Source organism: Grampus griseus (genome assembly GCF_964374135.1).
Source record: "Grampus griseus genome assembly, chromosome: 11".
Classification (NCBI taxonomy): Eukaryota; Metazoa; Chordata; class Mammalia; order Artiodactyla; family Delphinidae; genus Grampus; species Grampus griseus.
The window spans coordinates 55,527,119-55,671,297 of record NC_139005.1 but is presented as its reverse complement, the minus strand read 5'-3'; the positions used below and the strand labels follow the sequence as shown (position 1 = coordinate 55,671,297).

The 144,179-nt window shown below is 38.1% G+C and overlaps 3 protein-coding genes and 1 pseudogene across 8 annotated transcripts; 1 reads left to right on the top strand and 3 right to left on the bottom strand.

Annotated features, from left to right (window-relative positions):
• Nucleotides 1-26,039: 26,039 nt before the first annotated feature.
• YEATS4 (YEATS domain containing 4) lies at nucleotides 26,040-50,289 on the bottom strand. 3 transcript variants are annotated; one of them, XM_082667083.1, is made up of 8 exons: nucleotides 49,898-50,289; nucleotides 46,894-47,013; nucleotides 43,770-43,836; nucleotides 43,569-43,663; nucleotides 39,355-39,447; nucleotides 39,179-39,266; nucleotides 29,136-29,328; nucleotides 26,040-26,247 (listed from the first exon to the last, which is right to left on the bottom strand). In XM_082667083.1, exons 1-7 carry the CDS (start codon nucleotides 49,946-49,948, stop codon nucleotides 29,159-29,161), a joined length of 684 nt encoding a protein of 227 aa, XP_082523209.1. In that variant the 5' UTR covers nucleotides 49,949-50,289; the 3' UTR covers nucleotides 26,040-26,247; nucleotides 29,136-29,158. The 3 variants fall into 3 exon arrangements, with proteins under 3 accessions (XP_082523209.1, XP_082523210.1, XP_082523208.1); XM_082667084.1 differs by lacking the exon at nucleotides 26,040-26,247 and adding an exon at nucleotides 26,937-27,082; XM_082667082.1 differs by lacking the exon at nucleotides 26,040-26,247 and having other exon boundaries at nucleotides 28,695-29,328.
• Nucleotides 50,290-58,957: 8,668 nt separating this feature from the next.
• Nucleotides 58,958-119,519, bottom strand: LYZ (lysozyme). The gene is made up of 6 exons (XM_082666064.1): nucleotides 119,436-119,519; nucleotides 71,232-71,270; nucleotides 64,996-65,233; nucleotides 63,600-63,764; nucleotides 61,200-61,278; nucleotides 58,958-59,886 (listed from the first exon to the last, which is right to left on the bottom strand). Exons 2-6 carry the CDS (start codon nucleotides 71,247-71,249, stop codon nucleotides 59,820-59,822), a joined length of 567 nt encoding a protein of 188 aa, XP_082522190.1. The 5' UTR covers nucleotides 71,250-71,270; nucleotides 119,436-119,519; the 3' UTR covers nucleotides 58,958-59,819.
• On the top strand, nucleotides 73,379-75,760 carry LOC309829912 (cytochrome b-c1 complex subunit Rieske, mitochondrial-like; annotated as a pseudogene). Its single transcript has 2 exons — nucleotides 73,379-73,388; nucleotides 74,941-75,760. The product of its transcript is annotated as a cytochrome b-c1 complex subunit Rieske, mitochondrial-like (transcript).
• On the bottom strand, nucleotides 108,026-141,643 carry CPSF6 (cleavage and polyadenylation specific factor 6). 3 transcript variants are annotated; one of them, XM_082666061.1, is made up of 11 exons: nucleotides 141,533-141,643; nucleotides 133,478-133,687; nucleotides 131,722-131,825; nucleotides 127,053-127,198; nucleotides 125,982-126,155; nucleotides 125,742-125,852; nucleotides 124,787-125,291; nucleotides 122,564-122,679; nucleotides 121,916-122,069; nucleotides 119,436-119,625; nucleotides 108,026-112,827 (listed from the first exon to the last, which is right to left on the bottom strand). In XM_082666061.1, the coding sequence occupies exons 1-10, from the start codon at nucleotides 141,590-141,592 to the stop codon at nucleotides 119,439-119,441; spliced, it is 1,767 nt and encodes a 588-aa protein (XP_082522187.1). In that variant the 5' UTR covers nucleotides 141,593-141,643; the 3' UTR covers nucleotides 108,026-112,827; nucleotides 119,436-119,438. The 3 variants fall into 3 exon arrangements, with proteins under 3 accessions (XP_082522187.1, XP_082522188.1, XP_082522189.1); XM_082666062.1 differs by lacking the exon at nucleotides 125,742-125,852 and having other exon boundaries at nucleotides 119,436-119,628; XM_082666063.1 differs by lacking the exon at nucleotides 125,742-125,852.
• Between the last annotated feature and the right edge of the window lie 2,536 nt (nucleotides 141,644-144,179).

Here is a 144,179-nt window from a genome sequence, read left to right as displayed (position 1 = left end):
AAGCCCTAAGCCCCCAGTGTGATTACACTTGGAGACAGGGCTTTTGGGAGGTAATTAAGGTTAAATGAGGTCACAGGTTGGGGTCCTAATCTGATAGGATTGTGGTCTAATAAGAAGAGGGAGAGGGCTTCCCTGGTGGTGCAGTGGTTAAGAATCCTCCTGTCAATGCAGGGGACATGGGTTCGAGCCCTGGCCTGGGAAGATCCCACATGCCACGGAGCAACTCGGCCCGTGTGCCACAACTACTGAGCCTGTGCTCTAGAGCCCACGAGCCATAACTACTGAGCCCGCATGCCGCAACTACTGGATCCCGTGCGCCTAGTGCCCATGCTCCACAACAAGAGAAGCCACCGCAACAACAAAGAGTAGCTCCTGCTCGCCACAACTAGAGAAAGCCCGCACAGCAATGAAGACCCAACGCAGCCAAAAATAAATAAATTAAAAATAAAGAAAGAAAGAAAGAAGAGGGAGAGAAATGTCTCTCTTCGTGCACCCAAAGTCCTTGTGCGGACACAGCAAGAAAGTGGTCATCTGCAAGCCAGGACAAGAGCTCTCATTAGGCACTTAATTGTCCCACACCTTGGTCTTGGATTTCCCAGCCTCCAGAATTGTGAGAAATAAATTTTTGATGTTTAAGTCACATAGTCTATAGTATTTCGTTGCAGCAGCCTGAGCAGACTAAGACAGGTTGAAGCAGAAAGCATGCCCAGATGAACTCTATAGCGGGGGTTTAGTGCTGGGATTTATGGAGCAGCATGAGGTGCCCTCTGTTACCTGGGCAGCCATTCTTGGTCACAGAGCTTCCTAGACAGGGATGATCTATAGGCTCATGGAGAAATGAAACAAAGGCTCAGCATGGATTGGATTATTGCCTACTCTTTTATTTAGTATTTACATTTCCTGGTTGACTCCATTTGTCACTGTCCAATACACAGCGTCCTTATTAGGCAGTCTGACACCAAGCTTTTTTTGGCCTCCTTCTGACTAGCCCATTCCCATGGGACTCTGGCTCCAACCAAGTGTAGCTGGAGTAGTAGGGTTGGTTTCACATGGCAAGAAATAGAACAGCTTTATGCAGAACAGACCACAAGGGGCCTGTTTCTCAGAAGGGGGCTGTAGAGCTTCAAGGGTTTCTCCTTAGTGTAGAGTCTGACCCTTTCTATAACAGAGCTTGAAAACAGTAATTCTGAGGTAAGCTGTCCTATAATACTTGTATGGTTTTCTAGGGCTGCTATAATGAACCACGACAAACTGAGTGGCTTAAAACAACATACATTTATTCTCTCACTATTCTGGAGACCAGAAGTCTGAAATCAAGGTGTGAGCAGGGCCATGCTCCCTCTGAAGGATCTAAGGAAGAATCCTACCTTGTCTTTTCAAACTTCTGTTGGCCTCAAGCACTCCTTAGCCTGTGGCAACGTAACTCTAATTTCTGCCTACCTTCATCCTCAAATGGACTTCTTCTCTGTGTGTATTTCTTGTGTCCTCTTGTATTGTCGTAAGAACATAAGTCATGGGATTACCCACTGTAATCTAGTATAATAACCTCATCTTAATTAATTATATCTGCCAAGATCCTATCTCCAAATAGGAGATAAGGTCACATTCCAAAGTTCTGGGTAAATATGATTTCTTTAGTTGAAAATTACAGAAAAACACTTGAGCCATATTATGCAAAACAACAACAACAAACAAAGAAAGAAAACAACAAAGGATTTTATTTATAGGACATAGGAGTGTTTTATGGAAACAGTAAAGTAGTCAGGCCTCGGGAGGAAGAACCCAGAACTGTGCAGCTATCAGAAGTAATAACCTCTCTCTCTTCCTCTCATCTCAAACTCTTCCTGTCTATCAGCTTCATTCTCTCTCTAGACCGGCTTTCTCTGCATCTCCATGCCCTCAGCAGGCAGCAGATGGCCAATCCATTGCTCCAGAGTTTACATTTCTGTTCAAATGCTCAGTTCAAACTGGATAGTCTTGGTCCCAATTCTAAATTCTCAGAAGAGGGAACCTGATTGGTCCATCTAGGATTAGGTGTTCAGTCCTGGTCCAATCAATTGTGGGTAGGTGAGTGGGGTGATGTAGTAAATCCAGCTGGGGACCTGGAGTCATACTAGTGGATGGGAAGGCAACCCTCAGAGAAAGATGAGTCATTGTGAGCTGGGTAGAAAGCACAAAATAGTCTACACTTATCTTGTGTTTCATAGCATTTAACAGCATACAAAGTGTTTTCATGTACTCAAATCTGATTTGTGCAAATACATCTGGAATAGGCATAATTGGCATTCTGCCCATTTTACAAATGCAGAAACAGACGCAGAGAGATGAGACTACTAGCCCATAGAGGTGGTCAGTGTCAGAGACCAGACACAACATTAAGCCTTCTGACTCTTGGCCTGACTCTTCCACCTCGCCACACAATACAGAAATGTAACTGTAGTTTTTACTGCAACCAAATGTCGCTTATGCAAAGTTATTACCCAAGTTTACGAATGTGCTTTCAAAAACAAAAATTTAGGGCTTCCCTGGTGGCGCAGTGGTTGAGAGTCCACCTGCCGATGCAGGGGACACGGGTTCGTGCCCCGGTCCGGGAAGATCCCACATGCCATGGAGCGGCTGGGCCCGTGAGCCATGGCCGCTGAGCCTGCGCATCCGGAGCCTGTGCTCTGCAACGGCAGAGGCCACAACGGTGAGAGGCCCGCGTACGGCAAAAAAAAAAAAAAATTATTAGTCTGATGCTCACAGCCCTTCTACTCTTGTCCAGCTCATCCAAAGTTTTCCCCACATCTCATTTTCCTTCTTCTTTCCCAGTCCACAGTTTCTTCACAGTTCTAACCTCCTCCACATCATTATTCTCCCAGAAAGTTTTCACTAGGATTTAGTATACTAAAAGAAAAAGGGAAATCATTTTCCTTTTAACATTTAAACTCAAATCCCTCCTCCTATGCATTCTAGGGTTCCCTTCTTACTGACTCTGGCGTCCAATCAATTCACAGTGTTTGGGGAAATGTGGCTGTTTTGGGGATACACATTTGTAATCCTTTTATTCATCTTATATTTTCTCTGAGGCTTGTTTCCCACAGTCACCGGTTCAGGCTCCCTCTTCTCATTTGCTCACTCACTGGATTCCCTTGGCCTCTTCTCATTGGCCTCTTAGTGAATGATTTTGCCTACTGTTCACTGAAACTCCGTTCATTACCTTGGCCTTGTTTAATTCCCTTGAACTTTCTGTCTCTATTTTATATCCACCTTCTTTCCATTACCTCAGGGAAAAATCATTCCTCTTCTCTTTAGAGATAAAAGTTTTCTCTCCTAAAGCTTCCTAAAGCCATTAACCTCACATAATTTCTTCTTTCTAACCAAATTAAACATTTCCTTCCCAACAACCTCCTTCTCTTTAGTTTTCATTTTTAGCTTCTCAGTTTCTTTCTAGGGAAAAGAAAGAAAAGATAAACCAACAACCCAAGACTTTGATAGGGCTTGCTGTCCCTTTCTGTCTTTGTAGTCCTACTTCTTCTTCTTTTTTAAAATATTTATTTATTTGGTTGCGCCAGGTCTTAGTTGCAGCAGGCAGTTTCCTTAGTTGTGGCATGTGAACTCTTAGTTGTGGCATGCATGTGGGATCTAGTTCCCTGATCAGGGATCAAACCCGGGCCCCCTGCATTGGTAGCATGGAGTCTTATCCACTGCGCCACCAGAGAAGTCCCTACTGAAGTCCTACTTCTGAAGTAATCGGTGTTTGCCCACTACCTTCATTTTGCCCTCATCATCCCCTCCCTGTTTTCAGTCTTGTATCCCTCTCCACAGCTCTGTTGAAACTTCACTTTTTTTTTAATGTCCTCCATTTATCTCCTCATTGATCATGTTTTCATTTAAATAGTCAAACATAGTTATAATACTGCTTTAACATTCTTGTCTGCAAATTCTATGCATCTCTATCATTCCTGAGTCTGTTTCCTTTGAGTAATTTTTCTTCTGGTTATAGGTCACATATTTCTGCTTCTTGGCATTTTTAGTAATTTTTTACTGGACATTTTGCATTTTACATTGTTGAGTGTCTAGATTTTGTTGCCTTTCTTTAAAGACTGTTGTGTTTTGTTGTGACGGACAGTAAAGGGTACTTGATCCATTGGGGGCTTGTTTTTAAGCCTTTTTAGGGCAGACATAAAGTAGCCTTTATTCTAGGACTAGTTAAGTAACACCACTAAAGCATGGCCTTTCTCGGGTCTCTATTTGAATGTTCCTAGTGATCATTGAGGACACTCCTCTCTGGCTAGTCAGAACTTGAGCAATCCTGCCCTGTGTAACCTCAGGGACTGTTCAGCTCACAGCTCCCCAACCTCTTTACCCAAACTGTGGAGTTTCACTGTATTCAGCAAAGACTCAAAATAAGCCCATACAGATTTGTGGAACTCTCTTTCTAAGTAGCTTCCTCCTCCCTGCAACTCTGCCCTACAGCTTGCAGCAGCTTCAGGTGTCCTGAACTCTGATCTTTGTCTCCTCAATTCAATACAATCATTGGGGTTTACATGGGACCCACTTCCCTGCTCCATGGCCAGGCGTGTGTCTCAGGGCAGAAAGCCAGGGCCATCTTAGGGCCACCTTTTCTCAGGGATCACAGTTCCATACTACCTGTTGTCCAAAGTCTGAAAACAGTTGTTTCATATATTTTATCCAGTTTTCTAGTTGTTCAAGTTTAACCCTGGTTGCAATGACTTTATTCTGGCTAGCAGCTGGAGTGTCTGAAACTGTTCTGTTAAAGAACACCAGTGACTGCTTCTAAGTAATTCCAAAGGCTTTTCCTTATTCTTCTCATCCTTGTGGCAATATTTGAGGCACTGTCTTCTTAAAATTCTCCTCCTGGGACTTCCCTGGTGGCACGGTGGTTAAGAATCCGCCTCCCAATTCAGGAGACATGGGTTTGAGCCCTGGTCCAGGACGATCCCATATGCGCGAGCAACTAAGCCCGGGAGCCACAACTACTGAGCCCACGTGCCACAACTACTGATGCCCGCATGCCTAGAGCCCGTGCTCTGCAACAAGAGAAGCCACCATAATGAGAAGCCCGTGCACCACAACGAAGAGTAGCCCCTACTCGCCGCAACTAGAGAAAGTGCGTACGCAGCAACAAAGACCCAACGCAGCCAAAAATTAATTAATTAACTAATTAATTAATTTATATATAAAAAAGAAGGGAATACAATTCCAGAGCAGCATGAGTGAGTAAAAAGGAAGTCAGTCAGGGATGGAGAAATAGTAAACGTAAAGTGGTGCATTAGGCAATCGGCTCTGGTTTCATGAGAAAACAGTGAGTTGCTTGGTCAAGCCCTATGGAATCATGGTGCCCAGAGTGGTCCATCAAGGAGGAAGGGGAAAAGGAAAGAAGCGGTGGCTCCTGTCTTTCTTTGATGAAAACAGATCTCACAGACTTCAAAATGATTGCTGCAGCTCCGAACAGTATATCTCCAAAGAGCAACATCTGGAAGCAGAGGAAGGAAAGGGACAAAAGAAACTTTCTTCTCAAGCATTTCCTTCTTTTCAAAGAACTGCTTCCCAGAGGCTCCTTGTATACATCCTTTTATACCCTATTAACCTAAAGTGGGCTGCATGCCCCAACCCTAGGTCAATCAGTGGATGAAGAGATTGAGATTGCCATTATTAACTTCAATCAATCAAGATATATCCTTCGTGGCTGAATTTCTTTCGCACATAATTGCACATCGAAATTGGTCTCCTTCTTGACCTTCTTGCTTCTAGCCAGCATGCTCTTTCTAACAAACAAGCTGATGATGTCACTGTAATGCCTGACATCCTTCCAGGGCTTTTCCTCATCTATAGGACAAGTCCAGGTTCCATGACCATTCATATTTCTTCATGTTAACTCATCACTTTCATCCCCTCCCACTCTGCAAAGGGCACTGTGTTTCAGACACGTGGCATTAGCTGAAATTCCCAGAGCACACCATGCTTGTTGTTACCTCTAGCGTTTTCTATATAATGCCTCTTCTGACTTTCCCCATTGTCTTCATAGCAACTACAACTTAACTTTCAAACATAGGCTTAAATGCCCCTCCTCAGAAAGCCTTCCAGGATGTTTCTCCTGTTTTCTCAATAGCACCCTGATTATACCCCTTTAATGACATTTACAGCCTTGTGGTAATTACTTATTTCTTCATCTACCCGCTTAACCTGATCAGAAATCCCAGGGCTTAGCTCACTGCCCAGAATGCAGAAGCCACTTAAAAAGTGCTGATTAAATGGAAAATCCCTGTAGATGTATGCTATCAATCTCAACCAGGTCTTTATTTGTTTGTCACTTGGTGAATCCTGACCCTGGGGACTGTTGCAAACACTCCTCACCCTCCCAAGGCCCAAGTGCAGTCTTCACGTCCCTCATCCTCAGCAGGTAATCTCTACTTCTTAGAGTCCATTGATGACATTAAGTTCACAGTCTTTAAACTTCCTTCATTTACCTCAACGCCCATTCCCAACATTTAACATTTCTCTGTTTTTCACTCTCTTCATACTTCTCATCTGAAAGGAAAAGGTGTCTCTTCTCCCTCAGGATCTCATGCCTCTCACCTGCTCCTTGGACCTCTTGCCCCAGAATCTTTCATCTTCCCTTTGACACCAGCTAGCACTCCAGTCTCTAAAACACCCATCAGACTGGTTACTCTTGCACTGCCTTATATACAAAAGATTCCTGTCCTGTCATCAATGCCTTCAAAACTAGCAGAGGTTGCTAGAACTGGTGGCTCAAAAACCAGATACAATTGATAAGAGTTTCACTTGACTCCCACAGAGTTTTTTCATTTGGGAAATTTCACTTAAAAATTAAGGATTTGGGTATTCTCTGTAAAGATCAGACAGCTGGCTGCCCTGGGCCACCCTTTCCATGTGGCAACAGTGGTCTGGGTACAGCAGCTGTGGGTGGGGCCTGTGATCAGTAGGTCATCACAGTCTCCTCTGACCCTCTTTGCTCACTTCTATCACCTGTCAGGTCCTTATAAGCATCTGAGTTTGCAATCCCTTGCTAGTGTTTGGTTTTGTCCCTATCTTTCACCTGCAAGTTTCCTCTTGAAAGTCCCTGGTGATTTTCCAGTTATGAGATACACAGGTGTGCGCTCCATCCTCATTGTCCTTGAACTTTCTGCCTCTCTCTGTCACCTCTGTAGAGACCACAACCAGCTTGGCTTCCTTAGCACCTTATGCTCCTGGTACTATTAGATCCTTAATGCCAATGTTGCTGGCTGTTTTACTTCTGCTCCCTAAATGAAAGCTTTTCCTAAAATTCCTGGAATTTTCTTTCTTGTCCCCATTCACCTCCTTGGGCTCACCAAGTCATGCGGCTTTTGCCATCCATCCCTTTATGTGAAGAGCTGCCAAATATCTCTCAGTCTATAATGTCTCTTCCTCGTGTTCTTTTCACATATCTCCAATGATCTGCTGGAAATATCCTCCTGGATGTATTTCCAGCACCTCAGATTTAATACATCTGAAACACAACTCATCATCTTGCCTTCCGCCCCCTCCCCCCTACCATCCAGGTGCCTGACTAGTTAACTGTTGATGGAGATTTCACAGCAACGCAGTTTGCAAATCACTTCACCCCTTTCCTTTGACATCCAAAGCATTTCTTCAGATCCTCAAAACTCCTGGCCTCCCAACTAGCCTCCCTGCCTCCTACGCATCATTCATATCTCATTCCTTATACCTCAGAAAATTATTCTTCTAAAACACTGCTGTGATTATGCCCTTCTACCGCTCGACGTTTGGTAGCTGAAAGAATGAAACATGCAGTTAGTCAAGGTTCCTATCCATGTTCTTCTCAGCAATCCAGTTATATTTAAACCTCAAAGCAATGACAATCCATCCTCCCCACACTGTTCTTGGTAGATCAGAGACTTTTAGTAGTTCTCCATTATTTGAAAAAGATAATCCAAAACTTATGACTTTCAGCCATCCAGGCTCAATTAGGTTTCCAGCCTTATCTCCCACTGCTTTTGGACACTGACCTAATGTAACCTGGACAACTTGAAATTCACCAGACAACGTGAAGTTACCTCATGTTTTCTCCCTTTGCTCATGCAGGTCCATTGCTTGTAAGCTTCTTCCCACATCCTTCCAGGCCCATCTCAAATGTTTCACTGATAATGCCACCTGTCACACACATTCTTATATTGTATTTATGGCTAGGTCTTCTGTGATCCACTACATTCTACGCTCCTTGGGAGTAGAGACAGACTCGTTCTCCATCTTTCATCCCGTTGGAGTGCCCAGCACATGGCACCCTTTCGATCAACAAGCATTTAGACAAACCTTCTATAATGGCAGACACTGAGCCAGATGCTGACATACAAAGGTGGACGAGGCACAGCCCTGGCTCTGATGGGGTTCTCATTCGAACCAGTGAGAATGACACATAAGCACATGACTATAAACTAGGATGAGCACAGTAGAGGTGTATGCTAAGTAAGGGAGGATCTATTCATGGAGGGATGATTGAGAATGGGAAAGTGAGGCCTCAGAGGATGTGACACTTGAATTGGGTCCCAAGGAAAGAATGGTTAGAGAGGTGGGCAGGAGAAATGTTTGCAGTGAAACTTAGGCCAACCATATTTACAACTTAATGGCAATATTGATGATGAGGAGGTAGCAAGGCTGAAGGATTAGCCCAAATATATTTAGATTATGTAGGTTGTACTTTGATATGAAACAGATAAACAAGAGTTAAGTATCACACAAGGATGGATTCTACCAAGGGAAATACATAGAGGAAAAACCAACTGAAGTCACTCTGATTCTTGGTTGTTTACTCCCTCCGACACATACATCACTTTGTTGACAGGTAAATGTTTTAGAGCGGCATTTATTTATTATTGACGTCTTACTTTATTTTTTTGGCTGCACTGCGAGGCACGCAGGATCTTTGTTCCCTGACCAGGGATCGAACCTGGGCTCTTGGTAGTGAGAGCTCGGAGTCCTAACGGCTGGACCGCCAGGGAATTCCCTATTATCGACCTTTGAAAAAGAGGGATAGAGAGTTGTCAATCAAGATTTGGTGCAGGGGCTTCCGTGGTGGCACAATGGTTGAGAGTCCGCCTGCCGATGCAGGGGACAAGGGTTTGTGCCCCGGTCTGGGAAGATCCCACGTGCCACGGAGCAGCTGGGCCCATGAGCCATGGCCGCTGAGCCTGTGTATCTGGAGCCAGTGCTCTGCGACAGGAGAGGCCCCAACAGTGAGAGGCCCACATACCGCAAAAAAAAAAAAAAAAAAAAAGATTTGGTGCAGATCAGAAAACAGCTAAAAAGTGCCTTATACAAATTGCAAGCAGAGTATCTGCAGTCCAAAATTGACTTAGATTTTGGAACTCTTCCAACCTCCGAACAGGACTAGAACAGCATTATCACCTGCCAAGGCTGAAGTCACTGCTAAAATGGCTTCCCTAAAACAAGACAATCACCAGAATCCTTGTCAGAACAATGACCTTTGATTTCTGTGCTAGAATACACAGCTTTATTTGACAAAGATAAACAAGCCAGAAACTTAAATATAACTGATTTTATTTGATCATCTTAACTGAAATCTCTTTCTATTTGAGAAAAGATACCCTATCAGCAGTTTTTTAAAGGGACATCTGGCTTCAAAAGCTTTGATTACTTTTTTTTCTACTGTAAAAATATTAAGTAAAGCATTTCTGGGGACGCATGCAACAGAAGTGCCAACATCAAACTAAGCGCTACTGATTTCCACTGGGACTCTTTCCACAATGACAAGTGGTTGCTGTTATTTTTACAGAGACACCAATAAATAAACAGTCCTGGAAACACAGCACATGGATAGTGATTGATAAAATTAAATATTTCTCCACTTTAAAGCTAGTCCTAAAACATCACAGAATTCCTAGTGGAGAACACAGATAATTAGACTTGAAAAACAAAGAATTTAGTCACAGGAGTTTTAGCCTCCCACCCACGTAGCCCTTATGCATTAGCAGTTGGTCATCCTTTCTCATCTGCTCCAAAGCCTCAAAGGTATTCAGCCAAGATCTTATAATTCAGCCCTGACCAAACTGGGAACTAACCATCCATCTCCCACCGAGTGTATTCTTAACATCAAAATTAAGCATTGGAAGTCAGTCGCTACACATGGACCTGAGAGGAAAGTGGACTGTCCTAGGTGCCTTGTAATATCAAACCCAGACCTTGGTGAAGCCAACCTAGGTCATCTGATGGTGGTGGGAGGGTTGCAGGGAGGTGGGCAGGGAACATGACCCACTGTGCGTATTGGACTGCCCTTTGAACCAAATCAATGGAGATCTTTCCTTACTTGTGATAAGTGCCTTCACATACTGATAAGCACCATTTGGAAATCTTCACCATTCTGATAAACATCACAAGGCCACGGTGAGTATTACTGAGTTCTGGGTCTTTCCCTGCGACCAATCACTTTGCAATAAGCCTCTTGGGCAAACTCCAGTTCACTAGCTAGCGGACTGTAAATATAAAAATCAGGAGAATTTCTTTTTCTTTTTTATTGCTTGCTAGATAACAAATTAAACACATCAGAGGATTGAAAAGCCTTGAAACTGTTTCTTGTTATGTTGTTTTACAGGCAGGAGAACAGCTCATGAGCCAGGTTGAAGTATTTGTCCCTGTTTGCTCTTTGAAGCACAGCGTACAGGTGAGGGTTAGTGGTGGTGTCCGTAAGAGGGCATGGAGCTGGGTTCACTGTTCTTCCACTGAGGTGGGACTGAGGGCCTGGAAGGTGCCAGGCCTAGAGGATCCAGCTGCCTTTGGCTTCTAGGGCTGGTGTAATGGCTCTGTTTTCAGAGAAGTGCTGACAGAACATGACAAATAGAAAACAGATGTGAACTGACCTTCCACAAAAAATGTATTTCAAGGTTTCTTAATCTTCATAGGAATCCTTCAGAGTGAGAGATGCCACCTTCGGACAGTGACCCACAGGACATTTAAAGAAAGGCTGCAGTTCCTGCCTGGAGCCCCCAGCCAGTCACCCACCCTCTTCTCCTCCCACCCCTCCCTTCCTGCATTGACTTTCAGACATCTTTCCCCTCCCAGTCCGTTTCACATGTGGTCATGTCCCTGCACACATGCTTTTCCCCCACCTGTCCCCCCATACCTATGGCCTTGGCTTTTATAGATGTACCACCTTTCACCAAGCATTCAGGCCACTTCACTCCCAATTTTGCTTTGAAACCGTCACTGTCACTGGGTCCATTACTAGCTCTAAATACTTTTGTGACACTAAATGTTGGCTTGGAACCACTGAGTACACTGGACTTTTGTCCACTTAATGACTTAAGTTAGAAATACTGGAATAGAAGGGTACAAAGGCCAACTGGGGAAACAAGTTCTCGTGTTCCTCTCTTACTGCCTTCAGGGCCCCTGGCTCTGAGGGCAAAGTACTGCTCCTTGTGCACGTGATACGGGCTTGAACGATGCATGATTCTAGGGGTTGTGAATTGCTCTGCTTATGCTCTTTGTGGACACCTGTCTGCATCCTGCAGGAATTTGGGTGGGATTTCCCAAAGTTTTGCCCTTCCAATAGCTACAGTACTTTGTCAAAGACTTTTTTCCTTGCCAAGTTGTTGATATCTCACAAAACAATTTATGGCAACATTGTCCCTGAGAAAGAAAGTCACGTAAACGCAAGGCAGTGCAAATTCATTCCCAATGCCACTGATGAGCAATCAACTACATCACCCTGGTTAATCCCAAGTCAGTTGGCTTCAAGGTCTGGTCACCTCTCAGTGGGCCAAGCTGGCTCTGACCCTGGAAGTCCAGGGGATTCTCTGTTTAAGAAGTCAGTGCATTCTCCTACTTCTAGACATCATATGCCAAGAAATTCCCATCTTATTTTGAAGTAAACTAAACAGAAAGTTCTGGACAGAAGTGGATCGAGTTTGTGGATGTCAAATATTTGAATCTGGGCTTCCCTGGTGGCGCAGTGGTTGAGAGTCCGCCTGCCGATGCAGGGGACACGGGTTCGCGCCCCGGTCCGGGAAGATCCCACATGCCGCGGAGCGGCTGGGCCCGTGAGCTATGGCCGCTGAGCCTGCGCGTCCGGAGCCTGTGCTCCGCGACGGGAGAGGCCACAACAGTGAGAGGCCCGCGTACCACAAAAAAACCAAAAAAAATTTGAATCTTTTTTCTATTCCAATATCACTTAAGACTAAAACATTTGTCCAATTTGTAGGATAATCAAGAATGCACTCTTTATCAGATATGCCATTGTTGTTTAGATTTTTTTTTTTTTTGACTTGTGAAGTGACTCCATTTGGGTGATAATCATGGAAAGGACTACACGCTCAGATGTGAACTGGATGGGGGATGAGCACTACAGTTTAAATGAGATAGCATAGCAGGGATCACATCTGGATGCACTGTCATTTCTCTATGGATAAGGTATCAAAGAAACTGCACAGATAACTTGTTTACTAATGTGCAGGAATAGCTGGAAAAGAAGACTGATAGGAAAACTTGATCTACCGAACTTTACAATGCATCCCACCCTTAACAAACTGAATCAGCTTCAGTGTCATCTCCTCCGTCCCATATCATCCTATTATAACCCTCATCACACCCTCCAACTCTAAGGAAGGCACTCTGCAGCCCAACCCCCTGCACCTGAATTCTGACTTTGCCTGATTGTGCAAGTTTGGGCTATTCACTAACCCTCTCGATGTTTGACTTTCCTCACCTTTAAATGGGGACTATAGTGGTACCTGAGCTCTCAAAATAGGTCCATATTAACTGAGAAGATACCTGTCAAGTGCTTCGAGCTGACCTGGCTTTGCAGCAAGCCCTCTGTCCATGTTAATCATTACCATTAGCTGTTTATAGTGATAGGGGAGGCAGTGTCACTAGGCTGGCCACCACAGCATCCTGGCACATAGCACAGTGCCTATGAATATTCACTGGGTAAAATGAATCTCCAGTTGCACAAACATAGCTCATCCCCAGCTCCCAACCCCGACCATCATCATCTCTTGTCTGGATTCTGAAATAAGGTCCCAACCAACGTTCCTACTTCTATCCTTCCTCCCCTCCAGTCCAGCTAGGGGGGTCTTTTCCAAACTTACGTCAGGTCATGTTGCTCGTATGGTCCCCATCTCCCTTGGAATAACAACTATAGTCTTTGCAAGGTACATGAAGACCCTACGTGGCTTGGCTTCCTATTATCCACCTAAGCTACCTTCCACTCCTCTACCCTTGCCCACTCGGCTCTAGCCACACTGTCCTCTGTGATACTCCTCAAACACAGCAGGAATGCTTTTTCTTTAGGGAGTTTACTATAGCTGTTCCTTCTACCACTGTTTCCAGAGATAATTGCTAAGTCTATCCCCTCCTTCATGTCTTGTTCTAAGGCCACCTTCTCAGTAAGGCCTACATAGATCACCTATTTAAAATTGTAACCTCATCACAAGAAAGAAAGAAGAAAGAAAAGAAAAGAAAAAAGAAAAAGAAAAGAGAAGAGAAGAAAAGAAAAGAAGAAAGAGAAGATAAGAGAAAAGAAAAGCAAAGCAAAGCAAAGCAGGGACTTCCCTGGTGGTCCAGTGGTAAAGAATCTGCCTTCCAATGCAGGGGATGCAGGTTCGATCCCTGGTCAGGGAACTAAGATCCCACATGCCCCTGGGCAACTAAGCCCTGGCGCCTCAATTAGAGAGTGCGTGCTACAAACTACAGAGCCCACGCACCACAACTAGAGAGAGAAAACCTGCACGCCACAACTAGAGAGAAGCCCACGTGCTGCAACAAAATATCCCGTATGCCACAACGAAGATCCCGCATACCACAACTAAGACCTGACACAGTCAAAAAAATAATAAATAAATAAATAAAAAGGAAAGCAAAGGAAAGCATAGAGGGCAGGAAGAAACTTTTGGAGATGATAGATACATTTATGGTATCGAGATTGGTGATGGTTTCACTGATCTATACATATCTCCAAATTCATCGAGTTGTTTTCTTTTTTAATATTTATTTATTTATTTATTTATTTTTGGCTGCATCAGGTCTTAATTGTGGCACACGGATCTTTGTTGTGGTGCTTGGGTTTCTCTCTAGCTGTGGTGTGTGGGCTCCAGAGCATGTGGGCTCTGTAGTTGTGCCCCACATGCTCAGTAGCTGCATCACGCAGGCTTAGTTGCTTCGTGGCATGTGGGATCTTAGCTCCCAACCAGGGATCCAACCCCAGTCCCCTGCATTGGAAGGGGGATTCTTAACCACTGGACCACCAGGGAAGTCCCTCATCAAGCTTTATATTTAAATATGTACAGCTTTTTGTATGTCAATTATACCTCAATAGTTTTTTTTTCAAAAGCAAAAAAATAAAATTGCAACCTCGTCTATGGTCACCCCCAGCAATCCTAACCCCCTTACCTTGCTCTGATTTTCTTTAACTTAACACCTTCTGACTTGAAGCTTTAGTTAACTTATTTATTATTATTATGTTTACTGTTTATTTTCTGACTTTCTCTTTTAGAATGCTAATGCCACAAGCACAGGGACCCTTGTTTATTCACTGATATATTCCCAAGTGCTTAGAACAGTACCATGTGGCACATACAATTAATAAGTATTCTTGAATAAATGGTTCCATATGCATGCATATGTACAGCTGTGCATAGTTTTAGTTTGCAGTTACTACGGGATGGTAAAGTTAACAGGAAACCAAGTCTTCCAGGTGAGAAAAGCAAAGACCTCTTCACTTGCAGTTTTGACATAATGCCCTAGCTAGATTTCAGCTAAGTGGATCTTTTCAACAGAAGGGGCGTGATACAAAGCCCCATCTCTGTGCAGCCTCAACATTGTCTTTGGCAGTTTGGATGCTCTGCCGCCTAGGCGTGGCCCCGCACACGTGGGCCTGATAGAATGTCCCAATTAGTTATCAGATGTGCCTGAGCGGCTCTGGGGACGAGCTTGTCTGTTCAGGTCTCACCAAAGAAAAAATAGTTTCTCACTAGCAGTTCGACTGAAATCCTCCTTGGACTGTCTCAATCCTTCTGCAGCTCAAAAAAGCACTCTCCCTCATAGTCTCTTTTGTCAAACTTTTCCCCTATTGATTGCTAAAAACAAACTTATAATTTCTTAATTTATGACTACAGCGCTAATTTTGACTGAATATTTCAGCCCTATTCCAACTATTCTGTGGTATATATAATAATTTTTGTCTTACTTATATTGGAAATAAACTATATCAGGAATATGTTACTGTATAACATATGTTATATGTTATATGTTATATTGTTATATTCAGTATATTCAGTATGTCATGAATGTCAGTATGTCATGAATATATTATATTCAGTATGTCATATTCAGTTTACAGGACAGATCTGGGTTCAATATACGAAGATTTAATAAACAGATTATCAAGCTATAGAATGGGCTGACTCAATATAAAAAATTTCCTAATCATTGGAGATTATTTATATGAAATGTCCAGAAAGGCAAATCTATAGAGACAGAGAGGAAACTAGCAGGTGCCTGGGGCCAAAGGTGGGAATGGGGAGTGACTGAAAGTACGGACAATGTTTCTTTGAGGAGTGATGAAAATAATATTATATCGTACTACTCTGTTAATTTACTAAAAATCAATGAATTATACACTAAAATGGGTGAATTTTATGGCATGTGTCTTAGTTTGCTAGGACAAAATACCACAGACTGGGTGGCTTAAACAATAGACATTTATTTTCTGACAATTCTGGAAGCTGAAGTCTGAGATCAAGGTGTCAGCAGAATGGATTCCTTGTGAGGGCTATAAGGGAAGGAGCTGTTCCAGGCCTCTCTGCTTGACTTGCAGATGGCCATCTTCTCCCTTTATCTTTACGTCATCTTTTTTTCCCCTTTTTTAAAAACATTAATTATTATTTTTGGCTGCGTTGGGTCTTTGTTGCCACACGCGGGCTCTCTCTAGTGCAGTGAGCGGGGGCTACTCTCTGTTGCAGTGCGTGGGCTTCTCATTGCTGTGGCTTCTCTTGCTGCAGAGCACGGGCTCTTGGCACGTGGCCTCAGTAGTTGTGGCTCACCGGCTTAGTTGCTCCGTGGCATGTGGGATCTTCCTGGACCAGGGCTTGAACCCATGTCCCCTGTGTTGGCAGGCAGATTCTTAACCACTGCACCACCAGGGAAGTCTCGTTACATCATCTTCCCTCTGTACATCTGTCGCCAAATGTCCCCTTGTTATAAGGACACCAGTCATATTGGTTAGGGTCTATGGTAATGACCTCCTTTTAATCTAATTACATCTTTAAAGACCTTATCTGTGGGGCTTCCCTGGTGGCACAGTGGTTGAGAATCCGCCTGCCGATGCAGGGGACGCGAGTTCGTGCCTCGGTCCGGGAAGATCCCACATGCCACGGAGCGGCTGGGCCCGCGAGCCATGGCCGCTGAGCCTGTGTGTCCGGAGCCTGTGCTCTGCAACGGGAGAGGCCACAGCAGTGAGAGGCCCACGTACCGCAAAAATAAACAAACAAACAAAGACCTTATCTGTGGATACAGTTCCATTCTGAGGTACTGGGGGTTAGCACTTTAACCTATGAATTTGAGGGGTGAAGTGGGGGACACAATTCAGCCCATAACAATATGTAAATTATACTTCAATAAAGCTGTTTTTAAAATATATCAATTGAGCACTTATTAGGTTCTAGGTACTATGCTAAGTATTTTATATATATCATCTCATTTGATCTTCTCAATAACACTATGAGGTAAGTATAATTATGCCCACTTTAAACATGAGTAAAGTAAGACACAGAGAAGTAAATAATTTGCCTGTGATCACAAAACCAGTAAGCAATGGAGCCATGATTCAAAGATTCAAACCTCGTAGTCCGACTTCAGAGCCAGCACTTTTAATCCTTATGGTAACACCCAAATGTGCTGGGCAGTCAGGCCCTTTAAATCATTCCCCTGAAATCGGTTTTATAATTTCAGTTATGCAAGAGAATACTGAGGCTCAGAGAAATTAAGCACCTGTCCCAGTTCACACAGTCCATATTGGGCTTTCTCCAAAACCCAAGTCATTTCTAAATATTATGGTATTTCTAATTATGTGTAACTGTGGCTCTCACCATTTGGGATGGGAGAGCTCTAGGGCAAGAAAAAGCTTCTTAGCACACAATAGATGCTCAATAAATAGTTGTGGAATGAATGAGAATATATTGAAAGGGGCTGGTCTGTAGTTTTAATGTCAGTGATGGACAAAGAAATATGCTATGCTGGAGACCTGAGCTGCCTCCAGCCTGAAATTCTGGAGATGACTTGGGCTGCAAGTCGATTGTCTTGCATGTGAAATTCTTGATACAAACTCCAGAAGTCACCTCTCAGCTGAATTCCTTTGTATGGGGAAATGGGCACCCTCATAGTCTGCTGGTGCAAGTGCAAACTGGGGAGAAGTTTTCTTGAGCAACCTGACAACATGTATCAAAAGCCTTAAACACACACACACACATGCACACGCACACACACCCACACCCCTTTATGTCCTGATAATTCCTCATCTAAGAATATATAACTGTTAAGAAAAAAACTGGAAACAATCTAATCTAAGTATCCAATAGTAAAAGAATATGGTACAGTCATAGAATGGAATAATGTGCAGTCCTTACTTACGGTGTTGCTTTTTATTATTGTTCTAGATAAAGTTCATGCTATATAATATTAAGTGAAAAAAGAAAGAAATCAGACCAGTTGCATGGCAGTTCACAAAAAAAGAAACTCAAATGGCCAATAAGTATATGAAAAGATATTCATTCTCACTCAGAATTGAAAGAAATGTAATTCAAAACAATGAAATATTTTTCACCCAAGACTGATGAAGAGTTGGCCAGAGAGTAGGGAAACACTCTAATGCACAGTTGTAGAAAGTATAAATTGGTACAAACTTTTGGGAGAAATTTGGCACTATCACTAAAATTTAAAAATACATATACCCAGGGTATTCCCTGGGGGTCCAGTGGTTAGGATTCCGCATTTCCACTGCAGGGGGCATGGGTTCGATCCCTGGTTGGGGAACTTAGATCCCCCATGCTGCGTGGTGTGGCCAAAAAATAAATTGCTTTAAAGTGATTAAAAAAAAAAAATACATACACCCTTTTTGGACCTAGCAATATTACTTCTAGCAATTTTACTTTGTCCTATAGAAATACATATATATGCAGAGATGTTCATTATAGCACTAACTGTAGCAGCAAAAAACTTGGAAACAAGTTAAATGTTCATCAACAGCCAAATGATTAAATATATGGTGGAACATTCAAAAAAGTGAAACATAGGCAGCTCTCAAAGTAAATGATGTAGATCTCTATGTGCTTATTTACAAAGACATTTACATTAGTTAAGGTCCAGCCAGGAGCATAAAAGTCATGTCAGACAATGCAACAGAGGGAATTTAACATAGGAATTAATCGCAAAAGTTTAGAGGCTAATTATTTTATATCTAGAAGGTGGTGATCTAGAGACACAGGCAGCCCTGCAGGCAAGGCACAGGCAGGTGGAGAGTTGAGAGGGCAGAATCAAGATTACTCTATCTAAGGCCATTTCTTCTACTCTTTCTGCTTTTCCTTGTGTATCAACTTCAATTTCTCTCTGTACACAACTTTCAAATTCCTCTCCATGCACATAGCTGCACCAGTTTTAGTTCAAGCATCAGTGATGGTTGAAGATAATCCCAGGAGATAATCTGATTCAGACTGGGCTAAGCATCCACCCAAATCCAATCATCTCTAGCCAGGGGGAAGGGCCACAGGACTCACCTCTGTGAGTAGCGACTGCAGTTCTCACCAGAGGAGCCTAGGTTGGGAAAAGACTGTCTACCCTTGACAACATGGAAAACTGGATTGGTTCTGATGCTATCAAAGGAGGGAATTCATGATGGGGAGAGGATAGGGATGGAAGATGATAACTTAAGTTTTGGACATGTTCAACTGAGATGCCCACAGAACATCCAAATATATTGTTTAGGAAGTAAATGAATGTAAAGTCTGGAGTTCAGCATGGGAATTTGGACTAGAAATCCAGGCTTCAGACGGTCAGCATAAAAACTGTATTTGAAGCCATGGGTACATGAGAAAAAAATTGCTGGTTCAAGATACAATTCTAGAGACTAAAAAATATAGAATAAACAGAGGAAGAGGAAACACTAAAAGAAACTAAGGAAAATTGACCAAAGGACTGGTATATAAAAAAAGAAACAACACAGAAAAAATAACATGGAAAGAGGAAAGAGAGAAGTTTCAAGGAAAAGAAAGTGGTGACTTCTACTAAATAAGATAAACCCGGAAAACCGCCCAGTTGGATATGGCCCCAAGGTCTCTGATGAGGGGCATCAAAGTGAAGGAAAACACAAAACTGCAATGAGTTTAGGAGGTTAGGAAGTGAATTCCTCATGATTTAATGCTTTTGTAGTCACCCATGAGACAGCAAGGTGACAAGCCTTGGTGAAATTAAATGGAAGGAATAAGTCCGTGTGCTTTTGCGTCACAGTTCTTCAGCAAATCTGCTTTGTATAGAGTAACTTGGACTAACCTAGTCAACTGGGGACATTACAGGCCATGGGGACATTTAAGGCCCAATCTCAGGTTTTTATTCCGAATTTGCAGAAAAAATCCTAGAGCTCCCTCTTGGGGTTGGCCACTCTTGTATATTCCTAGTCTTAGAAATACTAAAAGGATCAGCAAACTGTGGCCCTGGGGCGGCATCTGGCCCTCTGCCTGTTTTTGTATGGCCTGTGAACTAAGGATGTTTTTCATCATTTTTCAATGATGAAAAACAATGAAGGAACATTCAAATTTCAGTGTCATTAAAGACATTTTCATTAGAAGACAGTGCTCATTTGTTTCAGTATGGCTACTTTCATGCTACAATAGCAGAGCTGAGTAGCAGTGACAGAGGATGTATAGCCTGCAAAGCCTAAAATATTTACCATCTAGTCCTTTTCTGAAAACATTTGTGGACCCCTACTCTAGAAGAGTGGAGAGGGTGGTCCTGGGACTTTAGGTTGCCTTTTAGAGATATAAAAATAGCTTAGTTCTGGTCACGAAACCTCAGTAAAAAACAAACTATAAATCTGTCTAATCTCTGAAAATCTTAAGTATAGGAACAACCCCAGCATAATTAGACCCACATAAATGCCTCCATTTTAGGCCAAATCCAAGTGTTTCCACCTGACTTATTTGTGCTTCTTTGTGATATCTGGAGACAGAGCTGGGCAAGACTCTGTGCCTAGCACTGGGACAGGCTAGAGTAGATGAAGGGAAAGCCAAGATCTGCAACTAGACTTGTGCCTTGGTGTGGAATAGATCCCGGTGCAGGTGCTGGAAGTTAAGTGGCAGAGAACAATAAAATGACAGCGACCATTTATTGAGCACTTCTTGTATGGTAGGCATGCCAAGTGCTTTACATTCTATTATCAAGACAAACAAAACTAACTCCCTGCTCTTTATCAAGAGTGAAAAGTCTGAAGGCTGGTAATACAAGTATAGGGTTAACATCAGTTTCCACATATTTATATATATATGTATAGTTTCCAAGCCGGAACCAGGAGTTCAATTCCAGTTTACCCTTTTGAGGTATGTGAACTACAACACAAAAGAGAAGGAAGCAAGATGCCATGGTACTTCAGAGGAAGATGAACTTACTTGGGAGTGGGAAAGGGAAATTTAAGCCTGGAAGAAAGGAAATATTTTAACAAAGGAAGATGGAGGGTGTGAAACAGGAGAGTGCAGGGTACATTTAAGGAACAGCATGCAGATTCTACTCGTTGAAAAGGAGGGTGTGTATAGACTAATTTTTTAACTTACAGATTTATTTTCACTTCGTCATAAAGGCCCTCCCAACCATGCCCATCACAGGTTGGGGTGGGGGCGGTCTTCTTAGGTTCAACTACACATTGACTCACAACTCGAGTGCAGACCACGCTTGGATACTCCAAAGGGTACAGAGCAGGAACCACAGATGTCTGCCAGGGTGTGGGCGAGCACCCCCAGGATTCCTGGCGGTAGACCCCTGAGCAGTGCAGCTTAGACTCAGGGAAGCAAGGCAACCATCCTGCAAGCATGGAAGCTGCCTTGGTTTACAGGCATCACTCCCTACAGGAGCTGATATCTCTTGTAACAACTTCATAGGCATAGCTTCCAGGTTTCTAATTACTAGAGTCACAGCATTCAGGGAAATCCAAAGATAGGACTTCCTGCTAGGGATTGAGAAGTTCTCTCACTCCAGATGTATTTTACCAAACAGGGGTCATTTATCCTATGTGCAGTGTTGCCTAGCAGCATGGTTGACACATTATCCTTATCAAGTTGCCTGAGAAACAGAACTAGAAAGTTAACCAAGGGTCTAATTGTCAAGCAGGAAGGGGAAAGGTTTTGTTAACATTTTACCCATCTTCCCCAACGCCCAATCCAATTTCAGTGCTTTCCTCAAAAGTAACTCCTGTTAATAACCTTTCTAAAAATTTACATAAAATTGTGTACGTATCTGTAGGCATTTAGTTTACATCCAAGTTTTCACTATCAAAAACAATGAATATCTTTATGTACACATGAGAGTATTTCCTAGCAGTGAAATTATTTGATTAAATGATAAACGTAAAATTCTTATAAATTGCTGTTAATCTTACTGCACACCAGCAATGTATGAGTACCAATTCCCCTTCACTCTCTGTGACACTGTGTATTAGAAATCTTTAAATTTTGTCATTATAATGAATGAGAAATGGTCTTGTATTAATTTGCATTTCTCTGAATACTGCTGACTTCACACATCTTTTCAAAGGTTTGGCCACCATTTGATTTTTCCTTTTCTGAATTACTTAATTATATTTTTTGCCCATTTTTCTATTGCGTTGACTTAACCTTTTTTATTGATTTGTGGGTAATACATATATTATTATATAACCTATATTATATACTACTTATATATTTCATATTATATAGTATATATAATAGTATACATATTACTGCATATATATACAATACTCCATCTATATTACTACATATTTTCTATATATTACTATAGCATCTATATTGAAGTAGTGTTTATATATACACACATAAATATTTTATTTGAGTATTAACAGATATGTAATGGGAACTATTAACAATTTTTGATCGGGGAAGCTTGGTGCTGGGAGTGATTAAATGTTGGGGCTTTGGAGTTAGACCTGAGTCTCAGCTCAAATGCTTCCTTGTATATGTGACTATGGGCAAAGCATTTAATCTCCTTGAACCTAGGTTTTCTTATTTGTTAAGTAGGGATAATAACATGCATTCACTGGGTTACCTTTAGCTAAGTGTGGGGCCATTAAGTCTTCAGTAAATGGTAACACTTAGCATTATTATTTTTTAAATTGAGATATAATTCACACACCATAAGGCATACAAGTTTTAGTATATTCACAAGGTTGTGCAACAATCACCACTATCTAATGCCAGAACACTTTCATCACCCCCCAGAAGAAATGGTTTCCTCATCACTCCCCACCTCCCATACCCCTATCCCCTGGTAACCCCTAATCACTTTCTACCTCTGTGGATTTGCCTATTACGGACACTTCACATAAGTGGACAATACAATATGTGGCTTTTGTACCTGGCATCTTCCATCTAGCATAATGTTTACAAGATTCACCCATATTGTAGAAGATTTCTGCATTTCATTCATTTTTATCCTGAATAATAACCCATTGTATTGATATACCACATTTGATTTATCCATTCATCAGCTGATGAACATTTGTGTTGTTTCCACTCTTGGTTATTATGAATCATGCTGCTATAAATATTCAGGTTCAAGTTTTTGTGTGGACCTTTGTTTACAATTCTCTTAGGTATATAGCTAGGAGTAGAACTGCTAGGTCATATAGTAACTCTATGTTTAACTTTTCTGGAACTCCCAAATGTTTTCTTTAGTAGCTGTACCATTTTACAGTCTCACCAGCAACATATGAGAGTTTCAATTTCCTCACATCCTCACATCCTTGTAAACACTTGTTATTGTCTGAGTCTTTTATTACAGTGATCCTAGTGGGTTCTGATTTCCGTAGTGACAAATGATTTTGAGCACCTTTTCATGTGCTTATTGGCCATTTATATTTCTTCTTTGGAGAAATGTCTATTCAAATATTTTGTCCAATTTTTAATTGGTTGCTTTTGTAAGATATGTAGTTTGCGAGTATTTTTCTCCCATTCTGTGGGTTGTCTTTTTACAATCTTGATAGTGTCCTTTGAAATATAAAAGTTTTTAATGATACAGTCCAATTTATCTATATTTTTCTTTAGTTACTTGAGCTTTAGGTGTCATATTCCTAAGTATTTTATCCTTTTTGATGCTATTATAAATGGAATTGTTTTCTTAATTTTACTTCCAGTTCATTGCTAGTATATAGAAATATAGGGCTTCCCTGGTGGTACAGTGATTAAGAATCCACCTGCCAATGCAGGGGACACAGGTTGGAGCCCTGGTCCGGGAAGATCTCACATGCCACAGAGCAACTAAGCCCATACACCACAACTACTGAGTCTGCGCTCTACAGCCCACGAGCCACAACTACTGAGCCTGCGTGCTGAAACTACTAAATCCTGTGTGCCTTGAGCTTGTGCTCCACAACAAGAGAAGCCACCGCAATGAGAAGCCCGTGCACTGCGACAAAGAGTAGCCCTTGCTCACTGCAACTAGAGAAAGCCCGCGCACAGCAACAAAGACCCAACACAGCCAAAAATAAATAAATTAATTAAAAAATATATATATAACTGATTTTTTGGGGGGAAAGCAGGGGTGTGCTGGGATGAACTGGGAGACTGGGTTTGACATATATACACTAATATGTATAAAATAGATAACTAATAAGAATCTGCTGTATAAAATAAAATAAAATTCAAAAAAAAGAAATATAACTGATTTTTGTATATTGATCTTGTATCCTGCAACCTTGCTAAACCCATTTATTAGCTCTAATAGTTTGTGTGTGTGTGTGTGTGTGTGTGTGTATTTCTTAGGATTTTCTAGGTACAAGATCATGTCAACTGCAAATAAAGGTACTTTTACCTCTTCCTTTCTGATCTGGATGCTTTTTCTTCTTCTTGCCTAATTGCCTTGGCTAGAATCTCTAGTAACTCAATGAACAGATGTGGTGAAAGCAAACATCCTTGTTTTATTTCTGATCTTAGGGGTAAAGCATCCAGTCTTTCACAATCATGTATAATGTTAACTGTGGGTTTTTCATAAATGCCCTTTATCAGGTTGAGGAAGTTTCCTTATATCCCCAGTTTGTTGAAAGTTTTTATCCTAAGAAGGTATTGTATTTTGTCAAATGCTTTTTCTGCATCTATTGAGATGATCACATGTGGCTTTTGTCTTTTATTCTATTAATATGGTATACGTATTAGTCTGCTAGGGCTACCGTAACAAAGTACCATGGACTGGGTGGCTTAAACAACAGAAATTTTTCTCATAATTCTGGAGGCTAGAAGTCTGAGATCAAGGTGTTGGCAGGATTGGTTTCTTCTGAGGCCTCTCTCTTTGGTTTGCAGATGGCCATCTTCTCCCTGTGTCTTCACATGGTCTTCCTAATCTCTTTTATAAGAACCCAGTCATATTGGATTAGGACCCATCTTAATGCCCTTATTTTAATTTAATTACCCCCTTCAAAGGCCTTATCTCCAAATACAGTCACATTCTGAAGTATTGGGGGTTAGTTAGGACTTCAACATACGAACTTTGAGTGAACACCATTCAGCCCATAACTGTATTACACAGATTTTTATATGTTGAGCTTACCTTGTATTTATGGAATAAATCCCATTTGGTGATGAGATGACTTAATCCTTTCTATATGTGGCTGGATTCAGTTTGTTAGTATTTTGTTGAGGATTTTTATGAGCAGCTACTAGCATTATTATCTTCTTTATTCCCACCATTCCAAGTGCTTTTACATGTACTATTTCACTTACCTTAAACAGAATTGCATGAGGTGGGTAGTATACTCATATTCACTGAAGCAAACTGAGGCTCAGGAAAGTAATGTGATTTTACCCTAATTATAAATTTGCAGTAATACATCATATAAATTGAAACCAAAACCACAGATGAGAAGAACATTAGGGAGATGAAAGAAAGCAGGATTTGGTGAGAACAAAGAGAAACTTTGTACAGCTAGAAGTTTACGGGGTCAATTTGAATGGCATCTGTGATTTCAATGACATGAGAACTGAGGTCATCTGCTGATGTGCATAATAAGAGTAAATAGACTGTGGTTTCAGTTCATGCATGTAATGAAACCAAGTAGGGGTGACAATTCTCGTTAATTTTGAGATCATGATTTGACCAGATAAACTGGAAGGAGAATAAACCAAAATTTTGATGATAGAGATTTGACTGTATCAATAACAGCACACTGCAATTTACAGATTCCTTTTTCCTTGGAAAGCTTTTCCAAGTAACCTGCCAATTCACACGCTCTTCTCTAAGCCTTGGTGGAGCCGTACAATGATATACCATGACTGCTCAGTCAGAGAAAGCTGAGTTCAAATTCTACCTCTGGCTCCAAAGGACTGTGTGACTTTGCAAGTCATTTAATATCTGCAAGACTTTACTCCCTCATCAAATGAGGGAATTGAATTAGATATTCTCTAAGCTGCCTTTTAGTTTTACGACTCTATTAATTTAATGAATAAGGGGAGTGGTGATTCAGTGGACTGGGAATTTTCAAACAGCATTGCTGAGGAATTCACTGAGGGTAGATAAGGAATTACTGAAGAGCAATGAAGTCTGGTAGCGGACAGAGAGCAGGTAAGCTAGGGTGAGTAGCCAGTGAAAGTGAGAAAGTAAGCAGATTGGAGTGGGGGCGGCTACCCAGAGTTGGGGATGTCATGGGGCATATTACACAGGCTACTGCAATCTAGTTGGTTAATTAATTACACATTGTTTTAATTAAAAATAACTAAAAGTAATTAAAAATCCAGATCAGAGAGTCCAGACTGGGACAGAAGTCAGATATACCCCACACCTTTCACCACCTATTTTTACATCACGATTATGATCCCAGTTCACTGGATGATGCATTGAAGAGCAAGGATCTTACCCATAAGTCCCTCCAATAAAATTCCAGAAGAAGTCCTGGCCCATCAGCTTCTCACGTCATTCACAGGTCACATTTCATTTCTCTGAACTGTCACATGACACTTCATATTGATCTGGTTCATCGGAGGCAATGTTCTGATAATCAAAAGACATCAGTTTTTCCTTTTAAGTTTTAAACTATTTTAAAATTCTCTTTAATGCAAATGAAATGCACTATTACTGTAAAAAAGTCTAACATTCACACACATTATGTAGATACTGACAGTCCCTATAATTCCTTTTCCTATTGTTAAGATGGGTGAAAATTCCTCCAAGTCATGCTTTCTCTCTATACGCTAATGTAATATTATTTACAAAAAACGGAATCATGAACACTATTTTGCAAAGTGCCTTTTTCTTGCTCACCAACCAGTATAATCCAGTATTTTTTCATGTCAGAGCATACAGATGTGCTTTATCCACTTTGACAACTACAGAGGAGTCCATCATATCACTATATCATAGCATAATTTATGCAGCTCCTATTGATGGGCATTTACCTTGTTTCCAATTTTTTGTTATGTAAAGAATAGTGCAGTGAACATCCTTGTATATATCTTGCATATTTGGGTTTTTAAAAATAAATTTATTTATTTATGGCTGCATTGGGTCTTAGTTGCTGTACGCAGGCTTTCTCTAGTTGCAGCGAGCGGGGGCTACTCTTCATTGCGGTGCGCGGGCTTCTCATTGCGGTGCCTTCTCTTGTTGTGGAGCACGGGCTCTAGGTACGCGGGCTTCAGTAGTTGTGGCACGCGGGCTCAGTAGTTGTGGCTCGTGGACTCTGGAGCGCAGGCTCAGTAGTTGTGGCGCACAGGCTTAGTTGCTCCGCAGCATGTAGGATCTTCCTGGACCAGGGCTCGAACCCATGTCTCCTGCATTATCAGGCGGATTCTTAACCACTGCACCGCCAGGGAAGTCCCCGCGTTTCTACCTTTCTTGAAATAATAGAGCATAATATGCTGAAAATGCTGCTTTTTCTTCCATCTTCAACATTAAAATGGCTACACAAAACTTCACCAATTTTGATGTCTTTTAAATGCATGCTGATATGACAGCTGTCACATACAATCTAACAAAATTGTTTCAAATGAAGTTAAAGACAAGTAAGTGCTACTAGAGCCATCTTATGGAAAAAACCAAATTAACCTTTTGGCAAACCCAGTAGAATGAGACTTCTCCCCATTCTTTTTTGATTTATCCCCAAGCCCTACCCTATACTGTGGGCATTGGGGTAAAAGGTAGGGGAGAGCTGAATGATGCCTAGTACAATTAGAAGTGCCATCTCCAACCCCCCAGAGAACCCCTGGCAGAAATCTCAGACCACAGCTTTGTCCAACCTCCATAATGCTTATAAATGTCACAACCTAGAAAATAAAGCAACAAAGTAAAAATTAACCAATCCACCAGGGCAGGTAGATTAAAAGTATCTTAAAGTACTAGAGTGGCTAGTTATCACTCTGTAGAAGGTATAGAATCTGCATTAGGCACATGTGTGGTTTCCATTTTTAGCAGCTTTGTAACATGTTAATATTATATGTTTTCCAAAATACTTTCCTACTTATTGTTGCTCCTAGGTTGCCAAGATGGGTCAGCCAACATGGCCTTAAAAATTAAATACCACTAATGTTCAAATTAGATGAGTCAAAAATAGAGGACTCACCATGTGGATCTGAACAGGACAGCCTGAGGATAAGGTAGAGAAATTAGGGGAAGTATGTAAAATTGATGCACAGCTGCATCCTATATGTCAGCAGTCCCCAACATTTTTGGCACCAGGGACCGGTTTCACGGAAGACAGTTTTTCCACGGACTGGGGATGGGGTGGGGATGGTTTTGGGATGATTCAAGCGCATTACATTTATTGTGCACTTTATTTCTATTATTATTACATTGTAACATATAATGAAATAATTATACAACTCACCATTATGCAGAATCAGTGGGAGCCCTGAGCTTGTTTTCCTGCAACTAGATGGTCCCATCTGGGGGTGATGGGGCTGCCTCAGCTCCACCTCAGAACATCAGGCATTAGATTCTCATAAGGAGCGCACAACCTAGATCCCTCGCGTGCCCAGTTCACAGTAGGGTCCCCACTCCTATGAGAATCTAATGCCACCTCTGATCTACAGGAGGTGGAGCTCAGGTGGTAATGTGAGTGATGGGGAGCGGCTGTAAATACAGATGAAGCTTTGCTCACTCACCAGCCTGCCACTCACCTCCTGCTGTGTGGCCCTGTTCTTAATAGCCACAAACCGATACCAGTCTGTGGCCCCGGTTGGGGTCCCCTACTATATATCTTTGGAACAGGCATGAAGGACTGAATATTGTTCTATGTAAAACTAATGACACTGTGGGAGTTAGGCAGAACAATACTTAAGATATGATCTTGGCTGTCAGAGAGCTTCTGTATGCTACAGTGACTGCAAATAAGAGATGCATGGTCACAATACTATGGAGATACATTAACTGTAACGAGAGAGTGTGAATTGCTTCAAGGCAAAGAAATACATCAAGAGGCAGAAACAGCAACTGTAAACTGCATTTATTGAGTGCTTATTGGGCACTGGGTACATCAGATACAAAAGAGTTGGGATGGGGGCAGGTAAGAACTTAAGAAATTAAATACACACATTAATTTTACCACGAATTCTAACTACTAGGGAAGTACAAAATTTGTACAAGTTATACTTTATAATGAAATTTTGATGTCTGTCAAAAGGATAAGCTATACATACAATGCAATAAAAATGTTTTAAAATTGTGCTTAGTATCACAGAACTACCCCGAAATGGGTTGATAAAATGCCTATACAGCATTATACACATATATTTTATATTAAAGATTGCTTGTAAAGTACAAATACTTTGACCCCATTGCTGAGAAATCTATGGCTGACAACTATATGTGCAGTTCCTCTAAGAAACATTGCAGCATTTGTAGTACATCTCTCCTTTAAACTCCACCTTATTTTTAGTTTCACTTACTATCGAGTTCTCTTCAGAACTGTTTATATTTCTTTTGTCTGATCATCTTCTTCGAGTTTCCTGATTTCATTTTTTAAACAATTTATAGTTTCACGACTTGCTTTTAATCTCTCTTTAAGCTCTGCAATTTCAAAGCTTGTTTTTTTTTTTGCAGCTTCTAATTTTTCTCTGGTTTTCACTTCAAGTTCTGCAACTAAAGAAAACATACACTTTTACTGATTTATTTCATTTTTCTCACATGTACAAGATATTTCATAGAGCAATAAATGTGGCATTTCCTTAGGCCAATGTTTTCATGATGAAATGCGGACAACTTAAGATATGTAACTTTAGACAGAGGGGGGTAGGTAAGAAAGTCTGAACTCTCCAGAGAGGATCTAATATGTTTTCTACCACTAAGAATGAAATTCTGACCACTAATTTTTTAAATTTTATTAAAAAAAATTTTTTTGACCACTAGTATTTTATTTCACAGTTAACATTTTAAGACATAATATCTTAAATTATGTCTTAAAATTATGTCTAATTTTCTAATTTGATTTGGAAATGAGGGAGTATACAGTCCAAGAAACATCCAGCTAATAAGAGTTTACTAAAAACAGTACTCTTAAATTTATGTACAGGTAAAATTTACATAATCACACTGGTAAAACAAACCTCTATCTTTTTTCAAAAAGATATCAGTAAGTGTCTAGGTTTGAATTCCAGCTCTATCATTTACTAGATGTGCCACTCTGAATAAGCTATTTATTATCTCTATGCTCTATTCCTCATTGCTAAAATGAAGATTATAATAGCAAACACCTCATAATATTATTTGTTTAAAAGATTTAAAAAGAATACTGTCTGGCACATAAAAAGCCATATTAACTACTATTATTACTGAATATTTAAAACATTCTAGCTGGCTACATAACAAATTACAAAATAAAAATATCATTACTGCAAAATAGATTATATCGATTTAACTATTCCACTTGGATAGTGTAGCATCAAGTTTTACAGAGAAAAATGACTACTATCATCCAACATTTCCACCTTGTGGACATTTCAGGTAATTGCTGCTGACGAATGTTGAGGCACAGTTGTTTGTTAACCTAAAAGGATCACTAATTGGAAGCAGTGTGGTTTGGTGAAGAAAAAAAACCAAAACCATTGAAATCAGAAAGACTTGAGTTCAAATACACCCTTGGCCCCTTAATAGCTGAATGCTGATATCTCTAAGTCTCCCTTCATCTCGTCTTTCTATATGATACAGTTAAAACTTCGTATTTCTCGGATTTATGAGGATTAAGTAATATACCTAAAGCATCTAGCGCATTAAAAACACACAATGTGGGACTTCCCTGGTGGCGCAGTGGTTAAGAATCCTCCTGCCAAGGCAGGGAACATGGGTTTGAGCCCTGGTCCAGGAAGATCCCACATGCTGCAGAGCAACTAAGCCCGTGCGCCACAACTACTGAAGCCCACGCACCTAGAGCCCGTGCTCCGCAACAAGAGAAGCCACCGCAATGAGAAGCCCGAGCACCGCAACGAAGAGTAGCCCCCGCTCGCCACAATTAGAGAAAGCCCGCGCCTAGCAACGAAGACTCAGTGCAGCCAAAGATAAATAAATAAAATAAATAAATTTATAAAAAAACAAAAACAAAACACGCAATATGTCCTTATTTTCCTCACTGCTGGTGCTTTCTTTTTGTGATATATTTTGTAACACAGGTAAACTTTTATATTGCCAAAACAATCCATATTTTTCTTTGTAATTTTTCATTGCTTTTATTTTTTAAATTATTTTTGAAGACAGTACATACACATGATACAAAATTAAAAGGCTGAAAAGTGTAGACTATGGAAAAAATGTCTCCTTTTTATATGTGTATGACTGATTTACTTTGCTGTACACCTGAAACTAACACAACATTGTAAGTCAACTATACTCCAATAAAAACAAAAACAAAAAAAGCCTCCTTTTACCCCTGCCCCCCACCAACCAGCACTCTTCCCAGAGATAATCAGTTAGGTTTCCTTGGTATCTTTCCAGAAATAATTGGTTCAGAGACGAGCATACACCTAAGTGTGATTTCTCCTCACCCCCAACACAAGTGATGTCACACTATCCACACTGCTCAGCACCCTGCTCTTTCACTTAACATTACTACATCTGAAAGCTCACTCCATATCACAGGGCTGTCTCATTCTTTCAAAGGCTGCAGAGGACCTCATTGAATGGACATACATAATTCATTCATCTGTCCCCTCTGATGTACATTTGGAGTATTTCCAGTTTCCTCTATTACAAACAATGCTATAACGTGTATGCTGCGCATAATCATTCCAGTATACTTGTGGGCTAAATTCCAGTAAACAGTAATTGAAGGACATTTGATCTTGTAAATCTGGAAGAATGACAAGTGACTCTTAGAAGTCCTCTTAATTTATAATCTCACTAGCATTGTACGTCTATTTCCCTACTGCATCAACTTTTTGGTCTTAGTTACTCTGAAAGATTAAAAATGGTATTTCAGAATAGTTTTACTTTACATTTCTATTACTTCTGAGGCAGACAATTTTTTAATATGTTTAGGGGACATTCCTCGCTTTCTTTTTATGGATTGTCTGCTCTTCCTTTGCTCATTTTTCTTTTAGGTTATCGGCTCTCCCCACCACCCTTTTAAAAAATTGAGGTATAACTGACATATACTAGTTTCAGGTGTACAACATAATGATTCAATACTTGTATACATTGCAAAATGATCATCACAGTAAGTCTGAAGTTAACATCTGTCACCACATATAGTTACAGATATTTTTCTTGTGATGATAAATTTTAAGATCTACTCTCTTAGTAATTTTCAAATATGCAAGACAGTATTATTAACTACAGTCACCATGCTATAAATTACATCCCCAGGACTTACTTTATAAGTAGAAGTTTGTACCTTTTTGCCCACCCCTCACCTCCCACCTCTGGCAACCACCAATCTATTCTCTGTATGTGAGCTTTTTTTTTTTTTTTTTAAGATTCTACATATAAGTGAGACCATACTGTATTTGTCTTTCTCTGATTTATTTCACTTAGCATAATGCCCTCAAGGTCCATCCATGTTCTCACAAACAGCAAGATTTCTTCCTTTTTTTTTTTTTTTTTTTTTTTTTTTGCGGTACGCGGGCCTCTCACTGTTGTGGCCTCTCCCGTTGCGGAGCACAGGCTCCGGACGCGCAGGCTCAGCGGCCATGGCTCACAGGCCCAGCGCTCCACGGCATGTGGGATCTTCCCGGACCGGGGCACGAACCCACGTCACCTGCATCGGCAGGCGGACTCTCAACCACTGTGCCACGAGGGAAGCCCAAGATTTCTTCTTTTTTATGGCTAATATTCCGTTATGTATATATGCGCGTGTGTGTGTGTGTGTGTGTATATATATATATATACACACACACACACACACACGCGCATATATATATAAAACACCTCTTCTTTATCCAGTCACCTGTTGATGGACACTTATGTTGTTTACCTGTCTTGGCTATTGTAAATAATGGTGTAATGAACATGGAGTTGCATATATCTTTTCAAGTTAGTGTTTTTGTCTTGTTCAGATACGTATCCAAGTGGAATTGCTGGATCATACTGCAGCTCTACTTTTATTTTCCTGAGGACCCTACATACTGTTTTCCATAGTGGCTGCACCAATCAACATTGCACAAGGGCTTCCTTTTCTCCACATCCTTGCTAACAGTTGTTATTTCTTGTCTTTTTGATAGTAGCCATTCTAACAGACATGAAGTGATATCTCATTGTGGTTTTGATTTGCATTTCCCTGATGATTAGTGATGTTGAACATCTTTTCGTATACCTGTTGGCCATCTGCATGTCTTCTTTGGAAAAATATCTACTCAGTTCTTCTGCCCAATTTTAATTAAATTGTATGCGTTTTTTGGCCATTGAGTTGTATGAGTTCTTTATATATTTTGGATATTAACCCCTTATCAGATACATGATTTGCAAATATTTTCTCCCATTCAGTAGGTTGCCTTTTCATTTTGTTGATGGTTTCCTTTGCTCTGCAGAAGCTGTTTAGTTACTGGTTATCAGCCTTTTTAAATGATGTGCAGGAGCTCTTTATACATTAAAGAAACTAGTCATTTGTGATTTGAGTACAATATTTTTTAATGGCTTGTCTGTCTTTAGACTTTGTTGACAATGCTTTTTTACTATGCAGAAATTTTTATCCCCTTGCTCTCCCCCTCTCTCTCCATATTAATTATAAAACATATATGGAGTGAAAGGCACATTGTGAGATGGTGGGATACAGAAGTAGGAGACAGACAAGAAAGAAAAATGCATTACAGTGTCATGAGATAATCATAGGGTGCTATGACATACCAAGGGGAAAGGGTGTGTGTGTATATCAAAGAAGGCTTCTTGGCAGTAGTAAAATCTGAATTGAGTTTTAAAGAATGAGAAAGGAATTAGGTAGATGAAGTGGACATAGTGGGCCTTGGAAAGCGTACAGAAAGATTTGGGAAACAACAAGGAGTCCTATATGACTGTAACAGGTAGTTTTAAATCTAGTTAGGAAGACCTGATTTAACTCATTTGTCAGAGGGCAGCATGTACTGTAGATACAGATTTTTGTGGTCTGATTTAGTCACTATACTTTATTTTTGACAAATCATGAGACTGCAAAGGGTACCATATATTGAAAGAACTGGGTTAATTACCAATGAGATGATAGGGGAAAACATTTAAAAACTTCTTTTAGCCTGTTCTGGTTTTCTGCTTCCAATATATTAAATGCTTATACATACATTTAAGATATATATATAGGTATGTGTGTGTGCCTGTGAGTGTATATATCTATATATATATATATAGATATATACACAGATAGATAGATAGATATAGATATAAAATTTCTGTTTTAAATTTCCAAATAAAGCTTCAATTTAGAGTAAGTCAATCCAAAGAAGAGTTAATATTTTTGCAAAGCCAATCTAACTTACTGGTTAGAAAAATAGACTGTAAGGCTTTTTTTTTTTTTTTTAATATTTATTTATTTATTTATTTAGTTGTGCTGGGTCTTAGTTGTGGCAGGCTGGCTCCTCTGCTGTGGCATGCGAACTCTTAGTTGAGACATGCATGTGGGATCCAGTTCCCTGACCAGGGATCGAACCTGGGCCCCCTGCATTGGGAGTGCAGAGTCCTAACCACTGTACCACCAAGGAAGTCCCTGTAAGGCTTTTTTACAAAGAGATAGAACAGTTCATCGGTTAAGAGCACACACTCTGTCTCGGTTTAAATCCTGCTTTGCTGAGTGATTTGGGGCAAGATATCAAATCTCTCTATGCTCTAGGGTCTTACCTAGAAAATGGGGCTAACAGTAGTACCTTCCTCCTAGGGTTGTTAAGGGTATTCAATAAATTAAGAAATGCAAAGCACTTATCTAGTACATGTAAACTCTCTTCAAGCATTCACTATCATTTTTAAACATTTTGTTTTTTTGCGGTACGCGGGCCTCTCACTGTTGAGGCCTCTCCCGTTGCGGAGCACAGGCTCTGGATGCGCAGGCTCAGCAGCCATGGCTCAAGGGCCCAGCCACTCCGCGGCATGTGGGATCTTCCCAGACCGTGGTACAAACCCGTGTCCCCTGCATCGGCAGGCGGACTCTCAACCACTGCGCCATCAGGGAAGCCCATTCACTATCATTTTAATTATTCCTTGTAGAAGCAATTTCTATTAAAAGCTAGATCCCTAGTACTTAAGTAAATTTCCATGGGTTTACCAGTATAAACATCTTTATAAACTTTTAATGTGTTTTAAATTTTATAATGAGCAACCTCTATCCCGGCCATTACTCTATCTAAAAATATTACTATGTTTTTAGAGCCTAAGTTCTGAGGACTGCTTAGGATAAAGTCCTGGCTCTACCACTAACTCATGTTAACTTGGGCAAGTTTCTTACTCTCCCTGTGCCTCAGTTTCCTTTTCTAAATGGATTACCTAATAAAGTTATTGTAGATCTAAATGAGTTTATACATGTACAGATTTACAAGAGTACAAACAGTAAGCACTCAATAAAGCTAACTGATATTACCAAATATTGAGTATAATGCTCTCAAACTGGTAAAAGTATACCTACATTTTTAAGACCTTTGATTAATATTCCCAAGTTGCTTTCCTAAAAGGCCTACTCACACAAACAATTCATAGAACACAGGGTTCACCACATTCTTAATAGGTACAACTATTAAAAATTCCTTTTGCTTATTTGATACAAATATAACCACCCATTATTATTTGGTTTGCATTTTAAAAATTACTAGCAGGGTCAAATATTTTCCCTTTTTATTTACTAGTCATCTCCTCTTTCATCTGTCCATGTCTTTTGTCCATTTGTCAACTGAAGTTTAAAATTTTATTCTATTTTATTTATTTTAGGGTTTTAAAGATATTAATCCTTTGTCATATTTTCTACAAATTTATCTTTCTTTTTTGCCCTTTTGAAATGAATAAGTTAAATATTTTTTTGCAGAATCAAGTTTGCCTTTCTTTCAATGTGATTTCTTCTAACACTTCAAATTTAGAAAGTCTTCACTAGCCAGGACAGTCATTTCTCTAATTTTTTAAACAGCTTAACTGACTTTAAAAAAACAGTTAACTGGGCTTCTCTGGTGGTGCAGTGGTTGAGAATCTGCCTGCCGACGCAGGGGACACGGGTTCGAGCCCTGGTCTGCGAAGATCCCACATGCCGCGGAGCAACTAGGCCCGTGAGCCACAGCTACTGAGCCTGCGCGTCTGGAGCCTGTGCTTGGCAACGAGAGAGGCCCGCGCACCACGATGAAGAGTGGCCCCCGCTCGCTGCAACTAGAGAAAGCCCTCGCACAGAAATGAAGACCCAACACAGCAAAAATAAATTAATTAATTAATTAAAAAAAAGTTAACTATCATTAATTAAACTGGAATTTGTTTTGATAAGTGCTATAAAGCAATGATCTAAATTAAGTTTTCTTCTCAAAAGTTATCAATTGTGTCAATACCATTTACAGAATTATCCTTTTCTTCCTTATGGATTTGACACTGTTGAGAAAATAACCTGAAAATAATATAAAACATGCAATTTACTGATAAAAACTTCCGAAGGTTATAAATCTCCACACATAAACTTTAACACGTCAAAAATTAATTTGTAGAAAAGTCTTTTTATGAAACATTTGTCTCTACTATTATACATATATGAATTAATGATATTATTTTTGTTGAAAACAGAAATATGGGTACTTGAATTTAAACAGAGAAGTTTCCTCTATGAATTGGGCACATTTCATAGTATGAGAGAAAGGAGATCTATAATGGAGAGAATATGACCAGTAACAAATTAAAATAGCATGTGACTAGTGTTTTTTAACCTTTTCAAAAGTGATCATATACGTATCTGTTTTATGTTCATAACAAAGTAGCCCAAGTATTTTTTCAGATGTAGAAAGTGAAACATAAAATTTTTTAATGAGTGTGATTTTCAATTTTAAATGACTACCAAGTAGCAATTATAATCAGTATTCAGATCTTTTAACTCTTGGTCAGGGTTTCATGAAAATACAAACAAAACACTACTATAACCAACAATGGTTAAACAGCAACCTCTTTCTCTCCTGCTTTCTCATCCCCCACCCCCCTTCTTTTATTGGATCGCTTCTTCCAGCCTATAACGATACTGGTCTGTTTCCCCTGAAAACTCTGCTCTCTTGACTCCAAATCCTGCTCTGCTACTGCTTCAAGGGCTACTTTCCCTTTATAGTCAAGCTCCAAGACAAAGTTGTCCATAGCACCTGTCTCCAATTTCTCATCTCACTCTCTCTCTCTCTTTTTTTGCCAGCACTGCACGGCTTGCAGGATCTTAGTTCCCTGACCAGGGATTTGAACCCAGACCACGGCAGTGAAAGTGCCAAGTCCTAATCACTGGACCGCCAGGGAACTCCCTCATCTCATTCTCTCTTGATCCACTTCAACTGATCTTCTGTCCTTACTATTCTCCTTCAACTGCTCCTGTTAAGGTCACCAAGGACCTCCACCTTGCTATAGCCTATTTCTTGGCTCTGATCTTACTTGACCTATCAGAGGTACTGAACACAGCTAATGACTATTTCCTGATACACTTTCTTCACCTGGCTCTAGGATATTATGTGCACCTAGTTTTTCTCCCTCCACACTCACTGTTCTTTCCTAATTCCTTTGCTGGTCACCTCCTTAGTCTCTAAATGTTGGAGTGCTCAGGGCTCAACCTTTGAACCTCTTTTCTATCTTCACTTACTCTTGTGATGATACCATTTGGTCTCACAATTTATAAATCCATGTGTATATTAACTTCCACATTTATATCTTCAGCCTAGACCTCTCCTTGAATACCAGACTTTGAGCACAATTCCCTTCTCAACATCTCCACTTAGATGTCTTACAGGCATCCCACAGCCATCATGTCCAAAACTGTACTCCTAATCTTTCAACTCAAAGCTGCCCCTCCCAGACTTCCCATCTCTATGAAAAGTAATAACAATTTTTGTTTGTTTGTTTCCTCTGGCCCCAAACCTTAACAGTCATTCTTTGTTCATCTCCTTCTTTCATATATTGTTGTCAAACCATCAGCAAATCCTACTGTACCTATCTTCAAACTAGAACCTGACCCCTTCTCACCACCTCCATTGCTATCATTTTGGTACTACCCACAATTCTATATCTGGATTACTGGAATAGCCTCCTAACTATTCTGCTTCTACCCTTTCTGCTTTACAGTCTACTCTCAACACAGCAACCAGGGTGATTGATCTTTTTAAAATATTAGTCTTATACTGTCACTCTTCCTGCTCAAAACCCACAAAAGACTTCCCATCTCCTTCAGTTTAATAACTTAAACTCCCTATATGAGCTGGTCCCATAATAACTTCTTTGGCCTCATGTCCCACTCCTTGTCCCCTTGTTCACTCTACTCCAGGTACACTGGCCTTCTTGCTGTTCCTCGGATATGCCAGGCATGCTCTTACCTCAGGGTTCCTGCCCTTGCTGCCACTCTACACGTAACATTCGTCTCTCATGTAGCTGCATGGATCATCTCCCCACTCCTTTTGGTATTTGCTCCAATGCCACCATTTCAGGAAGCATTCTCTGACCTGATATTTAAAACTCTTAACCATCTCCTCCCACCAAAAGCGCTCCCTCCCCTACTTTAGTTTTCTTCATGCCATCCAATCACTACTTCACATTTCATTGTTCTGTTTATTTAATATTTGTCTTCTTTCCACTAGTATGTAAGCTCCATGAGGGCAGGGCTTTTGTCTGCTCTATCCTCTGAACAATGCCTGGCACCTTACTGTTGCTCAATATATACTGTAAGCAAATAAATGAAAAAGCAAAGGAAAAACCGAATAAATGGTGACATAAATGTCAACACAGGGTTGGTAAGTAGATTTCATCTTGAATGACAACTGCAAATGGTTGGCAATAGCTGCATGAAACAATGTGTAGGGGATTCTGAGGCCTCGTAAGCTAAAGGGAAAAGACAGCATGACTGACTATCAATAAGACATTCTGGTCTTCACCACCCCAGCATTAATATAAAACTATGTCAGGTGACAGGTTAAAAAGAGAGAGAGGGAGAAACTAGTTCACCGTACACTTAAGTATAATTATGTTCTGCAAGGTTCTTCACACCGATTTTGTTAGCAAAGACTAGTAAACAGAAAATGATTGAGTGACAGGTTAAGCAAGATTAATGAAAAGCTATGCTTAAATGTAATTAGTGAATAAAGACAAACAGTATTTCAGAGTGTGTCAGAGGCTGTCTTTTACCTTTTTGAAAGTAGGCCTACTTTGAGAACTATTTAAAACATCCTTCTTACCTGTTCTTTAGTAATACGTATATTGTATAACTCCTAAAAATTTTACCTGTATCTACTAAGGAAAAAAATTTGATAGTTGCTAATCATACAATCCTTTCACCATTACAGAATACATTATTTCTCAGGATTAATTATGAACTCATGGCACTTACATTCTGTTTCATGCTTATAGGCTCCTAAGGTAAGCTGACGAGATGTTGTTAATAATTGTTGCATCATTGCTGTTGGGTCTTGAAATATCTAATGGAAGAGAATGAAAAAAAGCCCAATAATTGCAAAATCTACAATTTAAAATGTTTTAAAAACTCTCATTATAAAATCTTCTTACCATTTCATCATAGAACTCTGAAACCACTGTCTTTTTTCCCAGCATTGCATTGGTGTCTGATTGAAATAGCTTTAATAAGTGATACAGGGTTACCTGTGAAACAAAAACAGACATGACATCTGTGCAATGGTTTTTATCATCATTATGAGACATCATCATTTCTGTAACTGATTTAGAGACTGAGTTAGTAAACACATCAAATTCAGGATCTTGTTTCAACTACAACTTACTGTGGCAGGTCACCCAAATTCTGTGTGTACTTTTATTTTCCTATTAGGTATTACCATTTATCTACATCTATTCAATATGTATGTTTTGAAGAGGGTAAGCAAACATTAGTTACAAGGCATCTCTAGAGAGTGACTATATATAAAAATAACACAAGATACAGCTATGGAAATTAAACTGGTAAGTCACTAAGATGAATTCTTTTACTAACACAGGCGACATTTGATTAACTGTGACAGTTAAAGTTTACAAACTTACTATGGCGAAAAAAGATTTGATACTTTCAAAAGGAATGATCAATACTAAAATGCTCAGTGAGGACAAGTTAATTTCTTTAGTGTAATAATAAGATTAATACATAAATAGCATAATAAACAAACACAAAGTTAGTCAGTGAAAATTCACTTCGGCAAGAGCAATATGTCTTCAAAATATTTAAAAACAGATACAGCAAGACATCAAAGGAAAAGCTTTGCAGCGCAATGAGTGATTATTTGAGCAAAACAAAACCTAGCTGGTAAAACATCAGAGTTCATGTTGAAGGTATAGAAACCAATTCAGAGGCCTCAAAGAATTTTCCAAAAAGTTAGCTAAAATCATCATAAGGAGTATAGATCATATGCCATATTTAAAGCAGATAATTTGACAAATTTCTGGAACAGACAGAAAGCAGATGAGACTACACAGATGGATAAACCATAACAGGGAAATCCATAACCTAAAATCTTAAAGAAGAAAACTGCATCAGAGGTGGGAGCTGCTGCCCCCAGTGGAGCTCTGGGGAGAGACTGCGAGCACAAAGCTGGCAGGTACAGAAATCAAGAAGGCTGTGGGGCGGCTAGGCTGGCCAACCTTCCCTCCTCTCCCCCCACTCACAGACGAGAGAGTGCACCTCCTGTGGGACCTAGAATTCTTCACCCAATCAAGTGAGAGGTAAACAAAAACAAAGATATTTTCAGAGAGCATTGGCTCTGAAATTTTACTTCTCTCGCATCCTTTCTGAATAAAGTCCTGCAGCAAAATGAAAAAAGAAACCAAGAAAGACAAAGAAAAAGGATCAGCCGTCATCACTAGGAGCTGACAGGCACTATCTAAAATTGAAAAATCCAACCTTAGGGATTTAAATACACGAGATGAATGGGAATAATTTCTAGAGGAACTGAAAACAGTAACTGTGGTTTTCCTGAGGAAGGGGTCAGAGATGGGGGAAAGAAGATGTTACGGGTTGAACTGTATTCCCCAAAAGATATGTTGAAGTACTAAATCTCAGAACATGTAAATGTAACGTTATTTGGAAATAAGAGCCTTTTGCAGATGTAATCAAGTTAAGATGAAGTCATTGGGGGGGGACCCTAATCCAATATGACTGGTGTCCTCATAAAAAGAGAAGTGACACAGAAACAGGGAGAGAGAGAAGGCCATGTGAAAATGGAGGCAGAGACTGGAGTTACGCTGCCACAAGCCAAGGAACGCCTGGGGCCACCAGGAACTAGAGGAGGCATGAAAAGATTCTCGCCTAGAGGCTATGGAGAGACCGTGGCCAACACCTTGATTTGGGACTTCTAGTCTCCAGAACCGGGAGGATAAATTTCTGTTGTTTTTAGCCACTCAGTTTGAGGTACTTTCTTATGGCAGCCCTAGGAAACTAATACAGGAGACTTGTACTTTTTAGTTTTTAAATCTTTTAAAAAAACTATATGCGTGTCTTTTATAATTTAAGAAGTATTAAAAACTACATCATAAAGCCTTCCATTCCCAAATTTATTATTCAGACCTGGAGAGGCATTCATGCAGATATAGGCAATGAATAATTTCAGGACAGATGTCTCTAATTTTCAGTGGTGTTTGAAGATTCTTAGAGCAATGAAAATGCCTATACTTGCCAGAGATATTTCTAGGAATAACAACCCAATATTAGCATTTTGCTTTTAGAAACAACCATTCCTTTTACAGTGGTTTGATGAGTAATAGGTTACTGGATAACAGAAGTAAATCACAAGTTACCCATATCTTTCTTTTATATTTTAAATAAACCTCATATGACTTATTTTCTGTAAGAGCCAACTATTCAAAAACTATAATGGGTTCATTATACTAAAAGAACACTACAGTAATTTGGAGGGGATAAAACTCAGGCCTATGTAGATCTATATGGAAACCTATTCAATAAAGGAATCACTCCAGAAAGGCAAAAGATCATATTACCCTACTTTGCCAAGAGTTGACTTTGAGAGCTGTCTCATAATGACGTTACATTATATAATGATTTCTTTCAGAGATGTATTTTCCAATTGAGGGCAGGGTAGGGAGGAGAGAAGGGGGAGACAGATGAGGAGGCAGACAGGTAAGGCAGCACATTCTCAAAATAAAATGAATTCAAAGCAATCATACAAAGTTAACAAGAACCTCTGCTCTAGTAACATGACCAACTTCTTCTTCCTCTCTCTCAACATCTGCCTATTCTGTGCTCTATTCTCCCTAATAGACTACTTTGGTTAAGGATAGGTGTAGTGTCTCATCTTTGTATCCCACCCCTTGGGCAATATCTTGCACATATGGATATTTAATAATTTCTTGTCAAACAGAATATAATGTCTGTGAGAGTATCCCAGAAGGACAAGAATGGTAGGAGACCTGGAAACCTTATCACATGGAAGATATTTAAATGAGCTATAGATGGTTCTTCAGGAGAAAAGAAAACTAAAGTATGAATAGTTATCAGTAAAAAGTTCAAGGAAGCTTAACATAAAGTAGAGCTTTCTTAAAACTAGAACTACCCCAAACCTGAATAGGATGTTTCACTTAATAACAGAAGTCAATATTCTCTTCTTGCTATACTGGACTGCCTAAAGGAACTTCTATGAGGAAAAGTATGGTCTACCTCAATGGGTCCTAAATATTATTGCACATCAGAATTACCTGGGGTGCTGGCCCCTCTCCAAACCTGTGAATCACGCTCTGTGGAATGGGGCCTAGAAGTCTGAACTTATAAAAAAACATCTCAGGCATTTCTAATGCAACTAGTTAGGAACTAATTCTCTGTATCACTGGCCCAGGTGACATCCAAATCCTTTAAAAGCACATCGTTTTACAAATGTAATCTGATAATTAAAGTGTCAATGTTTGGTGCTAAAGGAGCGAGCTGAATCTATCAAGATGAAAATTAATGGTGATGAACACTAAAGCCCTGAAACTGGAGTTAAACACCAGCCACACAAATGTGCAATGAGAGAGCCTGAGTTGTGACCCTTCAGGTTTAAAAATAAAACAGGCTTAGTGGTTTTAGTCAAAAGCAAGAGTAAAGGAAGGAGTGTGAGGTCTGAATGCAAATACCTGGATTCAAAAACTAACTCCACCACAATTAACTGTGTTTTTGAGCACATGACTTCATCTCTGAGCCTTAATATGCTCATCTCTAAAATGAGGATCTCACCAAGCTCACAAAGTTGCTGAGGGGTCAAAGTGAAAGCTTTGAGAGACTTTTTACATTATCAAGCAACAATCTGAAGAGATCAAATAATGAAAAAGTCAGTGGTTATAAATAAGGATCCAGGTATAAGATAAAGCTGCTAGTACTGATGACAGTTTGAAAATGTACAAAGACTTTCTAGGGCTTTTAACTATAAAAAACCGGACACTCCCATTTCAGAGAGCATATGGACTCCACTTGTTTGTTACTAATAACCAAACAATACTAATGAATTTTAAATTTTTTTGCTGTAGTAATCATGTAATTTCCATGATTCCTTTCAAATAACTGTTCACATTCTATCCCTTCTTTTTATACTAGAAAAACAAAAGAGTTTTGAAAGGCACTTCACTTAAAAATGAAAAACCTTAACTCATAGCGAGATACACCAAGCCATAAGCTTACATAAAGTATACCTGAATGAAAATGTCAACATATAACAAGCTATTGAATATTGTAAAATTTTCACAATTACTAAAAAATCCATTTTATATTTGCAGAGATTAACATTACTCACAGGTCTTTCATTAGGATCAATGAAAAATATTTTGATGATTATTTCGAATTCACCCCAACCTGTTTCAGTAATTTCATATGGAGGTTTAGTAACAACTAAAAGAAAGAAAAAAATAAAACAATTATAAATTGTAAATTACTGATACAGTTTCCTAGCTCTTTTAAAATTTATAACATTATGAATTTTAAAAAACTATTGTACCTCTTAAAGGATTGCCATAGCTTTCATGTAATTTAAATTGGATTTTCTTCACATATGCTGACATATCCTAAAATACAGAGGCATTAATTAGTTCTGCCATCTACACATAACAATTAGGAAGGAAATACACAGAGCACCTGTGCCAATTTTATAAAATACACTTCCCCTTAAATTTTATGGAAACGAATTTTCTAAGAAACATGAATTATACCCTGGAGGTTTGTTTTTAATTTTGAACAAAGGAAGGCTGTGCAGAATTTTTTCAAAATTCATAATATATAGAAATATATATGTCCCTAATTCATTGTTTTGCATTCCTATTTTTATATATCTCTGTAGACAATACTCAAAATCAATTTTGATTTTTCCATAAAACAACAGTACATTTCCAATATTTTCTACAGAAATAAACATATACACCAAAGCAAATCTAAGAACTAAGCAACTTCAAAAAACAAAATTATATTATACAAAGGTCAACTAAGCTAAGCAACCTAAAACTGTTGGATATAAAACTCTTCCTTTCCTTAATTATATTTTGAAGCACAAAAGCATATTCATTAGTTCCGGCACACAAAAGGGATCCTGCTAGCGAAGGAGGCCTTTTCAAAAATAATTCATTATAGAAAAACAGGAAAATGCAAAACAGAGTAAGTTGCATTCAACAGTAATGTTCATTAATCTTTTTATTTGCTTTCAGGAATTTTTATGTGCTTATTATCTACATATTTTTTTAACTGGGATCCTACTGTAATAATATATTACTATCTGCCTTCATCACTTAACATTATTTTGTGAACATTTTTTCTGAGGCAGATTTTCATAAGCCTCTTTGAAGACTATTTTGGGAATACTTTCATTCATTTTTTCTACAAATAGGAGTGACTACCAATACTGTTAGATGCTATAATGATAAATAACAGAATCTTGTCCTCAGGGTCTCACTGTAAAGTGGGGGGCAGACAAGAAAATCAGCATTTCAATGCTGTAATCTGTAATCTGTTGTGTGCATATTAGGTCATGTGTTATGAGGACATTAGGTACAAATCCATAGGAAAGGCAGCTATTTTAGTCATTGGAGATCAAGAAAGTAGATCTAAAGAAAATACACTTGAACTAAGACCTAAGGGAACAATAAGAATGGAGTGGGTGGGAAGAAAGGAAGAGGTTTAAGAGTGTTCCTTTGGGAAACTGAGAGTAATTTAGTATTGGTAAAATGTAGGATATAAAGAAATGAGGCAAACACAGACAAGGGACAAGGCTGCAGAGATAGGATAGGGAAAGGTCATGGCAGGCCTTCTAAACATGATAGCTTTATGATGAGGGCAATAGGTAGTCACTGAAGGTGGTTTTGTTTTTTTGTTTTTAACAGCTCTATTGAGATATTAACATACTACACAAATCACCCATTTAAAGTTCACCATTCAATGGTTTTTAATATATTCAGAGTTGTACAACTATCACCACAATCAATTTGAGAACATTCTATCACACAAAAGGAAACCTCATACCCATTCTTCCTCCCACCCGCTGTCAACCACTAATCTAGGTTCTATGTCTATGGATTTGCCTATTATGGACATTTTATAAAAATGGAATTATACAGTATGTGGCTTTTGTGTCTGGCTTCTTTCACTTGCCATGTTTTCTAATTTATTCCATGTGTTAGTAGCATGTATCAATACTTTATTTTATTCCTTAATAATATTCCACTATATGGATACACTACATTTTATTTATCCATTCATCAGTTTAGAGACATTTGGACTATTATGAATAATGTCACCACAAACATTCATATACAAGTTTTTGTGTGGACTTTGAAGGTTTTTTTTCCTTCGTCTTTTAATTTTATTTAATAGAGAATAGTATAAATGCTGAAGAAAAAACATTATCAAGCTTAATTGGTTTCAACATGTATTAACTCAGCCTTTTGGTGGAATATATGAAGAAAAAAAGAACTCAAAAGTCAACTGCCTTATTCTTTGTCCTTGAAATTAAGATAACTTTGGGTTGCATCACTACTTGATGTCCTGTAGATTTCAGCTCAAGACCTCTACATTCAAGTGGTCACCTTTAAATTGTGGCTACAGCTGCACTGAGTTCAGTTACTGTAAACTGTCCTACATGGCAGTTTAATGTGTGGCATATTCCCCTTCTTTCGATTTACCTCTAAATTTATCATCTCTTAATTTATTAAATGTGACTGAACATACTGTGGGGTACATGGGAAGAAAAGAGTATTCAGCATTGGAAGTAATTTTGAATGATAAGTCAGCATTTCTACCCTTAAAATTGACACTATAAAGTTATTTTGAATAATTATTCAATTTATTTTAAAAATGTGACCCTTGATAAAGTAAAAGTATGTCCAAAATTCTAGTCTCTTACAGGTGGTAAAATATAATTCAAAGTGTTTGAAGCAGACTACCTTTATCATCATCAAGCTGTGAATCTACCCTTGGGCTATTTGGCACCATTTTCATCTTTTCAGAAGTAACAACTCTTGGTGACATCTCTAACTGCTTTTTCAGATGTTTCTGAAAGGTGACGAATGATTACAATGATAACATAAATTCTCACCTGCCTTCTTGCTTCCACTATATTGGAACAATGATATTTGAAATACAGAATGAAGGGTTTTAAATAGAGGAATAGTTTATTCATTCAGTAAGTATCTGTTGAATACCCACTATGTACTTAACTGCATTCCAGGCATTAGAGATTCAGTAGCAAAACCAAATTACCAGCAGCTAGATTATGTAGCAGTTTGTCTTTCATCTTTTCTGATGGTCTGATTACCAAATTATCACTTAAATTTACTATTCCTGAAATACCTGATTATATACTAGGCTACCTTAAGGTGTGGTGATTGGAAGACGTACTGTGCATATAGCATAGTTCTTTTTACCGTAACTTAATTTTAATTAGAAAACATTTTTGGAAAGTTGATTCTACTAACAATTATAGAAAGATGACAGCTCTTACTTTATTCTTTCAACTTTTTTGGTAACATTTCTACAGTGGGCCAATTTTATTATCAGTTACTATACAATATTACAATTTAACTCTGAGCAAAAAAAACTATAGCTTCAAAAAAGTTTTAGGAAAAACAATTACCTACCTCATTTCTATATGGTTTTACATAGACTGTCCACTGATGGGTGTGCCCATCCTCTTCTCTTTTCTTTCCAAAATATCGAGCAACATTACCATAAACTATTGGTTTAACGATTGTAACCCCCTACAAGAAAACAATTTCAACACCAGTTAACACTGTATTAGGCTTCCCTGGTGGCTCAGTGGTTAAAAATCCGCCTGCCAATACAGGGGACACGGGTTCGAGCCCTAGTCCGGTAAGATCCCACGGGCCGTGGAGCAACTAAGCCCGTGCGCCACAACTACTGAGCCTGCGCTCTAGAGCCCGCGAGCCACAACTACTGAAGTCCATGCACCTAGAGCCCGTGCTCTTCAACAAGAGAAGCCACCGTAATGAGAAGCCTGCGCACCACGACGAAGAGTAGCCCCCGCTCGCCGCAACTAGAGAAAGCCAGTGTGCAGCAACGAAGACCCAACGCAGCCGAAAATAAATAAATTTATTAAAAAAAAAACCACATTGTATTATTACCCAAATAAACAGAATTAGAACTCTGAAAGCTTGTTTTAAGAAATGGCAGGCAGTCTAACAACCTAGAGTTTGCTTATAACATGGATTTCCCTCAACAAATAATTTCCAGACAATTAGCCTCATTTCATAATACCACAAATAACTAAACACCACATTAATTACAATGTTCTCACTTTGAAAACGTGTATTTAAATCATGTGGAGTACTTTGAGAGTTCCTTTTTTCTTTCTCTCTCTCTTTTTTTTAAAAAGAAACAGAAAAAGCTCTATTTACAAACTTTAAAGAGCAGTCTGGAATAACGCTCACCAACTTTACCATCACCTGATGGTAACGTCCTTATCAGCTTACACCAGCGTTCTCCAAAGCACAGTACAAAAATTGAAGACAGTTTGGAAGGGGATTTTAGGTAGAATAAGGGCAAACATTTTCATTTTATTAAAACCATAACTATAACTAGCAATTCAAACCCACAATTTCAAAAATAGTAATGCTTAGGAAGGGACTTTAAAAAATTGATTTAAACAAAAATGTTAAACACTACATTTCGATTCAGATAATGGCAAAGAGGCACTTGGACGACTCAAGCTCGGTAATCCCTGGACTGATGGCATGTGTGCTATATTTGTGTTCAGTTCTGAGATGTACATACATGTTTCTCATCACATCCGGTTAAGTGTAAAGGCAGATTACGATGAAAAGGAGATAGAAAAAATTCCAAGTGAAGAAAATTACTGAATGTTGCACATGAATTTGAGACCAATTGTTCAATAGTAAGACTGTATCTGAAGGTCAAAGAGCAAGATATATCACATGTGAAAAGTGCTGTGCCAATGTAATCAACAATTAATAAGAAATGAGGAAAAGCAGTGAACAAATGGAAAAACTTTTCATTGTGACTAGATAATTCACAAATAAAACCAATACCTATTAGCCTAAAGTTAGTTCAGGAGAAGGCAAGTGGTTTGTACACAAACTTAAAAAAAAAAAAATCACAGCAAGTGTCCTTTTGTGGTACCCAAAGATGGGGCCTCACATTCAAGGCCCGAATGAATAAGTACAAGGAGCGTTGACATGGTGAGGGATAATAGATCCTGAACTGCTACAATGTTGCTAGGAACTTGGGGAGTTCCTCAATGATGAAAAGCGGGTTCATCTGCCAAAAGACTTTCTACCTGGATCAAATTTATCTAAATTGGGAAAAGATGCTTACAAGACCACATAACAATCAGCATGGAGAAGAAATAAGTCCCTAATTTTAAAGTTTTACATGACTAACTCGGACCCATTTTCGGTGGAAAAGCATTTGAGGACTACAGGCCTAATCTCAAGTGATTCTGGACTTAAAAGACTTTTAGAACCTAACATGATTACAAGTAGAGAGAGTTCTGTAAGTTCTTCTCCAAAAGCTAGTGTTCTAAACCTTTGTTCAGTAGTACTTTCTTATTATTCCAAAACCTCACCCAAAAGTGAGGGAAAATGTATGTTTATGAACCTTATGGTACTATGAATTTTACCTGGCATCTGTTTCCCCCTTCCATTAAATTTCAGTAGCTTTTGAAACTTTCAAAGCACTGTGTATGACAATTGTATATTCAGTATAAAATTATGTGAAAACAATACGACATACAGAAGAACTCAAAAAAAAAAAAACCTAGATAAACTAGATTGGTGCAAAAGTGGGTGATTTCTTTTATAAAAAATTTTCCTTTCTGCGGTAAATAAAAATCCGAAGGGGTAAAAATAGGTGTTATATCAGGAACCAGTTGGTCGTCTCATAAAAAATTAATGTGCCAGGGGATGTAGTAAAGTGAGTGGGAAATGTGTCACAGTGTCATACATTACGTTAGGCTCTATGATCACTTTAATTAAAAACTAAGAAGCTACCGTGTCCTGAGTGTTCCCTATGTGCCAGGCAGTGTTATGTTCTTTGCATGCCTTGATTAGTATCTTGGCTGTAGCCTTGGGACTTTAGGAACACCATGAACTTGGGGAAGTCTTCTGAACTTTTCTAGTTGTAAATACTGGGAGTGATACTGCCTTTGTAGGGACTGAACCAGAGAATCGGGTAAAGCGTCCACCCACTGTGCTTACTTCGCACGGTATCTGCTACTGTTATTATCCTCACAATAGGTGGGTACTGCCCTCCCCACCGCCTTTTTACAGGTGACCTGGGTTGGCAGAGGATGAGCAGCAAGCCAGGATCTCCCAGCCCCGCAAGTGGCTTTTTCCTCAGCAACAATGTCCGGCTCTCCCCCAGGCACCACCGATTATGTTTGTTTTTTGTCTGGGATGGAAGGGAGGCGGTGACACATGAAGTTGGGGCCAAATGAAATCATGATTTTCCCTCTGGGGCTTTGACTCGCCTTCCGCCTGGAAACCGCGGCTCCCGCCCGAGGAGAAAAGGCGCGAGAAGAAACAGGCAGGCCCTCCCCAGGCCGCGCCACGAGGGGCCGGGGCGAGAGAGCCACTCCCGGAGGGGAGGCGCGGGGCGGGCACTGACCTTCACTCTCCCGCCGGAGTCAGGCCCAAATTCGGCCATTCTCTTGAACATATTGTCCTACGGAAGAAGCCGCCGCCGCCAGGGAAAGAGACCGGGGCCGGCGGACTCGCCGCTCCGCTCAGAGGCCCCGCTCCTCCCGCGCGGGCCCAGGAGGAGGGTTTCCGGCCGAAGGAGGACGAGTCAGCTGAGCTCGGGGTGCTGAGGGATCGCCAACGCCTCACAGGGGAGGGCGTCGCGGAAGCCCACTCACCCCCGCGCGGTTGGAGAGCGGGCCGGGAAAGGTGGCAACGGCGACGTTTTGTGCGCAGGCGCGACGAGCTCGCGCACACTGCGCACGCGCCGAGCCGCTGCTTTTAGGCGAAAGAAGACCGGTCTTGGTTGCCAGTGCCTGTCGACAAGCCAGACCGCCTGGCTTCGTAATGACCGAGAAACTGTCTTTTGGAGGTAATACCTTGCCATCGCCAAAGCATGACAGTTCTGAAATTAAGTTCATGAAATCTCGCCCACCGACAGCTTTTCGTTGTGTTCATCCAGACGTCCTCAGACTTTCAGGCTTGAACCGCTAATTTCTTTTTTTATTTACTCCCTTCTTCCTCTCCTTCCTTCCTTTCTACTCATTTTGGATTCTCAGGTCCATAACGTGACGCAAACCTCCCCTCCCTTGCCCTTCTGTGGTACTAACTACTTTGCAGGTTAGTGCAGTGCTAAATGAATGACCTCCAATTTAATTGAAATATGAGGTGCTAGTCAGAGGTTCGCTCTCCCTTTTCTTCTGTTTTAAACTGGAAGCTATTCTATTTCCCTAATCTCAAACCTCCAACCTTGACACCAACCCTCTCATTCTGATCAGGTGACTTTGCATCTTATTTCAACAGAGAAAACGGACCTCCATGCCACCAGACCTGAACACAAGCTTTGGTTTGCCCAATATCCACCCTCCCTTCCTTTCTTCTCTTCTGTTCAAGAGAGAATCGGCTCCCAGTTTATTTATTTATTTATTTGGGTGAAGTAGGAAAGAATAGCTTTATTGCTTTGCTAGGCAAAGGGACACAGCGGGCTCGTGCCCTCAAAACTGTGTCTGTCTTCCAGTTTAAAATCAGTCCTTCAGTCAGTGTTCTTGATCTCATTCTTTTTCACTTTATTGAGGATTTTGCCCCATCAACCGTCTCCATTCTGCCCTGTACCTCCAACTTTTCTTCTTAGGCTTTTTCCCTTAAGAAGAGTTAAACAAACTTTAATCTTTCCTGTTAAAAACCAACCAAACACATATGTAATCCTGCAAAACACTCTGTTTTATCTTTCAAAGTCAAATTTGAACCTGAATTTCATTCACCTTCACAGAAACCTCTCTGACCGGTTACTGACTTTATCAGTAAATCCAACATCCACTTTTAACGCCCTTAGCTTCTTGGCAGGATTTGACTCTGCTATCTACTGCCTCCTTTTATAAAATACATTCTCTTGGTTTTTCTCCTATCTCTCTGGCAGCTGATTTCCGGGTGGTTTATAGTCACACTGTCCTTTCTGTTTCCATGGTGCCTAAGGGATTGAAACACTTAACAAGTTTATATATGAGTTATTTGTGAACTCCACAAGGGTAGTAATCGTATCTTATACCCCTTAATGTTCTTAGGCCCTAGTAAACATTTCTAGTCATCAATGTTTGTTGACTAGTAAATAAATGAAAAATGGAGAAGTTAAGAAGACTTGAGGCTCTTTTTCCAAAGGTGGTTGAAATCAGTGAGATCTGTTAAAGTCCGCTGTCATACAACATCCTTCATACCACAGTATAGGATTGTTTGTCCCCTGTGAAACAGGAGTGCAGGGGGCAGGGCACAACCTTTGAAAGAATGACATGACATAAACTGATTAGAACCAAATGGATCCAAGATGGCAGACAAGTCGACTTCCACTAGACCTTGAGCCTCAGTATACACTCACTGTAACTCATCAGCAAGCTAAATGACACACCCACAGGCACCATGACTGTTCCAAGGCCAACCATAAGGATCAAAAAGTGGGCAGTGGCCCAATTCTGGAAATCCCCGCCCCTTCCTGAAATAGCTGGAATACTCCTGCCACTTATTAGCCTATGAAATTACCCACCCCTATAAAAACTGACAAGCCCAAACCCTGGTGCTGCTCTTGCCTTCTGAGATGGCCCACACTCTGTCTGTGGAGTGTGTTTCTCTCTAAATAAATCCCCTATTTACCTATCGCTTTGTCTTTCACTAAATTCTTTCTGCCATGAGACCTCAAGAACCAGGTGTGTGATCTCAGTTGGAAGACCGTGGGTTTTGGCTGGGTTTGAGTCCCAGTCGCGTGGGTTCAAGTCCTAATCTGGGTTTAGGCTGGGTTCAAGTCCCAATGTGAGGTGCAGTTTCACCTGTACCCTCTCCTCCATTTCCGCTTTCAGAACATGATCTCTGGAGCACAAATTTGCCCTTTGTAATTATTTCTCCAGCTTTCGTATTTCTGCTTTCCCCCTGTTTCTCAACGAATTTTTTAATTCTTTGCCCAAAGTGTTACCCTAAGTTATTTTTTTAATGAATTTATTCATTTTATTTGTTTATTTTTAGCTGTGTTGGGTCTTTGTTGCTGTGCACAGGCTTTCTCTAGCTGTGGCAAGCGGGGGCTAGTCTCCCTTACGTGGGCTTCTCATTGCCGTGGCTTCTCTTGTTGCGGAACATAGGCTCTAGGCGTAAAGGCTTCAGTAGTTGTGGCACGCAGTTTCACTAGTTGTGGCACACGGGCTTAGTTGTTCCACAGCATGTGGGATCTTCCTGGACCAGGGCTCGAACCCGTGGCGGATGGGCAGGCGGATTCTTAACCACTGCACCACCAGGGAAACCTAACCCTAAGTATTTTTAAAGCAAAATAACATTTTAACATTTAATAAAATGAAATTAATACGTTAAAACACATTGGGAACTTTGAGGGAAAGATAGCAGATTGAACACACATCTTTTGCTTCCTTTCAAAACTCCTTTGAAATAAGTAAAGAGATTTTCAAAAAGGCATAAACCTTTTAGAAAGGGTGGGGAGAATGGGAGAGAAGGCAGAAACAAAATCTTGAAACTTGGAATACAAAAGGCAAGTGGTATACAGCAGTCCTAAGAGCTGAGTAGTCAGAGACAATAAGCTATTCAGTTCACACTGCAGAAACCCCCCGAATCTCAAGAATTTGTGGTTGTAGGGATCTCTGGAAATAAGGGAAGGGAGGAGGAGGAGAAGAGCTAGCAAAAAAAGACTGGTTGAGATTCTGTTTAAGAAATATTCAGGTCCTTACAGCCCAGCAATTACCCCTTACTTATCCCCAAGGGATAGAACAATGGTAAAGCAGGGTCTCTGCATTGAGGATCACCAGACAGAATTGAGGGAGGAATACCCTACAGAAAATAGGTAGATTAGCCAAACACATGCTGGGTACTAAGACCTTCATCGCACTTAACTCTTAAAATACTGGCAGCCAGACTTTTTTTTTTTTTCCTAGTAGAGAATAGGGATAGGCTTCTCTGAGGAATGTGACCAGTCTAAGAGGAGAGATCTAAGGAGCCCCAATGAAACTGATTCAACCAACTTGGTCATCCTTCAGTGAAGTACACATGGTCAAATCCACATAGGCCCTTGGAACTTCAAATTACTTTTTTAGTTCCCCAATCCTAAATATAAGTAGATAACCAAGAATTACCAAATAACAGAGAAATGCCTCTAGTATGAAAGATATAATCCAAAGTAAACAAGCAAAATGGCAGATTAGAGGAAACATGGAGAAGTCAACTAAAACCAAAACAAACCCAAAGTATTATTATTACTATATCCAGATAAAATAAGAAATAGCAAACGTGACACAAAACAAGGAAACAAAAGAATATATATTCAGAGAACGAAAAACAGCTGTTGGAAATTAAAACTGTGATAGCAGAAATGAAAAAACTTGGAGAAAGATGAGACTGATGAAATTCTAGCTGTGTCTGAAGACGTGAGAGGAGATTTAAATAGAAGACCTAGATAGCAGTGGGGATTTAGAGGTACAAACTACTATGTATAAAATAAATAAGCTGGGAATTCCCTGGCAGTCCAGTGGTTCCGACTCTGTGTTTCCACTGCAGGGGGCACAGGTTCCATCCCTGGCAGGGGAACTAAGGTCCTGCAAGCCGTGCAGTGTGGCCTAAATAAATAAGCTACAAGGATATATTGTACAATACAGGGAACATAGTTAATATTTTATAATAACTATAAATAAAATATAACCTTTAAAAATTATGAATCACTATGGTGTACACCTGAAACATATAATATTGTACATCAACTATACCTCAATAAAGAAAAAAAAGACCTAGAGTTTGGGAATTGAACTAATGATAGAAACAAAGAAAGCTAAGCCAATTTAAAAATCATGCAGGTATTAGCTCTAGGGAAAATAAACTCTTGCATAAGAGAAGAAAGTAATTGTATTTATGGCTATGTAAATACTGAGTATTGATCTAAAAATATATATGTAATTACACTGGAAGGATGGGTTTTAGGGAAAGGTGCCATGTATGATAGAGATGGAGGAGAAAATAGAACTTAATCCTTAACTTGCATAGTGGGAATCAATATCTTAAAATGGAAAAATCCAGAAGGAGCAATACAAGCCTAATACTTAAAAGCATGGGAGTAAATATAAAATTCTTTTTTTTTTTGGTCATGCCACACAGCTTGTGGGATCTCAGTTCCCCAATCAGGGATTGAACCCGGGCCACAGCAGTGAAAGTGCCAAATCCTAACCATTTGGAACTCCCTAAAATTCTTAACATTAAGCTAAAAGAGTAGAAAATTGTGCATGTGAAGGGGGAGTTACATCTTTCAAAACAAACCTTGTAGAACTATCTGACTCTAAACATTGAGAATTTATAACCTTGTTAAAATTTAAAATGATTCAAAATATAATTTGCATAAAAGACGTGCATTTAATTGAAAAACACTATGTCTATGACATTAGTCACTCATGATTGTAACTTTTAGTAATTCCCTTTAGCAACTTCTAAGAAAATATTTTTTAAATAAGTCCGCTATATACAAGTGCAAGAAATGTGCTCAGGGCTTAGTTACAATTAGTGCTACATGAAGAGCCCCGTTATCATCTGGAGTATCACTCTGCATTTCAAATAATATCCTGAGGTGAAACTAAGCAACATAGGAATTGAATTTCTTTTAAAAATGCTCAAACTTTGATATTGATTTTTTACTTCATTCTCAGAATAAGGGTTGAAATTTGGTTTGGGAACTTGATTGTATTAATATAACAGGTATAAGTAAGACAGATTTATCAATAAGCAGAATCGCCAAAAACTATTGCTTTCCCTCTTAAGCCAACTTTTGCTAATCTCTGATTATTTCTTCAGTCAGCCATTGTTATGGGTCTGTCCTGGTGCTTCTTGGATATATCCTATCTCTGCATCTGAGCTGTCACTCTTCAAGCCTCTCTCCCCTACCTTGATTCATTCTTCATACACCCCTGGAAATCCTGATATGAATAAACCCATATTCTTTTTTGTTTATTCATATCAAAATGGCCCCAGAATCTTGAAGCCTGAGGCTGCACCTGTATTGGGGCCCTCTGCTGTCCTCTCATGGCTGGTCACATAGATTTGAGACCTGACCCTTGGAACCCCAGAAGCTGCTGTACTGGAATCATGTGGGATCAGAGAGTAAGAAAAATCTCAGAGGGACTTCCCTGGTGGCGCAGTGGTTAAGCATCCGCCTGCCAATGCAGGGGACACGGGTTCGAGCCCTGGTCTGGGAAGATCCCACAGGCCACGAAGCAACCAAGCCCGTGTGCCACAACTACTGAGCCTGCACTCTAGAGCCCACGAGCCACAACTACTGAGCCCATGCACCACAACTACTGAAGCCCGCACGCCTAGAGCCTGTGCTCCGCAACAAGAGAAGCCACTGCAATGAGAAGCCCGTGCTCCTCAATGAAGAGTAGCCCCCGCTCGCCACAACTAGAGAAAGCCCGCACGCAGCAACGAAGACCCAACATAGCCAAAAATAAATAAAATAAAATAAATTAATTTTTAAAAAAAGAAAAGAAAAATCTCAGAATGCCCAGCATGGGGGAATATACTAAATAATCGGAGAGATTCAATCAGTGGATATTTATTGAGCACGTATCATGTTATAGGCACTGTTCTAGGTGTTTGGAATATGGGTGTAAACAAGAGTAAAACATTTCTGCTCTTCTTCCTGTAAGGACAGTGGCCCAGCATGGTGTGTCAGAGTAACACATGTAACACAGTAAAGAAGGTGTCCAGATGTGGAAGTAGGGGTGGCCCAATGAGGGGTATCAAAGCCTGAGTGGAGAGCATGTATTTCATGGTGTGGCAGTGTTGGGAGATTGGTTACATACAGGCAAATTGATCAAATATATGCATGTGCTAAGGATACGTTTTCAGGATATGAAGGACAATGGGTGCCAGGTTTCTCACTGTCATAGAAGGGAGTTACCAACATGAAAAAGGAAAAAACTAGAATTAACCTTGTGGTGTGGGATTGGAATTGGAGGTATTATACAAATTCAATTTAAATAGATAAATATTATGTCAATATACATATCCTCTAGCCCTGGCCATTGATGGGGCCTGGGAACAATGACACTCTAGTGCCCAGAGCTTATTTTTTAAATACCGTTATCCACTATGAGGAAGAAGGGCTCTTTGGAGAAATGGCTGATTCCAGGCTGAAGCAGGAAAAGAACAAGGTGAGCCTTAGAATATCTTATGCCAGAAAACAAAAAAGTGCACAAAGAATGATGGGGACATGTCAAAATGACACAGAAACTAGCTTGCAGAGGCTCTAGTGGCCAAATCAGGGACAATGTGAACATCAAAATAAATGATAGTAATGGATTATGACTCATTATAATTTGAATAAAGTAGGAAGCCAGGGGTCCATACTGATATAATAAGTAAATGCGTACATTGACATTTTGATGAGGAACAAAATTTCTCAAAGTACCTTACCCTCTCCCAAATACTTCACAGTGGAGGTGACTTGCAGACATCACCTTATTCAAATGATGAATGTGAACACCATCAGTAACAGAATATTTAAAAACTGCATGTCACCTGAAAGGATCCAACGAGAAAAGCACAATCACTTCTGTGTTATCCCTGCCAAAGATGCATAACCTAATCTAATCAAGAGAATATCAGAAAAATCTTAGGTCATTTTACAACATAGCTGGTTTGTGGTCTTCAAAAGGGTTAAAGTCAGCAAAGTCAAGAAAAAAAGTGAAGAAGTGATCTAGATTGAAGGAAACTGAAAAACATAACAACCAAACATAACACATGATTCTGAATTATACCTTTTAATTAAGAAGGACCTATGGGGACAGTTGATGAAATTGAATAGGATCTGATGATTAGGTGGTCCTAATTTGTCAGTGTTAACCTCCTGATTTGGATGATGTTTTGAGGTTATGTAGGAATTACACACAGAAGGATTCAGAGCCACTGGGCACCATGTTGACAGTGTATTCTCAAACTGTCAGAAAACATAAAAGGCTGTACTTGCAAATTTTGGGAAAGATTGAGATGATGTCAATGTCTTTAAAAAGTGGGAAAAACTCTTATTCTTTTGAAAGTTATAATTCAGCAAGAAGAGACAAATAAATGAGGAAGTAAAACATGTCTATCAAATGGTTATAGGCTTGAGCCCGGGGCACTCCCACAGTTAAAAATCAAACAGCAGAGAAACAGCCAGCCAAGAAGGACTGAGAAGGAGCCATCAATGAGGCAGGATGTAAATGAGAAGAAGCTGAGGAAGAAACTAGAAGTATGACAAATGCTGCTGAGAGATCAAGTAAGATGAACAGAAAACAAGTGATCACTAGAACTGGCCCCAAGGCATCATAAAAGGAGTCATGTTGGAGCAGTTTTCAGCTGAGTGAGGATAGCAGTCAGATGAAGACGAGTTGAAAAGAGAAAGGGAGGTGAGGACGTGGAGCTGGTAAATATAGATATATCTCATCCCACAAGTGCTGCTGTAAAAGGAAGCAGAGAATGATGCTGTAGTTGGAGGGTCATGTAGAGAATACAGAGAGTTCTTTGTAAGATGGAAGGTTACCAGGGCAGTTTGTACAGTGACGGGGGTGATCCAGCAAAGAGGGAGAAACTCAGGATGCAGGAAACCGCCTAAATTGGAGCAGTGAGAGGGCTTCGATGATGATTGCATGTGGAGACACTGCCATTGGCAGGAACAGAGACCCTTCATCCTAGTAATAAAGGGGTTTGATGGGCCCAGGGAAAGATGTGACCTCTGTTAATGGTGGTGAGGAGGGGGAGAATTTTGTCTAAGGTTGTGTCTATTCTCTCAGTGTAATATGAGGCCAGGTCCTCTACTGACAGCAGAGAGTGTGGAAGGCCAGTGGCTGGGCGTGTGTGCTGGGACTTTGAAATGAGAGAAGTAAATAGTGATAGTCATTTTGGAGAGTGGGGACACCAACACAGAAGGATTGCAGAGAAGTGACTAAGATGACCAGGCAGACTTGAAGGCCCATTTGAGATTTGTGGTTATGAATTTAAAGCGAGGGGAGGGCTTCCCTAGTGGCGCAGTGGTTGAGGGTCTGCCTGCCGAGGCAGGGGACACGGGTTCGTGCCCCAGTCTGGGAAGATCCCACATGCCGCGGAGCGGCTGGGCCCGTGAGCCATGGCCGCTGAGCCTGCGCGTCCGGAGCCTGTGCTCCGCAACGGGAGAGGCCACAACAGTGAAAAAGTGAGGGGAATTCCCTGACAGTCCAGTGGTTAAGACTCCACACTTTCACTGCTGAGCGTGCGGGTTCAATCCCTGGTCAGGGAACTAAGATCCCACAAGCCGCGCAGCACGGCCAAAAAAAAAAAAAAAAAAAAAGTGACATCTGTCAGCATGTTTTTGGATTTTTCCAGCAATATCCAGCTGTTTCGGTACAGGTGAGGATGTAGGAAACACTAAGTGTCAGATCATTTTTTTCCAAATATATACATATGTATTTCTTCAGAGATACTAAAGGGCTCTAAACAAAGAGACAAGGTATGAATTGCAAATCTTTTAATGAAAATGTTTGTATTTTTTACAGCATGCAGAATTTCACACCTGTGGTTAATTAGCAATTATTTCAATACTTGAAAACTCACCTGCCTCTGAATTTGTCATAATGCATGAATCTAACTTAATAAAATTAAGGAAAAGCAACAGGTCATCTAATCCCTCTTTATATTCCTTCATGACCAGCAAGACGCATAAATGAGTTCTTTAAAAGGGATAAGATAGATTGATATATAAATTGTGAGTTTATATTTAAAGCTGTGTAAATGCAACATTTCTAAGAAAACATTCAAATCAAAGGTCACACTTTATGGAAACAAAATTCTTAATTCAGGCTGTTTTTATTTTTAGCCACTTGGCACTCTGCTCTTTTTAAAATTTTATATTGCCCAACAAAGAGTGGTTATCTTTTACTGTTTTGGGAGATGACAGAACAGATGAAGGTGTCACATGCCCACACAAGTGGGATTTTGCCTAAGATCAATTTGTTTAAACATATTCTTTGGTTATATTTTTATTGCATATTGGGGAGGACTTATATCATTCAAAATTAAGTCTGGGTTATTTCTTTGATTAAGAACTGAATGTACTGGACATATATTTGATAATTAAGATTTTAGACAAATATTCACCAGCATTAGTTCTATTAGCAAACCAAAAAATATTGTAGGCCTAATATAAAACAATAAACACATGAGGTAAACATTAAGCCTCTTAGAAGAAAGACCATATGCTCCTGCTTCTGTAAAAACATTACTTATTTGAAAGAATGGTAGTATGACCTTTCGCTCAACTATTACTTCCTTAATGTGAAAAAGAGACAATGAGCTGAAGAAAGAAAACTCCACAGTTACACTCCGCAACCCTGAACATATGTCCTGAGATCTTGGTTTTGACAGTGACTTCTCCATGCCACCCTGCAGAGAAAGATGAAACACATGGTAATAAGGTTAAAACATACCTTCATTGTAATACACATACTTCAAATCCTTTGGGAGAACAAAATAGTTTATCAATACTGAAATACAGGCTACAGATCAATCCAAGTATTAAATGGAGATATGTATACCAAGTACTTCCTGTCTCTCCCCAAGCCTTCACTAGAGCACAGAATGCTGAAGAAGAATGTTGAGTCCCGTGTAGTCCACAACTGCAAAGTACATTCCACATTTACTTAATTACAAAAATAATTTCAAGATATGACAAGGAGTTCATAGAGTGGGGAAAATCTTAAAAACTCTAGAAATTGGGACTTCCCTGGTGGTACAGTGGTTGAGAATCCGCCTTCTAATGCCGGGGACGCGGGTTCGAACTCTGGTCAGGGAAGTAAGATCCCGCATGCCGCGGGGCAACTAAGCCCGCATGGCACAACTACTGAGCCCGAGCACCACAGCTAGAGAGCCCATGTGCTCTGAAGCCCGTGCGCCAAAACTAGAGAGAAGTCCGCGCACGGCAACGAAGAGCCCATGAGCTGCCACGAGGACCCGATGCAGCCAAAAATAATAAATAAATAAATATTTTTTAAAAAGAAAAAAACTCTAGAAATCGCCTAAAAAAAAATTGAGGAGTAAAAGAATAAGATTCTGAATCAGTTAACATAGATGGTTTCTATGTGATACGTTGTTTAGCATATATACCTAAAGCTGCAATTTTCAGTTCTCAGTAGCATACGTTGGTCTTTGAAAATATTCCCTCACTTCTCTCATAACAGTAGGGTAAAACAGCTCTCCCCTTTAATGATTAACACATAGCATGCTCTGTAACAGGAACTAACATAGTGTTGTAGGTCCATTATACTGCAAACACAGAGAAACGAACATACAAACAAACTCATAGAAAAAGAGGTTGGATTTGTGGTTACCAGAGGTGGAGGTTGTGGGTGGTGTGAGGGGAGGGGATTGGATGAAGGCAGTCAAAGGTACTACAAACTTCCAGTGATAAGTACTAAAGATATAATGTACAACATGATATATATAATTAACACTGCTGTATGTTATATACGAAAGTTGTTGAGAGAATAAATCCTGAGACTTTGCATCACACACACAAATTTTTTCTTCTATTTCTTTAATTTTGTATCCATATGAGATAATGGATGTTCACTAAACTTATTGTGATAATCATTTCATGATGTATGTAAGTCAAATCATTATGCTGTACACCTTAAACTTATACAGTGCTGTATGTCAATTACATCTCAATAAAACTGGAAGGGACAAAAAAAGCATACCATGCTCTAATGCCTTGTGGATCACTGACAACCCTCTTTGCACACCTTACAGCATCAGTGATGTCATCTTCCAGCAACGCTGAAAAAGAAGTGGTGAGAAATGGAAACAATGCTCATAGAAATTTCATTTTAAGTTTAGGTTCAGCCAGCTTCATTCTCTTAGGCTGAGAAAAGAACAACTAAAATTATTTTTTAAGAGTCCATGTATCTGTGAATGTGGGGGGAAAACTCTTTCTTCATTCCATCCCATTTGGCATGAAATAAACCATTCTGTTTCTCATTTACCAAAGTCATTGGAAGCTCTGGAATTATTCACTAATGTGATAGAAGGTTCTCTTTTTACTAGGCACTGTAAAAAACAAAACAAAACAGAAACAAACCAACAAGTAGAAACCGGTCTAGCACTTTTTTGCTCAGCAATTCTACTATTGGAAATTCACCCTAAAGAAATAATACGAGATGTACCCAAAGATGTATGTACAAGGTGTTTCATAGCAATTAATAATAGGGGAAAATGGAAACAGCCTAAGTGCTTAACATTAAGAGTTGGATTGATAAATTACAGAATATTTATAAAGTGGAATTCTATTCATCTTTAAAAAATAATAAAGATTGGTATTTGTTGACAAAAATAATTTTGTGTAATAAAGAGCAAATTGTAAAGCAGTAAATATAGTACAATTTCATTTTTGTTGAAACACACATTGCTTACATGTTTGTATGTGTGTACATATGTGTATAACATAGCTTTACATTCATATATGTAAGTGATACATATCCTCAAAGAATATATGTATACCAAAAGTTTCCAGTGGTCATACATCTCTGGGTAGTAAGAATGTTTTTTCAATGACCACAGATTATTATATAATACAGAATATTTTTTTAAATAAATTAACTGGATACAAAAGAATATTCTAAGACGAATGTTCTCTTTTAATATTTAAAAATTAACAATATCAATTTTGTGATACTTCTCCAGTATTTTATGTACTAAAGATTCCACATGTTCTCTCTCTTTTAAAAGGAACTGAATAGGGCTTCCCTGGTGGCGCAGTGGTTGAGAATCTGCCTGCCCATGCAGGGAACCCGGGTTCGAGCCCTGGTCTGGGAAGATCCCGCATGCCGCGGAGCAACTGGGCCCGTGAGCCACAGCTACTGAGCCTGCGCGTCTGGAGCTTGTGCTCCACAACAAGAGAGGCTGCGACAGTGAGAGGCCCGCGTACCGCGATGAAGAGTGGCCCCCGCTCCCCGCAACTAGAGAAAGCCCACGCACAGACACGAAGACCCAACACAGCCAAAAATAATAAATAAATAAATAAAATTTTTTTTTTAAAAAAAGGAACTGAATAGAATATTTGTTTCACCCCAATTAAACAAGTCCGTAAATTAACTTGTTAGAATAACAATGTTTATATAGGAACTATATTTTTTGGAGATGCAAACTAAAGAATTTAGAAATGAAATGTCATAATGTTTCTAATTCACTTTAAAATCACTCAGCAAAAAAAAAATATATATATATATAAAATATATACATAAAAGAAGTAAATATGACAAAATGTTTTACTGTTAAAGTACATGATGAGCATATTGATGTTTATTATACTAATATACTAATGTTTCTAATTTTCCATATATTTAAAACATTTCATAATAAATAAAAAGTAAAAACAATTTTTTAAAAAGGACCACACATATTCCTCCTCTTCGGTTAACTACTAATCCTTTCATTTTCCAATAAAGGAGAGTAGATTAAAAAAAAAAAATGACCACACACCAAATTATCCCTAAACCTCCCCAAACAAGGTAAGTAGGAGGAATGGCATTGTTCTTTTTTTTTCCTTTTTTTAAAATTTTATTTTATTTATTTATTTTTTTAACATCTTTACTGGAGTATAATTGCTTTACAATGGTGTGTTAGTTTCTGCTGTATAACAAAGTGAATCAGCTATACGTATACATATATCCCCATATCCCCTCCCTCTTGCGTCTCCCTGCCACCCTCCCTATCCCACCCCTCTAGGTGGTCACAAAGCACTAAGTTGATCTCCCTGTACTATGTGGCTGCTTCCCACTAGCTATCTATTTTACATTTGGTAGTGTACATATGTCCAATTGGCATTGTTCTTTACAAAGCATCAACAAGTCCAGTTATAATAAAGTGATGTCATTCCAGAAGCTTTTGTATGTTAGAAAACAGCAAACTTTTATGATACCAGCTCTTTAATTTCTTCCTTAAGGAATTATGAGAATAATAAAGAGTTTCTAGAAGTTAAGGTGGAGTTTTTCTAGCTCCCTGATGAACCCTTCAAGACCTTTTCATTTGTATTGAATCTCTATTCTTGTAAGTATAACCAGATGGATCCTGTGCCATCACTCAACATTATCTTGTCTTACCACTGCAGGGCATGCCACAGGCGTTATGTGCTCTTGGGGTTTTGCCATCATTACACCAGTAGCGGCTATTGATTTGAAATATCCCATAGTCAGTGCTTCGGCTTCCAGGATTGTAGTTTGTAGCTTGTGTGTTATAATTGCTTTCCCATTTGGCCAAACACATCCCTGAAAAAAACGTATTTTAAGTAATAAACAGCAACACCATATGATTTATAGTTCATAGCATAATTATATAGTTCTATTTAACTAATTCTATTTTACTAACGACTTTATAAAGATGTAGTTTACTTGTAAAATATTTTAACACTTTGGTGTTAAAGGGTCCTTAGAATTCTTTTGTTAGCAAATCATTTGGTAATACTAATGAAACAAGGTAACATATTTTTTAAAATATTAAAATAGCTGTTTCTTCCATTGCTATTACCCTTCCCCTGCTCCCATCCCTCAGGTAAGATTCAGCCTAGAATAGGAAAATCAACAGAGATGTTGAGTGGGTTTGGTAATTAGCAGCAGATGCATATGCTAATGCTTTTTATTAGGAAAAATAAGGATTTTCTGGGAGAAAGAAAATTTCTTATGATACCTAAAGATGAATTTGGATATCAAATTAGAATCCAGACAACAGGAGTCATAGAATAGGAAAGACTGTGTCATCCATCCACCCATCTAGCCATTTGCTCATTCATTCAAAAATAGTTATGGAGGGGAAATGTCTGAATTCAATCTGAAAAATTCAGTGATTACATTGGCAGATATGGACTAAAATATAAAGTAACTTTTACTTAGGGCACATCTTGAATTCTGTGGAAGAAAATGAAAAATAATCAACTAGAGTAAGAATAAAATGTCATTTCATGCTGCATTTCAGGAATCCTTATATAGATATTGACTGAGGGGAAATAGGTTCCTACTGTCCCTGTTTTAAGAATTCAATGTAATTTTTTAAAAACTTTGCTGTTAAAAACCCAACATCATGGTAGGGGGATTAAAAATGAAAAAAATACTACATTACTCAGGCTTGCAGAACCCAAGTTCCAAATTGGAAATGGCTGGAGTCCAACACCAAGGGCTTGATAGACATATCCTCGGTGCACAAATGAATCTTTGAGTCAGCTTACATGTGCCAGCGGGCAAATTTAGTGGCACTAGAAGCGTACAACGGGTCCTGGCATGCTTAAAATGGTACAGAATTTGGTCCTCCCATGCCTCAATCCTTCACCTGGTACATCTGATTCTAAAGGAACAAGTTGATGTTCTTAACCATTTTAAGTGTACAAACCATCAAAGGAATAAAAAAGTCCATTCACTCAAAGTCCCTTTCTTATTCTTCATCCTCTATGAGTATCTGTTCCACACCTGGCTAACTATTTGGACGGATGAAGAAGAGTTAACTTACAGTTTGCCAGGCTGACTCCCCTATAGCCATCCAATCTAAGTCTTTTCAGAGTTCTGGCAAGCTCACACCTCTCAAAGGTCTTGCCCTGGACAGCGACAGAAAGGAGGAGAAGCCCCAGAATAAGGACAGCCTTCATGCTGACTGAGAAGCCAGACCTCCAGGCTGGCCAGGGTGAGCTGGCCCTGGTATTTAGCGTCTTTTCACTTCCTTCTTCTCCGCGTGGTCTGGCAGCTCCACCCTTTGAGACAGGTGGAAAACAGGAACTGTTTATTGGTCAACTGTCTTTAAAAGTTTTCTTCCTTAGGTTTGAAGAGGGATATTCTGAGGTCCTAAGGATGACCTGCAAGAAAATAATGAAATGACATTGCTCAAGAAGAATTGGGATTAGCACTATTGCCAAAAGAGGAACTTCCTCCTATTTTATCATGAATTTCAGCAACTATAAAGGAAAAAAACTGAACATTTTACGTAACTGCAAATGAGCTCCAATCTTTGATTAATATTCATTTTCATTAAATTGTTTTATGTGCCTTCACTATGTTGTCTTCATCTTTTTCACTTAAAATTACTTTATATAATTTCCACAAAAGAACACGACACTCTGTTGTTTTGATAGTCACATAGCACAACACCATGCTGCTCAGCCAGATTCCTATACTAACTTCTTTGGTTACTATTGTAAACTCTTAATTTATAAACCAATGTTTACTATTATAAATAAGTCTCATGTCAACAACATTCCTAACTCTTTTCTGACAATGCCTTACTTCACATTTCCATGTTAGAACATAAAGGGTCATTACAAAGCAAGGGAACTTTATAGCAAAACCTACAGAAGAATACCAGAATATATCACCAAAAAATCTTGCCCTTTGGCATGAGAATGATTTTGAGCTGAAGGCAATTGAAAAGAAGCAGATCCAAGAAAAGTTCTGTCCTCCCCCTATTTTCTTGAAAGCAGAACATAAATTTGTGCAGAAATTAATCACCTACAACCCTAGACACTTAGCCCCAAGACAGCACCAGAGGACTCTACAAAACAACATCTACTGACTAGCTATTATCTTCCATTGGTTTCTTATATATTGATCGTCCCACAATTTGCCACCCTTGGAAGCCTAGTGCTTGTTGCTCCTCTAAAAATATATTGTTCTTTGGTTAAGAGGATATGTAAGTCCAAGTTCTAGCCACCTCTTTGAGTTACTCATCCCTGTATTTCTTATAAGTATATATGAGATATATATATTAATAAACTTGTTCTCTTGTTAATCTGTCTTTTGTTCCACAGCCCCAGCCAAAAACCTAAAAGGGTAAAAGGAAACAAATTTTTCCTCCTGTACAGTTTCTGGTGATGGGACAGTAAAAGGCTGGAACACTCTACTCTCCCTAGAGACTGTAGTTTAGATATGGGATAACTGACAACAGACCAGCAGAAGGTAAGAATTCTTACCATGTCAGTCTCCCAGATCTCTGTCTGTAGTGGACAGTCAAGAGAGGAGGATAAACATTTCTCCTTGTCCCTTCCTTTCCAAATGCACAGTGGCATGAGAAAAACATTTGTGAAGATAGATCTTGAACCATGACTTTTGTGATTTTGTTGTTGGTAATCAACACATATGGGTATTGATTCTTAGCCCCCCAGAAAGAGTCATGTTTTCCTGTGTCTCTGTCTTTTGTGTCATTTGTCATAAGGATGAAAAACCGTAAGATGAGAATCTCCTTTTGTCTCATTTTATGTACTGAGAACTTGGCTTTGTAACCGGTGAGAATATTCCCTCTGGTTTCTGCCACTTTGGGGGTGCAGACTGTCTGTCAGGCTTGCATCAGCAGCTAGTCAGCCAGCTAAGAGCCTAAGACATGAAGTGACAGGCAACATTCTCTTTGTCGAACCATGCTGGCTCTCAGAGGAGTTTGTCTTAATAAAGGGTCTCAGTCCATAAGGGGCCTTTATCGCCTCTACCTTCATTGCCTTGTTTGTGAGGGAAAAATTCTCATCCCAGTATCCCCTTTCTGGTAACACAGATAAGTAGGTCAGTGATTTCAGGTGTCTCACTTTGTGGGAGATAGATGTTTCTCTGACACCTGTGACAATGAAGGTCTTTGCTTTCTTAGGCTACCTCTGGAGTGGCTCTGCATCTTGAGAGGGTTACATTTCTTAGGGGACACATTTTGTTTCCATGGTTAAGCCTTGAAATTGGTTTTAAGACATAAAAGAGGGCTTCCCTGGTGGCGCAGTGGTTGAGAGTCCGCCTGCCGATGCAGGGGACACGGGTTCGTGCCCTGGTCCGGGAGGATCCCACATGCCACGGAGCGGCTGGGCCCGTGAGCCATGGCCGCTGAGCCTACACGTCCGGAGCCTGTGCTCCACAACGGGAGAGGCCACAACAGTGAGAGGCCCGCGTACCGCAAAAAAAAAAAAAAAAAAAAAAGATTTACCGGTTTGGAGTCACAGTTGAAATAGGTATATTAAAGATCTGGACTTTTACATCTGAAAGGATTTTTAAGAGAGCTCTCATCTTAAACAGATGTCCTACTGGTACCTATGGGAAGATCAGATTGAAGAAAGGAAGGAAGGAGGGAAGGAAGGAAGGAAGGAAGGAAGGAAGGAAGGAAGGAAGAAAGAAGAGAGATACAGAGGAATACGTTGGCTAGTGTGAGAAAAAACAAAACACTTCCTTAACAAGATTAGGAGGGGAAGATCAGAGAACAAATGTCAAGAAGTGCAGGTGGCACTCAAGCAGGTGTACAACTTACGTAAATATTGATAGCCAGGAAATAGCTTTGAAGGTTCAGAAAATACACAGGAAGAGTTGATTTATTGTCCCTTACTCTGTAAGCAGACCCCACCAGGTCCAGACCTTCCCCGTATCTTGGGCCGGCACTACAAAAAAAAAAAAAAAAAAAAACCACTGAACTATCCTATCTTATTGTTAAACAAAAGAGAAACATTACAGTAATTATCCTAGATTTCTGATAGTAGGCAAATATGCCCGAGTTCCTTCTTAGATAAAACCTACAATCCTTTCTCAGTCCGTTGGAAATATTGATCTTACTATATCTTTGAAATGTAAGCATCCAAAGAGATAATTGTTGGAACTTCCCTGGTGGGACAATGGTTAAGAATCCACCTGCCAATGCAAGGGACAAAGGTTTGAGCCCTGGTCTGGGAAGATCCCACATGCCACGAGCAACTAAGGCTGTGCGTCACAACTACTGAGCCTGCGGTCTAGAGCCCGTGAGCCACAACTACTGAGCCCACGTGCCACAACTACAAAAGCCTAGAGGCCATGCTCCGCAACAAGAGAAGCCACCACAATGAGAAGCCCGCGCACCTCAACGAAGAGTAGCCCCTGCTAGCTGCAACTAGAGAAAGCCCGTGCACAGCAACAAAGACCCAATGCAGCCAAAAATAAATAAATAAATGCACTTATTAAAAATAAAAAAATAAAGATAATTGTTGGCTAAAGCAACCATGGGACTGGAAAAAAAAAGAGAGAGAGAGTTTTAAAAAGAAACTGCTATTTTATATTTCCATAAGCTCCCTTGCCCCAAATTTTGTCCACAGCCTCCATAAGATCATGTATTAAAGAAAAGTAAAATTCTTAAAAGTCTTTTCCACAAATATTGGTAAAAGCTTCAGCCATCTGAGCAGGTAAACTTAACTTGTTCAATCTGCCAGAAACACCATTTAGATCCAACTATTCTTTTCTTTTGCGGTATGCGGGCCTCTCACTGTTGCGGAGCACAGGCTCCGGACGCGCAGGCTCAGCGGCCGTGGCTCATGGGCCCAGCTGCTCCGTGGCATGTGGGATCTTCCCGGACCGGGGCACGAGTCCGTGTCCCCTGCATCGGCAGGCGGACTCTCAACCACTGTGCCACCAGGGAAGCCCCCAACTATTCTTTTATAAGCTAGTGAGTTTTGTACTACTGTACCTGATATGTGGCTAAAATTTTTAAATGAAATCTATAAGATCTCTGTTTGCATCTGTCTATGTGTCTATGTATATCTATATATGTATGTTATGTATATGTGAGATTTTTTTCCCTCTGGATAGTATTCCTAAAAACTTGTGAAAGAGCTCTATTTAATTGGCTTAAAGAAAATACAGGCACTTATATAAATTAAGACTAGTCAAATAAGTTTATGTTATCTCTACTAGATGCCTGAGATTATAAAATCATAAATTTAGCCTAAGGAAATAAAGTTACAACAAAAATGATTTTCTTCATGTATGTCAACGTGGTAGGGGAAAAAAAGCCATGTTTAAATGTTTGGGGTCTTTGCTTCTGTGATTTTTGCTACTTGCCTAGTTTATCAACAACAAAAATAACTTAAAATGATGGTTAACTTTTCATATCTCATGAAATTTTCACGGCAACTCAAGAATAATTGTTAAGAACACATGAATTAAATGGATGTAAGTGGGAGAAAAGTTTGTAAATGAATTTTGCAACAATCATTATGTTCTATAAAATATGTCTGCTTAAAAATAGTTTCCAAAATCTATTCGTAACCCTAACTGTATATGATGGATATTCATTGAATATCTAGATAATTTCCAAATAAGAGAAAATACTGAAACATTAATTGCCAAACATAGGTTAAGGTTATCTGCTTTTGACTTCTTATTACAGAGAAACTAAAGATATTTGGGTCTGTTAATAACATGTTCTTTTTGCCACTTTAAAAAAATTGTACTATAAAAAGGCATATGTCTCTAGAAATTGCAAAATGATGTATTCTTGGGAATTCCCTGGCAATCCAGTGCTTAGGACTTGGTGCATTCATTGTCGGGGCCCGGGTTCAATCCCTGGTTGGGGAACTAAGATCCCACAAGCTGTGCAGTGCTGCCAAAAAATAAATAAAAAGTAAAAGGAGCAAATAAGATAGAAGATGTGGGTTCTAGGAAACAGGGTTCTAATACAGGAAAGAGGAGAAGGGAAATTATAGAGATGAAGGGAGAAGTGTCCCTGTGGACTCCCTAGGGAAAACCAGAAGAGATGGCCTGGAATGTCTGAACCTATTGAAGGGAGTTTGACAACTCTGGCTGAGACTTTGGGTAATGAATTAATACATGAATAAATACATGGAAAACTAAGCAAACAGAAAAGTAAGGCAATTATTAACTCCAAAAAACTTAAGAATAGAAATACAACCAAATTATACCATCAAATTATACTCATCTGTGAGTGTTTGTGCAGTGTTTGTACTGACACTGATAAATCAAAATTGTCTGTATTAATGAAAAGAGGCATTGGCATGAGTTTTGTCAAAAGGTATAAATAATCACTTGTTAGTGAAGCAGTGTCATTTTCTTGAAGCCATTATGGACCCTGGAAGACCACGGTCAGGGCAGCTGCACTCACTGCATTCTCCAGCTGATGCCGTCCTTGTGTAGTTTGGCTCAGGGGTGCAGAGGACCTAGTCTCATCTCTGCTGTGGCAGCATGGCTGCTAGGAGAATTTGGAGGGGTGGGGCAGTTGGGAGGGCTGTGGCGGGGAACACCGCAGGGCTCTCTGGGGGAGCCCACATGTTGAAAGGTTAAGGTGGAGTAAATTCTTCTTCAACTAATGTGGCGTGTAACAGCCTTGTGAAACAGGACCATAACACAGCTGCTCCCAGCAAGTCCAGCAGCCTGGCCACAGGTCAGAGTGGCTCCCTGTGGGGACACTCCCTGACTTAGGAGCAGTGCTTGACCCCAATCCAAAGGTGGCATTTTGTTGGCCCCTCAGGTATATGGGTCATTGAAAAATGGTAAATGGTTTGGGTTTGCCTAATCCAGACCACTGTATTTTTTTCCTCAAGGATTAGTGACCATTTTCTCTTCTTTTAGCTCTTGATATCCCTGTAATTTCAGTTCCCACTCTTTGCAAAATAGATCAAACAAGATAATTTCTTGTGTTCCCTGACACCATCCAAACTCCAGAAATCATCTAACTTTTGTACTTGATTTTCTCTATGGTCTTGCTGTTTTTGTGTTTTGAGTCAGGTAATTGGTTCATAACAAGAAAAAATAATACTATTTAACATACACAAGAGAAATTATTTCTACTATGGTAGCAATACTGTGCTGTAAGAGTCTCTAGTTACTGTGCTCTAGCACAGAGCCACAAGTTACTGACCCATCAATTGATCATTAAGCCTAAAAAATACTACTAGCCTAGTAATCTGCCATGTACTTTACTGCTAGTCATAGAGGAGACTTTACCATTCCTGATACTTGCCACGTACTCACTCTCTTCTCTGTCTTCATTCCTGCTGTTTCCTCAGTGTACTATGTAGACAACGAAAGAAATGTTAGGATATCTGGTGGCAAAGAGAAAGTTGGAGGGGTGAGCAGGACCAGACCTGGAAGCTTAATCCCCAAAACTGTGAGATTTAGCACTTAATCCCAAAGACAATGGGAAACTATTCATGAGTATTAAACTGGAGAGTAACTGGATCAAAATCTTAACGAAACAAAACACTCTAGATTGGATTCAGGGATTGCTGCTAGAAAACTGGCAAGGAGTCCAGATGGCAGACAAAGGTGGGGGTGGGTAACAGAGAACTGGGAGTGTTTCAGAGATATTTAGGAGGTTTGAATAATCAGGATTAGAGATTATCCAGACGAGTTCGAGATACAGGGGAAAAGGAAAGGTAAATAATACTAGCTTTTGTTTATCAAATGCTTATGAAGTGTTAACCACTTAATAAACATTACTTATAATTCTTACAGGGGTCTTAAAGATAGGTATTATATCTATTTTACAGATGAAAAAATATATGTCCCAGAGAAGAAAAGTCTCTTGCCCAAAGACATATAGCTAGTGAGTGGAAGAGCTGGGATTTGGATTCAGGTCAGTTCCATGACCTTTTCAGTTTACCACATTACCTTGTAAAAGTTGAAGTGAATGGGAAGAAATTCTACCGCGACCCAATTCTCACCCTTTGACACACTATAACTCCTTTGTCTACTTCTTGTCTGATTTTAGCTCCCGATATAGTTGTGCAAACCCATTTTATGTATTTATTTTAAAAGTGTGATTTTTCTCTAAGAGGTTGATCTAACACCAGGCAATGCCATGGAACAGTTAAGAGACTATTTAAAAATCAATATTCTTGATATGTGAACAACTGATAATTGTGGCAAGCTTTTGATTTCTTTGTGAATACTTCCTTTGTACTATTACTTCTGTTATCATTATGCAATCAGAATTTAGGCTGGATCTCACTTCACTTCCTCCTTTTTTTTTCCCTGCCCCTTTTCACATTATGAACAAATACTTCCCTTCCCACAATCGGTCAGGTTACAAAATCCTTTCTCAGTTTACACAACAATTGGGCATTCATCATTGAGAAATTATAATGAAATAGGTAACTGACTTTTCAAACGTGTTAAAACAGTCTTGTTTACAAAGAGATGAAAATGCTCCCACTTTAGTTTCCTCTTTCCAGAAGAGTATTCTGATTTCATTTCTCTATTAAGTATGACTTTTGGGTTTCAGGTTTGTTTGATCTTTTTATTTGTGCCAGTGCAACTGCATAATCATTAAACTTCTTTCATTGAACTAGAAAACAATGATTTCAATCCGTACATTAGCTCTGGTAACATCACAAAATGTTGGGGGAGGAGAGAAGAAATTGTTGTAAATAGGGGAATAAGGTCATGTATTTGGGTTGTATTTTCCCCCCTCTCGACAAACAAACATTTTATTGCTACCCTTAGCAAGTAAATAAGATAATATGCTTAACTTCTTATTAACAACAATTTATATGTACACATTTAATTGAAGATGGTGCTGTTCTTCCTTTGACATCACTCTAAGTTGTTTAAGATGCAGCCACACATTTTCTCACCCCAATCCCCCATCTCAATCCCCCATCTCTCAGGTCAATATCATACCTCTGTGAAGTGGCTGGTTTGCTGGCACAGGAGTGGTCTATTTCCAACTCAGTCAGAAAGGAACTGAACTCACAAACATAGCACCATTTACACACAGGTCTCACAATGACCTGACCCAAAGATGATGAGGGCTAGTTATCAGTGCCTTACACATTTATTTTGGAAAATAGTTTCTTTGACTGCCGATTCATAATGATTTTCAATTAAAGAGTAACTTAGTAAATTAGAAATACTATACAAATATAGAATGGTAAACTCTAACCTGCTAAAAAAAAAATGAATGGATGTTTTAACATCTAGGAACTTCAGATAATTTTCAGTTTCCTCATAAGAATACTATCTTCTAAAATGGAAAAGTTTATAGATATACATACACACATGACTACTAATTTTTGTGAAAAATAATGGGAATAAAATAAACCTAAATACAGAAAAACTACACTTAAAATATCTTCCTCATGTAAGAAATTCAATTCACTGCAAGTCAAATATGCTCAATGTACTCTGGTATGTGAAATCTAGTTTAGATCTGAATTTTGTGACAGGACTACTGACATGGCTTTCTAAGTAGTCCCCTTATGTCCAGTTTTTCTCCCCTCCAACCTACTTTGCATCCAGAGCATGCCAACCCTGAACTCAGAGGACTCAGAGTTTATAACACACATATGTCAATCACATGTAATCTATGGCTTTATTGTCTATTCTGTGGTTTGCTGTCATATTGTCCTCATATTCATCATGATGAGCTCTTTGAGGACTTATGCTCCTTTAAGATTTCTCCTCTGCCATCTCAGAAAGAAGCACACTCATGTGTAGACATTCAACAAAACTGGTAAATTCCCTGTATAAAAAATGCATTCCACCTTCAATTAAGGTGTTATTCTTCTCTCTTGACTACCTGTGTTAAAACAGTGTTTAAAAAAAAAAAACCACAAAAAAACCAAAAAAAAAACCACAGTGTTTTGACATTACAAATGATGCAAGGAAATAATACAAACTTACAAATAAAAAACAACTACAAACTACATAAGGATGTGCTTCTCCAACATGAGAAAACAATTACAAAAAGGTAACCTAGAATTTTAAAGAAAGAATCATTTTTTTATAAAGAGTTAACTCAGGCCTCTGGAATAAATTAGAAATAAGACAATATGTTTGAGACACAGGATTCCTCATGCCAATATATGTAAAAATTTTTGAAGGTATTATTCAACGCTTCACTATAGTAAGGGAAAAAAATTTCTACTTCAATTGTCAAGAAATTATACATGAATAATTGTATTATGGAAGAAGGTTCTGTGTACATTTGGTTGTAAGTTTAGGAATTTGTCTATTAACTAATTCAATAAATAATAAAAGTTGATTGATTGAATACTTTCTATGTTAGAGGCACCATGTTAATGCTGAGGATACCAAGGTGAAAAGGCATGACTGTTTTCCTCTACAGGACATGCAAACCAACAATTACAATCCAATATACAGTTGCTTTATTGTTGGTCTGCACAGAGGGCTGATGGAGCACAGAGGGGACCTGAAGTCAGTGGGGAAGAGACAGTGAAGGCTTCACAGCATTTCAGCTGGATGAGAGTTGGAGGGAGAATAGGATTTTGTTTGGTGGGCAATTGGGGTAGGAGACTTGTGATAGGAACTTCCCATGTCTGGTTCTCTTCCTTCCAGGCAGAGGGGAGGATTATACTCCCCTACTCCCTTGAATTTAGGAAGAGCTATGTAACTAATTCTGGCCAATGAGCTATGGGTAGAAATAATGAGTCACTTCTAAACTGTAACATTTAAGTGCTAGTGCAAAACACTCCAGTACTTTTCTATCTGCCTTGGCAGCTGGTGAAGTTGTATGTGCCAGAAGGTTTAGCTACCTGTTGGTAAAACCTCTGTCAGCCCAGGTGCCTGAGTGACTGTGTGGAACAGAACCACTTGCTGAACTATGATAGATGATTGTGGCATGAACAAGAAGTAAATCGTGTGTTTAGCCATGGAAATTCTGGGAGTGTTTTGTTATTTCATCATTTCAGATGGAGGTAAAACAATTTTAAAAACAAAGGAAAGGGAGGGAGCTGCTGTCACCATATTGTTGGTCGCCACCCGCTCAGGGCCCTTTTGCGCCCGTCCTGTCGGCCACTAGTGCAGGCCACGGTGCCCGCCACCTCGGAGTCGCCAGTGCTGGACGTGAAGCAGTCCTTCCTGTGCTGGGAGTCGCCGAGTGGTCAGGCCACGCAGGCCAGCTTTTTGTCGCCTCCGTGGGCCTCAATGTCCCTGCTTCTGTTCGTTATTCCCATACGAACGTCAAAGTGCCTGACTTCTCTGACTATCGTCGTGCTCAAGTGTTAGATAGTACAAAGTCTTCAAAAGAGAGCAGTGAGGCTACAAAAGGTTTCTCCTATTTGGTAACTGCAACAACTACCGTGGGTGTCGCGTATGCTGCCAAGAATGTCGTTTCTCAGTTCGTTTCCAGCATGAGTGCTTCTGCTGATGTGTTGGCCATGTCCAAAACCGGAATCAAGTTACCCGATATTCCAGAGGGCAAGAACATGGCTTTCAAATGGAGAGGCCAACCCCTGTTTGTGCGCCACAGAACCAAGAAGGAAACTGACCAGAAAGCTGCAGTTGAAGGACTTCAGTTGAGGGACTCACAGCATGATTTAGAACGAGTAAAGAAACCTGAATGGTTTGTCTTGATAGGTGTTTGCACTCATCTTGGTTGTGTACCCATTGCAAATGCAGGAGATTTTGGTGGTTATTATTGCCCTTGCCGTGGGTCACACTATGATGCATCTGGCAGGATCAGGAAGGGGTCTGCACCTCTCAACCTTGAAGTTCCCTCATATGAGTTCACCAGTGATGATATAGTGATTGTTGATTAGAGACCTGGACTCAAGTCATAGGCTTCTTTCAGTCTTTGTGTCACCTCAGAAGAGTTATTTGAGAACAAGCCTTCTGCACTTCAAATTAGTTGATTTGAAATATTTAAGAATTGCTAATAATGTGTTTGCAAACATGTGAAGTAAATTGAATTTCATGTTGAATACTTTCAAGCATTCACCTAATAAAGCCACTGTTAAACACTGTTATGCTCAAAGACTTCAAAGGTGCAGTGTCTTTGATAGTTAATTCTAATCAAAAATTACAGACTGGTGTATGGAGAGAAAAAAAAGAAAAAAACAAAGGAAAGGGAGAATAGACAAATCTCCCATGCCAAAGTATTCCAAAAAATTTATGTAGATACTCTGCCCTCAAGAAAGTGGAGTGTAGCTAACCACTCCTTAAGTGTGGGCTGTGCATAGTGACTTTCTTCCCAAGAATATAGCATGGAAAGGAGCAAAAAGAGTAATTTTACTGCAGAGAAACCTGACAAATGCTACTTCAGCCAGTGGATCAAGGTTAATATCAACAGTAATAAGTTATGTTGATAGTATGTATCCTAGATACCATGTGATGAAACTGGTATCTGTGGTCTCCCTCCCCAAAACACATAATCCTTGCCTAGTCATGAGAAAAACATCAGACAAATCCCAGTTAAGCGTCATTCTACAAAATACCCCATCAGTGCCCCTCAAAACTGTCAAGGTCATCAAAAACAAGCAAAGTCTGAGAAATTATTAGAGCTAAAAGGAGCCAAAAGGACCTAGCAACTAAATGTAATGTGGTACTCTAGATAGGATCCTAGAACAGAAAAAGGACATTTGGTAAAAACTAAGGAAATCTGAATAAAGTATGAACTTTATTTACTAATAACTTTTAGATATTGGTTCATTAATTGTAACAAATGTACTACGCTGAGGTAAGATGTTAAAAATAGGGGAAATTGGGTTTGGGCAATACAGAAACTATATGTACTATCTTAGCAATTTTTATGTAAATCTCAAACTATTCTAAAGTTAAAAGATTATTTTAAAAAAAGGTATAAGAGAGAACATAGTATGTTCTGGAAATTCCTTTTGAAGTGGGGAGTGGAAGTAAAGAGTTTGGCTAGGTAAGCAAAAGACCTTTTATGCTATTCAAAGGAGATTCAATTTGTAAATTGTATAGGCTGGGTGAGGAATTCCTAGATCTGTGGTTGGGCTTCAGGGGTGTTGCAAAACCTCTGAAGTTGTATAAGATTTTATTGTGTGTATGTGTATATGTACGTTTTTCTCAGAAGAATGTCAAAAGCTTTAATTATTATTTACCTATTCTTAAAGGGAAAAACACCTAAATGTGTTAATAATCATTGCTGAAGGTAATGTTGAAACTGAAATATTCTGAGCAAGAGATATGAAACAATTATATTTTGTTTTTTTATTTGCTTGCTTGTTTGTTTTGGCAGTGCCATGTGGCATGTGGGATCTTAGTTCCCTGACCAGGATTCAAACCCATGCCTCCTGCATTGGGAACATGGAGTCTTAACCACTGGACCAGGGAAGTCCAAAATAATTATACTTTGTGTGCAAAAGAGATCCCTTCTTGGTAGTACAGACTAAAGTGATAATGTGTGTGTGTTTGGAGGAGGAAGGCAGGAGTTAAAAGCCAAGATAGTAATAAAGACCATGATCTTCAAACTCTTTTGACTGTGGTCTACTTTGCAGGGGAAAGAAATGATCCCATAAGATACTTTACCCTACTGTTGCCGCTTTCCTGAGAAACAAGTACTGAGTCTTTAGGATGAAGTATCATTTTTTTTAAACCAAAGTTTGATGGGATTATATATACATCTACTTTATCATTAGGGTTGTGAATGATTAATATTTGAATCAAAATGAATATATGTCTTTAAGGGTAGCTATAAACCTAAAGCACTATGATATAAATCTACATTTATGGGAAATTATAGTTAAAAAGCAGGAACTGAAAACCATGACAATGATGAGGCATCCTTTCTGAAAATTAGGGTAATTCCAACTATTGATGTACAATAACATTGCATTCTGCCAGACTTCTTTATAGGGTATAGTTTAATCGGTAAATCCTATTCGTGTGCTAATTTTAGCTTATTAATACAAAATTTCAGTAATCCTTAGTAACTCAGGTAGGTGGTTATTCACAATTAATCCTTTGTTGTATATACAAATGAAAATATATGGAGTTATGCATCATTAGCCCATAAAAATGGGGGAAAAAGTTTTAATTTTTTTTTTTCAATTCATGGTCTCTTAGGAGGACCGTGGACTGCAAATAATTCTTTGAGAAATTGCTGTTACAATCTACAAGAGAAATAATGAAAGACCAAGATAGAAGCAGTCAGGAGGTACAGAGAACAGCAGACAGATAAGACAGATATTCAAAGGATCAGAACCAGGGGAAGTTTTGGATTGCTTGGATGGGGAGATGCAAGGTAGAGGGGGAAAGCTACCTTGATTTTTTGGTTTCTGGCAGGCCAATTATGGGGAATACAGGACAGTGAATAAACTTAGAGGAGGATAGGGTGGATAGGAGATAAGTCCAATTTTTAATATGTTGTGTTTGAAATCCCAAGTCGATGTGTCTGGTAGGCAGCTGGGTCCTGTGATCTTTCAGCTTTAGAAAAAAGGGTCTGGGCTGGAGCTGTGATTTTTTTTTTTAAATAAATTTATTTATTTTATTTTTGGCTGCGTTGGGTCTTCATTGCTGCGTGTGGGCTTTCTCTAGTGGTGGCGAAAGGGGGCTACTCTTCATTGCGGAGCACGGACTCGAGACGAGCGGGCTTCAGTAGTTGTGGCGTGCAGGCTTCTGTAGCTGTGGCACACGGGCTTAGTTCCTCCGCGGCAAGTGGGATCTTCCTGGACCAGGGCTCAAACCCATGTGCCCTGCACTGGCAGGAAGATTCTTAACCACTGCGCCACCAGGGAAGCCCTGGAGCTGTAAATTCTTAACTTAGAAAAGTGAAGCATTCATATCATAGTGTGACTTTAGCATTTACAACAATAAGTAGGAGTTCCAATTTTTAAAAAGAATTCCATTATATATCTAGAAATAAATATAGGGAGGGGGGAAGTCAGCAATTAAGAATTCCTGAGATACAGCAAGAGTATCTTTTTATGATTAGAAATTCTTGGTGGGGGAATTCTCTGGCGGACCAGTGGTTAGGACTCTGCACTTCCACTGCCGGGGGGCCAGGTTTGATCCCTGGTCGGGGAACTACGATCCTGCAAGATGCATGGTGCAGCCAAAAAAAAAAGAAATTCTTGGTGAATGAAGTTTCCATTGCCTCATTTCTTGAAATTATGTTCCACTCATCTTTGTTTCTCCTTACCAATTTCTCTTCTCTTTAAATCATGGAATTCAGGTGTGCATTTATTCGTTGCTGTTGTTGTTGCTGCTGTTTTTCCTTCTTTTTTAAAAAAATTTTATTATTTTAAATTTTATATTGGAGTATGGTTGATTTATAATGTGTTAGTTTCAGGTGAACAGCAAATTGATTCAGTTATACATATATCTATTTTTTTCCCATTTAGTTTATTACAGAATATTGAGTTTCCTGTGCTATATAGTAGGTCCTTGTTGATTATCTGTTTTATATATAGTAGTGTGTACATGTTAATCCCAACCTCCTAATATATTCCTCCCCCCCCACCTTTTCCCTTTGGTAACCATAAGTTTGTTTCCTGTGTCTGTGAGTCCGTTTGTTTCCTAGATAAGTTCATTTGTATCATTTTTTAGATTCCACATATAAGTGAATCATATATTTGTGTTTCTCTGACTTACTTGGTTTAGTATGATAATCTCTAGGTCCATCCATGTTGCTGCAAATGGCATTATTTCATTCTTTTTAATGGCTAATATTCCATTGTGTGTGTGTGTGTGATATATATTTATCACATGTTCTTTATCCATTCATCTGTCAATGGACATTTAGGTTCTTTCCATGTCTTGGCTATTTTAAATAGTGCTGCTATTTACATAGGGGTGCATGTATCTTTTTGAATTTTGTCTTGGTATATCCCCAGGAGTGGGATTGCTGGATCATATGGCAACTCTATTTTTAGTTTTTTGAGGAACCTCCAACCTGTTTTCCATAGTGGCTGCACCAATTTACATTCCCACCAAGAGTGCAGGACGGTTCCCTTTTCTCCACGCCCTCTCCAGCATTTATTATTTGTAGAATTTTTAATGATGGCCATTCTGACTGGTGTGAGGTGGTATTTCGCTGTAGTTCTGACTTGCATTTCTCTAATAGTTAGTGGTGATGAGCACCTTTTCATGTGCCCATCGGCCATCTGTATGTCTTCTTTGGAGAAATGTCTGTTTAGGTCTTCTGTCCATTTTTCGACTGGGTTGTTTGTTTTTTTTGTTACTGAATTGTAACTAAGCTGTTTGTATATTTTGGAAATTAAGCCCTTGTTGGTTCCATCATTTGCAAATATTTTCTCCCAGTCCGTAGGTTGTCATTTCGTTTTGTTTATGGTTTCCTTTGCTGTGCTAAAGCTTATAAGTTTGATTAGGTCCCATTTGTTTATTTTTGCTTTTATTTCTATTGCCTTGGGAGACTGACCTAAGAAAACACTGGTATGATTTATGTCTGAAAATGTTTTGCCTATGTTAGTTTGAATAATTTCAGTGGGCTCTGGGCTATAGGAGTGGTCTCTAGTTGTTTCGTCCCTGGACCTGGGGTGATTTAGGGCAGGAGAAATATTGGCTCAATGTGTGAGAGTTAGATAAAAGAGGTAGTCAGAAGTATGGGCTCTCAACTGGTCGGTTTGCATATGAAAGGTATGTTCACGCAAATTATTTACTATCTCTAGGAATTAGCTAGTCCTGGGAAGGGCAGTCTCTCCCCAGCCAACAAGGTCCCCAAGATGCTAACTGTCATAAAATACAAAGAATAAAAACATGATTAATATGATAAAACAGAATAATACATATTATTTTTGGCATATTAATACAGGCTTTATGAGTGTTTCTTTCATAGTCCCTCTTGTCTTTGTCAACCCCATTCTCACCTCAGCAGCTTCTGAAAGATGATTCAGTTGTTTTTTCTTTCTGGGTGATCCAGGCCTTGCCTTCTCTCTATCATAGCCACATTCTAATGCAGCCTGCCTGGATAAGGCTGGGAGCTCCACTAAGAGGAAGACCTTCTAGACTGCTGGAGGTCAGGGGTGGGCAAGACTAGGGAATAAGAGTACTTTGGAAGGAGCTTTCTTCATTGGAAGACCGACATCCATATTCTGGGGCTGGAAGAGAGGGAGTCCCAGTATAAAACCCAATGAGAGGTCAATCATGGGTCACCAAGCAGTCAGCATCCTGCAACAGAGAATAAAATCTATTCTCCCTGACAGGGCTTCCCACATGCTTCAGCAACAACTGTCTCCAGGCTGGTGAAAGGTACAGTATATTGGCCTCTCCCTGAGAAGGACTGAGGCTTAGCAATAGTAGTAACAGCTATGATGAACAGGTCATTTTCTTGAGTTGTCTGGGCTGTCCAGTTTCAGGATGAAGTGAGAGTAAATAGGATAGATACTCTGGACTGAGTAAGTATCCTTGGATTCTTTGAACTTCAGAGGAAGAGGTGTTTAAAGAAGATAGAACACACTTTTCTGTTAATGTGGCCAAGTGGGATCTTAATTGGGAAAACACCTCTGAATGGTGAAGTAGGACACTAAGGCAGGGCACCTTGCAGGATATAGAATTATGCAACTCAGGTACTAGATAAATACCCTTTCTTTCCAACCATCCTACCATGAAGAGGTTATCCATGGCTGAATTAGCACCATCAGAATCTACATTTCCTGTAAGTGATATAAACTTGGCTTCAGGTGCCTCATACATATTTGCCCAAGGAACTGCTCTCTCTTCAAAAAAAAAAAAAAAAAAGATTAAAAAGCTGCACTCATCTCTATGATCCTAACCAGGATCATCCTCATGAAGTCATACTCTATGAAGTATATGCTCATACTCATTATTCATACTCTATGAAGCTCAATTTCTTCCTCTATAAAATGAGAGTACTAATGTTTACTCTGTAGCTTAGTTGAAATCATACCATGAAGGTTATGGCAAATTTTAAACAGTCAAGAAATGACAGCTCCTCTTCTTCCCCTCTCAGTTCTTTCTCTCTAAACAATAAAAACAACTTATTATTTTAATACAACACATGCCATAGCATTTACATATAATACTCTTCTGACTGTCTGAATAAACCACAAATCCAGAGAGATAAGAATAAAATGAGATTTCATCATAGCTGATACAATATAAGAGCATAGTTGAATAAGAATAAGAATGAGAGAAAACAGAGAAAATATATTACCTTCATGGCATCTATTTGTTAGTTAATTTTAGAAATTTCTGAGGAAAAATAAACAATAAAAAGATACCACCTGGAAAGACAGCTATTAAAAACTGATCATAGTAATCAAGAAAGTATGATGTGGGAGGAAAGATAGACACATAGGTCAATGGAACAGAATAGAAAGCCCAGAAATAGACTTATACAAATATGCCCAGTTAATTTTTGACAAAAGAGCAAAAGCAACTTAATGGAGGAGGGATAGTCTTTTCAATAAATGGTGCTGGAATAATTGAATATCCATTGGCAAAAAGAAAAAAAAGAACCTTGACCTAAACCTCACACTTTATGCAAAATTATGCTCAAAACAAATTTTGAACTTAAATGTAAAATTATAAAACTTACACAAAAGAACATAGGAGAAAATCTTGAGACCTAGAACAAGGTAAAGAATTCTTAGACTTGACACCAAAAGCATAATTCATAAGAGGAAAAATAGATAAATTGGACCTCATCAAAATAAACTTTTGCTCTGCAAAAGACCCTATTCAAAGGCTGAAAAGACAAATTAGAGATCAGGGGAAAACCTTGCAAATCACTTATCAGACAAAACCCCTTTATCTAGAATACATAAAGGACCTTCAAATTTCAACATTAAAAAAATAATAATCTAATTAGAAAACTGGGCATTGACACAGAAAAGACATTCACAGACATTTCTCCAAAAAGGATACACAGGTGGCAAGTAAACAAATGAAAATATTTTTAACACTATTATCCATTAGAGAAATGCAAATTAAAACTACAATAAGATATCATTATACACATGAGAATGAAAAAATTAAAAATAGCAAGAGCACCAAAAGCTGGCAAGGATGCAGAGAAACTGGATCACTCATACACTGCTCGTGGCAATGTAAAATATTACAGCCCCTCTAGAAAATAGCTTGGCAATCCCTGTCAAAATTAAAAATGGACTTATTATACAAACCAGCAACCCACTCTTGGGTATGTATTCCAGAGAAATGTCTTCTTTCCATATAAGAACTTGAATATGAATGTTCAAAGCAACTTTATTCTTAATAGTCAAAAACTGTAAACTATCCAAATTCCCTTGAATGGGTGAATGGGTGAACAAGCTGTTGTGTCCACACCATGGAATACTACTCAGTGATAAAAAAAAAAAAAAAAAAGGAACAAACTATTGATACACAAAACATCTTGGAGGAACCTCAAGGAAATTATACTAAATGAAAAAAGCCAATGTTGAAAGGATACATACTGGAAGATTCCACGTATTTAACATTCATGAAATAACATAATAAAAGAGATGGAGAAGAGAATAGCAGTTACCATGGGTTAGGGATGGGAGGAAGGAGATGAGTATGGCTATAAAGTAGTGAAAGAAAGGAGTCTTGTGGTAATGAGTACAGTTGAATATCTTGATTGTGGCAATAATTATCTAAGGCTCTACATGTGATAAAACAGCATAAGGCCACATATAACATACTCACAAACACATACATGTATAACTGGTGAAATTTAAATAAGCTCTCAAGATTGTATCAATGTCAGTTTTCTGACTTGGATGCTGTTCTATAGTTGTGCAAAATGTTAACACTGGAGGAGGCTGGAGGGAGAGTGCACAGGATTCTTCTGTACATTTCTTTGCAAACTTCTATGAATTTATAATTATTTCAAAATAAAGAATTTTTTAAAACTGCTATGAACATTTGAAAAATATAATTTATGATAAATAATTTTGTGAGATATACCGAAAAGACTTTCATATTTGTTCAACTTTACTGAATCTAAAACTTACTTTTTTTTTTTTTTTTTTTGGCGGTACGGGGGCCTCTCACTGTTGTAGCCTCTCCCGTTGCGGAGCACAGGCTCCGGACGCGCAGGCTCAGCGGCCATGGCTCACGGGCCTAGCCGCTCCGCGGCATGTGGGATCTTCCCGGACCGGGGCACGAACCCATGTCCCCTGCATCGGCAGGCGGACTCTCAACCACTGCGCCACCAGGGAAGCCCTACTTTCTTCTCTTACCTTTTATTGAAAACCTTTCAACAGAATTATTTTGACACTTAGAAGCTGGTATGGACAAAAGAAGCCAGTGAGAAATGTGTAACTGCTGGGTGTCCATAAATGATCTGGACATTCTGTCATTTTAGGAAAGAGAAAATAAGCCGGGCGTGAAAGTGTACCCTTTATCTTTAAATTTCTTCCTGTATCTGTTGCAGGTTGCTTGAACCTCAACATTGTTTTTATTATTATTATTTTTTTACCGGTACGTGGACCTCTCACTGTTGTGGCCTCTCCCGTTGCAGAGCACAGGCTCCGGATGCGCAGGCTCAGCGGCCATGGCTCACGGGCCCAACCAATCCACGGCATGTGGGATCTTCCCGGACCGGGGCACGAACCTGTGTCCCCTACATCGGCAGGCGGACTCTCAACCACTGCACCACCAGGGAAGCCCTGTTTTTATTTTTGTTTTATTTATTTTATTTTTATTTTGTTTTATGACTGTAAAAAGAACATAGATGTTGCAAAATTATATACAATATATAATTGTTTTTAAAAAGAAAGTGAATTCCCCTGCCTACAAATCAAAATAGATCCTAATAAAGAGACCAAGGGAAAAAAAGGAAAAAAAAAATGCAGTAAAGGATAAATAGTGGGACAAAAAAGACATGAGATATAAAAAACAAAAAGTAAAATGGCAGATGTAAATCCAACAATATCAATAATAACGTTAAATGTGAATGGATAAGAGAATCAATACCAATTCTTCACAAACTCTACCAAAAAATAGAAGATGAAGAAACAGTACCTGACCCATTTTATGAGGCAAATATTACCCTGATACCAAAACTAGAGAAAGACATCACAAGAACAGAAAACTACAGACCAATACTTCTTATGAATATGGATATAAAAATCCTCGACAAAGTACTAGCAAACTGAATGCAGCAACACATAAAAGGAATTATACACCATGACCTAATGGATTTTATCCCAGGAATACTAGCTGGTTTAACATCTGAAAATCAGTGTAACACATCACATCAACAGGAAAAAAAACAAAAATCACATGATCATCTCAATACACAGAAAAAAAGCATTGAAAAAATCCCACACTCTTTCATGATGAAACTACTCAACAAACTAGGAATAGAAGGGAACATATTCAATCTGATAAAGGACATCTATAAAAAACCCACAGGGCTTCTCTGGCGGCGCAGTGGTTGAGAGTCCGCCTGCCGATGCAGGGGACACGGGTTTGTGCCCCGGTCCGGGAGGATCCCACATGCCGCGGAACGGCTGGGCCCCTGAGCCATAGCCGCTGAGCCTGCGCGTTTGGAGCCTGTGCTCCGCAACGGGAGACGCCACAGCAGTGAGAGGCCCGCGTACTGCAAAAAAAACACAAAAAAAACCCCACAGATAACATTATACTTAATGATGAAAGACTGGATACTTTCCCCCTAAGATCAGGAACAAAACAAAAAAGATCACTCTCACCACTTCTATTCAACACTATACTGAAGGCCCAGGCCAATTACTTATGAGAAAGAAATAAAAGGCATCCAGATTAGAAAGGAAGAAGTAAAACTACCTCTATTCACAGATGACATGATCTTGTATATATTGGGTTGGCCAAAAAGTTTGTTCGGGTTTTTCTATTATAGCTTACTGAAAAACCCGAACAAACTTTTTGGCCAACCCAATAGAATATCCTAAGGAATCCATTTTATTAAAAAAACCCATTAGAACTAATAAACAAGTTCAACAAGGTTGCAGGATACAAGATCAATATACAAAATCAACTTCATTTCTATACACTTTCAATGAACAATCCAAAGATGAAATTAAGGTAAGAATTCCTTTTACAAAAGCATAAAAAAGAATAAGATACTTAGGAATAACTTTAGCAAAAAATAAAAGTGCAAAACGTATACACTGAAAACAAACCATTGTTGAAAGAAGTTAAAGAAGATCTAAATAACTGGTAAAACACCACACTTTCGTGGACCAGAAGACTTACCATTGTTAGGACAGCAATATTCTCCAAACTGTACAGTAGTCAGGACATGGAAGCAACCTAAGTGTCCATCGACAGATGAATGTATAAAGATGTGGCACATATATACAATGGGATATTACTCAGCCACAAAAAGAGATGAAATTGAGTGGTCTGTAGTGAGGCGGATAGACCTAGAGTCTGTCATACAGAGTGAAGTAAGTCAGAAAGAGAAAAACAAATACTGTATGCTAACACATATATATGGAACCTAAAAATAAAAAAAAGGTTCTGAAGAGCCTAGGGGCAGGACAGGAATAAAAACACAGACGTAGAGAATGGACTTAGGGACACAGGGCAGGGGAAGGGTAAACTGGGACGAAGTGAGAGAGCGGCATGGACTTATATATACTACCAGATGTGAAATAGATAGCTAGTGGGAAGCAGCTGCATAGCACAGGGAGATCAGCTAGGTGCTTTGTGACCACCTAGAGGGGTGGGATAGGGAGGGTGGGAGGGAGACGCAAGAGGGAGGAGATATGGAGATATATGTATATGTATAGCTGATTCACTTTGTTATAAAGCGGAAACTAACACACCATTGTAAAGCAATTATACTCCAACAAAGATGTTAAAAAAAACAAAAAAACAAAACAGTGGTACATTCCTCCCCCCCCAAAAAAAATCTCCAAACTGATCTACCTATCAGAGTTCCAGTAACTTCTTTGTAGAAACTGACAAGCTGATTCTAAAATTCGTATGGAATTCAAGGAACCCAGAATAGACAAAACAATCTTGAAAAAGAACAAAGTAGGAGGACTCACTCTCCCCAATTTCAGAACTTACTACAAAACAATGGTAACCAAGACAGTGTGGTACTGGTTAGGAGGGCTAGATTCAAAAAGACAGATAATAACCAGCATTGGTTAGGATTTGAAGAAACTGGAACCCTCATACACTCCTGGCAGGAATGTAAAATGGGGCAATCATTTTGGAAAATAGTCTAGCAGTTTCTTAAAAGGTTAAACACAGAGTTACCTTATGACCCAGAAATTCAACTTCTAGGTTTCATTTCAAAAGAAATGAAAACACACGTTCATGTAAAACTTGTAAACAAATGTTCATAGCAGCATTATTCATAACAGCCAAAAAATGGAAACAACTCAAATGCCTATCAACTGATAAATAAAATGTGGTACATATATTTAACAGAATGCATATAATGGAACATTATTTGGCCATAAAAAGAAATGAAGTACTGATATATGCTACAACGTGATGAATTTTGATAACATTATGCTAAGTGAAAAATGACACTCATAGAAGACCACACATTATATACTTCTATTTGTATGTTGTACAGAGTTGTCCAGACAGGCAATCCTATAGAGACAGAAAGTAGATTAGTGACTGCCTAGTGCTAGGAGCATTGGGAAGAAATGAGAAGTGACTATTAATGGGTGATGAAAATAATTTTATCTCAATAGAGCTGTTATTTTTTTTTTTAAGGAGTCAAAGAACAAAGACTTGTTACATATGGAGAAACAAAGGGTGACATCAGAATTCTTGTCAGAAATAATACAATGAAGTCATTGGAGTAACATCTTTAAAGTACTGAAAAGCAAAAACTGTCAACCTAGTATTCTATACACAGAAAAATATCTTTCAAAAATGAAGTTGAAGCATCACACTTCTAAATAATACTTGGGTCAAAGAAGAAGTCTCAAGAGAAATGAAAAAATTGTTTAAACTAAATGAAAATAAAAATAGAGCTTATCAAAGTGTATGGGATGCAGTGAAAACAGTGCTTACAGAGGAATTTATAGCATTAAATACATATATTGGTAGAGAAGAAGATGTAATATAAAAAACCCTAAGCTTCTACCTTAGGAAACTAGAAAAAGAAGAGCAATTCAAGCCTAAAGCAGAGGAAAATAATACAACTTAGAGCAGAAATCAATGAAATTGAAAACAGGAAAATAGAGAAAATCAACAAAGCCAAAATCTAGTTCTTTGAAAAAATGATTAAATTGATAAACCTCTACTAGGCTAACCAAATAAGAGAGAGAAGACACAAATTACTAAATTCTGATACATGTGCTGATTAGTACAAGTACTGATACAGGACAAACTTTGAAAAATTATGCTAAGTGAAAGAAGCCAGTCACAAAGGACCACATATTATGTGATTCCATTCATATAAAATGCCCAGACCAGGAAAATAGAGACAGAAGGTAGATTACTGGTTGCCTTATGCTGGGGTTAAGGGTCAGGTGGGTGATAGCTCAAGGGTACCTGGTTTCTTTTTGAGGTGATGAAAATGTTCTGAAATCAACGTTGGTGATGATATACATTTCTGTGAATATATTAAAAACCATTGAATTGTACACTTTAAATGGGTGAATTGTATGGTATGTGAACTATATCTCAATAAAGGTGTCTAAGAGAAAAAGCAGGGTACAGAACATTGTATATAACAGGCTAACTGTGTCAGAAAAGAGGGAGGGAGGTTACCAAATATTTCAGCACAAAATGCTTATCTATGCATAATATTTCAGGCAGGACATAGGAGACAGAATATATTTATTGTCTCCAAGGAAGATAACTGGTGGCTGAAGGACATGTTTGGAGGAAACTTCACCTTACATTATCTTTTTGTACTTTTTAAATTTATACCTTGTGCTATATTATTAGGCAGATTTACCATGAAGCTAATGAAGCTTAAGTTTTGGGGCCCCCACTTGCATGGGCTCTTCATAAGGCCCCAAGAGGGGCCCTATTAACATATTTACGTGGTCATATGTGTTTGTAAAAATTCCAAAATTGAGATGTGTTAACTTCAACAGCTGACCTTGCTGTTTCTTTCCACTCCAAATTCCCCTCCTTTACTTCTCCTTTTGTGTGATGTGTGGGGAAGCGAAAAGACAGAATCTGGCTGTAAACATTTTGGGGAAATGGTTAAGGAAAAGTAGACTAAAGAGACACTTTTAGTTTGGGTTATGTGGATGGCAGTCACTTTCACATACAGCAAAATTACTGCTAGTTGACCTAGTGTAGAAATGACTTCCAGAAATATTATCTTATTATCCACTATGCCAACACATCTGGCATTGCAATAAGAAGGTGGAGGGATGGACCTTGAATTTAGACATAGGTAGGCAGAATGATGGGTCCCCAAAGATGTCCCATGTCTTAATTCCCAGAACATGTAAATATGTTATGATACATGGTAAGGGAGAATTAAGGTTGCACAGGGAATTAAAGTTGCTAATAAGGTGATCTTAAAATAAGGAGATTATTGTGGATGATCTGGATGGGCCTAAAGGGTCCTTAAATATGGAAGAGGGAGGCAAAAGAGTCAGTGTCAGAGTGATGCAACGTCAGAAAGACTCAACTGGCCATTACTGCCTTTGAAGATAAAAAGGGACCATGAGCCAAGGAATAAGGTGGAGCCTGTGGAAGCTGGAAAAGGAAAAACAACAACAACAACAAACCAAAAGCAAACTCTCCCCTGGAACTTCCAGAAGAGATGCAGCCCTATTGACACCTTGATTTTAGCTAAGTGAGACCCATCTTGGACTTCTGACCTCTAGAACTGGAGATAATAGAAGTGTGTTGTTCTAGGCCAGGGTGAGTAAATTTGTGGTAACTTGTTACAGCAGCAACAGGAAACTAATATACCATGTAACTTACTTTAATGAAACATGAGAGTGACATTTAATTGCCAGTGTGAGACACCACCACACTCCCTTTGACTTGCCACCATTGTAAATTTTTGTAGATGATAAAGATGGAGTGTTCATTCAACTTGAGTTCCTGAATGAGAATGAGTGATCCAGCATGGACATGTAATATGAATAAGGAAAAAAATCTGTTTTTAAGCCACTGAGATTTCAGGATTTTTTTGTTGTTGTTGTTACTGTGGCATAACCTGACCTATCCTAACTGACTGGCCCTCGAAGGAAGGAATCATACGACCAAGTGGTTATTTTCACTATATAAAAGGGGGATAAGGGTGGTTGTTTCAGCTTCTGGTAAATACTGCATCCTCATTAAAAGGAACAGTTGTATAATAAATGAGGCAATGAAAAATGTTGTACTAGTGAAGTATTTCACAATTAAAGTGGGAGAGAAAGCCACTCAAAATCCTTAAGGCTTATGCAAACATGATTGATGCATTTCACTTTATTATGAAAATTTTAGTATTATGAAAATTTTCATAATACTTCCTTCCTTAGAATTTCATAGTGTATATTATGTGACTACCTTTTTATATGACGCGATTATGTAATATATCCTATGGGAAGTGGAAAGAGAATTCAGTCTTTGTTCTAGAGTGGCTGATCAAAATTTATTTTTTGCTATTATATTTTAAAAAGTTCCAGCATCACAAAGTAAAGATATTTTCAAGTAAATGTTTAGGGTGGTGATCAAATTTGACACAACTGCTATGAAGTTTTTTTTCCATAAATGAGCTGTCAGATTTCAGGGCATTTCAAACTTTTCTTGTGCAACGACTAATTTTAAATACTCAATAACCAGTTTTTCACCAATATCCTTGTCATAGTGACATGAATTTTGTGTTATCTTTGTAGATGTCACTATTTTGTGTCAAATCAGCAAGAAATTTTAGAAGTTCCTATTGTGTTCTTATAATTCACTCCTCTTCTTTAATTGTATTATCAGACAGTCCATAAGTCTACTACTTTTATTAAAATTTTCCCTTATGAATTACTGCTTTTGGATGATCTGAAAATATGTTAAAATTTGCTACTCAGGGGCTTCCCTGGTGGCGCAGTGGTTGAGAGTCCGCCTGCCGATGCAGGGGACAAGGGTTCGTGCCCCAGTCTGGGAAGATCCCACATGCCGCGGAGCGGCTGGGCCCGTGAGCCATGGCCGCTGAGCCTGCGTGTCCGGAGCCTGTGCTCCGCAACGGGAGAGGCCACAACAGTGAGAGGCCCGCGCACCGCAAAAAAAGAAAAAAAAAAAAAAATTTGCTACTCAATGTCAGGGTAATTTTTATTCGTTTATATGCTCATTTAAAAAATAATTTTTGTTTCATATTCTATTAGTTTTTATCTGAATTTCTCCTTGGTTCCTTTTCTTTAAGAAAAAAACCAACTTTACTGAGGTATAAGTAACATAAAATAAACTGCACATTTTAAAAGTATACAATTTGATAAGTTTTTATATATGCATGTCCCCGTGAGGCCATCACCACAGTCAAGAGAATGATCATATTCTTCACCTCCAAAAGATTCCTCTTGTTCCTTCATCAAATATGTGCTTTACAAAGATTTTCTCCCAGTCTTTTCATTATCTTAGCAGTGTCTTTTTAAAAGTACAAGTTTTATAAATTATGTTGAAGTTCAATTTATTTATTTGTTCTTTTCTTGATTGTGCTTTTGGTGTTGTATCTAAGAAATCTTTGCCTAACATACAGGTCACAAGATTTTCTCTTATTTTTCTTCTAGAAGTTCTATAGGTTTTTCATTTAGGTCTACAATCCACCTTGAGTTATTTCCCATATGTAATGTGAGGTATGGATTCAAGTTCATTTTTTTGCATATGGATGTCTACTTGTCCCAGTACCACTTGTTAAAAGGCTATCCTTTCTCCACTACGTTGCCTTTGTGCCTTTAAAACATTTTTTATATTTACAGAAAAGTTGCAAAAGTCATACAGATAATTCCATCACTGAGTTTCCCCAATGTTAATTTCTTAGATTTGACAAATGAACTAGAGTTACGTTAAGATGCTGACATTAGTAAATTACTATTAACTAAACTCTAGGCTTTATTTAGATCCCTCTAGTTTTTCCACTAATGTCCTTTTTCTGTGCCACGGCCCAACACAGGATACCACATTACATTTGTTTTCATGTCTTATGTTTTCTTCTTCTTTCACATAAATCAAATAAAAATGCACTAGACCAAAGTCTTAAACGCAGACAAGAAAGAACGTTAAGTGTTATTCTGAAGTGCTAATAGTTGTGGATCTTAAAATTTTAAAGCAAAAGAGAGAATTTCTTTTCAGAGGTCAGAATGAACAGTGTCATTCTTAAATAACAAATATTTCATAGGAATCATCAAAATAATTGCTGCTTTTAATCCATGAGCATTTGGGAAAATACTAAAATGAGAAAAGCTCATTTAACATTTATCCAAAACACTTTATTAAAAATTAATTGGCCGCTGAGCCTGTGCGTCCAGAGCCTGTGCTTCACAACGGGAGAGGCCACAACAGTGAGAGGCCCGCGTAACGCAAAAAAAAAAAAAGTTAGTTTTAAAATGGGAAAATATGTATAAAATTAGCTGGTAAATAAATCAAACAGCAAGTAATAGTCCATTATTGGAGATTTTATTTCAGATATGACAACCCTGACCAATTATTGATTTTTGTGTAATATGGTTATTACAGAAAACCTTATGAATGATTTTTAACTTTCTTGTCAACTATAAACTAGCTATGACTTTATTCAAGAAAGTGAAGCAAGTTTTGGATGATTTGAATTGGTTTGTGAATGACATTTCTGGTCAGCTGTATGATAACAAAGCTGTAATGAAAGATGTGAACAAAGCGTTCTTTTAAAACGTGAACAAGTACACAATACGTGCTCTGTCTAGTTTCTTTAAATTCACTGGAGAAAATGTCACTTCCTCACTATCAGGCTGTGTTGACTTGGATTCAACATTTTGCAACTATTATTTGTGTTCTTTTCAGGTTCATCTGGCAGATGAAGTATTTTTAAACATACATGCCAACTTAGAAGATCTGTCCATAATAAAGCTGTTCAAACTTTGCAATACGGGTTCAAAAACATACTAAGGACTCTAAAACAAATTTTCAAAGATTTGGAGAGAAAACTCACAATAAAGAAGGTGCAACATGTTTTTTCCTAAAAGTTGATAAAGTTCAAATAAACCATTAAAATTTTTAAACAATCATAAGATTATAGGAAAGTTGAGATAATATCATAAAGAACTGTTTTCCCTGAATCATTTGAGAATAAATTGCTGAACTGATACCCATTATGTTAGGTGTATTCTTACAACCAAGGACATTCTCCTACATAACCACAATCAAAATCAGAGAATTGACACTTATACTTTACTACCAACTCAGACCCTATTCAAGTGTTGATAATCATCCCAATAATGTGTTTTAGGGCAAAAGAATCCAGTTTACCATCACACATTGATTTTGTCATGTCTCTATGGTCCTTTTAGGCTAGAACAGTTCCTTACATTCTTTTCTTGACTTTTATGACCCTGACAATTTTGAAATCATAGTAATTTACTTTGTATAAATGTCCCTCAATTTCGGTTTGTCTGATTTTTCCTCATGACGAGATTCAGATTGTGTATCTTTGGCAGGAATATTGCAGATACTAGGCTGTGTTCTTTTCAATGCATCCTATTAGATAGCACATGGTTTCCATTTGTCCCATTACTGATGATAATCACTTTGATCACTTCAATTAAGGTGTGTCTACAAGGTACCTCCACTGTAAAATTAATGTTTTCCCCTTTATAATTAGTAAGTACTTTGTGTGGAGATATTTGAAACTGTGCAAATTTCCCATTCCTTGTCAATTCACCCATAACTTCAATTTATTTGTTTATATCTGTATAAGCTCACACTTATTTTTATATGGTAAAATCTTTTATTATCACTTTTTTGCAATTTAAAAAATGGTGGTAAAATACATAATATAAAATTTAACCTCTTAACCTTTTTTTTTTTGCGGTAGGTGGGCCTCTCACTCTTGTGGCCTCTCCCGTTGCGGAGCACAGGCTCCGGAAGCGCAGGCTCAGTGGCCGTGGCTCATGGGCCCAGCTGCTCCACGGCATGTGGGATATTCCCGGACCGGGGCACGAACCCGTGTCCCCTGCACTGGCAGGCGGACTCTCAACCACTGCGCCACCAGGGAAGCCCCTAACCTCTTAACCATTTTTAAGTGTATAGTTCAGTAGAGTTAACTGTATTCACAACATTCATTGTTGTGTAATAAGTCTCTAGAACTTCTTCATGAAAAAGTAAAACTCTATATCCACCAAAAAACAACTCTCCATTTTTCTCTCCCCCAAGCCCCTGGCAGCCACCATTCAAATTTGTTTCCATGATTTTAATAGGAAATTTGGAATCATAATTTTGACTGGGGACTAAACTAGATGTTTCATGATAGTGGAATAATACAGTATTTGTCCTTTCGCGACTGGCTTATTTAACGCAGCATAATGTTCTTAAGGTTCATCCATGTTGTAGCATGTGACAGGATTTCCTTCTTTTTTTAAGACTGAATAATATTCCATTGTATGAATGAAACACACTTCATTCATCTGTTGATGGACATTTGGGCTGCTTCCACTCTTGGATACTGTGAATAATGCCGCAGTGAACATGGGTGTGTGAATATTTCCTCAAAATCCTGCCTTTCAATATTTTTGGATATATACTTAGAAGAGGGGTTGCCAGATCACATGGTAGTTCTATTTTCAGTTTTTAAAGGAACTTTCATGCTGATTTCCACAGTGGGTGGGTGCACCATTTTATATTCCTACTGAAGGTACACAAGGATTCCAATTTCTCCACATCCTCACCAACACTTATTTTTTGTTTTGGGTTTTTTTTTTTTTGATAGTGGCCATCTTAGTGGGTATGAGGTGGTATCTCATTGTTGGCTTAATTTGAATTTCTCTAGTGATTACTGATGTTGAGCATCTTTTCTTTGAAGAAATGTCTATTCATGTCCTTTGCCCATTCTTTAATTGGGTTGTTTTGTTGTTGAGCTGTTAAGAGTTCTTTGTATACCCTAAATGTTAAGCCTTATCAGAAATATGATTTACAATTTTCTCCCATTCCATAGTTACCTTTTCACTCTGTTGTTTATTTTCTTTAACATGTAGACGTTTTTAGGTTTGATGTGATCCCACTAATCTGTTTGCTTTTGTTGCCTGTGCTTTTGGTGTCATATTCAAGAAATCATTGCCCAATCCAATGTCATCAAGTTTTTTCCTATGTTTTCATCTAGGAGTTTTATAGTTTTAGGAGGAGACGAGGATTGAATACAGTTTTCAGAGGGAACATAGCCCTGTCTACAACTAAATTTCCAAATTCTAGGCCTCAGAACTGTGAGTCAATACCTTTATGGTTTTTGTGGTGCATTGTTACAGCAGCACTAGGAAACAAATACAGAGGGTGTCTCCCCTGCCCCCTTGTTGCTCTGGCTGGTTTCTAGAAGGTAGAAGAACTTTGGATCTAAACTGTCATCAAGTTCACTGCCCACTATTATTCTCTACTTTTACAAAAGAATTCTGTTACTAGAATTGCTTACATGATTTCCCAAAAAAGGACTGGGTCCTAATTCCATATGCTAACTCACAAATTATCCTGGATAAATATATATATAATGAGTATATTCGTACATGGAGGCAAATGAACTTCTCCATAGTATAAGTGTGACTGCAATATATAAAGCTATTGAGTTATTGTGCGTTTGTGTCCTTGTCAAGTACTTGCATTGTTAGAAAAAATGGGAAGCTCCATTGTTAGGACTGTGGAGGCCTTAATGAGGTCACTGTTCCAGACTTTTATATACTCTCACTTTTCCCTGACCAGTTAGTAGCTTACTGGAGGGTGGGTATTTTGTAAAAATATGTGCTCCCTGGGAGCTTCAACTTTATATAAGGCAACAAGTGGAATGGCCTTTCAAATGTGACTTGGCCATTCCTGAATATTCATCATGACACTCGGTTTGTGTCAGACCCCAGATATCCACTGATTAATAATAACATCTCCTTCCAGCTACTTTCCCATTTCTTTGCTCTTTACAACAATACAATACTTTTAAAAACTATCTCCTTTCTCTCCTCCCATTCCCTCCTGAATTCACTCCTTTTATCCTCACCACTCCATTAAAATCATTCCACTCAAAGTCACCAATGAATTCCAGATACCAAACCAAAAGGTCAATTCAGTCTTCATTTTATCGAAACCCTCAGCACATGACACACCTCACTCCCTCTTTTGTGAAACTTGTCTTCTGAAACCCCCCTCATTTTCTCTCCCTCCCTCCTTTCTTCCTTCCTCTTCCCCCCCCCCCCCCCCCCCCCCCCGCTTCTTTCTCTCCTCTCTCTCTTCCCCGGTTCTCTTACAGGCTGCCGCCTCTGTCTTTTTGGTTGCATCATTCTATTTTCCCTATTTCTAGGCATAGGAGTCCTCTATGGTTCAGGCTGCTGACATTTTTTTCTTTATCTATCATTCTCTCAGTGACCTCATCTGGTCCCACTGCTTTAAATAGTATTTAGACACTGATACCTTGCACAGTCATATCTTTAGCCATGAAATTGTCTCTGAATTCCAGATATGTACATCCAAATGACTACTTGATATCTCCACTTGGTAGTCTAATCGTTCTCTCAAACTCAACATACCCAACATGAAACTTTTTATTCCTGCTCCCACCAGAAAATGTTTCTACCCCACCCTCCAGTCTTCTTTATCTCATTTTTTTATTTCTTAGGTCAAAAACTATAGAGATAGCCTTGATTTCTTTCTCTCACATTCACCTTTTGTCCATCAACAAATGTAGCTGGCTTTAAAATATACTCAGTCTCACTGCTTCTCCACTGCTATTACCTTAATCAAAACCACTTTAGGGACTCCCCGGGTGGTCCAGTGGTTAAGACTTCGCCTTCCATTGCAGGGGGTGCAGGTCTGATCCCTGGTCGGGGAGCTAAGATTCCCACATGCCTTGCAGCCAAAAAACCAAAACATAAAACAGAAGCAATATTGTAACAAATTCAATAAAGACTTTAAAAAAATGGTCCACATCAAAAAAAAGAAAAATCTTAAAAAAAAAAAAACACTTTAATTTCAAACCTACACTAATGCAAAATCATTCCAGTTGGTCTACCTGCTACCACAACTGCTCCCTAACAGCCTCTTCTTCAGATAGCAACCTGTGATAAAACTTAGGATTATATCACTCCTCTACTCATATCTTTCCAAGTTTCCTGTCACACCATGAGTAAAAGCGAAAATCTTTACCATTCCTTATAAAGCCCTACACAATCATGCCCCCAAACACTTCCCTAAACTCATTTCTGACCATTCTCCTCTTCCCTCATCCTACCATCCTTTGCTGCTTCACTTACCCTTTAGGGCATCTCCACTTACCATTCCCTCTGCTAGAATGGTCTTCTCCTTGATATCTACATAGCTGACTCCTTCACTATCTTTGGATCTCTGTTCAAACTGCACCTTATAAAAAAGGGCCTTCCCTGATGAACCTGTATAAAAATATCCTGCCTTATTTCACTTAATAACTTTAACACCAATTGGTATATTTGACCATTGTCTATCTTTCCTCATTAAAAATAAGCTCCAAGAGAAGAGGGATGTTGTCTGTTCCACTCAGTGCTGCATTTCTAGCTCCTAGATCTGTGGTCAGCACATTTGTTAAATGAATGAATCTCTCCTACCTGGAGAGAGATGCTAACTATACAATGTCCTGGTTTGAACACCATATATGACTTCACATAAACCCCTCTTCCAAGACATCCTGAATACTGCAGCACCACCTCTTTTGGGGCTAACCCTTAAAAGCATGCACATAAAAGCACTCAAAAAGTGAAGTTCATGAGCTATATGTTCTTCAGCCAAGTTAGCTCCATAATATCCAAAAATAACTCAGTCATAGAAGATTGGGAGCCCCCCAAATTGATGAAAATATATCCACTGCTTCAGAGAAAAATTACCTTTTCATTTCTTCACTAATCTTGAGATGAAGGAATTTTTTTTTCCAATCTGGCCCTTAGAACAGTGCCTGGCATCTAGTAAGCAACTCAGTAATTCCTGAAAGAATGAATACACAGAACCCATTGGTAATTAAGGCCTTTCAAATATTGGAAGACACTTCACTGCCACCCACATATCGATAGCTTCCCTAACCCATCTTGGCCTGCCACCTAGTGGTAGTTGCTTCCAACACTATGCTAGGGTCCATTCTGTCCTAAGAAGACTCTTTCTGGTAATCTCCATCTTAGCTAATTTCTTCAAGAAGCGGACTCCAACTGAGGTCATCATTCCAAGATTTGGGAGCCGTTAGCACAAGCAGCTGTTTTTCAAAACAGTTTTTGAAAAAAAAGGAGGCACCACATCACCGTAAGGAGGACAGAGATGGTTTGGCACATGTATACTACTAAGAGCAAAGGCTCACCCAGAGTGGCTCTAGGAGGCATAGAACTCCAGAACAGTCTGCTCGACGAGGGAGGACGACTCTTCAGTCTACATCCAAGTACAATGATTGTACTGACCACTGCATCCCATCTAAGACAATGAACACACAAAATATACTCGTGTGCAGCCTGACATGCAACTCAAAGTTTCAGAATGTTTATCTTGTTACTGACCATTGTTGGCAATTGCACTTATCCCAACACCCACTCTAGTACGCTGGGACACTGGTGACCAGGCACGTAGCTTCCTTTAACCAGTATGGTGTTAAGACTAATTTTAAGGCTGTTTTGAGAGCAAGTAGTGTCATAAGCTCACTTCTAATATAAACCTTATGCTTTACATTGATGTTATTTGAAATAAAACACAACAAAGCAATGGTAGTTTTTCCAAACTACACATCTTTCTTTCATGTTGAGAATAGAGCAGGAGGCTAGTTATAACATTATCTGCTATCGCCATGCCCTCAATGGATTGTGCTATCTCCTACTTCAAGTCAACTCGTGCTCAAATAAATTTTCAGATATAAATAGGAAATCAACTGTTTTAGAGTAGCATTTGTAATGTTTTTGGAAAAATACCTTAAGTATTATCTTAAATACTCGTTAGTAGCATTATCTAGGTATGATGATAGCTTGATCTAGAACTCAGTTGCACTTAACACAACAAAAGGCTATTTCTATCACTGCTATTTTATTGTGTATTAAATATATCTAAAATGTATAGTTACAGTTCAAAGAGTAAAAACACATGAGTACCAACCATTCCGATTAACAAATACATTATGCCACCTGAGGAGCCTCCTGTGGCATGCTCCCTTGACTGTATTCCTCTACCTCCCTGCCTCCGGAACTATTATGCTAAATGTTGTTCGTGACTTCCTTGAACTTTTCTATTGTTTTCTTTACATAGGAATCTCTAATACACACTTAAAATTTTGCCTGTCTTGGAACTTTATATAAATAGAATAATACGGTGTGAATTCTGTGACTTGCTTCTTCCAGTCAATATAATTGTAAGACTCATTTATGGTGTTGTGTGTAGCTAGAGTTCTTGTCTTTCCAGCCTATGTAGTATTTCATTATTATGGATGCCCTGCTATTTATCTACTCTATTGTTGGTGGGCATCTGAGCCATTTCCAGTTTTTTTGCTGTTGGAAATAATGTTGCTATATACATTCTTGTAAATGCCTCCAAGTACAAAGACACAAGTTTCCCTGGTGTATACATGCACCTTTACTTTACAAAGCAATGCTAAACTGTTTTCCAAAGTGGTTTTAACAATTCAGACCCTTTCCAGCAGTATTCTTCATTGCACCATCTCCTAGCCAATACTTAGAACTGATTAAACTTTTTTTGGGGGGGGGGCGCCAATCTAGTAGGTGTGAAATGGTACCTGTGATTTCAATATGCATTTCCTAGATTACTAATGAAGTTGGGTATCATTTCATATATTTATGGAATATTGTGTGAAATATCAGTTCATGTCTGTTGCCCATTTTTCTACTGGATTTCTGTCATTCTCTTATAGGTCTGTAGCTTATTATATATTCTTGATATTAATCCTTTGTCAGTTTTATGTGTTCCAAGTGTCTTCCCCAGTTTGGGGCTTCTCTTTTCACTTTGTGGTGTCTTTTAATGAACAGTTCTTAATTTATTCACATTTATCAATCTTTCCTTTTATGATTTGTACTTGTATCTTAAGAAATCCTTCTCTAATCCAAGTTCATAAAATTATTTCCTATATTTTCTTCTTAATAGACTAGCTTTGCCTCTCCCATTAAATCCACATTTAATACACCTAGAATTGATATTTACGTATAACATTAGGTAGATCCCATTTTTCTATTTCAGTATAATCCACAGCATTTCCATCTTAGCATAAAATCTAGCTTTCATATATATGTGGTTTCTGGTCCCTCTATATTGTTTCATGGCCTACTTATTTATTCGTGTACAAAGTCTGCACTATCTTATTACAGGCCTTGGTATGTGACAAGAGCAACTCTTCCCTCTCTTCGTTATCATTTGCTTTTAACTCCGCATAAAGTTTAGATAGAGACTGTCATATCCAGTAAGACCTGACAAACCTCTTGGAATTTTAATTGGATTTGCACTGATGCTAAGTTAACTTGGAGGGAATAGCCATATTTACATTAAATCTTCCTATTCATGAACATGGTATGTCCATTGATTTGGGTCTATATGAACGCCTTCCATTAGATGTTTAAAACTTTCTCCTAAAGGGCTTGCACATCTTTTATTAGATTTAAAACTAGCTACTTTATATCTAGTTTCTATATTGATGTTGTGTCCACAAAGCTTTCTAACCTTTTGATTCTAATAATTTATCTGTAGAATCTTTCATACCATCTCCTATCTTCTGTAACTAATGACCAGTAAATCCCACTGTCACATTCTCTAGATTTGCTCTTCTGACCCTAAAGTGGATTACTGCTCTGCTATTGAATCTTCCTAAATTTGTTTCCTCACCTGTAAAATGAGGAACTCCAATGGAATTGATTTGATGCTTACATTAAAAATACCACCTGGGAAAGTGGCCAACATATATTAGTCTCTTCAATGGCTTTCTTCCAGACAGCACATCGTTTTCTTTCTTTGTGTATTCATGGTATTTTGCACATGGCAGTCATTTTGAGTATTCACTGAGTATAAATTACTTTATTTCCTGACTCCTGAAGGGCAAAAAAATATTCCTTGGCTTATGTCCCCTTCCTGAATGCCAATTTTAGCAGAGTGGCCACTCAAACGCTAAAAAAAGATAGGCTTTTTCACCTCAGGTTAAAAACAAAAGAAGTATTATATAGCTAAGTAAAATTAAGCCCACACTCTTATACCTACCACAGAATTCTATTCAGAATGACATTAGAATACTATACTTTTCAAAGAAATGTTAAATATATTCTCCATATAACCTATATATAAATACAAAATTCCTTCCCTTCAAATGACCCTTATTACGTGCACTGAGCAAATTTAGAAATATTTTCAGTATAACGATGGAAATAAAAAAGGTTTTATTAACTGACTTCATCGGAATATTATCATTATTATTTTGATCTTTTGGTTTGACTATATTGCTGTGACTTAATAGGGACAATGATTAGAAAAGAATCCTTCAGATCTTTCTTGGATAAGAGCCTGGCTTGAATTTTTCAGTTCTTGAGTTTGTCCTTAATTAGTTATTACTTTGGGTCCGAACGCATACACTTATCTGTTTCCTCAATTATAAAATGAACTTACTAAATTACAACTTACCCTTTTTTCTTACATAGTTATCACTAGATGGCAGCACACTAATATTTTAAAATATTAAGCCTCTGTAAAAAAAAATCACAATATTTTAATATATCAATTTTCACCTCTAAAATCGATAATTTTTAAAGCACCCATCATTGAAAAGGATGTGGAGAAATACGCATTTTCACATACAGCTGTGGTGAAGGTCAATCAGAGGGCAACTTCATGTGTCAAAAACCTCAATTGTTCATACTTATTGAATCAAGCACCAAAAGAAACTTTTTGGAAAAGATGTGCATTTAGATTTACTTGTAAGGATTTTCATCCTTTAAAAAGGAGTTTCATCCTTTGTATCCTTTATACAAGTCAAAAGTCTAGTGAGATAACCTGAGTACCCAATGCCCTCCACATAACCTACCTGTACAGTCTCTCTATAAAACTGACTTATTAACACAAAATTCATGTCCAAGAACGTCTGCTTACTAATTACATTACATAAGATTCAGTGCGTGTGTTCCTAAACTATATCGATAGTATTTTTTCCTGTGATTTCATGACTTAACATTATGTAAACCAATAAAATGTGAGTGCAAACACAACTGGTTCAATGTAAAGTACGTTAAGTGCTTTGGAAAAACTGGCTAAAGATGAGCCACTTTAAAAATCAGTTGATAAAGAGGGACATTACACAATGAGAAAGAGGTCCATTCTCCAAGAAGACGTAATTCTTTTTTTTTTTTTTTTTTTTTTTTTTTTTGTGGTACGCGGGCCTCTCAATGTTGTGGCCTCTCCCGTTGCGGAGCACAGGCTCCGGACGCGCAGGCCCAGCGGCCATGGCTCACAGGCCCAGCCGCTCCGCGGCATGTGGGATCTTCCCGGACCGGGGCACGAACCCGTGTCCCCTGCATCGGCAGGCGGACTCTCAACCACTGCGCCACCAGGGAAGCCCGAAGACATAGTTCTTAATGTGTATGTGCCTAACAACAGAATATCAAACTACATGAGGCGAAAACTGATGGAACTCCAGGAAAAAAAAATTAATTAAATAAAAATCACAGTCCACAATGTCATACCTCACACCCAACAAGATGGCTACTAGAAGAAAAATGGAAAATAGGTTTAGTAAAAATGTGGAGAAACTTAAATTCTCATGCATGGCTTGTGGAAATATAAAATGGTATAGCTGTTGTGGAAAAGCTTCAGGGTTCCTCAAAAAGTTAAATATAGAATTACCATATGATCCAACAATTCCACTCCTAGGTATATATCTAAAAGAATTTCAAGAAGAGACTCAAACAGATACTTGTACACCAATGTTCACAGCAGCATTATTCACCACAGCCAAAAGGTGGAAACCACCCAAATGTCCACTGACAAATTGATAACCAAAATGTGGTATATACATACAATGGAATATTCACTCTTAAAAGTAATGAAATTCTAACACATGCTACAATGTGCATTTTGAAAACATTACGCTAAGCGAAATAAGCCAGCACATAGGACCAAATATTGTGTAATTTTACTCATATAATGTACCTAGGACACACAAATTCATAGAAAGTACGGTAGAGGTTGCCAGGCTAGAGGGGCTAGAAGTGGGACAGGAATGGGGAGTTACTGTTTAGTGGGTACAGAATTTGTTTAGGATGTTCAGAAATGTATAGTGGTAATGGCTGCACATTGTGAATGTACTTAATGCCACTAAAATGTGTATTTAAAATGGTTTAAATGGCAATTTTTGTTATATACAATTTGAAAGATGCTGAAATTAGCTCTTACAACTGTACTACCAATAAGCATAAGCTAACAGGATAACGTGGTAGACCTAAACCTTAAGGACATTCATTCATTATTTACTGAACATCTATGTGCCATACCCTTATGTAGGCACTTACAAGATACACGCTTTCATGTGCCTGATAGTCAAACAGACAACAAAGATAACATCTTGTGCTAGGTAACAACATATATTATGTTAGGTAACACATAGAAAAATAAAGCAGAACTAAGGGAGATATTGGGTTCCATTCTTCAATAGAAAGGTGAAAATAAATCTCATTAAAATGATACTGTCATGCAGATATCCAAAGCATTCCAAGCAAGGAAAACGGCCCATACAAAGGCTAAGAGAGAGGAATATGCCTGGACTGTTTGAAAAAGGCCAGGGGAATTCCCTGGCTGTTCAGTGGTTAGAACTCTTGAGTTCTCACTGCCGAGGGCCCAGGTTCAACCCCTGGTGGGGGAACTAAGATCTCACAAGCCATGTGGCATGGCCAAAAAAGGAGGCGAGAATGGCTGGAATGCAGCGAACATGGGGAAAGGTACTGGGAGGTCTGGTTAGACAAGTAATAGGAGCCAAATTATGGAGGAACCTTTTAAGGACTGGAGTTTTACTCTAGTACAAATGGGGAGCCATAGCAGGATTCTGAACAGAAACGACAGAAGCTCTGACAGCTGTGCTAAGAACAAACTGCAGGGAGGCAGGAGTGGAAAGCACAGAGAGCTGTTAGGAATCACTGCAGTAATACAGGCAAAGAATGAGCGCAGTGCAAGCAGTAATGGGCTGTCAGATTCTAGGTATTTTCTGTGGTGGACAAGATTTCCTGATGTACTGGATATGGGGTGTGAGAAGAGTCAATAATTTCAGGTTTTGACCCTAAGCATTTGAAATGATGTTGATGTTAGCTGTTAAGGACGACTGCGGGCTGAGCAGGTGGTGGGGAATGGGTGAGGATGAAAGAATTCAACCTTGGCATGTTATGTTTGGGATGCCTGTTTGATATTCAAGTAGAGATGTCGGTAGACACTTAAATCTCCAGTTTGAGAAAAAGGTCTGAATCGGAAATATAAATTTAGAAACTGACAGCATATTAATACTTAGAGCCATGAGACAGGAAAAGAGGACCAAGGAATGCAGGGAGGCTAAGCCTCCTGGAGTACCCCACAATTCAAAGGTTAGGGAAGAGAAACAGAAGACTAAGAAGGATGTAAGGAATAATAAAATTTTAAATTAAAAATCTTCATTTATGACCCCATTTTATCTGCCTATTTATGTTGAACTGATCAACTTCTAATAAGAGGGCATGTTCCATCCTCAACATTCACGTAAGCATGTGAAACAACTGGTAAAAGGTACCTTCAGGTCATCTCACCCAGGGGTGAGGAGTTGTGCCATTTATCTCCCTCCTCCCTTTAGTGTTCATCTACATACTCAGATCATTTAGAAAGCCAAGGACAACATAAAACTGATTACCACAGAAGTTTATAGGTAGGCAGTTTCCCGGTGTGTAGATATACACAGCATGTTGGCTGCCAGCCATCCTGAAACAATTTCTGAGATGCATAAAAATGATTTCAACAAATGTTTACAATGGATACACTATTATTAATTGTGAAAAGCCAGTCATCACTAAATTCAGCAAATAACAATTAGCTCCAGTCTTCAGTCTGCAAATCACTTTCTAATAAAGTGAGCATGTTCTTAGGCTAAGTTAGATGCTTAGTTAGATTCCAGCATTTTGTTTTCATTTTCTCCCTTACTTGGGAAAAGCTGAAGAAAGAGTAATGTAAAATGACTTACCAGTTTCAGGGGAAAAAGAACTAAAGTGGTACACAGTGATACTCGAGTTTCTATACTGCAATGGGGTGCGGCCCAATTCCTGAGTCAATGCCAAATTTTCCCACAATGTTAAATTAACATTTCCACAAATGTTACTCATTGATCTTATATCTAACAGGACAGCTACAGGAATTATGTCAGTAGAACCTGTACAACTATTAATATGAAATTTTTTAAAATAAAAATAACGAGATACAACTGAGTTGCTATGGTCCGTCCTATACAGCACAGTATATTTTACAGAACAGGTATGTTCAGTATTTGTGGAAATGAACATTTTTTGTTTTGTTTTGTTTGGCCGCACTGCACGGCATGTGGGATCTTAGCTCCCTGACCAGGGATCTAAACCCTGCACCTCCCCCCTCCTCCCCCCCTGCCCCGCCCCCGGCATTGGAACAGCACAGTCCCAAGCACTGGCCGGCCAGGGAAGTCCCAGAAATGAACATTTTAAAGTAATATACTCCTAAATGCTTACAGCTATCAATAAAGCTTTTTAATTTAGCACTTAACAGCAGTCTTAGTTTGATAACCATTCAGCACACAAGCTGTGTGGATTTGCAGTCATAAACCTACTCTAACTTCAACTCACCATTCTGCTAGCCATAACCCCTCAGAGCCTGTTGGCCCACTTGTAAAAGGAGAAAACCACCTTGCGTATTCGACAGGGTAAGAAACTCTATCGAGATAATAGGTACAACAGCAATTTTTAAAAAATGCTCATGGATGGACCTTGAGCATATGCTAAGTAAAATAAGCCAGACAAGTACCCTATGATATCATTTATATGCGGAATATAAAAAATCAAACATGTAATGAATCCTGATGGCACTCCCCCCACCCCCCAAAAAACAATGAGGGCATGGGTGATTCTATTCTGCAGCTGGGTTGACAGCCATTAAATTGAAAAATGATGAAGACTCTCCCCATTATTTAGTTTCTTCTCTATTTTAATTGTTACTACAAAGTTATGGCTTTAATCCACATGTCTTCTAAACTCCAAAACCATAACTAATGAATACATGACTACTTGCTATTTCTTGGATCTCAAAGGCATTAAATTCAGTGTCTATCTTTTTCCAGTGTTTCCCATCTCAGGCAATGACATACCTACCACTAAGCTCTAAACATCATCCTTCCAAACTTTCAGTTATTACCATTTTTGTCTCAAGTCTTTCACCAAATCAACTTTTCTCCACCACTATTATTCCCACTATCTCTCTAGTCAAAGACTCTTGCAATAGTTTCACTGGTTTACCTCATCTATTCTTTACCTGATTTAACGTGCAGCCAAGCTTTCAGAAATGCTTTGACACTACACACACTTCAGTGATGCCACATCATTCCTGGGACAATCTTTAGTGTGATTTACAAGCCCTGCAGTCTTGGTCCTTGTCTGTTTCTTGAGTCCCACACACAGGCCATGTTCTTCACTCCCTACTTCAGTCAAATCAGTATTCTTCCTAATATGCTCCCTCATACCAAAAGGTCTTTTGTGCAAACCTCCCTTTGCCTAGAAGGTATTCCCCTTCCCTTTTCCCCAAGTTAAATCTTATTCCTTCTTCAGGACTCGGTGTAACTTAAGGAAGTAAACTATTTTCTCAAGTTTTCCTATAAGTCATAGGTTTTTTGAAAGGTTTGTAAAAAATATACATGTATTCCTTATCTAACACTGAAAATAGCAACTGACTGGAATTGATATAACATGAAAATTCAAGAACTGTTAGTGAAATATAAAAGAGAAACAAAGATACAAGACAAGACAGCATTGGAAACTATTTCTAATATCATTTACTTTTGGAATTAAAACTAGAAGACTGGGAAAATTCTGTCTACGAATCCTTTATTATTATTATTATTTGGTCGCACCACATAGCTTGCAGGGATCTTAGTTCCCTGCTCAGGGATCGAACCTGTGCCCCTGCAGTGGAAGTTCCGAGTCTTAAGCATTGGACCGCCAAGGAATTCCCTTACAAATCCTTTATTAAAAAGCTCCCTCTTTCACTAAATCAGGCCTTGACTGACTCCTATTAAGTTTTGTGTAGCACCTGATTAAAAGATGTTCCCAATAATCTTTTCTTTCAAATACTCTTCAAGAGACTCAATTAACTCAATGCAAGTGAGGATCAATGAACACAATCCTCTTTAAAATGTAAACATGTAAAAAAGAATATTAGGGAAACTAATAAAACCTCAAGCACAATTTTAATGGGGTCGCAGAAAGAGATCCTAGTAATGGTCATTTATTTATTATATCGTTATTTCAATTGTTCAGAATTGCTACCTTCAACATAGACTGAATCCTACAGATGAGAAATCTGGGGTCTGATTTAACACCTGGCACACATATCTTTATTGAAATCATAATTTGTTACTGTTTAAAAAGTACTCTATTACTTCAAAGCTAGTATGAAATATTTTTGCTGCAACCTAGAAACATTTTTACTTGATTAAAGTCTAGTAAGGTTAATAATCCTCTAAAATTAGATAAATATTTTCTGAATCTTAGACTTAAAAATAAAGCAGCCTAGAAATCTTTTAGGTTTCTAAATCCTAATTTAGTCACATATCATCTGCTTTAAAGACCATCAAAAGGCCAATACAAAAGAAAATGACCAGTATCTAGGAGGCTGGCTTAAAGATAAAATACAAACAGTACAATTTCTGTTATACTGCATATTGCAATTAGATATGAATTATTCACACCATACACAATGGTTAAAAAATTATAAATCAAACAAACAAGACAAACTGCAAAGTATTATAAAAACTGTGTTTTATTTTCAATACAAGATAAATACCATGCTCATTACTAGTGCAGTTTAAAGGCCAACAATGGCCATATAGCAAACTGCTGAACAGTCACCTAAATGCTAAAGAAAGAAAAGACAGAAAGTAAACATTAAACACAAAATTGCAATTACAAACATTTTAATAAAATGGGATAAGCTTTTTAATAGAAGCGAATATGGAAGTCTACTTCTCAGGGACACCAAAAAGATGTTTATTTGATCAAATATCACCTTACCTTTTGCACAGAAATCTTATTGTGAAGTCACCATAGAGTCAATAGCTAAAATTTTAAGACTTTCTTTGGCCTTCTGGTATTAGTCAAATTATTTACAAACCATGGTTCAGTAATGCATGTATACTGGTAATATGATACAGTTTTTTGTTAAGGGCGTTCGATTAAAAATTGTAAAACAACTTTGTAAGGCTGTACAAGGCTGTAAACTACTTTGCTAATATACCATGGAATGAAGAGGAAGAAGGAATAATAGACCTTTCTTTAAGGCTAAAGTCAATGTTATAGATGCATTCCTTAGAATACATTATGATTTACCCCAAAGGATCCTTTCCCATTAAATACCACCTGAGTACTACAATTTTCAAAGTAAAAAAATAAACACGAATTCACCATTTTAAAATAATTTAACTTACAGAAAGAATGCTGAGAAGTGTTACGCAGTAACAATGAGACAAAAAGAACACATCTTCAAAATGAAATGTTTTCACTAAATGCAGGGTCTGTCCAATTATGAAATTAATGTAAAACATTTACACCCATGGCGGAGTTTTAGGATACTCCCACAGGAAAAACTCTCCGTAGTATTTATTATCTGCAGATACCATTTCAAGATTTGTGTGACTTCAATTAAACTCCACCTAACATTTTAAAAAACTTCCATTACAATATGCTAATTAATATAGCAGGAAGTCTTTAAAACATTAACATCTGTCTATACCTAACCAAGTGTTTATATGTCCCATACAAAAACCATGGTAGCTGCATACTCAGAGTGAATGCCAACAACCTGAAATTTTAAAGAAATTGGTTAAGACAAACCTAAATCAATCTGAACAAGATACAACTGCCTGAATATTTTGAATATTCATAGAAATTCATATTGCTTCTTTCTAATACCAAGAAAGAAGAACTTCCTCCCAGAAGCCTAGACATTTTAACACATTTTGTATTTCAACTTACAATAAGATACTTTAATCCTGAATCTTCTGAGTTCTCTAAATCAAAAATCTCACATTACAAACATAAGGAATGCTATATGTAAGGCCACATCTTAATAAATTTATAATTTTTGGTTGAATATTTATTAAAAAATTAGTCTAAGGCTTCTAAGAGTCAAGTTGCTAAAAAATAAAATACACCAGTGTTTAAACTGAAGGTTAACGTAAAAAACAACACACACACACACTGTAAAAACAGAAAAATACTTTGCTACAAAAATCCCACTTAATATATTTTAGCACAAAAATGTCTAATGTGTACAATGGGTAAGCGTGCACTTAAAGTACATACAATTATGGGAAATATTACAGATGGCTATGGGATGCAAATGAACTTAATGAATAAAATTTAAAAGGCAGTTATCTGTAAAACAGCTAGGATCTCAATACTGTATTCTCAGTAAAGAAACAGAACATAAACTTCCTCTTAAAATAACAAGCTGAAGCTTAAAACACAAAAGTGAAGCCATCTTACAAGATACAGAAAACGCAATGATCATTCAGGTATGAAAACCAAAATGTCAGAGCGCGCCAACAGAAAGTCTTGTAGTAGCATCTCATTGTATAAAACAGTATGTATTTAGGTTATTGGCACATTTAAATACATAAGGGAAAGAAAGTCTTTACCCTTCCAACAAATTTTCCCCCTCACTATAAAATGTTATACAACATTCATTAAAATCTCCATGTTTATTTTAAGAACTGACCTTAAACTAGTAGAAAACAAAGCAATATTCTCCACAGGAGAATTAACTGAAAGTAATACCTTAAGCTACAATCTATAAGTTTTTTGTGAACTCCAAATTGTAGTTAACTGCTTAAGAATATTCTAAGTAAATGGGCTAAACTATGATCATTAGCCACTGTAACTTACTCCGAATCTTGCTTATAAAAATTGACAAAATAAACACTTATAAATTTATACTGGAATATCCTTTCCAAAACCTATGTCCATTAACCAAAAGCAGCACATTCAATTCAAAGTACTGCTTCAAAAGCAATACCATTCAGGTGCTGCATCACTCATTCATAACTTTACTGGCTGAAAGGAATGTGATGGCATAGCACTAACAAGTGCTATGGTTTAAAATTAAATTCAGTTTTGTTTTCATATCCACTATAATTATTATTAAGAAGAAATGAAAAGATCTCTGGGACTCTTTTTTTGGTGTCTATGTAGAGACTTATCTCTTTGGATTGTTTTTAAAGATTTAAAAAAATTTTCAAATAACATCAGCCCATTAAAAAAAAAAGGGATATGAAGAATAAAACATAGCTTGCATTTTCACCTTCATTGCTATATATTCATGTATCAGATAAAGACTTGGCAAAAACTGGTCAAATCAAAAAGTTATTCCCTTCTGATAACATTTATAATACACTAGCAGCAAACAATTCTAGTACACTCACATTGTCTGCAACAAAAGTCACGTAATGAGATCAGCCAAGTAGGGAGAAGAGTGATATAGTATGAGCAATTAAAGGGTTCCACTGATTAAAAAAAAAAAAAAAAAAAAAAAATGAAAAGGTAAATGAAGGATTTAATTAGTACAAAATTTCCAGTTTTCATTTCAAGTTCAAGCACAGTTAAGATTTTTATGATCCCATTTTTAAATTGTTCAGAGAAAATTGTATCCTTATGGACATTTACTTACCTTTTAAGCTTACTATTAACTAATTCCCTTGTAATATATTTATGTCCATACTTCTTCGCATTACAGCATTGTAATATAAAAAAAATCTAAGAAATAAAACTAACAACATCTATACACAAAGCAAGAAAACTGATTTTGATACAACTCTCAAATGTTAAAAAGGCAACTGCATTTTCAACAAGATAGAACACTTAAAAAATCATTTCTGAGAGCAAACAGTTCTGACAAACACCAATGATTCCATGCACAAATACTCTAACCACAAAATGTTTTAAAAATAAAGCTGGCAATAATATGGATAATTTAAAACAGCTAATTCTGCAAGAACTGGTATGATGGTGGACAACATGAAAGTAAAGAACTGCAGTTCTCTGGAGGGCCTCTAAGGTTGCACTTACATAATATTTAGGGTGCCTAAACAAGCAACATCCTAAAATTTGGCTATACGTTTAAAAAAAGAAAAAAAAGGAAGTGTATTATCAGAAGATCTCTCAAAGATAATCAGATTTTAAAAACATTAAAAAACATTAACTTGCTTAAGGATTTTAACTCAAATTTCTGAAGTAATGATTCAGAATGAACTTTCTATAAAAATGTCTAATCAAATTGACACTCTGCCTATGCTAATTTTACAATTAAGAACACATGCTAGCCAGGTGCTTTTAATGTGGGCTTATATGCAAGGCAGGTTTGAAGAAAATCTTTGATTAGGTTAACTTTAGCATGAATTAATAGGTTGCATGAATACACAGAACTCCTTAAACTATGGAGATCGGTACACCTATAATCTCCTATTACACATATAGGAGAATACAACCCAATGTTAATAAACATCACACCCTTCAGAAATCTATTTCCTGTAACTGGAAAATAAAACTAAGGCTTTCTTTACTCACATTTGTCTGCTGCGCGGCTGCCTATATTTACGTTGCCCATGGCTTCAACAATAAACCATAAGCACTATCAATATAAAATAGCTAATAACTGCCACATCAAATCAGAACTGTCAAAATATTTCTTCAATGCTAGCAGTTTACAATTAAGCGTTTCAGTACACCTGTGTTGTAATTAAGCTGCATTACTGTAGCAAATCACGTGTGGGTTTTTACTAAAATGTTAAAACCACAAAATCTTTGTTGACCCCTAACACAATGACTGGGTTGTTATGTTGTGAAATTTCAGTTTTTACAAGTTTACATACCATTCAGCAAAGTCACAAGCTTAACTAGGTAAAAACAGCTAGAAAAGCAGAATATAGAAATATTAAATACCCATGTAATCACCTATTCTAATATCAAAATCAAGGGCAAGAGACACTTAATTAGTATGTTTAATTCACTGAACGCAAGATTAGATTGATGCATATCCAAAAATGCTATTGCAATGTTTTTTTAAAGGACAGTATAAATGTCGTAGTAACATTATCTTTAGATATTGCTGAACACAAGACTTTCCCTGAGGTGTAAACATCAAATAACTTGAACAGCTTTACACATCAGCCCCATTAAACAGTTTATTACAACACTACATCTATTGTAATCAAAGTGGTGCTGTTTACAGACATTATCGTATGAACATTTTTAACAAGAACAAACTACTATAAAACAAGCATTTACTTGACGTTTTTTTCCAATTGCTTGCACATTATAATGGCCAAATGTATATAACCAGTAATAAAGTTGCAAAAGCTATAACTTTTTAAATCACACAGGTTTCCTTCAAATAAAACAGGTAAGCAACATAAAAAATAAAAGTAGAGCTACTGGTTACCATTTATGCAGATTTGCTTTATTCAGATCTATTCCTGTTCATTTTATCCATGAATCCTTACAGGTTCAGTTCAATCACAAGAAGCAAACTGCTGGACAAGCGTCATTTTTCCCCCATGAAGACTGTTTTGTCTTGGAAGGTGTTCCTCTTCCTTCAGCTGTAATGTGTCAAAATTTATGATGTAGATTTTGCTATTCCCCATAATACACAGAAAAATGCTGGCTTAACTATACATACACAAGTCGTGCATCTACTTCACTGTTATGTATTCTAACACAAAATAAGAATTAACTGAAACAGTAGCTGCCTTTGTGATGGAGAAAGGCTCCCAAATGTATGTGATTAAAACTGAGACATTCTGATTTCATTCTTCTTAAATATTATTGCCTTATAAATTTAATGACTGAAACGGAAATGAAAATGTAGCAGCTACTGTTTCTGTGAAGATGGAAACATTTATAAGTCATTTTCTAAAGTATGCGTACTACAAAAATAAATGGAAAAACACTTGGATGATTTTAATGTAAATATTATTATCATTCACCCACATAAATTCTATATAACTCATAAACAATTAAATGAGAACTGAATATAAATGCAAAAAATTATTTTACAGATTAGTTGTATTTATTTGACATACAGGAACTTCTGCAAATGTTATAAATCAAACGGTCCTCCATGTTACAAAATTTATAAATATAAGCTCAGTATGCACATTTAAATAAATGACATCCACGTACAAATCTTTAGACATATACAAATTTATAACATTACTGTCCCTCTATTCCACCTACACTGAAATATCTGATGTAAATATATAAACTAAGCTGAAACAAGCTAAATGGGAATCTACAATGATAAATTTCATTGAAAACTCACATAAAGAAATAAAACCCCAATAAATGAGATAACCTAAAGTTTCAGGAGTACATAAATATGCAAACTTCAGGTAGAGGTTCACAAAAGAAACACTGAAGTAACGTGGATATAAGTGATCACTTGAAACACCAGATATTTAAAATATAAATTCCAAGAGAGTGTTTCAATAATATGATGTAAAAGGCAAAAGGGCACAATGTTTAGTGATAGTATTCCATAAAAGTAACTGAAAAATACTTTTTGCTCTACAATTAAGAGTAATTAATATTCTGTCACAACTATAAATCTTCTTCTATGTCCTTTCCTCCTCAATTAGGGTGTAAGCATCTTAACAGCATCAGTACACATACGCATTCACATTGCCTAGCAGTAAAAACTTAAATTTTACAACTACAAAATGAAAAAGCAGATGTTATAATCCTGGACTTTTAATAGTTTTTAATTTGCCCATATTTTTCAAATAGATACTTAAGCCATTTCTAATGTTACCTTTCATGTATTTTATCTTATGCTGATAAAGCTTTTGGTGGAATTATTTCATGGAAAAAATCTAGAAAGGTAGCTTCACACATTTTATCTTTACTACTTTGCAATATACGTAAAAAAACTGGTATTGAAGTATTAAAGAGAGACAAGGCATATGTTCTAATCTGAAAAAATAGATTAATGGGAAATTCATAAATCTTATTGCAAAAAGATGTTTATCTCCCTAGTTATTTTATCATGCTGGAAGGGATTTAAATAAGAGGGAAAAATTAAGTCACAGTGAGCAAAACAAAAATACCCAACCCTTCCAAAAAACATGGCATACTCTGCAATTTTGTATCACTCCAATGGAGAATTTTTACTATTTTTTAGGTAGAGAATCCTATTGTGAAATTACAACACATATCTTTAGGATGAATGCACTTATCTTTTGTCTTATAGATAGATCTTTACTATTAATAAGTCTCTAATTTTCACCATACAGACAAAATCTGGGGGATAATCTGACAGCTTTTATTTCTATTTCTAAACATTTTACATTTATCCATTTGGAAATACAAAATTTTACAATCTCAAAAAAAAAAAGAAAAAGCAAATTTGAAGGCAATACAACCCATTTCCAATAACCCAATTCCATATTATAGTCTCAAGTTTCTAAGTAGAAATCTACATAAACACAGATATCAAAAAGAAGCTTAAAGTGACGAATACATTCAACGGTCATGTTTTCAGAATACCATGTGGTCAAATCTGTAATGTCAAAGCCACACAATTTCTTGCTTTAGCTATCAGTTATAGAAGGAAGATCTATGTAAGCAGTTGTTAAAAAAACTAAGACAGATGGAATCTATGGCTCTTTAATGAAGTATATAAAGTGAGCACTAAGTTAAAATTTCAATACAGAGAAGCACCTGCATTTTGAGATAATGCAAGATCAAGTCAATACTAACAACTCAAATTACGAGTGTTTCTATTAGAAAACTTATCCAAGCAAATTTACTGGTATCAGTTAATTCACCTTTCAGGTAGAAGATTCAAATATATATTAGATATGGATCTTTTACAGGTTTTCACATTAATACACTGAATAAGAAGGATTCTAATATAATTTTAGAGATATACTTTTATTAATGCAGTATAATAAAATTCACTTTTTTCTTAATGAGAGGAAAGGAGATGAAGTGGGCAAAAGAACTAGAAGTATCTAAATACAAGTGAACTCTTTAAAATCAAAATTCCTTCTTGCATTGACTAGAACATATTACAAAATCCTGTTTGTTGTAGATGTTTACAAAAAACTCCCTTACTACCAAAACATTTCGTACTTTCATCTTTGCATCTCTGCAGATAGTACTTACCTCATTTTAACTAACGCATTTCATTACACTATAAAACATATACAGGATTGTTGCTCTAGGCAGTTCACTAAATAGTAGAAATAAACTTCACAGTTAAAGAATACCCAGCTTTGCCCAAAAAATTTGACAAAATGGACATTTCAAAATAAGCTGCTGTGTGATTTAGATTTCACTGTGAGAGTTAAAACATGCTACCACCAAGGCAAAGTAGTAAATTTGGACAGCATATATGACACCCTTACTCCTTTTTTGGTTATTAGATTTCCTTTAAACAATGCTAACTATTCATTCAAATCATTATTTATTCAAAACAATCTAATTTACAAACTAGAACAATGGTAGTAAATTTCACACTGAGATGAAGGTGAGAGATCAAGGTGACTCACATTGGCACTGATTTTTATTTTCAAACAGGGAACATTAATCATTTGTAAACAAAACCGTATTCTTAAACCACAGTGAGCAAAACACACACTATACATCCATTCTAGGATCACTTTTTACCCTCTTCTCACTTTAATTAACATAACTGTGTAGTCAGGCAGGTTTTGCAAATAATACTAAAAGCAAGGAAAATTAGAGTGAAAATAATGAAAGCTGGCATATCCAGATGAAGCGGTTAGGATATATGGGGAAACAATAAACACAGGGCTGGACAGTATTAGTCAGATCTCAGATGACTTAAGAGTTGCAGAAATAATTTTTAAATCTCATTACCACCCGTATCATTCATCAGATGATTAGAAGAATTTAATTTTCACATAAGACTCGAAGTTAACATTAACTCTTGAGGAGATAAAAGCATCTTAACATTTACGCAAGAACTTTTGATTCTTTTGGCTTCCCCCTGCCAAATTAATGCAAAGCTATAAATTGAATAAGGAATGCAAAACACCCTAAATCTTGTGCAATGACAACAAAATCTAAGATCATGGTATTTGTGAAAGGAGAAAAGTAATCATACAGCAAAGGAAAGTATAGTTACTTAACCTATAGCCCGTATATGATGCTTAAAATCTAATCAAAGGAATGGATAATGATTTGAGAATGTAAACATCATGTGTCAGAGAGAGGAAAAGCATGAATAGAGTATTTAAAAAAATAATTTCAGTTCATTACTCTTCAGTATACAAAGAAAAGTGGAACTGTTAACAGAAATCACTGAGTAGGGTTGTTCCCAGCAAGTAATAAGAGGAACACAAAAGAAAACAACTATGAAAACAAAATTATTTCTGTAAAAAGCATATAATCTTAAAACACTGAACTACTTTTGTTTTGCTCAGAGTGGTCTGAGAATAGAGGCAGAAATTACAGAATATGAAGCACAATATATTTACATGCTGAAATTTACAATACCGATATTCCCATTAAAATATTATATATTTGAACTTAGATATTCAAGGCTTTTAGAAAAACTAATACATTTTTTAAATGAGAGAATGCAATTAACATTACCAACAGTTCAAACACACAAAAAAATTAAGATGGGACAGACATTAACAGCTTGCCAACATCATTTAAGTTTCCAGTTAAATTAAGAACTTGCCCTTTTAGCCATTCATCATCACTTTAATAATAGATTACATTATTGTTTTATTTGCATACAGACTTACTACTGACATTCACTTTAGCTTCCAAGTTACTCTTATTCCATTCAGTCCATTTAAGATTTACATGAAAGTTCAAAAGGACTCATATTTTAAAACTTCTAAAAAAGGTCAATAGACCTCATTATGATGGTGATTAAATGTGCAGATATTTTTTATTTGCTCAAAAAAGTTTTTCACTCAGATATATTTAATCCCAGTCCCTACCCATTTATTCACATCTATGTTCACAATAAATACTGTTTGGTATAGCAAAGGTACAATATTCCAGGATAACAGAATTTTTTGCACTGGAAATGCTTATGTAAAATTTTGCTTGGATGAAGGCACATAACAATATTACAACTCAATTCTGATTAATGCACAAACAAAACATGGGAATTTTGGTATGGTACACATCAGTGATTAAGAAAAAATGTCAACAATAGTTTGCAAGTTAGGAATTCATAGTTAATGTCTGAACGTAATGAAACTCAAACCATGATATAGTTAGGTGTACCCATTACCGGAATGTAATGTTAATTCAAAGTATTTAAAATTAACAATGGACCTTTCAGAAGGAGTTTACTTAACTATGCTAAAACCATTAAGAAGACTTGTTAATTAACTTTGGGTATAAACTGGCTCAGAATGCCCTTGATGGGCATATCCAATCTTGGAGATGACTGAAAATGTATGCAAGTTCCATTATCATGACTTCAGTAACTAGAAGCTTGTTGATAACTGACAGAGTCTAAATAAAAATATAAATTGAAGGACCTGTACCTTACTTTAAATGAAATGGCTGATATACGTTAAACATTTCCCTAAGTTGGCCACAATTCACCTTAAGCACTGATGGGCACTGAGAATTTTTTCATAAGATGGGATCAGATCTATAACTGGGGGGTGGGGTGGGCGGGAGTGGGAGAGGCAGAGGGCTACATCTTTAAAATTTAGTATTTAGTCTTACATGATACAACATTCAGTTCTTACATCCAAAAACAGTATCAATTTCAATAAGCTTAGTTTTAAAAATAAAAAGTTTTGCCTCATATTAAAATAATGTTTTGAGAATTATTTATGTTAAGTTCTATAATACAGTACATGGAGAACTATTTTAAAATTAAGGTTTTGATATATATTCAAAATGCATGGAAAAGTATTAAAACTTGCCTTTTTACTTCAAAAAGCCCTTAAAACTGTATAATGTAATAGGTTATTTGTGTACCATAAAAATAAGACTTACATGCTTATTTTCTAAGTAATATTACTTAAAAAGGATCTCGTTTGCTAAAATATATCTAAAGAAACTGTTATTTTGTCACAGAATTACATACAATCCTTTGATTTTGCCCATAACAATTTAAATACTAGCAATTACCATAATTGAATTTTCAATATTTCCCAATTTTATTTTATGGAAAATAATCATGTAAAGAGTAATTACCAATAAGGGGTTTGTTTTAGCCTAATTTATTTTGGATATGCCACCAACATATGAAGAAAAAAAAAATCTGTTTACAGAATAACCTTTGTGTCACATGCACAAGCCTTACAGTGCCCTCTCCCCACTTTTCACATGAATAAACGCTGTTCACAAATATAAAAATAAAATTACACGTGAAAATGAAGTATAAACAGACAACTCTTCCCGCTTTATGAAAAATGTACACAATAGTTTTAAAATACAGAAAAAAAAGACACAATGATTATGGTTTATGAATGAAACATCAAAGAAAATTATTTCAAGGTTATTCTAACCTGGGATGTATGATTTGGTACAATTTATAATTCTCTATATGGAATACCCTGAATCCATTTTAATTGAGTAACTTTCTTATCTTCTTTGCAAATTAAAGAATACTGTTTCTTTTCTTTTAAAAACAAAACCCAGATGGCAGGAAAAGTGTCTTTTCTAAAAAAAAAAAAAAAGTTTTTCTCAATGCTGAGAAACCACTCTCCTATATTCTTCCTGTATTATAAACTATTATACTGTCAGATTTTCTTTAAAATTTTTAGGGATAAATAAAGTTAGTTCAAGGAAAGAAACTTTATTTTTTGAAGTCCAAGCATACTATATATAGTATGAATTAACTCCCTATATTTTATATTTTAAATCACATGAAAACTGTATGTGATTAAGAGAATTCCAATTTTTAGATTTTTAGAAGTAGACAATGAGTCCTCTTGATTATTTCTTAGGACCATTAACAACCTGAAACCTAAAAGCTGTAGCTCAAGCAAGCAACACAATATTTAAGGATAAGAGGTCAAAATGTTTACCTGTTATTACTCACCTGTCATTTATCTCAGATGTTTCCAGAAGATTAAATTCAGAACAAGTAGTTGAACCATGTAAAATGTGGGTATATACTGCATAAACAATAGCCTCGGAGTTATAATTACTATTAATAATACATATGTTAAATACAACAGGAACAAGGAATACCCACCTTCTAACGATGACGATACTCGCGCTCTCGGTCGCGCTCTCGATCGCGGTCCCGGTCCCGGTCCCGGTGTCTCTCTCGTTCTCTGCTTCTCTCTCTGTAATAATCATCATGACGATCTCTACTGCGGGATTTATGACGCCGACTCTTTTCTCGTGATCTACTATGATCCCTTTCTCTTGATCGTTCACGTCTTCTAAAAGAAATTACTGGATTAATGCTCTCCATAATTAGATAGCTTAAAAAGATATTCAATATTTTGGTGTTTAAAAATACCTATGGCAAAAAATAACTTATAAATCTAATTTAAACTAAAATATCCTGAACTGCCAATAATGATTTACTCACGTACAAGCATGAACTAGAAACCCCATTTTTAAAAACATTCACCCGGGACTTCCCTGGTGGTCCAACGGTTAAGACTCCTCGCTCCCAATGCAGGGGGGTCTTGGGTTTGATCCCTGGTCAGGGAACTAGATCCCGAATGCCACAACTAAAAATCGCATGTGCCGCAACTAAGACCCGGCGCAGCCAAATAAATAAAAATTGGGAACCAGACACACCATGGCAATACACCATATCATCTATTACATCTATTATAACTAGCAGCCTAAAACAGACATGTAGTATTTACTGAATGAAAAGCAGAAAGGTAAAGGAGAGAAAATTTCAAAGGACTTGTGTTTCAAGCTAAAGAACATACAGAAGGTAGTTTTTTAGACACAAAATTCATGAAATCACTCAATATATAATGAGACTTAAATACATAAAACTACCACCCATTAATACATGTTACCTAAACCTATATGTAAATATCAATTTTACATTTAAAACTAGCCAAAATATGGTTCATCATGAGTGTTACCCCACTAAGAAACTTCCTAATGAAATATATTCGTAGATATGCTTGGGGGGGGGGTGGTGCTGAGGGGCATGGTGGGAAGCAGAGAAGAAACTTAGTAAACATGACCACCAGAAAAGACTGAGATACTATTCTCATTTTTATTTAATAAAGAGAAATGTTTCATGAACTGCCTTTAAAAACAACAACAAAAAACAGGTACTTTAACCAGAGTATGTATCTTAGAAATCCTACTATTCTAAATTCTGAAATTCACAACAAGGAAATAACAACTGGCTATTAGTTTAATCTCTATTTTGTATTTCTGCACCAGACAGCTCAACTTAGCAAACATTATTAAGTGCTAAGCCTGTGATTAAAGTAGAAGTTATTATTCTGGACTTAAATAGTTAAAAGAAGACTATATAAGATACGGTCTTCAGCTGTAACAAATGTGTTCAGGTCCAAACATCTTTATACTGGGTCAAAAAGGTAATAATCATAAAGTTGTGGACTATGACAAAGACAAGCTCTCTTTTCCTAACTTAATGAAGACAACTCTACCACTAGATAAAGTACACTAAAGACCTGAAAGTATCATGTCAAGGTTAAAGATCTACCTTTTGAAAATATGTAAAATTTCAAGGTTAGCAGTAATGCCAAAAAAAGGAACTGCCTAATCAAAATAAAAATACTAAGAAATAGATTATTAACTCCTTTTTTCAAGAAATATTTATTTAGCACCCAATCTGTACCAAGCACTGTTTCATCATTACAAATATTGTAGCGAACAAGACAGGTAAGGTCCTTTCCATCTTTCGATGTGTTCTAGTGAAAAAAAATGTGCATTAGTAACAAATAAGAATAGACTGTAGTAAGTATTATGAAAAATAAACAGAATGAACATGACAGAATAACCTGAGAGAAGACCCCTCTTAGCAAGTTAGATTGAGTTGAGGCATGAAGGATAAGGAGCCAGCTATTAGAGCCAGGGAAAAGGACTCCCAGCAGAAGAAATACGAAGTACAAAAACAGCAAGGTGGGCATAAATACCAAGTACAAAAACAGTGAGGTGCGGCTTCCCTGGTGGCGCAGTGGTTGAGTCTGCCTGCCGATACAGGGGACATGGGTTTGTGCCCCAGTCCGGGAAGATCCCACATGCCGCGGAGTGGCTGGGCCCGTGAGCCATGGCCGCTGAGCCTGCGCGTCCGCAGCCTGTGCTCCAAAACGGGAGAGGCCACAACAGTGAGAGGCCCGCGTACCGCAAAAAACAAACCCAAACAAAACAGTGAGGTGGGCAAGTGCTTGATGTGTCAAGAAGAAAAGGGAGACCAATGTGGCGAGAGAACAGTGAGCCAGAGGAGAGGTACACAGTGAGGCTGAAAAGATAGATAGAACTATATCACACAGCACTTCAATATTTACAGTCTTATTCTAAGAATAACTGGAAGCCACGAAGGGTTTTAAGCAAGCAAACACCTAACATTTGATTTAGGGTTTAAACAAAAACAATAACAAGATCACATTAGCTGCTAAGTAAACAGTAATAAGTAAAATCAAAGTCCTATAAAGTCCCAAACACAGTATTTTTTCTATTTGCAAAGCAGTAGTTTTAAACAGACATGAGACAGGAAAGTTTTACCTTGATCCAGAACCATAAGACTTGGATTCAATTCCATGAAGGCAATCTTGCAAAGAGCTAATAAGAACTTTGCAACGATCATCAGCAGATACTTTGGATTGTTTAATTAAAGAAATTGCAGTTACCAATGTCTCAATAGCACTCCCATAATCACCTGTGAGTGGAAGGAGAGGGGCCGAAGTCAAATAAATTTTGTTTTCAAAATATCACCAAACCATTTGGGGCAACCATTTTACAAAAGGAATGCACTTTAAAATCACTACAGAAGATGTCTTAATTTTTCTCAGAGTTTCACCATTCTGAAAGGCTTTAATGTACATGAAGTTAACACCACTTGTTACTATTATAGCTGTGTGAAACACATAATCATTTAGTAAATATGAGAATAAATGAGCTGCCTTAAGGTCCCTGAGCCATTAAATGTCAGGGCTAATATTTAAATTTACACCTAAAATTTTTAAATTAGGAGTTTTTCCACTACACTGTGACATCAGTTCCCTTCAATGCCTTTTAAATAAAGTATAGGTAATGATTTGTAAATATAAAAATAACTACTACATGTAGATGACCCATCTTCAAGACTGTACTTTTTAGGTCATTCCTAATAACATAAATAAGAAATGTTAATACAGAAATAAATATACAAACCAGCACTGGCATCAGACACAGCTCTTGAAATAGCACTGCTTGAGATTGCCCTATTTCTATTCATGATTTCTTCAAACTCAGCTTCACTCAATGGTGTTCTTGCAGTATCCATTTCCCTGTAAAATCGAAATAAACCTTAAATCATACTCAAAAGATTTTCTAAATTAGTCACAATAGTGTAAAGCAATTCAAATAATTGCTTTTGACAAGTGCCTTAGAGCTAATAGTTACTTTTTCAGATTGAAATGTGATCTTTTTCCTACGAAGAGAAGGTCTAAGCAAAATTCCCTTATCTTTCAGCTGAAATAAAGTAGCAACTTAGAGACCTCATCTTTCTGGAGGCCAGAAATTATGTATTTACATAAGTATAATATACTATTTTTCAGAGTCATACAAAAACAGATATAATAAATTGTTCTGATGTCCCGACACATATGTATATCTAAACAAAAAATCCTGACTGCAAAAAATACAACCCTACACTATCAAGGGATGGAATTTGGTTTCATTTATATTTGGATCCTCTAGGCACAAGGCCCAATTCATAAGAGAAGGATAATAAATGTCTGTTGGACTAATAAAATTTCAGGAGGGAGAAGACTTTAGACTTATCTTGTTTGCCACTGAATCCCTAGAAGGATATCTGGCAAATAAAAGGCACTCAGTACCTGTAAATATTTGTTGGAAAAAAACAGTAAAATCCCAAGATTTTCTAAAGCTGCTGGACAACTTTAAAAATTGTGACTGCATGTGCAGTATAGGAAAAGGTAAACTTTTTGCCATCTTAGTTATTAGTTATTAGGTAGGATGTTGAACTGAGGTAAGCAGTAGCAGTTCATTCTAATGAAATGAGGAAACAGCTAATATAACCTTCTTCATGTTTATAAGGTATTATTGTTATTCCCAAAACTTTATAAACAGCCCAACCAAATCACAAGTTGTTCAAAATCCATGTATGATTTCAATTAATTTCTGTGACTCATACCCATCTGATGCCCTAAAAAAAAAAAAACCCACGCAAGATAATCAGTTTTCTCCAATTTTCAATTAAAAATTACTCAATAATAACTAAAAATATATACACAAATATATTTTAAGAAAAACTGACACTGTAGAAATTCTATTATGTTAGAAAAAAGACATGAGATTCAAATTTTAAACTGTCAAACCAAACCACCTAACCCACCCCTATACACTGAGTGGACACTTAATAGGTAGTTGGCTCACTGAAATTAAGCTGAACAGGAGAAAAGTTGTGCTACCTTCCTAGTTATAACGTTTTTCAAAAGAAAACGAAGCAATTTTGGCAGTCACATAAAGACACAAGCTCTATGGTAAGTAACTGTCAGGAGACTTTGTTTACAACATCAAATTTATTTCCCTGGCCCTGTGCAACTGTATGGAATTAGGCAGATGCTCAAATCCATCCCTGCAGAACACTGTCAGACAAAACAAAATACAAAGTCATTCAACAGTGATAGTTAAAGAATATAAAATCAAATGATAAACTCAAAAGAAACTGAACGGGGCAAATTCAAGTAGTTCTTAGAGATTAATCTCTAGATTATGATTTGAGTATGGATAGCTTTAAAAGTATTTTGAAAGGGGGCTTAGGGATCACTTAGTTCCACCGTGACTTCCATGCAGCTTTTTTCTAAGGATTGCCATTAACCATTTTAATTTCCATAAAGTCTGTATTTTACAAGTCTTTGTCTACCCAAATATGCTTGTAAATTATTTAATGTTCCCATTTTAATTAAAAGTTAGTAATTCTGCTACTCAGGACTCCTGATAAGCATGAGATAATCAATAGTACCTATCTAATAAACTGACCTAATTCCTAAACCAATGAAGAAACTTTAGCATTCTATGTAATGTCATCAATGGTAAAATGAGATTGACTTTAAAACCTTGAAAATAGCTTAAGGATCCCATTTGCTCGCTTAAATTATCTTTATTAACCTCTTTTAACTTAAAAATGATGAAAACAAAGTGACTTGCCCTAAAATCACATGGCTGTATAAGTGGCAGAGCTGGATTATTCCCAACCCCGTTCAGTATGTTTTTCACCATATCACACTGCTTCTTCTAAGAGAAAACAATACAAAAAATTATGTACCTGGGGAAAAGGTCATGATTTTTTTAAAACTTCACTGACAGAGAAAAATACCTTTTGCAGATCAAATACACCAAGTCTACTTTTATAGATACATACTAACTTACCTTCCAGGAGGCCCATAGTCACCCCTATCATATGGTGGAGGCCGGCCATATGGATCCGTTGGTGGTGGACCCCGGCTATCTGATGTAGGCATGCCGCTGTTAGTTGGTGGAGGAAAGAAAGCGGGGTTCACATGTGGAGCTGGTGGTGGGGCACCTGGAGGTGGTCCAGGAAGATGCGGAGGAGGAGCGAGTGTAAGGGGTGGCCCAAGAGGGCCAGGTGGGCGAGGTGGAAAGGGGCCTGGAGGTGGAGGTGGTCCCTGTTGTGGAGGTGGTGGACCAGGAGGGGGGCCGTAGCCTGGAACTGGAGGTGGAGGCCCAGGAGGAAGCGGACCCAATGGAGGCTGCCCAAAAGGTTGTCCAGGAAAAAGAACTGGTGGTGGAGGGCGATCTCCTCGATTAGGAGGCCCAGCTAAAGGAGGAGGCAGAACCTGACCAGGAGGTGGAGGACCTGGTGGACCGGGTGGGCCTGGAGGACCTAAGGGTGGACGTGGTGGAGTCTGTCCAGCTATAGAATAAAGGGGAGAGAGAGAGAGAGAGAGAGAGAGAGAAAAACACTTCAATAAGGCAGTTTATCTTCACGCCAAAATTATACTTTTAAAGCGTAACTCATAGACCAAGACTCTTTCTCTTTAAATGCAACCCATATGGTAAATGCTACACTAACAATTACAAAGGTGAAGTTTATCCTTACACATTTAGCTAGCTCAATTTATGCTTAAGAAAAACTACTGAAACAAAAACTTTAATAGATTACATTGCTTAGAGATAGTTTCCACCTTTCAGCGTACACACACTTCTTACAGTGAAATCACCCACCTTATAGTCTACTCTGATGCCAAGCTAGAAAGTGAAACAAGGAAAAATGGTCTTGAAAGGATTTTTTAAGAGGTAAGAAAATAAGACGGATGTAAATATTCTATATATAAGTCAAGCAAGTTTGGAGAAAAATAAAGACCTTTTAGGCCAAAAATGGGTATTTCCTCTATGCTGTGCCCCATATGCCATGGAATCCTAGTTTCCAGGAACAAAGGCCGAGTTCCTTTAACAAGATGCTTGATCAAATTTCCTGGATTCCAAAAATAGCATAACAAGGAGAGTAAGTCACATTAATAATGCATTACTTGAAAAAGAGAGAAAAGGAAAAGAGGTATTAGGTAGACACATTTTATCCATGGTAATTTAAGAAAAATTTTACCTGGAAAAGGTGGAGGTGGCCCTCCTGGTCCTGCTGGCCCAGGAAATCTGTCCCCACCAGGAACAGCCCCTGGAAAACGGGCCCGTCCTCTACCACCTTGTGGAAAGGCTGCACGTGAACTGCCTCCCGGAGGACCAGCTTTACCTTCCCCAGACATTTGTCCTGACTGTGTAGCTGCAAATATCCAAATACTCATAAATAGCATTTATTAAAATAGCTGATACATAACCACTGTTAGATATTAGAAACAACTCTATTTCAAAGTTCATTTACACTATATACTAACTTGCAGATGCCTTGGGCCTGTCCAAACTACATGAGAAGTACCAGTTTAGGAAAACATTCATATCTATTTAAGCTCTTTTGAAGCCTCAAAAGATCCAGGCTTAAATGCATTTCCAATAAGCAAACATGAGTTACTTTCAAAAAACCAGTACTCTGCAGCGGCCAAGACCAAAATTCTCCAACAGAAATCTAAATGTCAGTAAGTATAAATCATTTAAATTTTGTAACATTCGTCAGTTGAGTGTTAAGTGCTAGAACACTGAAACAACCACTTGAATTTCTGTTAATTGCCTGATCATCCATTTATCTCTTTAAGTGATAACATTTGTAAGTGTATAATGGCAAATCTTCTCTATAGCCACTTTACTAAGTAGTGAAAGGTCTTGGTGCTAAGCAGAAAATCAACAAATACTTTCTGATTATCAATGGTTCCTCCCCCACCATAACAGACACCCACATAACTTTCCTTCAATCTAAGGATTAGAATGTAGTTTCTTCCTTTTTTTACGATGGGAATGACAGGGCTACAGAACTTGCACACTGTTGTATAATGCTGGGTCTGTGACATCTAGAGAAAAACGGGAGTAGGTTCCCAGTACACGGGACCAGTCATAATCGGTAATTTAAATTAAATTCAAAGCATGGACTTTCTAAAATGGATTCTCCAATGAACTAAATACTAACTATAAATATTAAGATGACTTCTCCAATATAACATCTAACAAATGCTAGCAAGATTAGTTAAAATGTACAACTTTTAATAAAAGCCTTTGAGGGGTTGCTTACTTTTCCTGGACTGCATTTCAAATTGACTCAGGAACTGTTTATTGCATGGAGTTACAACAGGATTCTGACCATGAAGTTCTCTTTTAGGCAACAGATCCATTAACTTTTTTGAGGATGCTTCAGATCCAACACCAACAAGGGCAAACCTAAAAGATGTTTAAAGGGGTGTGGGTAGAAAGTGAGGAGGGATTAACTGTTATTACTCTTATTAAAAAGGAAATGGTCTGAATTTAATTTTACCTAAGAAAACGGAAAATATTTCTTAGAAATATACAAAGCTCACACTTTGATCTTTAACTTTTTTTTATAACAACACATCACACTACCTACTCACTTTAAGTGTATAGAATTCAGTGGTTTATTTTTTTTAGCATATTCAGAATTTTACAAACATCACCACAATCAATTTTAAAAACAATTTTCATCACTCAAAAAACTCCCCATAACTGTTAGCTGTCACTCCATTTCTTCCCATCCTCCAACCCTAATGAATCACTAATCCACATTCTGTCCCTACAGATTTGCCTATTCTGGACACTTCATATAAATGGAATTATACAGTATGTGGTCTTTTGTGATTGGCTTTTTCCACTAAGTGTAATGTTTTCAAGGTTTATGCATGTTGTAGCATGTGTCAGTGCTTAATTCCTTTTCATGGCTGAATAATATTTCATTATATGGATATACCACATTTCCCAAAAATTGACAGACATTTGGGTTGTTTCCACTTTTTTCATTATCATGAATAATGTCACCATGAAAAGATGCTCAATATCATTAGCCAACAGGGAAATGTAAATTAAAACCACAATGATACCATTTCACATTCACTAACCAAAAAGACAATTAACAAGTGCTGGTGAGGATGTGGAGAAAACTAGAACCCACATACACTGATGGAAAATGTAAAGTAGTGCAACCACTTTGACAAACATCCCGGCAGCTCCTTAAAAGGTTAAATACAGAGTTAAAAATACAATCCAATAAATCTTCTCTCCTGGGAGTTCCCTGGTGGTCTGTCTAGTGGTTAGGACTTGGCGCTTTCATTGCCGTGGCCCAGGTTCAATCGCTGGTTGGAGAACTGAGATCCTGCAAGCCTCATGGCAGAAAAATAAATCTCCTCGTGCATACGTGTACCTAACAGAATTGCAAATACATGTTCACATAAATTGGTACATGAATATTCACAGGGGCATAATTTATAAGAAAAAAATGGAAACTATAAATATTTATAAATTTAACTTCTTTCACTAAATATTTGTCTGTCTATATGAAAGGGTGGTTCTGGAACAGTGCCAAATCATATGGGGACTACAGTGTAACCTATCTTTTTTTTCACATGCTATGCTGATGTTATTATTTATCAGTATTATTACAGAGTTCCCTGTTTACACAATTAACATAAATAAATCAGGTATAATGTATTGGACCAATAATAAACTTCCCCCCAAACAAGACAAAAAAAGTTAATAGTGCAATTTAACCTATTGTTGGCTCCCAGAGAATTTGCACCTTAGAATGAAGAAGAAATGGGATGCTTAGTACAGTTTCCACAGTCAGATCTCATCTCCATGTGCTTCTCAAAGTATGAGTAGCTCACTTTGCTTATGATAATCTATCTAGTGTTTAAAAATACAAAATTATTTTTCAAAATTAACATTTTATAAAACAGCCCCAAATTCAAGCTATTTAATCAAGTAGTAGCAGTGGTAGGAGATATAATAACAGTGTAACCTATTTAGATGAAAGAAACAATTTCCTTAAAAAAAAAAAGAAAATATATGCTCATGCAAAAACTGGTATATGAATATTCATAGGGGTCTTATTCATAATAGCAAAAATGGAAACAACCCAAATGTCCACCAAATGATGGATGGGATTTTTAAAATGTGGTGTATCCACATGGTGGAATATTATTTAGCTATAAAAAGAAATTAAGTACTGACACATGCTACAACATGATGAACCCTGAAAACATTATGCTAAGTGTAAGACGCTAGTCACATGGGACCACATTCTTTATGATACCATTTCAGAATAGGCAAATCCAGAGACAGATTGCTAATGCATATGGGATTTCCTTTGGGGGTGATTAAATATTCTGGAATTAGACAGTGGTAATGGTTGTATAACTTTATAAATAAACTAAAACCCACTGATTTGAAGACTTTATAATGATGAATTTTATAGTATGTGAATTATATCTCACTAGGAAAAATAAAGTTAAAATAGAAAAAGAAAATGAATGAGCGTCAACTCACAGTTATACAATATTCTAAATTATTCTCAGAAGGACTCTTAGGAGCCTTTTCTCCCTGGTATTCAAAATTGTCCTTTGGGACTTCCCCGGTGGCCCACTGAATAAGACTCCGTGCTCCCAATGCAGGGGACCCAGGTTCGATCCCTAGTGGGGGAACTAGAGCCCACACGCACGCCGCAACTAAGAAGCCTCCATGTCGCAACTAAGAAGCCTGCCTACTGCAACTGAGTCCGCATGCGGCAACGAAGATCCCACATGTCACAACTAAGACCCAGCACAGTCAAAATTAATAAATAAATATTTTTTAAAAAACTAGATCCTTGGGGCTTCCCTGGTGGCACAGTGGTTGAGAGTCCGCCTGCAGATGCAGGGGACATGGGTTCGTGCCCCGGTCCGGGAAGATCCCACATGCTGCAGAGCGGCTGGGCCCGTGAGCCATGGCTGCTGAGCCTGTGCTCTGCAACGGGATAGGCCACAACAGTGAGAGGTCTGCGTACCGCAAAAAAAAAAAAAAAAAAAAAAAAAAAAAAAAAAAACTAGATCCTTGGGGTTCCTGGTAGTGCAGTGGTTGAGAGTCCGCCTGCCGATGCAGGGGACACGGGTTCGTGCCCCGGTCTGGGAAGATCCCACATGCCGCGGAGCAGCTGGGCCTGTGGGCCATGGCCGCTGAGCCTGCGCATCCGGAGCCTGTGCTCCACAACGGGAGAGGCCACACAGTGAGAGGCCCGCGTACCGCAAAAAAAAAAAAAAAAAAACTAGATCCTTGGTCAAAAAAGTCTGCTGTCTGATTCAAGATTATCTTGGGTCACAACATTTAGAAATAATTTAATTAATTCACTAATTTAACAAACATTTATTGAGCACCACCTCCTATATCCCAGGCACCATTCTAGGGTTAGGGATACAACAGTGAGCCAAGCTCTTATGGAGGTTACAATCTAAACCTAGTAGGAGACAAGACAATAAACGAGTAAAATACATCATAAGAAAAACTAAAAAAAGGAAACAGTGATGGGGGCAGAAGGTCTTGCATAGGGTGGCCAGGGAAGGGAACTCAAGCAAAATCCTGAATGAAGTGAAAGATCCCAAATGTTGACATTTTGGGAAAAAATAAACCAAAAAGAAGAAACAGTGTAAAGGTCTTAAGTAGCAATGTGTTTGAGGAACATCAGAGACTAATGTGGCTGAAGCAGCATAGGGAAGGCAAAGAGTAGTAGGAGATGAGGTCAGAGAGGTAGTGGGGAAACTGGTCTTAGTGCCTTGTAGGCCACAGTGAAGATTCTGGGTTTTACTCTGAATAAAATAGATAACCATTAGAAGATTCTGAGCAGGCAAATATTGATGTCACTTTTTTTCAACTTCTGCTATGTGTCATGTATATAGACTGTAGAGAATCAGAGTGAAGGCAGGAACACCACGCAGGAGGCTATTACAGAAGTTCAAGTAAGAGAGAACAGTGGCTCGGATCAGGTAGTAGAAGTGAAGTTCATGAAAAGCAGTCAGACTCTGTACGTATTTTGAAAATATTCCTAGTTACTGAAAACTGGCATATTAAACAATATAAAGTAAGTACATTAAGCATATTTTTTACTTTATTATTCTGCATCTAGCAAATTACCTTTTAAAAAGTCAAAAATCTGAACCTAAAGATTTATATAAAACGAAGCCTGCCACAACATTATTTATAATAGGCAAAAACTGGAAACCCAAATAACCAAAAATTAGAATGGTAAAATAAATTACAGTAGCATACAAGGTATGATGGAAAGAACTTAATACATTAGGGAAGATGTATGTTTAGTGTTAAATATTTGTTTTACTCCGTGTATCAAATACATTATAAAACCTGAGTTGTAATCCTATTGTTTTTGCAGTAAAAATTTAAAAACCTGAAAGTATGTTCACTAAAATATCAAGAGCGATCATCTATGGATGATGAGATTGTGGCTTTTTATTTTCTTACGTTTCGACATCTGTATTTTATAATGATCCCGTAATGATCCTACCTCATTTGTGTAGTTTAATAGTTTAAAAAAATAAAGCAAAACATCCATGTTACATTATTCTTCAGTTGCCCATCTTCCACTATCCCTTAATTACAGGGATAGCAATGCTTCTTCAAACTGTTATTTCAAAAATCATTTCAACCACAGATGGAGAAAATTCAGGAAAACTGGAAAAGAGACCTAATCTATCTACACTCCCAGCTCCACTAGTTTTAGTGAGGTAGATCATAGGATACATGAAATGAGTATGAATCTTTGTCCAAGAACCTCCTGACAATGTAGAAATAAAACATCCTACACATGTGTAGTTAGCATTAACTTCAAGGAAAGTTACCCCCAAAATTGTAATCACTAGCTACTAACTTCCATTAGGGAAAAAAAAGAATTAAAACAAAATTCTTACCCCTTTGACTGGCCATTTGCCCGATTTTCAAAAAATTTTATCTCCAAAATATCATTTACGCCCAAAGAATGAACTGCTTCAGTTAAGTCTTCATCTGTTGTCCACTGCAAGATATTTCCCCCTCATTAACCATCAAAACATATCCAAGATTTTTATTGTTTCCATTTATTTTTTAAGGGTAAACTCAGGATAAACAAGACAAAATGCTCAGTGCAAATTAAGTACAATTACTGCCAGTCAGCCTTCAATTTTTAAATAGCACAAAAGCACCTGAGGATATAATTTTATCCCTTGATAAGAGTTTTGGAAATTAGAAGCTACATACCCTTAGAGAGAACATAGATTTTTTTTTTTTTTAACTCTTAATGAGTTTTTGGTCTCTTCCAGCTTTCAACTGCTACAACTTTAAATTTTCAATAAAACCAATGTCACTTGTCACTTCTTTTCCTTAAAGGAAATTATTTGGGGAAATAAACTCCATCTTATGTTTCAATGCAAGATGGAAAAAAACAAAACAAAACAAAACACCTAACATGTATTGAGTACCTACCATGTACTTTATATCAACTATTTAATTCTTAAAACATAAAAGTCCTATATCACTCCCATTTTACACATGGGATAGAGAGGTTATAGAGAGGTTAAAGAGCTTTTCCAAGGTTATAAAACTAACATATGTAAAAACTAAGATTCAGAGGCTTACTTAGCAACCATACTCTTCATAACTACATTGCTACTGTCTCCAATATTTAAAAATTGCTCAGGGGCTTCCCTGGCGGTCCAGTGGTTAAAACTTTGCCTTCCAATGCAGGCGGTGTGGGTTCAATCCCTGGTTGGAGAACTAAGATCCCACATGCCTCAGAGCCAAAAAACCAAAACATAAAACAGAAGCAATACTGTAACAAATTCAATAAAGACTTTAAAAATGGTCCATATCAAAAAAAAAAAAAACCCAAAAAACTTAAAAAGAAAAATTTCTTCAGACTGGGTAGTGGGAGATAGATCAATTAGTTTTTTTAAAATGTAAACATTTAAAAATAAAATGCTATTAAGGAAATGGAACAGTAACAAGTTTTCATTTCTAGACAACTAAAAAATTTTCAATTATGTGTAACAAATGTTTCTAAGTAGAGATGCAAAAATTCTATAGAACTATTTTAGTAAATATTTAAGATTTAATACTAATAAAATATAGATAACACTGAACATCCAGCTAATGAAACTCCCAACCAATAATAATCCTACAGTCTCATAAATAACCCAAATTAAAATACAATGTACATAGCAGCATTTCCATAAATCAGATTTCAAATTTATGAGCAAAAATGAAACTCAACACGTCTGTAGTATGATTTAGATAATGAAAACTCTTAAAACCAGGAGTTGTACTGTGTTTCTCTCCTGCACTTCTGAATCTTGGTTTGAGACCTTTATGTGAGCATTTTTCTTTGTAAAACTGGGATAGCTGAAGTGTAGGAGTAGTAAAATAAAAAGAATTGATTTGAAGATAAAATCGAACTATATTTAACTGGAATCTCTACCAAAACAAGTTGAATGTCTACAAAATTCAGAACTAGAAGATTTGGAATTTACGATATTTTAAAGGTACTTGTATTTCCCTCCTCGTTGCATAAGCAAGCATGTAGAACCAATCTAGTAACTTCAAATTCTTATTTTATAAAACTGGAGAAAACCAACTACTGAAGCAGTTTGAAATCAATCACCTATGCTTTTATTCATATGTTAAGTCACTTACCCATGTTAGATTTCCAATATATAATGCAATTCTCTTTCCAGTATATGTATAGACAACATTTGGTGCTGCTCCTTTACCCACATCATCACCAACAGTTGGTGGGAGAGTATCCATGTAATCCCGATCTTCTGGGGCATCTCCATTATTTGCAGATGGAGAGATGACATCATCATACAAATCTATCTGATCATGCCCACCATATTCAGCTTCCTGAGATACAGAAATAATGCTCTAGATTATACAATAGTTAGACTACTACTAAACAGATTTGAATGCAAATTCATTCAACTATTTTGTTTTAAACATTTGGTAGAAGACAGAAACAGCCAAAGATCTCAGTACAAATCTTTTCACTTTATGCCACAGACGTATTCTTCTTGAACAGTGCCTATAAAGCGAATTTCTATACAATCAATCCTATTTTCCCACCGATATTTATTATAATACAGGAAATAACATTCCTCTAGGAATAGAATAACATGTAGACAAAATAAAGTAATAATAAAAAACTTTCCATGGAAATAAAATACTCTAAAAGTAACAACACATGAATACAAATAGATGGGCTTACATTTTTTTGACACAAAAATATCACAAAAATCAGAGCCATTACAAATATTTTAATATTTAACAGAAAAATACAACTATTGTTTTCTTTGGTATTCAGTATCTTGCTTCCCAACTCTGAAAGCTATTAGTTTTAGAGAAAGCATAGTGAGCTAAGCCATAGGAAAGGGATAAAGAAATGTGGGTATGTAAATGATTCCGTATGTCACAACAAATGAACAGGGGAAAGAGAAACAATAAATAAAACACAGGTTAAACTATCCAAATTAGTATCTATTAATAGTTTCATTATTCTCCATCAACAAAGAGTTAATGCTTACCTGACTTCTTAGTCAATTGGCAAAAGATATCTACATAGCCAAGAGAAAAGGGATACGAACAAGGATCTAGTAAAGCTTTGCCATTGTCAGCAGCAGAATTAAAGCAATGCTAGTAGATGCCACTTACATGCCCAAGTGATATGCAAGTAAGAGGTAAACGAAAAAAAAGCAAATATGTGAACAGGAGAAAAATGGAAAAATAGGGTTCAATCTGTAAATAAGCACAAGAAAAATGAAATGCAGGTACTGGCAGAACACTGAACACCATTTAAATTGCCTTTGGTAACAGTTACTGGGCCACAGGCTTGACTAGCCAGTATCAGAGGAAAAGTTCTATTTTTATCTTCCTCCCTTTCCACCGCCAAGTACCTAGATGGATGTGAACTATTTTATTCTTATGAGGTAGAATATTTGAGATAATAAGGGAAGAGAGGCAATTACACTTAGGAAATAATAAACTTAGAGTTCAGACATAACTCATATCATCTCCATTAATACAATTCACTAAGGATGAATACAAATGGCACATAAGGAAAAGCTAATAGTTTTAGGGACTATTATATGGATAAAGAATGACACAGAGAAGATATTTGTGATGACTGTGAACAGATCAACAAAATATTTTTATTATAGGCCCCAAGGGAACATGGCTGTTGTTTTGTTATTCAGAAGGGAGCCAGAAAAAGATTTTTTAAAAAAGAAACAGAAAAAGAAGAAAAAAATCTAGAAGGGGAAATACCACTTATAACGCATAGCCAAAGGGACCTGAAATTTGTAAAGTCATTCAGGTAACCTTCTGCATAACGAAGTTATCCAATTTACTGATTATGTAACAGAATCTCTACATAACATTGTTAACCACGTTGAATGTCTGTAACATTTAACAAGGAACAAAAATCTCAAGGTAAGTCAGAGAACAAAACCATCATTAGCAATGGGCAGAAACTAAGACCACAAGTCACTGAATAATGCCATAATTTTGTTTGTACAACAATACCAAAATAACCTTTGAGAACTGAGTTTTCAAAAACCAAGCAACATGATCAAATCGCAGTGATAGCAAAAATTAGAAAAAAGAAGGGTGAGTTTTGTTATGAAGTTTCAGTGTAGCTGAAGCTTCAGGTGGCATGGCTGCAGCAGTGATTCCACACTTAAGATACTAAAAACCTTCCCGCAAGGGGTAGTGGGCACTTTAGACTCTTTGGCAATCCAGTTCTGTACATCAAGTAGAATTATTATTACTATTATTCAAAAGGAGTTGTGTTTCCATCCTCCTCAGCAGAGACTATAATCACACTATATGGTCTGAGGGAGAGTAAAAGAGAATGCAAGGGTTATTAATAGCAGCACTAAAATAAAAGTATTTAGATTTACACTTTCATGGAACAGGTTAACACAACATGATTTTTCATTAGTTGTAAATCTAGGAAAATGTTCACATAAGTAGACATCATTTACAAGCATAATTGCAGCTACACTAACCTGGTGAATCACCATGACTTACTATTTTTGTCCATCCACGAATTCCTATGTTGACACCAACCAATTTTCCATACTGATATGATTCTACCAATATTTAGGATCAGCCATTTTGTCTGGTAGCTGGACTGCTTCCAATTGGTTGAAGTATGATGCTAATTGAGACCATGGTCCTGGGGTTTGATCTCCATGTGGACTAGTTAGCTTCGCTCAGTTCCAAGGCCACAGCCTGTACTTCTAGCCCCAATGGTATGCATTTGGACTTGGTGAAAAAATATTAATGAATCTGAATACATTTGCCACCATTACTAAAATGCAACTCAAAACACATACTCTTCTGTAATATCAGTAATCTTCCTTTTCAGCTTTAGCATATCACACCTATCCTCCAGATTAAGGAAAAAAAAAAAAAATATATATATATATACACACACAGAACACATCCTACTTTCTGTTCCCACTCTAAAAAGGGGGAAAACGTGCACATTCAGAAATTATGGAAAATGTATATCATGGGTCACAAATAAAGAAGGTGAGCTCTGAAAGTCTATTGGACAAACTTTGTCAAAGAGAGATAGCCCACAGTGTCAAGTTCTACTATGTAGTCTTTTTGATTATTACCATTAGGAAATTTTAATGGCATTCAAAAACAACAAAAAATAATCAACATTACGCCTCTAATTATTTTAGATACCAAATACTGCCCAATTGTAACTATCTACTTTTCATAGCAGCTAATCACCAATAGAGCTGTACATTATATATAAATTCCAGTAGGCAACAGCTCTTAGGGTTTGTTAAAAAATCCACTAAGTTATTTCATTCCCTACATTCTAATTACTATAATCATTTTAAAGGCAAGGTATCCTTTCAAGATTGTACACTTCAAGATTATGTTCCTCATGATATATGAGTAGCTGTTGCCCAGTCAGAGAAAACACTTAAATTAAGATGGATAGTAAAATAACCAAAATTCAATCAGCTCCTTTTAAAAGCAGTGTTTCTCAACCTTTTTTTCATTATCATTAACCCCTCCCTCCAAAGAATTATTTTTTAGACATACTTTCCCTAATCACCTCCCATAAAATTTTCATGTCACAGATATACTGTATACCATTATTGGGATGACTGTGGTATAGTTGTACTATATTTTCACTCTCCCTGATAGGCCCAAGACTGCTTTTGGTGGTCCTAAAATTGTATTAATACCACTCCTGCATTCTATGATACTACCACTAATGGCACAGCAAAGGCCACTTGTTCAAAATCTTCGCAGTAAAAAAAAAAAAAAAAAAAAAAAAAAGGAAATTTAATAGTCATTTCCATTTAGAGAAATATAGCAGGGGGAAAGGTTTTATTTTGCATTTACAAAATGTATTCTATACCATGGAAGAGAATATAATATACCAGCACATAAAATCCAACAGCAAATAATCTAATAAATATTTATCTTTTTAAAATACTTCACTTTCTGATTTTGTCTATGTTTCAAGTAGATATTAAAATTAGTTTGTAATCCCTGTAAAAAGCTCAACTAATGGTAAGGAAGCCAACTTGGTACTAAAAATATGCCACATAAACCACAAAGTGGGCAACTGAATGAACTATTCATAAATAATAAAACTGAGTAAGAAGAGTTCCAGCTCCCCTAAACATTTCTTCTATCCAAGTTTCTGAATCAATCTCTACCTACCTCAGTTTCCACCTTACAAGCCTTATCTTAGAGGGTTCTCTATTCAACATAAATTTATCAGAAATAAGATTTCACTGATATTTGCCTAATAAACTTATTTTCCAAAATTAGCTAGACATTGGCTATAGTAGATACACAATAACTAAATATAAACTATAACGACTCATGATATAAAGACAAGTAGAGTTATAAGCATGTCTAGGTCTCTAGCTTCCAAATGAATTTTTTCCCACTACCTATATACATTTTCATTTTAAAGTTGGATGGTCAGATTACTAAGTGAGCACTGCTATCAGTGACCTACCACCAGGTACATCAATAACTAAATGCCACATTAAGAGCTTTTGCTCCCCAAACAAGCAAAATACACACTATTTCAACGCACCCAGCATAAGCTTTCCTGAAGTTCATAGAATCTGACTTTCCTCTCCTCTGCCAACAAAAATTCTACAGATAAAGATACACATAAAGGAGTGGTTTCTATAACACATGACCTGTCAGTGTTATATTTATGTATGTGTCTCCCAATCCCACTACAGCGTACTCTAAGGACAGACTATCTAAACTTTGTATCCTTCCTTGTTGGCATATAACAAATACTCAAGATATATTAAACAATTGAGTTAAAAAATTTAATTTAGTTTTGGTCAAAATAAAAATCTATAATTATTAAATATTAGGCTAGTAACTACTACTTTCAAGTACAAATCCCAGTTCAAACTGAATTGATACACACTATAGAGGCTGAAACCACCCACTTTCTTCTCAACTCCAAATCCAAGGTAGAGGTTTGGAAGTTCAAATTCTTCCACTGGAGCAACTGTTCTCAATTTGGTTGGTTACATGCAAAGACCTTCAACTTAAGAACTAAAAGAGCAGCTATAAGGAATAGTTGAGTCCCTTGTGCCTTCTCCCTTTCTCCAATTTCATTCTTCATTCTCCATTCTTAATTCATCTGGTGAAGAAAGGAACTATTCTATAGTTTCACTAACTTTTTCTCACACCATATCCAAATGAAAGTTTCTTCTAAGACAGCAGAATATCTCATATTTTGAAATAGGTTTATTATACTGTTCTTTACCAAAACACACATGGAAAAAAAAGCATCATAAAAGTATGACCATTTAAAATTTAAAAAAATGAAAAATACATGTATTACAAAGAATTTCAAAGCATACTGTGCAATTAAAACTACAGCTCACATTGAAGAACAAAGATTTTTTTCAAATGTTTACAGCAGTTTAGAAGCCAAAGTCATAACCCGTTATACTTAGCAAAACATTTTACTCAACTACAACAAAATAAAGAGTCATAGTTGGGACTTCCCTGGTGGCGCAGTGGCTAAGAATCCGCCTGCCAGTGCAGGGGACACGGGATCAAGCCCTGGTCCAGGAAGATCCCACATGCCGCGGAGCAGCTAAGCCCGTGCGCCACAACTACTGAGACTGCGCTCTAGAGTGCCGCAACTACTGAGCCTGCGCTCTAGAGCCTGTGCTCCGCAACAAGAGAAGCCACGCTCACCGTAACTAGAGAAAACCTGTGTGCAGCAACGAAGACCCAACACAGCCAAAAAAAAGTCATAGTTTACTACAGCAACCAGCAGAAGTAATGTCAGTGCAAAGTAAGAGTGCAAAATAAAACAATCAATAATAATTTTGTAGTTGCCTCTAATTCTGATAAAATTTCAGATAAATATTTCAATGATAGTAACATTATTAAAAATGAAGGATGAACCTTAAAACCCACCAACTATCCTTATGTGGCCATATTTTAAACAGGAATTACCACAGCAAACAGATTACAAAGGCCAGTGATATGCAAAATAATAACAAAAACAAAGTCTCTTTAATCCCATTAACCGATTGAAAAGTATAAATATCTTTCTAGTAATAATCATGCAACTATGTGTGAAATATAATACTATATGTACAAATCAACAAAAAGTTACATTTTTAAAAGAACCCTTTAAAGCAGTTCCTCATCAGGGTCACAGAATTTTAACCTCTTCTTACCTCCTGCTCAGTCAGCACTAGTTGCTGCACAGGGATAAGCAAGTATCACTACATCCAGCTATACAGGTTAGAGAAATGCCCATTCCAAATTAAACAGGCAAAAGCCTAAAAAATATTTAATTAAAATGTTCTGAAGAAAGCTCAACTTCTAAAATTGTAGCCCAATTCTTCCTTTATTGTGGGTAGAAAGACAAAGCACATATATTTTCTTGTAAGAAAGCTAATGAAGACTGTCTTGAACATTTAACTCTTCCTTTACTTCCAGATATGGACCCCTTTTCGATGGAATGTTACACTTATTTGATAAATAAAAGGAAAAGAAATTTCCTGAGAAGTCTTTGTCTACTGACCTTAAAAAAGGATTAGAATCTGACTCTGTTTAGCACTCAAGGTAATTTTCTAAACTGTCATTGACACAACTCAGGCATCATATATCCAAAATATAAACACAACAAAAAAGAAAAATTTTTAAACTTAATGTTTGATTACAGTGGGTTACATTTAAATATTCAGTCTTTAACGGAGTAGGAAACATTTAAAGCTAATTGCATTTTTTTTCTAATATTTAAACCAGGGGCACAATCATCCCTCAAAAAAACCAGAAAAGATTTCTAGCTTTCCCTATTTAAAATAAAATCTTTAGCCCCTAGTCAGAAATAAGATCCTTAATGGAAGGGGGAAAAACCCACAAAAACACATTAACCAGAATTTTACTAAGCTTCTCATATGGACCTGGAAAATATAAGAGATAAAGCGATTAGGTGCACTGCAATTACGCACAATTTAATTTTTTAAATGTGTTACTACATAAAAGGGAGTAGAGATGTGAGCAGTAGGCTTACAGCTTAAACGTCACTACTCTAGTAACAACCCTTCGCAAGGATGCCCAACATCAGACATCATAGCTCCACAGCTAGTCCTTCTAGGCTACTGTGGCCAGTGAGATACCGGAAAAACCTTGCATTCTCACTTTCTCCAGCCTTTCAAAACCCCTCGGAGGACAGTAAACATTTTGTTTTCGGAAATCGGGTCACAGCTACAATCCTTTATTTTAAAACCAACACCACGTGAATTTCGGGTGATATTCTTTCATCACACCTCTTATCTCTCGGTGAGCTACCGCCTTTTTTTGTTCCATCCAGCCCTCGGGCGTCCAAGTCTCCTTTTCGCCCGGGCCACCTATCTTCACAGGTATTTTCATCACAAAGGCCAAGCACGAACGACTGGGCCTCAAAGGCACTACAAGCCCTGGGCCACCGAGGCAGGGAGGCAGCGAACCGACTTTTTAAACACGAGCCATGGGTCCGAAAGTCAAAGGACTTGTTGCAAACTTGCCCGCCACGAAGCCGCCTTCCCGGAGTGTAAGGGGAGGAGGAAGAAGGCGCCACGCCGAAACCTGTCGCAAACACGAGCAGGAGAGCGCAGGAAGCAGAGCGCGCGGGATACAAAGGGCCGTGAATGCGGCCTTCCATGAGGCGACCGTGCGCCGACAGAGACAAAATGGAGCGACCGGAAGAATCGGAGCCCGAGCGGCAGGGCCGGGGGCGAGACGGCGGCCGGCGCGCGCCCCGCCAGGCTTCCTCCTCGCCCCGGCGGCCGGGGAGGGGGCGCAGGGGCGGCCCGTTCTCCCCCCGCGCACAAGCCGCCCCTCCGCCCAGGCCTAACACGGCGGGAAGCGCCCGCCGGCCGCCGCCAACAATGGGGAGCGAGGCAGCGGAGAGGGAGTGGTCGGCGGCGGCTGCACGGCGGCCCGCGTCCGCGCTCGGGGACCCCGCGGCGGGTGGCGGCGCCTGCCGCCCGCAAGACGACGTGCTAGAACGAGGGGTGAGGGGGCGCCGCGCCTGGGTCGGGCGGCGCGGCCCACAGGCGCCAAGGGCGCACGGGCTGCAGCCGCGGCGGCTCGCGGCCCACGGTGGGCCCCGGGTCCGCATCCCGGCCGCAGCACCGCCTACTTCGGCGGCGTGGGCCCAGGGCCCTCACGTACCTGGTTGAACTCTTCGCCCACATCCGCGTAAATGTCTATGTGGTCCACACCGTCCGCCATCTTCCCTCGGCCTCGGCCGCCGCCGCCGCTACCTCCTGCAGGTCCGCCCGCCGCGGCAGCAGCAGCGGATCTAGCGGCGGGGGCGGGGCGCGCTGCGTCACTTCCGAGGGCTGAGGCGGGGGCGGCAGGGGGCGTGCGTCTGCTCCGCTGCTGCCAGTTCCGCAGGCGGAGAATCAAAACTGCACCTCGGAGGGCACAAGCGGTTTCTTTTGTGTGTCTGGATTAGGCTTGGGGGGCGGGGCGGGGAGGGGCGGGGGTGGTCCCAGTCATTTCCAGAGACTGTGGTTTCACGTTGTCCCTGGTAGACTCAAGCGTTTTGTGATATTTTCATTTCTCGGTTTTTCTTACATTTCTCACAGCCAGGGCTTTTAGAGAGGTGGAAGTTTTATGTCACGATGAAATACAAAGTGTAGCTCCGCTTTCTGTGAGCGCCCAGAGAGGATGTCTCACCCCTGCAACCTCAGAGACCAGCAGAATTTCGTTTGCCTTGTAAACGCTAGTTACCCGTTGATGATTATCTTTAGTTATTTGCATGCTACTTGTGTCATTTGCATGCTGTTTATCTTTCCATCTGTATCATTGGCATCTTCTTCTTTCCTCTCCTCTGCGTCCCACCTCCCCCCACCCCCAACCTTTCATCTCTCTTCATTTGTTTCCTCCTTTGAGCTGCAGTTGGTTTTCCCTGGGATAGTTTAAATGCCTCTAACTTGAATGCGGTCCCCCTCGGACCCACCCTATAAGGTGGAGGTATCTTCAGGCAAGGGCTTCACTCTTAGACTCATAGAATGTCAGAAAACTGGAAAAGGTGTCATTAAATCCAAACATCTTTTACAGTTGAGAAAGGGAACAGAGACCTAAAGAATCGGTTTTTCCTAGTGGCATGGTGGTTGGGTATCCGCCTGCCAATGCAGGGGAGCTGGGTTGGAGCCCTGGTCCGGGAAGATCCCACATGCTGCGGAGCAATTACGCCCGTGCGCCACAACTACTGAGCCTGCGCTCTAGAGCCTGTGAGCCGCAACTACTGAGCCCGTGTGCCACAACTACTGAGGCCAGTGTGCCTAGAGTCTGTGCTCCGCCACCGCAAGAAGCCCGAGTACCGCGACGAAAAGTAGACCTGCCCTTCGCAACTAGAGAAAACCCGTGCACAGCAACGAAGACCCAACGCAGCCAAAAAGAAATAAATCAAATAAATAAATTTATTTTTAAAAAAAGAACCGGGCTTCCCTGGTGGCGCAGTGGTTGAGAGTCCGCCTGCCGATGCAGGGGACACGGGTTTGTGCCCCGGTCTGGGAAAGTCCCACATGCCGCGGAGCGACTAGACACGTGAGCCATGGCCGCTGAGCCTGCGTGTCCAGAGCCTGTGCTCCGCAAAGGGAGAGGCCACAACAGTGAGAGGCCCGCGTACCGCAAAATAATAACAATAATAAATAAATAAAATAAAAAAAGAACCAAAGTGGTTTAACCGGAGTCACGTGGTTAATAAAGAAAGCTTTTGCCACCAATATAGCAGTCCTCCATTAAAGAGGTTTTTAGTTACCTGGGGTCAACTGCAATCCAAAAATATTAAATGGAAAATTCTGGAAATAGACAATTTCTAAGTTTTAAGTTGCTACCGTTCTTAGTAGTGTCAAGGAATCTTTAGCCATCCCACTCCAACCAGCCCTGGAAAAGAATCATCTTTTTGTCTAGCACTTTTTTTTAATGTTTTTTTATTGTGGTAAAAGTCACATAATATAAAACATACCATTTTAACCATATTTAACTGTACAGTTCAGTAGCACTCAAATTGTTGTACAATTCTCACCATCATCCATCTCCCGAATTTTTCACCTTCCTAAACTGAAACTCTGTCCCCTTTAAACACTAACTCCCCATTCCCCCTCCCCACGCCCCTACCCCCTGGCATCTACCAATGCAGTTTCTGACTCTATGAATTTGACTATTCTAGGTACCTCGTATAAGTGGAATCAAACTGTATTTGTCTGCATCTAAAGTATATTGGAATGCATTTTTAAGGTTAACTTAATATATGTCCTGCAGACAGATTGTACCTTTTTTCCCCCTGTGCTGTACAGTAGGCACTCACCAGCCATCTACTTCACACATAGTAGTGTACATACGTCAATCCGAATCTCCCAATCCATCCAACCACCCCTCCCCACTTGGTGTCCGTACGTTTGTTCTCTGCGTCTGTGTCTATTTCCGCTTTGTAAATAGGTTTATCTATACCATTTCTCTAAATTCCACATATGTGTGTTAATACCTATTAGTCCAGGAAAAAACATTGTATACATAGGGGTCAGTACTATCTGCAGTTTCAGGCATCCACTGGGGTCTTGGAACATATCCCCTCAGGTAAGTGGGGACTACCACACTTTATTCAAAGGTGTCTCTCCAGTTTGAAACCTTCTCCCATTCTTTATTTCTTTTTCACCTTTTTTAAAACCCACCAAGTTAGAGTGTGTTTCATAAGATACATACTGCCCAGAAATTATTCATACAATGATAAGCCAAGTGATAACTGTGCTTAATATGGTAGAAAAGCTTGGTTGGAGTCTTAGAGACCAGTCTGGTGATCTGGATACAA

What these genes read in the sequence shown, in the direction of transcription:
- YEATS4 (XM_082667083.1), bottom strand. Translation starts at nt 49,948, where the DNA reads ATGTTCAAGAGAATGGCCGAATTTGGGCCTGACTCCGGCGGGAGAGTG. An exon ending in ACTCCGGCGGGAGAGTGAAG is followed by an intron (nt 47,014 to 49,897) that starts GTCAGTGCCCGC and finishes GTTTTCTTGTAG; the next exon opens with GGGGTTACAATCGTTAAACC. An exon ending in CTATAAGCATGAAACAGAAT is followed by an intron (nt 29,329 to 39,178) that starts GTAAGTGCCATG and finishes TGTTTTCTTTAG; the next exon opens with TTGCAGAACTTGAAGTGAAA.
- LYZ (XM_082666064.1), bottom strand. An exon ending in CTGTGGCATGCCCTGCAGTG is followed by an intron (nt 61,279 to 63,599) that starts GTAAGACAAGAT and finishes CTTCTTTTTCAG; the next exon opens with CGTTGCTGGAAGATGACATC. An exon ending in CCACAAGGCATTAGAGCATG is followed by an intron (nt 59,887 to 61,199) that starts GTATGCTTTTTT and finishes CTTTCTCTGCAG; the next exon opens with GGTGGCATGGAGAAGTCACT.
- CPSF6 (XM_082666061.1), bottom strand. Translation starts at nt 141,592, where the DNA reads ATGGCGGACGGTGTGGACCACATAGACATTTACGCGGATGTGGGCGAA. An exon ending in GACTATGGGCCTCCTGGAAG is followed by an intron (nt 122,680 to 124,786) that starts GTAAGTTAGTAT and finishes TCGATTTTACAG; the next exon opens with GGAAATGGATACTGCAAGAA. An exon ending in TGTGTCTGATGCCAGTGCTG is followed by an intron (nt 122,070 to 122,563) that starts GTTTGTATATTT and finishes TTCCACTCACAG; the next exon opens with GTGATTATGGGAGTGCTATT.